The sequence below is a fragment of the Bos taurus genome, chromosome 1 (genome assembly GCF_002263795.3).
Source record: "Bos taurus isolate L1 Dominette 01449 registration number 42190680 breed Hereford chromosome 1, ARS-UCD2.0, whole genome shotgun sequence".
In the NCBI taxonomy this organism is placed as follows: Eukaryota; Metazoa; Chordata; class Mammalia; order Artiodactyla; family Bovidae; genus Bos; species Bos taurus.
Window position 1 is genome coordinate 30,024,765 of NC_037328.1, and position 144,179 is coordinate 30,168,943.

A 144,179-nucleotide genomic window follows, 5' to 3' on the forward strand; every position below is an offset into this window, starting at 1 on the left:
AGTGTGTTCCTGAATGTCACGGTAGTGGGTGAAGCTGTGTTGAAGTTGTATGGTAAGTTGATATTTATGTAGAAGATAATAGAGCCTGCTTCTTATATATTTAATATAAATTGTATTGCCTTTGAAATATCAAATTCTTGTTGTCTCTGATATTTTGTATTAATTCGTAACTGATGTACCTATTGGTGCTCAAAAATTTTTTTTTGTCAATTTTGCAGTAATTTGAGGAATTTAAAGTAGCTTAAGAACTTAATGAGTTTTCTTCCTTCACTTCCTCATCTATCTATTACCCAATATTGAAGCAGGATTTAACACTGATATGTTTTAAAAAATTGAAAATAAGGGTAGAAGAACATGGCCCATTTCAGAAGCAAACTGCATTTATCATGGCTGTGCTTGAGATATCAAGGTTTTAAAATAGTTTTGCTATTGTGATTTATAATAATTATATAGCTAGTCTTCATCCTTTCTGGCACCAAGCTTCTAAAAAGCATTGGAATTTCTTAAGGGATGAGAGCATAAAGGTGTCTTTTGTTATGTTAGTAGGGTAATTTTGGTTGTTTGCCAAGAGAACCAAATCACATGATTGGAGGGTTGGAGCTTTCAGTCTTGCCCCCTGATCTCTAGTGTGAAGAATTGATTGCCACTAGCCAATGAATTAATCAATCATGCCTATGGAATAAGCCTCTACAAAACCCCAAAAGGTATTGGTTCAGAAAGGTTCTTCATCGATGAACTGTAGATTTGGGGATAATGTTGTGCCTGGGGGGAGAGCTTGGGAGTTCTGTGTCCTTTCCCCATATTGCCCTAAGCATATCTTTACCTGGCTTTTCTGAATTATGTTCTTTTGTAATAAACTGGTAATCTAGTAAGCCAAATGTGTTTCTAAGTTCTGAGAGCAGATCTAGCAAATTAAACCCAAGGAGGGTGTCATTAGAGCCCCCTGTCTTCAGCTAGTGGATCAGAAGCACAGGTGGAAACCTAAATTTGAGACTGTCCTGTAAAGTGGAGTAGGGGGCCATCATGTAGGACCCTTCACCTGTGGGACCTGATGCTATCTCTATGTAGTGTATGAATTGAATTATAGGACACACAGCTAGTATTCTAGAATTTCTTGGTGGCACAGGAAAACTGCCTCCTCCCACATGTAACTGGGTGCAGCATCACAATAGAGAAACCGAAATGAAACTGTTTTCCTGAGGAAGGAGCACAATATCACAAGCGGTGAGCAGAGGAAAATTTAGCCATAGAGTTTGAAAGACAAAGAGACCATTAGGACTGGCAGTATGATAGAGAACATTCCTCCTGGATTGTCTTTACCCTTAAAGATAAGCAGATGGTAATAGTAACAGGAGGACCAGTTGTACACCCATTTAGAAAACATGAGGGCAGGGAGTTTTCTGCAGACACAGGCACACTATGTTCTAGAAGGATCCAAGTCAATAGAAGTTCCCAGTATAAGGTCTTTTGCAAACAGGGAGATGACATATACAAAGATGAAATTATCTTGCTGACAATACATCTCCCCCAGTCCCCAAACATTGCAGAAGATACTTAAACTAATATCAGTAGGTCCTCTAAGAGGATCTGAAGGATCTAACCCAGTCTAGCATAAATGTGAGGGCATCTAAGGAGTCTAGTCATTCTAAATCTAGAAAATACCAGATTTTGATAGACTCCTATTGTTGAATGAGTAAGACTGGAATATTTGGAAAGATTACTATATAGTTTTTTAAAACTTAAATATCAACCATTTGCTTCCTGAAGCACTGTGTCCTCTTTCTTGATTTGCATATCCCACATTAAGGACAGGAATCTTAGACTATTATAGTTCCCTAACACCTAAAAAGGAGAAGGGAAAAGCAGAAGATGAGATTTTTAGATAGCAACACCGACTCAGTGGACATGAATTTGAGCAGGCTCTGGGAGATAATGGAGGATGAAGGAGGCTGGCGTGCTATAGTCCATGAGTTCACAAAGAGTTGGACACAGCTTAGAGACTGAACAACACCTAAAACAGTGCCCATCTCTCAGATGTCCAATAAGAACATAGAAAATAATTGGGTGTATCTCTCTAACATTTTAATAATAACATCATAATTTCTTTTTCATCTGCCCAGCCCTAAATATGGCCTATGTTCTTTTCTCATGCTCCCCTTTCATCCTAATAACAAATCTGGTAATTATGTCACTGACGCTTAGATCCTGATCCATATCTTCAATTACCAGCTGATATGGCTACTAGAGTATCAAAAGCTCAAATTTAGCATCTCTAATACTGAATTATCATTTTTCTTACTAAATCTGATTATCCTTCTAGATGACCTATCTCATCCAATGGTGACTTTATTTATCCAGTGAGAAGTGAAAGTGAAGTCACTTAGTCGTGTCCGACTCTTCGCGACCCCATGGACTGTAGCCTACCAGACTCCTCCATCCATGGGATTTTCCAGGCAAGAATACTGGAGTGGGTTACCATTTCCTTCTCCAGGAGATCTTCCCAACCCAGGGTTTGAACCTGGGTCTCCCACATTATAGGCAGATGCTTTTTATCCAGATGACACATCAAAAACCGTGTCTTCCCTTTTGATTTCTTTCTCTCTCTCTCCTACATCTCAACAACAATATATTTTCCCTAAACCAAAAAGTAAGCTCTCCAATCGATCCATCTATTTCTGTCCTCATCAACCTAGTTCAAGCCATCACAGTCTCTTACTTGAATTACTGCTTCAGCTTTCTAAGTTACCTTACTGCCCACTGTTTAGCCTACTGCAACACAATCCCTCCAAAATGTGAATCTGCTCACAGTTACTTTCCTATTCAAAAGTCTTTTGTGATCCCATTGCGTTTAGGATGAAATTCAAAATTCTAATCATTTAAAAAACCCTATGTAAACTTTCTCATATTTTTCTCTCTAGTCTTATTTCTCTCCACTTCACTTTTAGAAAACTTTGTTATAGAAACTGAACTTTTAAACAGATTTTCTTGAATACAGTACTATTCTCTCTCATCTCTATATCTCTGCATATAATATTCTCTGTATGAGAAACATTTCTTCTCTTTTTCTTCTGTCTCCTTTTCTGGTCCTTCCCCTGAGCTATAATCACTGGGTCTTAGTTTTGGCATCATTTAATTCAGAAATCTCTTGATAGTCAGAAAATCTGGATTAGGGTCTCATTCCAAGCATTGCTGCAATTCTGTCTACAGACTCATCAAGCTGTCTGTAGATGTGCCTAGGCTTCCCACCAAAACATAGTATCTGTGAGGGCAGGAATATGTTCTGTTGACTGGTAGAGTGCATGTACATTGTAAGTGATCCATAAAGTTTCACACCCATAGATAAATGATGTACAGAAAAAATGTTAACTGTGATTACCCTCGTATAGTCTGATGAAACTTTTCAATTAACATGTTGTGATGGTTAATTTTTAATGTGTCAGGTTGACTGACACATTATATATGTATAAAATATATATATATATTATGTAATATATATAATACATATATATATATAATCTCTCTGCAGAGAATCTTGTTTATTTATATCCTACTGTTTCTTTGGAGTACCCTAATGCACAAGTACTGCATCATAACTATTGATTAACCCAAATTTAACATTTCTGCCTGCTTTTGTTTTACAATATAACTGAGATGAAGCAGGCTATAATATTTGTTGTTGTACCAATGTGAGCTAGTTATATTTTTAAAGCTCTCCAATCTTTCTGTCCCCATTATCATCAACCTAGTTCAAGTCATACGCTATTCCTACTTTCAGCTGGTTTTAAAGTATTTATGACTACTTTTTCAGCTGAAAAGGAAAAGCTTTGCCTGTGTGAAAGAAGTATATTATAGTATTCTTTTCTTAATTATTGAATGTGTTACAAAATAAAAATAAAATTTAATTTAAATATACTCATTCTTTGAATGCTATGATGGAAATAATGCATTACCAATTTAATAGCCTAAAATACATCTTAATATTCCAGGACATTCTTTTCCAAGTCCTGTCTAATAATAAAGGCAATCTCACTGAAAACTTAGCTGTCCTAAGATTTTACTCTTCTTGGGCTATTCACTTTTTTGTTTTTTAGAATTATATGACTATAAAGTTTTGTGAACCTCCTTGGGTTGTCTATTAACAAGTTTAATGTTGCCCAATGAATGCTTGGTAACTGAATAATGTATCAGTAAAATATTACTAGTTGACAAGTGTTTTATTAATCAAATAGCAAAAAGAATTTATATAAGATCATTGACTCTGTGTTCAGCAATGTTTCTATCCTTAAAAGCATTGGCAGGAGTTGTAATCAATCTTAGATTACTTAACCTCTCGGAAAAATAGTTATTTGTCTATTAAATAAAGTAATTAATTTCCTATCTTTTATTTCTTATAGTAATTAAATAAGGTGGTACATTTAAAGTACGTACACCATACATAATAAGCACTCAATAAGTGTCATTGCAAAGTAATGAGAAACATTGTGCCCATTATTCACAATAAGAGCATATGTGTGTGTTGTTTTTTTCTTTTTTCTATTTTGTGGAATAATCTGCATTGTGTAAAATCATGACAATCCCTTCCTTGAGAAGTCTGTATAGGTTTAATACTCCTCTAAAGGTTTCCCTGAGCTTTATGAGATCTTAGAAGGAATTATTACCCATCATTCCTGACTTATAAATAAACCTGTATTAAGCAAGATTTTTAGTTTTAAACTACACTGTTTTTAATAATTATTAGAAAATATCCAGGAACTTCCAGTTAGAATTGTTGATTTTAGAAGTGACTAGGCACATTAACTCTTTCCGTGAAGTAGGATATCACTTGGAAAAATATCTCTGTAGTGAGTTAACTGGTACTGTAGACCAAAGCATTAATGTATTTCAAAAATGTCTTACTCTACCTGGAAAAAAATTCATAAGTAAAAGTTTGCCAACTAATGAAGATGTGGGGTTAGTACTTATACACTTAAAAGTAAATCACTTTCACAAAATAAGACAGGGTTACTCTAATTCTAGTCAGATTCAAAATCCCATTATTATGATTTATTCCAATATTGATTGTGTGGCAGTAGTGCACTAGGCCGGAGAAGGCGATGGCACCCCACTCCAGGACTCTTGCCTAGAAAATCCCATGGACGGAGGAGCCTGGTGGGCTGCAGTCCATGGGGTCGCTAAGAGTTGAACACGACTGAGTGACTTCACTTTCGCTTTTCACTTTCATGCATTGGAGGAGAAAATGGCAACCCACTCCAGTGTTCTTGCCTGGAGACTCCCAGGGACGGGGGAGCCTGGTGGGCTGCCGTCTATGGGGTCGCACAGAGTCAGACATGACTGAAGCGACTTAGCAGCAGCAGCAGGAGTGCACTAGGCAAGCCAGAGTGGTACAGTTCTACAAGGATGTCAGTAATTATGCAGGTTAAACTCGTTTTGCTACATATATGCCAAAACCCAATTTTTAAGCATGGATAACTTCATTTTACTTATTGCAAACTCAAAGTCACAGAGGACATCATGCACATATAAAAAGCTTTAAAAATTTCAGTTGTTTGCTAGCTATCTATGACAAACTTCAAAAACTTGAAAAGGAAGACTGCTGACAAAGCAGAGAATATGGGTACGCTTCTTTTCAAACAATAACCCACAAATGAAAGAAGAAACTAAAAATTCTACCAGAAATAAATCCCTGATTGTTCTCCTGTCAGCCTGTCACCTACATGAAACAGCTGCTAAAGCAAAGACAGACACAGCAGATGTTGCTACTAAAAGTACTAATGCTAAAGCTTTTCACAAAGACTTTTATTTTCATTAATGTAAAACTGTGACAACATGTTTCATGAATCCAGTGACACTGCCAGTCTCAATTAGATTCTCAACATGGCCTCTGTCACTGTCACAGTTTTGTCTAGTTTAGCATTTGCACCATTTTATTAAAGTATTAGAACTCAGGCTACTATCTTTCCTGATTTGTGTACTATGTCAGTGAAGAACATTTTTTAAAACTTAGACACACCAAAATTCCTCCACGTTAGTCCGTGAATAAAGGTGGGAAAATACCTAGTCCTCAAGTACTTTCCAAAGATGGAGACTCATATCCAAACCAAAGAAAAGAAGAAGCCTAAAAATTCAAATATGAAGCATAAAATAACTCAGGTCCCAGGTCTTATAACTCTTAAAGTTGCTGTACCTCAATTTCTTTGTACACACAGCTCCCTAGCCTGGAATACCCTTCCATCCTTTTCCAACTCAGTTACTTCTAACCATTCCTAAGCATTCTTGAGATGAAATGTCACATCCTCTTTTAGGTTCCTGCTGCTGCTGCTAAGTCACTTCAGTCGTGTCCAATTCTGTGCAATCCCATAGACGGCAGCCCACCAGGCTCCCCTGTTCCTGGGATTCTCCAGGCAAGAACACTGGAGTGGGTTGCCATTTCCTTCTCCAATGCATGAAAGTGAAAAGTGAAAGTGAAGTCGCTCGGTCGTGTCCGACTCTTCGAGACCCCAGGGACTGCAACCCACCAGGCTCCTCATCAGCCTTAAATAGTCTCTTGTCTATTTCTTATTAACTTTCCATATATACTTCTGTGTCACATTTATGTATTGAAATGTAAAGGCCACTATCTTATGAACTCTGAGAGTATGAATTTGCTTTCTTCATTTGGTAATTGTAGTGCTCAGAAAACTAAGATCACATCATTCAGTCCAATCACTTCATGGCAAACAGATAGGGAAACAGTGGAAACAGTGAAAAAGACTTTTTTTTGGGGGGGGGGTGGCTCCAAAATCACTGAAGATGGTGACTGCAGCCATGAAATTAAAAGACGCTTGCTCCTTTGAAGAAAAGCTATGACCAACCTAGACAGCATATTAAAAAGCAGAGACATTACTTTGCCAACAAAGTTCTGTGTAGTCAAAGCTATGGTTTTTCCAGTAGTCATGTATGGATGTAAAAGTTGGACCATAAAGAAAGCTGAGCACCAAAGAACTGATGTTTTTGAACTGTGGTGTTGGAGAAGACTCTTGAGAGTCCCTTGGACAGCAAGGAGATTCAACCAGTTCATCCTAAAGGAAATCAGTCCTGAATATTCATTGGAAGGACTGATGCTGAAGCTGAAGCTCCAATACTTTGGTCACCTAATGTGAAGAATTGACTCATTGGAAAAGACCCTGATGCTGGGAAAGACTGAAGGCAGGAGGAGAAGGGGATGACAGAGGATGAGATGGTTGGATGGCATCATTGACTCAGTGGACATGAGATTGTGTAAACTCTGGTAGTTGATGATGGACAGGGAAGACTGGCATGCTGCAGTCCATGGGATCGCAAAGAGTCAGACATGACTGAATGACTGAACTGAACTGAACTGAGGGCTTGGTTCAGAGCTTGTTTAACCTAAGCCCAATAAATACTTCATGAGTGAATGAACAACCGTCACACCCACAACCCCATATAAATTAGCCAAAGATGAAATCGCTGTTTTCACTTGAATAGGATAAGCTGATATCAGAAAGATTTTTTCCCCCCACTGAAAAGAGCAGATATGGAGCAAAGATACTGCCAAACACATATATGTCAAATTAGTATTCTGTTTCAAAGACTGGGGACTCTTTTATTTTCCATAGGTAAAGTGGAATAAATTTTTCACGACACTTTTATAATGGGTTCATAAACATTCGATTTTGTTCAGAAGATAGATCAGGATAGGGAGAGGGCCTAGACCTATATCATAAGAATATTTGCTATCATGTATTAACTTTTACATTGAGAACAGATGTTTCAGAGAATAAAAAGACTAGAAAAAGGATCAGTGGGTTAAACTATGCTCAGAGAGACATTGTTCAACAGAAGATTTAACAATGAATATGTTAACAAACAGTGAAACCCAAAGATAGAATGTGATATTCTAATCAATAGCAATTTTTTTTTTGTCAATGAACATATTGAAATAATTGGCAGAGGGAATTCAGTTATTAAATGGCTGTAAAGCTAGCTTAATTTTAAAGACTCATTTTTTATCTAAAATTCCATAATACTGATATAGTTACTAAAGTTAGGGCTTCCTTGGTGGCTCAGATGGTAAAGAATCTGTCTACAATGTAGGAGACCTAGGTTTGATTCCTGGGTTGGGAAGATCCCTTGGAGAGGGGAATGGCTATCCACTCCACTATTCTTGCCTGGAGAATCCCATGGACAGAGGAGCCTGGTGGGGTACAGTACATGAGGTTGCAAAGAGTCAGACAGAACACACACACAAAGTTAGGGTAAGATATTAACACTTCAATTTTATGGCATATTTTAGTGCTTTTTTCTTTCTATTAAAAAATAGTGCTTCCTTTTATAAATCAGTTCAACTGTGGGAAATCCTCAGTTTATACACAGTTCCTTGGATTTGAAGTTAAAATTGCTATAGATTTTAACTTAGTGTTTTTAATAACATGGGATTTTGCATAACTCAATAATACTTCAAACTCTTTCTCTATAAATGACAAACAGCACTTTTTAATTTATTTATTTTGGGGGTCATCTTCCAACCTTAAAATGACTGGTCTCATCACTTTATTGTACTAATAATCCTCACTATTCAACACAGCAAGTAAAAGAAATAAAATACCTCTGGATTGGCAGGAAATACAGACATTGTCTTCCTTCTCAGACAACATGATTGTTTATTTAGAAATCCAATGAAAGCTATATAAAAAAGCTCTTGGAGATAACAAACAAGATGAGCAAATTGACAAAATATTGCACTTTATATCAAAGTACAAAATAGTTATATATCTGAAAAATATGTGTAGGCAATTTACATAGAAAAATGCAAAACACCGATGAGAAAGTAAAGCAGACTTAAACTACAGAGAGATAACCATGTTCACAGAGAGAACACTCAACATTAAAATGCCAATTATCAATGCAATATCAATCAAATCCCAGTAAGCCCTCTTTTATAAGTTAATAATATATGTTTTATATATATATATGTTTTATATATATATATGTATAGTTATAATTTTACCATATTATAATAAGATAATTAAAGATATGTATAAATTTTTCCTAAGTAAGCTTTCCTTATTTATGCTGCTTCTAGTGATTTTTTTTTAAAGTAGTTTATCCGAAGATTGTCAGATTTGGGTTTTATAATTTTTCAAGTTTTGTTATTATGCTATATGAGAAAAAATAATTTATATTTTATTTTTCATTTCTATGTTTACTAGCTATGAAGAAATTTTATCATATATTTGTTTACCTTTTGTATCTGTTATTATAAGGGAAGTCTCTTTCTGGCTAAGCTCGATGTTTCTGTTTGAACTACTAATATGTTTCTCAGCATCAATATTAGTGACATTCATATTATAATTTTAAGCTTTTCTCTGTAATTTTTGTAGCAAGTATGAGATATCTGACTCCATGTTTTAACAAAGAAAGCTATACATTTGTTATAGTCAAGCAACATTTCTTTATGATTTTGCCAGTAGTATTTGAACTTAGAAATTCCTTACCTAGTGTATAATAAATTTACTTCATCTTTCATGATTTCATAAATTTTCTTTCCTTTCATTTAGTTTCTTATAACCTTTTACTTGATATATCCTTTTGTGTAAATTGTGAAGTAAAGATAAAATCTGCATATTTATTTTGCTTTTTACCCAACTGGTTATGAACTGCTTTATAATATTTCATGAACATCCTCTTATTCACAAATGGTCTGGAATATTTATTTGGAGCTTGGTTATTTTTGATTATCTTCCTACCTATTGATTTTGTTCTCCTATGTCAAAGCTTCTTAGATTACTTTCTGTTTCCATCTATTTTCTCTTCTTTTCATGGTGATATTCTAAGTAGACAGTTAATCATTTATCTAGTTTACAAAATGTCATCCAAGCTGAAGTTTAAATTATGTTATATTGATGCTAATGATTAAGTCAGTGAATGGGTCTTCTTATAGTTTTTCTAAATTAAGGTAAGTGCTACACAAATGTTTATCTTTTTCACTTATAAAAATCATTTTGTAGAAGTTGCAAAGTAATTTACTTCTGAATAGAAACCTTTTAAGACATAAGTTCTTAATCATGTACAGATGTTTTCCATGGGGTCATTTGGGAGCACAGTGTCAGTAAACACATTTTATCATTCATAAGTTCTCATTGAGCAATCATGATATGCTTGGTTAAATACTATGTATAGGCATCAGTCAGTTCAGTTCAGTTGCTCAGTTGTGTCCGACTCTTTGTAACCCCGTGAATCACAGCATGCCAGGCCTCCCTGTCCATCACCAACTCCTGGAGTTCACTCAGACTCACGTTCATCGAGTTCAGTGATGCCATCCAGCCATCTCATCCTCTGTCGTCCCCTTCTCCTCCTGCCCCCAATCCCTCCCAGCATCAGAGTCTTTTCCAATGAGTCAACTCTTCGCATGAGGTGGCCAAAGTACTGGAGTTTCAGATTTAGCATCATTCCTTTCAAAGAAATCCCAGGGCTGATCTTCAGAATGAACTGGTTGGATCTCCTTGCAGTCCAAGGGACTCTCAAGAGTCTTCTCCAACACCACAGTTCAAAAGCATCAATTCTGAAGCGCTCAGCCTTCTTCACAGTCCAACTCTCACATGGGTAATTATAAATAAAGTGCATGGTTACTTACCCCATAGCAAGCAAGGATTATGGTGAATAGAAGGTTTTGAAATTCAAAATATATTAAGGAGCTTAGAATTTGTCTTAAAAGAAGTATAGTTCCTGAGCTGAGTTATGACATTAGAAGAGTGGGTTTTTAGAAAAGTTTTTCATTTTATCATCTGATAAGCTGTGTGCGGAATAAATTGGAAGGAGAGAAAGTAGAGAAAGGAAGAAGAATTAAAAATACCCAGCAACAATACAAATGGGTGATTAAAAACTAGGTAAGGATGATAATCATAACATGGAAGAAGAAGAAATAATATGATAATATGAAAAAAATTATAAATGCAAAATTCATACTAGTTTAATCAATAGATAATTATTAAACCTAGTGTGTATCAGACACTAGGCAGAGTGCAAATATGAATAAGCAAATGATTTTTCCTTTGAAAGCTCTTTGTATAGATAAAGACTAAGAAATAGACAATTCATAATAGCACTAGATATACACATTGTGTTACAAATTCAAGTGACTGATATTATAAACATGTGCAGGGAAGTGGTAGGTCTGGCCTTCAACTGAGCATGGAATATTTATTCTTAATTTATTCATACAACTGATATTTATAGATAATATTTGGAAAATTTTAGACACTGAGGATACATGAATGGACCACATAACTATGGTCCCCAACATATATAAAACTCAAAATTTGGTGAAGGGAATGAACATATAACAGGTTATTATAATACAGTGTGATAAGCACTGGAATGGAAACCTTGATATGTTGGTATGAGAACACAAGAGAGGGAAATAATCCATACATTGAACGTTAGGATGAAGTAAATCTTTTTAATTTATTTTGATTTATTTTATTTTACTTATTTTCAAGCGCAAATGTAACAGTACAGAAATTTTCTGTGCCAAGGGCCAAAAAGCAAGAATTTATTTCATATTATTTGTTTTCTATGGATAAAAAAATTAAAAAAATAACAGACAAATTAACAATTAGTCATATATTTAAAAAGTAATAAAATTCATATATATGTTAAAGGAGAAATTATAATAGAATTACACACTATTCAGACCTAAGAAAGATGAAACCCTATATGACAAAACTTCTAGGATATAGATAAGGCAATATTTTAAAGGTAGTTTACAATCATTAATGAATACATTGTAAAGAAGAAAGACTGAAAGTGAGTAAGTTGTTCAACTCATTATATTAAAAAATTATAGAGTTGACTTGATGAAAGTAAAATAATGAAAGTTGGAGCAGAAATTGAGATAAAATGAAAAACAGGAGAAAATTAACAAAACCAAATAACATTTCACAAAGAAGTTTCTTTAAAGATAAAACTACAATCTTATTGCTACAGCAATATAGAAGGCAATAAATATGTATTATCAAAGTATGAAATAAAATAACATTGATAAATATTATATATTCCTAAAAGTATTCTAAAATTTCAATATATTTGAAAAATATTAAAAAGTTGAACAATTGTAAGAAAAAAAAATGTGGATTCCAAAATTTACTAAAGAGAATATCTGAATAAATCTATAATTATAAAAACTCAATAATATGTAAAAAAAAAATCACCATACTTCTGCATTGGTAAATAACTAATCAATCAATCAGTCAGTCAATTCTAAATTGTTATGAGTTATCTATCAAATGTTCAAGGAAGAACATTTGTTTCCTATACTATATAACATTTTCTAAAGAATAGAAAACTTTGGTAAATCTACCTAGTTTATTTTAGGAAGCTAGTATGTAATTGATATTAATAACTTTTAAGTACATTACAAGAGCTAATTTAAAGGAAAATCTTGATATAAATACATGCAAAAACCCTAAAAAAATATTAAAAAGGCAAATTCAGCAATAGAAAAAAATACCTGAGATTCTAGAAAGTCTTATAAAGAGTAACAAAAATCCTCCAGTAAACTTTATATATAAGGGTGAAACTACAAGTATTTCTATTTACAGTTAGAAATAACATAAGGGGTTGTGAGTTATTACACCTTCTATTCACTGTTGTATTTGATGTTCTGTTGAGCAGATTACAAAGAAACATGGTGCAAGGTTATAAAAATTGAAAAGAAAAAAAATAATTATGTTTAACAATATACAGAAGAAAATCAGAGTTAATAAACACAAGTCTGCTAGATTCAAAGTTAATATATAAAATGCAGTTATGTTCTCATAAGCAACAAATAGCTAAAAACTATAATTTTAATAAGATGCTTTTTACATTAGTAACAAGAATGTAATGCATATAAGATCAGATATAACAAGACACAAAAAAGTTATGAATTAATAATGAAAAATAAAGAAAACTTCCTTAAAAGAACTGGAAAATATAATATATGCAAATATGTGGTGCACACATGAATGGAAAATTTCAATATTTTAAGATATCAATTCTCTCTGAATTAATAAATTCAAAGCTAGTCCAAACACAATCCTATCATTTTAAAATATTTGTAATTTGAATGAAGATCCTAAAATAAAAATGAAGTACTTGGGGGTTAAAAATACCTAAGAAAGTATTATGAATAATGTGGTTTATGAGCAAAACTAAATAGCAAGTTGAAGCTATATTAACTAAAATTGTTTATCTCACATAGATAAATACACAAAAAGAACAAAATAGAATGCCCCAAAACTGACACCAGAGTGTACAGAGTCATTTGACATATGACAGAAGCAGCATTATAAACTAGTGAGGAAAAGATGAGTTTTTTGATAAATATCAGACATGTGGCTATGTCTTTAGAAAAATGAATTACACCCCTAATTCATCCCTAAAACATATTCCAGATAGATTAAAGAGCTAAATACAAATGTTTAAAAGAAATATAAGTGTTTATACTTATAAGAAACAATAAAAGTATTTTTAACTCATGGGATTGGGACTTATAAGCAAGACACACACATTCAGATATATCACTGCCTGTAAAAGACATGTTGCTAAATTTAATTACATTTTAATTGAAATAATAGCACAGAGGAAGTAAAGCATAAACAAAGTTTCAGAAGATCTGACAGCTTGCAAGTGCTATTATTCAGATTCAGTACAAGATAAACTGGACAATTAAAACACAAGCCAATTGGAAATGAACCAAGATTATGAAGAGGACATTATTTATAGAAAAGAAAAACATTGATGGGAATTATAGGTATATATGTATAAAAATGCTCAATGTCAATAGTCATCAGGAAAATGCAAATTACAAGTGTGAGATATTATAGGATAGGCTAAAATTGCAAATCTGACAAATATATATTTGGACGAGGATATGGGTGATACTGTATATCTGGTGATACCAGGTAATGCTGATGGGAGTAATACTTGGTATAGAAATATTGATATATGTTTTAACATTATCTAATAAAGATAAATATATGCATACCCAATGACGAAAAATTTTCTCTTGTCCTAGAGGAACTCAGGAATCTATATTTTCTGTTCCTTACTTGAATTTTTATCATGTTGCCTTACATGTGGAAGGCTTTGTTTACATAGAAATAAATACATAACTTGGCATAGAAAAAGTATTTAACTGGTGATATATATCTTAAAGATTAAACAAAATTCATTGTTTTACTAAATGTGTCACCATCCTTTTTCTTCAAAGTTGCAAAACACTGTCTTACTGAATAAGATTTTTATCCTCCTGTCTCACTAAACTTTGAAAACACTTTGATTCAAACAACTGTTATTATTTAGAAAGGATGTACTATATGGACTCAATCATTGTACCAATAAAATGATATGATAAAACCTTCTGATTAAATCTGCAAGAGTAAGAACTTAATTCTATGGCTAAAAGAGAGATGTTATCAAAGGGGGAAAAAAGGCAAATGAATTAGTGAATGTTTGAAGAGGAAAAAATATAAAAAGAAAACTAAATGAGATGCAATTACACAGGACATAAAGGGAATTGTAAAACATTGTTTTCATGGAGCAGGCTTGCAAGAGGTAGGAAAAAATAGGTAAAGCTAGTAACAGATAACACCTTCAAAAGGCAAAGATTTCTAATGTTGATTATTTTAACTTGGTCCATTAAAAGCAATTTGAAATGGGGACCTGTAGAACAAGAAGGCAAAGAACCAAGATGCAATGTGGAAATAAATGAGTTAGAGAAAGCACATTACAAAAATGTACAGATTCTGGGTATATTAAATGTATTAGGCACTGACAATTTGAATAATGAAAAGAGCTAGTAGATGTTTCTTACCACTCATTGAGGATCAGCAAGATATCTGAAAAGCCTTTAGATATGGCTAAAATAAAAAACAGAAGTTCTACTTAAAGGGGAAATTTAATTATCTTTTGTGCTTGCAATTTAACTAACAAAATAAAATTTTTTCTAGTAGTTAAGGAAAGATGCACCATAGGATATTTTAAGATTAAATACTCTAGTCATACCATACTATGGCTTCAGAACATCCAAGAAAAACAATTAATGTAATCAGTCTTCATAATAACAGGAGTTTTGATTTTGTTCCACGTGACATATTTATCAATAGACTGGGAAAATAGACATTGTTCAGCTGAACTGTTAGACAAAAATGCAGTTGTAGAATAAGTGTGGGTGGTTTATCTAAAACATCATTATCAATAGTTCAGGGTGAGACTGGAAGACATAATAAGAAATGCTCTACAGAGACTTGGCCCAGTTCTATTTAACATTTTCATTCATGACCTAGATAACAGCATGGAAAGTGTACGCTTTAAGGATAGGGTTAGCATACTAAACTCTTGTAAAATATTAGGAAAAAATGATTATAAAATTTTTTAAAAATAGTATAAGTCAATATTTAACAAATACAAATTGGAAAATACATTGTACTGATAATACCAGTGAAGTATTTACTTCCTGAATGTAATATAAGTTGAAAATATATTAACCCTATACTACTATTTATAAATCCCAGAAAGTGTGTTTGTTAGAATGCAAACATATATTAAGCCCTCTTAGACTCATCTCATATTCAGTTGAGGTTTCAACTTACTTAAAAGACATTTTGAAAAGCTGGAAGGACCAATATAAAACAAATGAAAAATTGTATTTACATGAAAAAAGTAATCCATTGGTGATAGCAAGAGAATTTGAAGCTATAAATAAATAAGGGAGTATTTTAAGAAAATACGGATTATTTCCTGTTACCATGAAAGTCAAAATATAATAGCATAGACTTAATTGGCAGTATTGATAAGAGAAGAGACCTGTAATTTAGCTATTAAAAATAAGCTTTGACTAGCATTAGTTCAGTTTGTATCTGGGCTAGACTGGATCTTAAGTTTGCTTCCAACCCAGGAAAGCACCTGGAGATGAAAATTCTTTGTATTAATTGATTAATCCACTTCTCATGGTATATGTATGCTATGCTATGCTAAGTCACTTCAGTCATGTCTGACTCTGTGTGACCCCATAGATGGCAGCCCACCAGGCTCCCCCGTCCCTGGGATTCTTTAGGCATGAACACTGGAGTGGGTTGCCATTTCCTTCTCCAATGCGTGAAAGTGAAGTCGCTCAGTCATGTCCGACTCTTAGCGACCCCATGGACTGCAGCCTACCAGGCTCCTCCATCCATGGGATTTTCCAGGCGAGACTAACTGGAGGGGGATGCCATTGCCTTCTCCGCATGGTATATGTAGGCTAGAAGAATTCCCAGATGGCCCCTCCCAATGACAGATTCCCTTGAATAATCCACTTCTCTGAAGTTTGTTCCTTCTAACCAAAAAAAAAAAAAAAGTGAAAGAATTATACAAATGTACTAAGGTTCCAAATCAATTGACCTTAATCAAAGCTGATATTAATCAAGGCAGATTATTTATGTTAAATAAAAGGTGATCTCTTTAAAAGAGTCTAGAGGTCAGAAACTCAGAATGACAGAGATTCTTCCACTGACTTTCAAGAAGACAGTGATCATTAGTTCTACAATTTCAAGGAAATGAACATGCGATAACCTGAGGGAATTATGAAGCTGATTTTTTCACGTGCATCACTTGCTAACTCTATCTGCCACTTTGTTCTTGCCCCCTGGTTAAAAAATTCCCTGCCATGTAATTTTGTCAGCAATTTGTCACGAAAATAATTTGCCTACTCCTTTGCACTTTGGGACAGACACCTTAATCAGGATGAACTGCCACAAATTGGCACTCTTCAGACTATCCATTGGAACATCTTTCTTAAATATTCACTATATATCCAGGTGGGGGTCAGGGGGCGGGTAGTGGGCAACATGAGTGTCAGAAAGGTCTTTAAAAAATAATAAATTTCCATTTGAAAATAATATCCTTTAGTGGAAATAGAAACATTTTATATTTCCCCATCTATTAATAGAAATGGGCTACTGGCTCCAGCATACACACTTACTGTAATAATATTTAAATATATAGTATTTGTGAAATCCTGAAAACAGTACTCTTTTTCCTTGTTATTTGTCTTTGTGGTCAGGTGCCCACTTGCTTGACTTACTACAATGTGAGCAGTAGAGTTGAATAATGATGAGAACACAGGCCCCAAACCGAAACTTGTATGTACTTTTCTCTAGTTCTATGAACTAGTTAGAAAATTGTCCTTAACTTTCTGTGCCTTAGAAAAACCTGTTTGTTGTTGTTGTTCAGTCACTAAGTCATGTCCAGTTCTTTTGCAATCCCATGGACTATAGCCTGCCAGGCTCCTCTGCCCATGGGATTTTCGAGGCAAGAATACTGGAGTATATTACCATTTCCTTCTCCAGGGAATCTTCCCAACTCAAGGATCAAACCCTCGGCTCCTGCTGCTTCTCCTGCCTTGAAGGCAGATTCTTTACCACAAGCCACTGAGGAAGCCTCAACCTATCTATATATTGGAAATAATAATAGTATAATCTTTTAAGGAAATTGCTAACTAAAGTAAGTAGCATGAATAAAGTGTGTTTATAGTAGTAGGGAGATTATAGAGATTAATCATAAGAAATTAATCCCTTTGATATCTAGGCTGACAACTTCTAACATCTGAAGTCAGCAAACTGGAAACCCAGGACAGTGAATAGTATAGTTGTAGTCCAAAGGCCTTCAGGTTTAAGATTCAATAAGAGCTGATGGTCAGTTAAAGTCTAATGGCCGTTAAAAAAAAAAAAAAGGAAAACAAAATCAAAACAAACAAAAAAATAAACTAATGATATCCCAGATTGGGTCAGTCAAGCGGGAGGAAAATTCTCCTTATGGGAGTAACTGCCTTTCTGTTCTAAGTCTTCAACTGATTAAATCGGCTTGCCCATATTAGGGAGGGTAATGAACTTTATTCAGTCTACACTTTCAAATGTAACTGTCTGGAGAAGCCAGAGTGTTTTCCTTGAGTAGGTGTCAAATAAGTTGCAGTTTGAAGAATGGTTTTATGTTTGTAAATCAGCCTTGATGCATATAAAATGTCATTAAGGACATAAGAAACAGGTAGAAGATGTTATGTAGTCTATTTAGGGAAAACGAGATTGCTCTGTATGACTGTGGTAAAAGCTTTTCATTTTGTGCAAAGGCATTTAAACTTTATCCTATATGCAAGTGGAGTGTTGAAGAAATTTAAAGTAGAGAAGTATCATAATTATGCATTTTAGAAACACCCCTCTGGCTGTGGGGTGGGAGAGTAGAGAATAAACTGGAAAGCATTTTAAAATTAAAGGCATATGAAATATTTTCTGAAGGACATTGTGGTATTTAACATAAGAAACATCAAGCAAAGATAATAATAATGGCAAAGAAGAAACAGAATTAAAATAAGCTGTCATGGAAGCATAAGAACTCAGGAAAAATAAATAAATAAAGTTGCTCAGTCATGTCCGACTCTGCAATCCCATGGTCTGTAGCCTCCCAGGCTCCTCTGTCCATGGAATTCTCCAGGCAGGAGTACTGGAGTGGGTTGCCATTTCCTTCTTCAGGGGATTTTTCTGACCCAGGGATTGAACCCATTTCTCCTGCATTGCAGGCTGATTCTTTACGGGTTGAGCCACCTAAGGGCTCAGACTCCTTTGCTAAAGGAAATTAATGAAATTCTGTCACCTTGTTTTCAATTTGAGCAACCAAATTGATCATGGAATCTTGTACCCAAGTGAAGAATACAGGGGAGGGAAACATTTTTGGTGGTTAGATAACTAGTTCAATGATGGGCGCTTGAATTAAATGATCTTTAATAATTCACCACATTTGTCATTGTGATGGTGGATTAGGCTACTGAAGGAGAGAATATGAAATGGTAAGGGAGAAAGGTCAAGAGCAGAAATCCCAGGAGCACCAACTTTTGTGTAATAGACTGTACAGCAGAAATTCAAAACGGATTCTGAGAAGAAGAGTTAAAAGCAGTAAGACACACATAAAAACAACATTATAAAATAATTCAGAGTTAAGGGTGGAATGAAAGATCAGGGAATCTATTTTCAGCCTATCTTTTTCCTCTCCTCTCTCATCAGTGGGCTCTGTGAATCCATCATCTAGTTAATTCTGTCTCTGAACTCGCAGGCTAATTTTTCAGATTTTCTGCCCCATTTAAATTATTTTACTCAGTACTTATAATATTGGTAATGCTACATTGATAACACTGATAATAAAATGGGTAATATACTTTTACCAATTCCCGGTCAGGCAACAATTAACAACTTTTGATACAAAGTATGACATGACAACAGATTCACTTTGTTAGCAATGTTAACATGCAGTTGAGTTCATTTGAATACTCTTTTTTTTTTTTTGAAATAGAAAAAAGTAACAGGTAAAATTTAAGATTCTTGGATATTTGTGACTGATTGGTCATTGATAATTGTGGCATCCTACATCATTCTAAAGTGATGTAGCAGATGTATCTTGAGTCTCTAGAGAGTAAGAAAAGAAAATTAAAATAGTGCTAGCTTTTTTTTTTTCCTAATTACTTGAGACATATTGGAAATGGAACTGTTTTCTTTGCTTCTAAACATCTGTGACCTCCTTCAGTTTGTTAGCTTCATTTTGGAATTGTTTCTTTTATCTTACCTACTCACTCCTCCATGCTTCATCCTTTCGGCTGCCCATTTTAGACAACTCGTTTTCTAAAAGAATGTTTAGTTTGTAATGCATGACTTCAAAACAAAGTGAAGAAACTACAGTCCCAAAATGAATAGAATGAAGCATTTTCATTCTGGGAGCCACTTTTTCCTGTATGTGTATATATGTGTATATATACACACACACACACACACACACATACATATACATATTTTAAATAATAGAGACAGCTACATGAATTGAATTTTCTGGCTTTTTCTTTCAGGATGTTAAATAGATTTTTTTTCCCATTAGAAAAGTAATCTGTATCTGGGATTAAAAACATAGTGATGACTTTGACATGTGTATATCAATCAGATCCCTCCATCTTAAATTAGACCATAGTTAGGGAGACATAAGCTTCCAGCTTAAAACTCTCCATCATTCTAGAATCCAGGAATGTAAGTGTTTGAAATCCTGGGATTGAAAATTGCCTTTTCATGGAGGATCTATGCATGGAGTGTAAACTCAGCAAGTTTGATGGTGAGCTGTGACTGTCATACACATTTGTTCTGATATACTTGTCCAGATCACATCATTTTGGCATTCTGATTGCTTTAGTTTAGCACTTTGGTTGCTATGATACTGTTGCATAATGGAATGTGTCCTTTAATCTATATTTAGTGCCCAGAATTTTTATTAAAAAAGACACAGCTACTTATATGCATAATAGTTAAATGTATAGTGTGTCAAAGAACAGGAATAATTTAGGAAGAAAAAAAAAAGAGAGAGAGAAAGAGATGCTGTTGTTCCATAAGAAGCAAAAGGTATTTCTGACAAATCTATATACCAGAGGACTTGGGAAGCTCAGTGACTTATATCCCTTGCTAAATACAGCAGACAATCAGTTAACCATAATATCAGGAGACAATAGACAAAAGGACAAAGTTTTGACATTTGTTTTTAGACAAAGTTCTTAAGTCTTTTTTTTTTAAAGGATAGTTTGATTCCCTCTGACTCAGAGTGAATCATAGGGATAGATACTGTTGAGATATTGTAGCTTTCCCCTATAGCATACTTCATCAAAAAAAAAAAAAAACAGAGGAAGGTATCACTTAAAAACATTTAAAACAGAAACTACTGGTAACTATTACGAAAATAAATAACAAACTCTCACAATTTATTCAGAATTTTAACAGTAAAGTCATTTCCTACGAATATACTTATGATTGAAAATATTCTTATACTAATTAATTTTAACTGAAGAACAAACAATAAAACTTGTTTGGCTCTATCACCTTATTAAGAGGAATAGCTATAGCAAAATTCTGAAAAGCACCAACTGGCCACATAATCTCTCATTTTCATAGAAAAGGTACCATTTTAATGTCATATAGTCAGTTTGAAACATGTAAATTATCACATGTGAAATGAATCGCCAGTCTAGGTTTGATGCATGATACAGGGTGCTCGGGGCTGGTGCACTGGGATGATCTAGAGGGATGGGATGGGGAGGGAGGTGGGAGGGGGGTTCAGGATGGGGAACACATGTACACCCATGGCGGATTCATGTCAATGTATGGCAAAACCAATACAATATTGTAAAGTAAATATATAAATAAAACTAAAAAAAAGAAAAAATTAATTATAGAGTAGTTAAAACAATAACCAATGCAAAAAGTAAATCATGTGATAAAGAATTAGAACAGAACTGCTAACACTGTGCATGAACCACATTTAGATTTGACTTTGACTTACAAATAAAGACATTTAAATAAAAAATTTTAAGCTTGATTCTAAAGTACACACAGATGTTTATAAGAAGTCTGGACCCAAATTAGAGTAAATAAAATAGAAGAGGTATATCATTGACAGAAGCCTTAATGTTTATTTTAGTATAAAATAATGAGAAACACTCATATTCACTTTATTTGAAATACCAATTATAAACTCTGGTGAAAATAGCATATGTTAATATACTGTAGTATTTGTATTTTATTCAGAAAAATTGTAAGCAGTCTTTAATAGGAGATACAGAAGGTTCATATTACAATATATATTTCTGCTTCAAGAATTACTCTATATAAATAAAAACTATATGAAAATATGAGCTGCACTTAAAAATTTGCCACTTAATTGTAGAATAGCTAACAGAATATTTTGAACACAATATCTTATATCTGAAAGAATAATTTACAAAGTGATTTATGTAGGTGCTACAGAATTTATTGTTATGTTTATTATTTATCAGAAAAATATGATGGATTTTCTTTATCTGTATCCAATGATATGGAAGTTTTTTACATATTTCTAACAAATATGATTAATGAATAATTTACAACCCAGAACAATAACATGCATATTTTGTTAGCTTTTGTAAAAAATAAAGTCCTCTAAACACATTTTCCAAGTATCTTTTTGACTTTTATACATGCCTAGTCTTCTAGAAAAATAAGAAGAAATATTAAATCTTAAAGTCTAATATAAGTCCATTATCATAATGTAAATACAGTGCTTTATGTCATTTCTAATTAAAACTACATTATCCATGTTGATAAATTCTTTTGGAAGTGAATCTGCCCTATCTAAATAAGAGTCATTAGTCAGTTAGACTAGTTTCCTTGTCAAAATAATGTTAATATAGTTTTCATCCTTAATTCTGACTTATATCCACCCTCAACCTCCATAGGAAGTGTCTAAGCACCTAATAGCTAGTCACACTCTATAACTATAGAATGTGAACTTGAAAATCCACATAATACTCCTTGTAGCAAAAAAAAAAAGAAGAAAAAAAATTTAGAGATTGTATTCTATTGTATGTAGAGGAATTAAATTTTTTATTTAAATAACCTAAATTGTATCTGTTTTGAAGAATATTCATCCATGTGTCGTATCAGTAGAGTGAATTAAAATTTTTCTCTCAATTTTTGGTTTCTATTTAGGTATTAATAGTCCTGATTAAATATATGAGGGTTTTCCTCTGCCTTCAGATCTTACTTTGAGACTGAAAAGTGAAATGATTATCACTTCCTATGCTTGGAAGAAAAAAAAAATGTTTCTCATCTTTCTTGAAATCTTTAGAGTTAATTTTTTAGGTCTGGGTTCATGATCTTGATTTTGAGAAAGAATAGAATGAAACTGAATTTTAAAGATATTTTCAGAATGATAAGCCTAATCTCTGGGATGATATGTTGACTGCAAGGCTCTAAGATAACCCATGATGCTGTGTGCATAGCGACCTCTTAGTGGGCCATCACTGATCTAAAGTGAAGATGAATCTTACTCACATGATGCCACATTTCCCTGAAGAAAGAGAGCTTGGAAAATTAAGGCGGTAGCAGCATGGTATTTCAGTTCTCCATTGTGTTTTGTTACTTTATTATTAAACGTGAACAATTTTTTTCTACTCTGTAATTTTAATGTCTAATGAATATGTTATAAATAACTTTATTCCTTCCTCTCCAGGTGTTTAATTATCACATAGCATAGGGGTCTTTTATACTGCCATTTTCCTTTTATACTTTATAATGGTATTAACCTGCCAGGACAATTATTTTAGATATTTTCCCAAAAAAATATATGTAACTCATTTTAACTTAAAATTAGTCTTCCTCACAATTACCTACCTCCCCAACACAATCTGTCTTTAAAAATTTAGCGTAGGTGAAATCTACTGACATTTAAATTGTGATTAATGCTATTCACATCCCAGGTTAGGGTTTTGTCTTTGTGCTCGTCAAAGTACGCCCTTACTGTTAAACTTGACTGGGATTCCTTACCCTGATTCACTTTACCTAATATAATTTTATTATAATACAGTGTGTGAAAGCAGTCTAGATCTCTGATATCATCCCCACGTATCATTTCCAAAGAATGTGGAATTGTTCTCACTGTTCTTCTTCTACAATAAACTTGTAAAAGTAGAAAACAACTGTAGATTTTTTCAAAAAATTTTTAATGCTTTAAAGGTTTTATTAGAGTATAATTGATTTAGAATGTTAGTTTCATTCTAACATTTGTACAGAAAGGGTATATATATATATATATATATATATGAGTCACTCATTTTCAGATTCTTTTCCCATATAGCTCACTGACTAAAGTTCCTTATTAGTTATCTATTTTATATAATAAAAGACTGCAAAATTTAGTTTAGCAGTTTAACATAAGAAAATGATGATAAATATTTTATAATATTTTCATAATGATAAGTATATTTTTCTTTAGTGACTGAGTTTTAAAAGTTCAGTCATGTATTGTTTCAGTCAGTTATTAAACTTAAAACTTTCTTATTAAGTGCCAGGGAAGTCACTGGAACTTTTACCAGATCACTGGAACTTGAAATCTCTAACCCTCAATATTTGATGTTATTGAATTTTGTGATCTGAAAAATAAAAGGGAAATATAATCAAAACACATGGCTATGCAGTATATACTATATAAACAGAAGTTATCCATGTAGGCTTTTTAGAGTAATACTTGAGTGAAGATTTTACACTCCGGGGTGTTGTTATGTTCACTGGCTGTAGGAACTTACACTGGATAATCTATAATGTAGTCTATAGAAAATAGACTATAGAAAATATAGTCGTATTTTGTCTTCTTTTTTCCCCTTGGGTTTTTATGACTTTTAAAAAGATCTTCCCAACCAAGATAATCACGATGGTATGATCACTCTCCTAGAGCCAGACATCCTGGAATGTGAAGTCAAGTGGGCCTTAGAAAGCATCACTATGAACAAGGCTGGTGGAGGTGATGAAATTCCAGTTGAGCTATTTCAAATCCTCAAAGATGATGCTGTGAAAGTGCTGCACTCAATATGCCAGCAAATTTGGAAAACTCAGCAGTGGCCACAGGACTGGAAAAGGGCAGTTTTCATTCCAATCCCTAAGAAAGGCAATACCAAAGAATGCTCAAAATACCACACAATCACACTCATCTCACATGCTAGTAAAATAATGCTCAAAATCCTCCAAGCCAGGCTTAAACAATACATGAATCATGAACTTCCAGATGTTCAAGCTGGTTTTAGAAAAGGCAGAGGAACCAGACATCAAATTGCCAACATCATCAACATCATGGAAAAAGCAAGAGAGTTCCAGAAAAACATCTATTTCTGCTTTATTGACTATGCCAAAGCCTTTGACTGTGTGGATCACAAACTGTGGAAAATTCTTCAAGAGATGGGAATACCAGACCACCTGACCTGCCTCTTGAGAAACCTATATGCAGGTCAGGAAGCAACAGTTAGAACTGGACATGGAACAACAGACTGGTTCCAAATAGGAAAAGGAGTATGTCAAGGCTGTATATCATCACCCTGTTTATGTAACTTATATGCAGAGTACATCATGAGAAACTCTGAGCTGGATGAAGCACAAGCTGGAATCAAGATTGCCAGGAGAAATATCAATAACCTCAGATATGCAGATGACACCACCCTTTATGGCAGAAAGTGAAGAGGAACTACAAAGCCTCTTGATGAAAGTGAAAGTGGAAAGGGAAAAACTTGGCTTAAAGCTCGACATTGCAAAAACAAAGATCATGGCATCTGGTCCCGTCACTTTATGGGAAATAGATGGGAAAACAGTGGAAACAGTGTAAGACTTTATTTTTGGGGCTCCAAAATCATTGCAGATGGTGACTGCAGCCATGAAATTAAAAGACACTTACTCCTTGGAAGAAAAGTTATGACCAACCTAGATAGCATATTGAAAAGCAGAGATGTTACTTTGCCAACAAAGGTCCGTCTAGTCAAGGCTACGGTTTTTCCAGTGGTCATGTATGGATGTGAGAGTTGGACTGTAAAGAAAGCAGAGTGCTGAAGGATAATGGTTTTGAATTGTGATGTTGGAAAGACTCTTGAGAGTCCATTGGACTTCAAAGAGATCAAACCAGTCAATCCTAAAGGAAATCAACCCTGAATATTCATTGGAAGTACTGATGCTGAAGCTGAAACTCCAATACTTTGGCCACCTGATAGGAAGAATGGACTGATTGTAAAAGACCTTGATGCTTGGAAAGATTGAAGGCAGGAGGAAAAGGGGACAACAGAGGCTGAGATGGTTGGATGGAATCACTGACTCCATGGACGTGAATTTGAGCAAGCTCCGGGAGTTGGTGATGGACAAGAAAGACTGGCGTACTGCAGTCCATGGGATCACAAACAGTAAGACACTACTGAGCAACTGAATGGAACTGAAAGAGTATGTAGAGAATACGTAGTACACTGTATGTCTATGGCTCATGTGTAGTAAATAGTCTCTAAATGTAGCTCGTAAAGCTGTCTCTAACATTTTATCTAGTTTTAGTGGTGTAACAAAATGTTTGGCAAATTTAGAAACATTAATGGACAGTCTTGACCTATATTAAATTATTCTTTGTGGCTGTGTTAATATTAGCACCATAAAATACAAACAACAAAGAAGAACAAACAATACATTTTCATATATGCAAAGAACTAAAGAAACATTTTGAAGCAGTTGTGAACATATACAGCCATAAAGTGAAGTGACAGTCTCGCATCCGCATTGTACTCTTTGCGACCCCATGGACACTATAGTCCATGAAATTCTCCAGGCCAGAAATACTGGAGTGGGTAACCTTTCCCTTCTCCAGGGCATCTTCCCAACCCATGGATGGAGCCCGGGTCTCCCACATTGTAGGTGGATTCTTTACCAGCTGAACCACACGGGAAGCCCATTTAGGCAAAATGAAGAGTTTCTACCTGTATGTCTTATGTTTTGCTCTTGCCTAACCGCATTGTATGATTTAATAATTTTAGTTTAAGCATATTTCATTTTGTTTGTGATCAGGGTCATAAACATAAGCATATCAATTCTAGGGACATTATTCTGTATTCAAAAGATATTTGCCACATAGGGCCTTTGCAAAAAGTTCATACGTTATAGACATGATGAATATATGTATTTTTTAACTTTAAGAAATTCTTGGTATGAAGTAATTTTTGGAATTTTCAATGCTCTAGGATTGTTTTATTTTGAATCTGTTTCCCCAACTGTTAAAATTAAGTTCAGTTCAGTTCAGTCACTCAGTCGTGTTCAACTCTTTTTGACCCCGTGAACCGCAGCATGCCAGGCCTCCCTGTCCATCACCATCTCCTGGAGTTTACTCAAACTCATGTCCATTGAGTCAGTGATGCCATCCAACCATCTCATTCTCTGTCGTCCCCCTCTTCTCCTGCATTCAATCCTTCCCGGCATCAGGGTCTTTTCAAATGAGTCAGCTCTTCATATCAGGTGGCCAAAGTATTGGAGTTTCAGCTTCAACATAAGTCCTTCCAATGAACATTTAGGACTGACCTCCTTTAGGATGGGCTGGTTGGATCTTGCAGACTCTCAAGAGTCTTCTCCAACACCACAGTTCAAAAGCATCCATTCTTCGGCGCTTAGCCTTCTTCACAGTCCAATTCTCACATCCATACATGACCACAGGAAAAACCATAGCCTTGATTAGATGGACCTTTGTTGGCAAAGTAATGTCTTTGCTTTTTAATATGCTGTCTAGGCTGGTCATAACTTTCCTGCCAGGGAGTAAGCATCTTTTAATTTTATGTCTGCAGTCATCATCTGCAGTGATTTTGGAGCCCCCCAAAATAAAGTCAGCCACTGTTTCCACTGTTTCCCCATCTATTTGCCATGAAGTGATGGGACCAGATGCCATGATCTTAGCTTTCTGAATATTGAGCTTTAAGCCAACTTTTTCATGCTTCTCTTTCGCTTTCATCAAGAGGCTCTTTAGTTCTTCTTCACTTTCTGCCATAAGGGTGGTGTCATCTGCATATCTGAGGTTATTGATATTTCTCCTGGCAGTCTTGATTCCAGCTTGTGCTTCATCCAGCCCAGAGTTTCTCATGATGTACTCTGCATATCAGTTAAATAAGCAGGGTGACAATATACAGCCTTGACGTACTCCTTTCCCAATATAGAACCAGTCTTTTGTTACATGTCCAGTTCTAACTGTTGCTTCCTGACCTGCATACAGATTTCTCAGGAGGCAGGTCAGGTTGTCTGGTATTCCCATCTCTTGAAGAATTTTCCACAGTTTATTGTGATCCACACAGTCAAAGGCTTTGGCATAGTCAATAAAGCAGAAATAGATGTTTTTCTGGAACTCTCTTGCTTTTTCCATGATCCAGCAGATGTTGGCAATTTGATGTCTGGTTCCTCTGCCTTTTCTAAAACCAGCTTGAGCATCTGGAAGTTCACGGTTTATGTATTTTTTAAGCCTGGCTTGGAGAATTTTGAGCATTACTTTACTAGTATGTGAGATGAGTGCAATTGTGTGGTATTTTGAGCATTCTTTGGCATTGCCTTTCTTAGGGATTGGAATGAAAACTGCCCTTTTCCAGTCCTGTGGCCATGCTGAACTTTTCAAATTTGCTGGCATATTGAGTGCAGCACTTTAACAGCACTTTAACAACTTCCAGGGTTTGAAATAGCTCAGCTGTTTTATTCCATTGCCTCCACTAGTGTTGTTTGTATTTTGCTTCTGAAGGCCCACATGCCTTCACATTGCAGGATGTCTGGCTCTAGGTTGGTGCCCACACCATTGTGATCATCTGGGTCATGAAGGTCCCTTTTGTACCATTCCTCTGTATTCTTGCCACCTCTTCTTAATATCTTCTGCTTCTGTTAGGTCCCTACCATTTCTGTCCTTTATTGAGCCCATCTTTCATGAAATGTTCCCTTAGTATCTCTAATTTTCTTGAAGAGATCTCTAGTGTTTCCCTTTCTATTGTTTTCCTCTATTTCTTTGCACTGATCACTGAGAAAGGCTTTCTTATCTCTCCTTGCTGTGCTTTGGAACTCTGCATTTAAATGGGGGTACCTTTCCTTTTCCCCTTTGCTTTTCACTTCTCTTCACAGCTATTTGTAAGACCTCTGAGACCTAAAAGCAAGAGAGTGAGTTAAATGTAAATTTCTGAAAATTCTAATGTTTCTGCTGAATCCTCTTTACTTTCCTATTCCTACATCATGTCTTTGATATCATGGAAGCCTTCTGATTTCTTCCTTCACCTCCATCTCTCTAAATCTGTACCTGTGATGCCTTCATTGTAACTTGTGTCATATCCCAATCTTCCTTCACCTTCCAAAGCAAAGGTTCTACTGAGAGGAATCCATCGTCCACTTCAAGTCAGTATCACTGGAGGAAGTAGTGCTCAAAGGAAGTAAGGTACTTTGATTACCATGTTCTTTGTGCCACAGTGATTTATGTTGATGTTCTCATATTTGTTCCTAGCATTGGCCGAGTGGTGGTATATAGAAAAGGGAGCCAGTAATATTAATATATTCATGTCTGACTCTTTTGCAGCCCATGGACTGTTGCCTGCTTAGTTGAGTCTAAGCCTGTAGCACTCCCCACCCTTCCCAAGGCGTCTCTGTCCATGGGATTTCCCAGGCAAGGATACTGAAAAGGATTGTCATTTCCTTCTTCAGGGGATCTTCCCAACCCAGGTATTGAACTCACATCTCCTAAGTCTCCTGCACTGGCAGGCAGATTCTTTACCACTGAGCCATATGGAAAGTCTCTCTCTATATATATATATATATATTTTTCTTCACATATGTATACTGCTGAATATACACATATAATACACATATATATGGAGATTCCCAGGTTCCTCAGTGGTAAAATATCAGTGAATCCTGTCTCCATCCCTTAATGAGGTATGTGGTATGTAACACAATTAATGCAAGAAATGAAGGCAACTTGAATATTGATTTACATATGCTCTTTATTTTATCTTTCTTTTCAAACTTAAACCTGGGATCAGCTTGTGTGAAACTTTGGAAACTACCACTAGTACTACTTACATGTAGCTTGCTAATCTCTTCATAAAGTGGATTCATTGATAAGTACATGAAAAGAGCTTCAATAATCAGACTCTTTCTATTTACTTTTGGTGGTGTTTTATAATTTACTTGAGTAAATTAGTTCTCAAATGATTGAAATTATTTCAAATTCTTTCAACATACACAAAGTAAGTAGGGGACAAGACAGCCTGGGAAAGTGCTAGGTCACAGTGCAAAAAACAAATTAACATACTATACCGCTGACCTTTCACAAAGCACAGAATCTGCTTATTAGTTGCAAAGATTTAACTGTGTAAATGTGTGTGCACATGTATGTGTGAGTGGAAGCCTAGTGATTGTATGTCCTTTAATTCTGATCCTGAAATACTATGTATTAACACTTTTGTTTTTTTACTATGCAGTTCACAATGTGATGATATCAAAACTGAAACAGGGAATAGCATAGCTCTTTAGCATCCTTTTTATCATGTACTTAAGTTGTAGTTTGTATTATGTATACATAATCATGTATACAATAAATGATTAACTATAGTAGATTTTTAATGAAGGTAACAATTCACTACTCTCTGATGATTCTTTCTGTTAAGCTTATGATAATATGATTCTTATTCTAGTCTCATGGAGGGAAAACTCTTTCCTTTGCCTAGCTTTAATTGTTTCTCAAAAAACACCAATACAGTATACTAACGCATATATATGGTATTTAGAAAGATGGTAATGACAACCCTGTATGCGAGACAGCAAAAGAGACACAGATGTATAGAACAGTCTTTTGGACTCTGTGGGAAAGGGGGCGGGGATGATTTGGGAGAATGGCATTAAAACATGTATAATATCATATAAGAAATGAATCGCCAGTCCAGGTTCGATGCAGGATACAGGAAGCTTGGGGCTCGTGCACTGGGATGACCCAGAGGGATGGTAAGGGGAGGGAGGTGGGAGGGCGGTTCAGGATGGGGAACATGCGTACACCCATGGCAGATGCATGTTGATGTATGGCAAAACCAATACAATATTGTAAAGTAAAAAAAATAAATAAATAAAAATAATAATTATAATGTTCTTTAACATGAAAAATTCCTTCAGCAGCCAGTGCAAATGACTAATGTGACTAATAAAGTCCACTAAATTTCAGGAGGCACTGCTAAAACTTGAGCCCCAAATCTCTTGTCTGCATTCATATGTTGTCACAAGTAGTCATCTCTTATGTTATTTCAATGATGAAGCCTTTGTTGAACTATAAATGAAGTCAGCTTATAACTTACCTTCACCCAGGTTTTCAAATTGTTGAAGGAATACATTTTACTAACACGTTCCTTGTATCTGGAAGTTCTACAATTTTAAGAAAACTGCATATCCATATAACCTATTAAATGTTCTGGTTTTCATGTGATTGATTTTATTGAGTAAATGATTCATTGCTGTCTTTTCATTGTTTTGCCTAAAATAACTGATGATAAATCAGACTCATTGCTTGGTGATTAACCTACAAATGGGTAACCTTGATGATAAAATAATCCTGACATATCTCATTACAATATAATGTAACATAATATAGCACAATAGTGTAATTAATATAATATGATAAAGTAGATATATTTCTGTTCCACAAGATTTATATAGTGTCTACCTAGTGCCAGACACCACCATTAGGAGCAAGAATGGAAATGAACAAAAAGTGTTTTGATACCTGTTACGTTGCTTACTATCTTTATTGATTTGGATAGTTTTCCTGAATTCTCTGAACCTCAGTTTTTTCTTTTGTAAAATAACCTAATAATCCATACATCGAAGTGTGTGTGTGTCTGTGTGTATGTGTCTCTGTGTGTAAAATTTAAAGGAAAAAACAAGCAAACTCATCGATAGCCTATAAGTCCTACATGGAGACTGGCTAATGACAGTCTCATGAGTTTGGGAATGGTTAGTACAAACTCCACCACATTCAGTTATCTCTACAGGAGAGTCAAGCATGTCAGCCATAGTAAATGTAACAGTAAAAATTAAAAATATTAAAGTAGCACAAGGAAGGGAGAAGGTTGAGGATGCCTTCACCAAGGAGATGCTGCTTAGCCAGAATTTAAAGAAGGAAAAGGAATTTAATAGAGAGATAAAGAAAAGCAAAATAGATTATTTTATATCAATAAAATGTGGCTAAAAGACAGGGTGGTAGGAAGGAACCATCAGGAAGTTTAGAACAAGGGGAATGTAATGTAAAGATGGATTCTTTTTTTTTTTTTTTTTTACAACCAGGGTCAGACAATCTCCTTACACTATAGCTCTCAGAAAATTTTATGTACTTTTCAAAGCTCATTATTTACCCCTGTATTATTCATTGATGTCAGATACTACATGCTGGAACTAGAAAGAAGATATAATGTAAAATGCAAGCATGTCTGCTAAGTCATTTCAGTTGCGTCCGACTCTGTGACCCCATGATCTGTAACCTGTTAGGCTCCTCTGTCCATGAGATTCTTCAGGCAAGACTACTGGAGTGGGTTGCTGTGCCCTCCTCCAGGGATCGAACCACATCTCTTCACGTCTACCTGCATTGACGGATGGGTTCTTTACCACTAGCGCTACCTAGGAAGGCCAATAAATTAAAATATGATAAAGTAAATAACAATTCCCTAAGTCGAGTAAGAGAAAGAGTTATAGCTATAACTAAAGAATACTGCAGTGGTTCTTTAATAGCTACATACAAGATACTACTACAGGGGTGACTTTCACATCTGCCTGTGATAGAATCCTTGTTACCAGATTAGTCATCCCACCATGACAAACTATCAGATCAGATCAGATCAGATCAGTTGGTCAGTTGTGTCTGACTCTTTGCGACCCCATGAATTGCAGCACACCGGGCCTCCCTGTCCATCACCAACTCCTGGAGTTTACTCAGACTTATGTCTATCGAGTCAGTGATGCCATCCAGACATCTCATCCTCTGCCATCCCCTTCTCCTCTTGCCCCCAATCCCTCCCAGCGTCAGAGTCTTTTCCAATGAGTCAACTCTTCGCATGAGGTGGCCAAAGTACTGGAGTTTCAGCTTTAGCATCATTCCTTCCAAAGAAATCCCAGGACTGATCTCCTTCAGAATGGACTGATTGGATCTCCTTGCAGTCCAAGGACTCTCAAGCGTCTTCTCCAACACCACAGTTCAAAACCGTTATTCTTCAGCACTCAGCCTTCTTCACAGTCCAACTCTTACATCCATACATGACCACAGGAAAAACCATAGCCTTGACTAGACGGACCTTTGTTGGCAAAGTAATGTGTCTGCTTTTGAATATGCTATCTAGGTTGGTCGTAACTTTCCTTCCAAGGAGTAAGCGTCTTTTAATTTCATGGCTGCAGTCACCATCTGCAGTGATTTTGGAGCCCCAAAAAAATAAAGTCTGACACTGTTTCCACTGTTTCCCCATCTATTTCCCATGAAGTGATGGGACCAGATGGCATGATCTTAGTTTTCTGAATGTTGAGCTTTAAGCCAACTTTTTCACTCTCCACTTTCCCCTTCATCAAGAGGCTTTTTAGTTCCTCTTCACTTTCTGCCATAAGGGTAGTATCATCTGCATATCTGAGGTTATTGATATTTCTCCCGGCAATCTTGATTCCAGCTTGTGTTTCTTCCAGTCCAGCGTTTCTCATGATGTACTCTGCATATAAGTTAAATAAACAGGGTGACAATATACAGCCTTGACGTACTCCTTTTCCTATTTGGAACCATCCTGGAATGTGAAGTCAAGTGGGCCTTAGAAAGCATCACTACGAACAAAGGTAGTGGAGGTGATGGAATTCCAGTTGAGTTATTCCAAATCCTGAAAGATGATGCTGTGAAAGTGCTGCACTCAATATGCCAGCAAATTTGGAAAACTCAGCAGTGGCCACAGGACTGGAAAAGGGCAGTTTTCATTCCAATCCCAAAGAAAGGCAATGCCAAAGAATGCTCAAACTACTGCACAATTGCACTCATCTCACACACTAGTAAAATAATGCTTAAAATTCTCCAAGCCAGGCTTCAGCAATATGTGAACCATTAACTTCCTGATGTTCAAGCTGGTTTTAGAAAAGGCAGAGGAACCAGAGATGAAATTGCCAACATCTGCTGGATCATGGAAAAAGCAAGGGAGTTCTAGAAAAACATCTATTTCTGCTTTATTGACTATGCCAAAGCCTTCGACTGTATGGATGACAATAAACTGTGGAAAATTCTTCAGGAGATGGGAATAGCAGACCACCTGATCTGCCTCTTGAGAAATTTGTATGCAGGTCAGGAAGCAACAGTTCGAACTGGACATGGAACAACAGACTGGTTCCAAATAGGAAAAGGAGTACGTCAAGGCTGTATATTGACTAACTATAGAATCTAGGTATAATATTGTTTCAAAAAATGACTATTTGAAGCCATCAGAAAATTTTAAAAAAGCCAAGAATTTGCTAGTCAAATACCAGAGAGAAGGAAAATATGTTGTGCTGAACTGAATTTTTCTGTAGACTTTCCCTGTCACAGAATTTTTTTTATTCACTGCAAGAAACAGACTGGTAGAGGAAGTAACAGCCTCAAGCTTGTGGTATCTCACTGAGCTGAGTAGAAAAATATTGGATTTAGGGCTATGGAAGCAGTCAAGGCTTAAAAGGTCAGTAACCTGAATATAATGTTATATATCTGGGGCCAGATTCCAAGAAACAAGACTAAAAGCATCATTAAGAGGTTCAAAACTAGGCAGAGATTTCAGCAGTCCCGAGTTAGGAGAAAGATGGGAGTACCTGCTGTGCAATGAAAGAGAGCTCCTGGTAAAGTTCTCAGGCTTTCAGCTGAGACCTTTTATTTCTTATGTGAAGTATTGACACTTAAGTTGAGCCCTTTTCAATCTCTGCCAGTATGGCAATGATTCCCGAAGCTCTCGCACTAGCTGCAGGATCAAATAATTTTGTCAAATCTAGATATATATGCCCCATTTCAACTAACTGTCTCCACCTGGGTATGTGTAGTCTTCTTGTCAAGTGTACCAAGTTCAACTATGAGTATATTCACTTGTACTCACCCTCTTAAATTCCTTTTTCTGGGTTTCTTATTTCAGTTAATGTAATATAGTCCCATGTACCCAGGAATCCAACAGACACACTTGTGGCTTTTTTATTCCTTTGCTTTAGTCTCTAAAAGTAATTTTACCCCAGATCCTGTAAATTGATGTCTAAAGTGCCTCTAAGGACTTATTTTCATTCAGATTCTTCTTGTCTTTATCCGGTTGATATCATCTTTTGCTCAACATTATTTCAGTGCTCTCCTAATGGCCCCCTTGCTTCCAGTCCTTCCCTCTCCAATACCCGCAATGATTATCATCACTTACTATAGCACATCATTCCCTCTGTGGTTAATCATAGTCCAGATGAATATATTGGCATTCAAATTCTGGCCTCCTTTCCTATAACTGCTCCTTGTGGGTCCTGTGACGCCAGATGCTCTTTGCACCTAGATGTGTTCCTCCATCTGCCTAGAACATCTTCCTATCTTTCTTACCCTTTCTTTACTTGAAGAAATGCCAGTCATCCTTTAAGGCCCATCTTTTCTATGAAGTCTTTCTATTCAGAAATTATTTTAGCTCTTCCTCTATGATTTTATAACTACTTCATAGTGTTAGGCTAACACTTACATTGTTAATTGCTTACAAACTCATCTCTTCTTTTATGTGGCGTGTACTATTATTGGACTGGGTGCCCAGTTAGACTGGATGGCCGATTAGACTGGATACATACTAATTGCCTTGTTTCCTCACAACTTAGCCTAGGTCTCTTAGAACTTAATAAGTGTTCAACTGGGTGATATTTTCTACCTTAAGAACCATTCTTGATCTGTGCACACCCAAATATACAAGGTTGTTGTTGTTGTTTAGCCACTAAGTCGTGTCTAACTCTTTTGTGATGCCATGATTGTAGCCTGCCAGGGTCCTCTGTCCATTGAATTTCCCAGGATAGAACACTGGAGTTGCCATTTCTTTCTCCAGGGGATCTTGCCAACCCGGGATTGAGCCCTGTCTCCTGCATTGGTAGGCGGATTCTTTACCACTGAGCCTCCAGGGAAGCCCAAAATATATAAGGAGTGATCTTCTAAAATAAACTCTCTATATCCTTATATTCTGTCATATAGTTAAAAGTTTTGGGGGAAAATTCAGCATTCAAAAAAGCATATAAAAAATGGTAGTTCTTATAGCAAACTTCTTTGTTATCCAAATAAGAGTAGTAAAGAGTCTGACTGAAAAGAAATCTTAATGATGCCACTTTTAAAAATGGATTTGTCTTCTGATCTTGTTGTATAATTTAGTACACTTCTAGACTTATCTAGATTAATTGTTATCACCTTTCAGATGGCTCAGTTGGTTAAGAATCCGCCTCCAATGCGGGAGACCTGGGTTTGATCTCTGGGTTGGGAAGATCCCCTGGAGAAGGGAACTGTGACCCACTCCAGTATTGTGGCCTAGAGAATTCCATGGACAGAGGAGTCTGGCAGGCTACAGTCCATGGGGTTGCAAAGAGTCGGACATGACTGAGCAACTTTCACTTATGAAGTCAAAAGCCACTATATAAGAATAATGTAAAATCATCAGTCTCTGTAATTTCAGCAAGAATATAAATAAAATAAATAATCCATTTATTCATTAATATTTCCTATTTCTAGTTTTTCACTTCCTAGGTCCTGTATAAGAACAAGAAAAATAAAGTAAGTTACTGCCACCAATACTATAATTAAAACTCTAACATGGAAAACATCTGAAAAATAGTATATTGTTTTTATTTCTGAATAACAAAATGATTTTGGCAAACATGTTAGTTTCCAGCATAGACCTTTCCCCAGGTTCTTTCTGCCTCCTGCAAAAGTAAATAAAATAATAAAATAAAGCATAATTTTTTTTAAAAATTAAGGAAAAATCTGAAAGAAAAAAAAATAACTACATTTATCGTGGGATAATATCATGTCCTTAAAAAATTATTTAGGGAATAATGACAATATATTCTTTTCAAGAATAGTATTCATTAGGACTAAATTTATAGAAAAAACAATTTATGTATAATGTTAGAAAGTATCACTTCCTCTGTCTGAAATATAAGCAAGTCATTCATTGGTCAGGTATTCTAATGGGACAATACATAATCTTCTAAAAACCTTCTGTAAATAATGCCTGTCTCAGAAATTCATAAATAACATTCCTATCTCTGAAGCATCTTTTCCAGATGTCTCAGTGAGGGACAATCACTAGTGATAATTTAATATAATATTTTATAAGGATGTGTTTTTAGGCCATTTATGGATGCCTCCTGATAGCAAATAATAAAGACATCATTGTATTTTTATAATTTTCCTTTAATAATTTGATATTATGTTACGCGAGGATTTAGTTTTCCTACTGGTATTAACTTTCTGTTTAATTAAGTCAAACTAAAGGGTAATAAGTTAATTCATAACTATATTTTACAAGTCCAACTTAAAATCTATTTGTATAACTTCCCTAGCTATTCTGTAAGTTCCTGGCATAGTCAAAGATGTTTCAACCAAATGTATTGAGAGTGAGAAAAAAAATACGTAGAGCGGAGGCATAACTTAAATTGCTTTCACAACTCTCCTAATCATTTTCCTAAAAATCTATAGAGGTATCAGCTTGGTATATTGAACCACAGAGAAGAACTTTTATTCATGTTGTTTTAAACAGCTCTGAAACAGTGGAGAAATTTCCTTGGAAATCACTCTGAACTGTCAGAGACACTCATCTTAAAAATTGGTTGCATGACTGATAAATCAATGCTCCTCAAATAAACTATAATGTTACCATTGATTCTAATAATCAGAAATCTTACAGAATGGAGAGCATAGGATTATTAAATAGACGTAGGGAAATTACTTACAAGTGAAAACGTGTAACAAACTACCTCTTTCAAAAAGAAAACAGCACACTTCCTATGGTAGTACCTAATTAAATAATGTAAACCTATAAAAATGGACACAATGACTTTAGGAGACCATAAAAGCTCAAAAGTAATAGGTTGAAAATGGATATTTTTGTGTTGGATAATAAAATAACTGGACTTTATTTTTTTTTTTTAGTAAGAAGATGACATTGTTTGCAAAAGGAAGAAGAAATACAGAGGTACATGAAATTTGTTGAAGATTTCCTAATTGAACCCTAAATTTGAATTTCTATTACATGTCTATAAGATATTAGAGTATCCATGCTGTAGTATCTCTTTTATGAAATAGTCTAAGAAAATTCAGACAAAATGTCTTAAGGAAATACTAGCACAAAATGTGTTAGAATGTACCTGACAGCCATGTTTTTTAAAAATCTAAAACTTTTAAAAAGATAAAATTATCCAGAATTTTTAGAGATGATGATGAAAATTAAGGAAGAATATATCTTTTTCTTCCCCCACTAAGGTTTACTTCCTCATACTTTTAAAACCTTCTAAAATATAATAAAGGGGGTTTTTGCTTCTGTCTTACTCTCAAATTATAATATTTTAATATTAATATTTAATTAATTCTACATTCTTGTATAATTATTACTTTTTCTATTTTTAATACAATGATTTAAAACAACATGGAATAAATATTTTACCACTTTGCAAACAAGGACAATGAAAACCAGACAGGTTAAACTATTTGCTTAAGGCATAGAAGAAAAATTAGAATTAAGTAAGACTCCAAATACTAATATTTTGATACAAATATTTTGGTATTACTGAACTATGGATAAAATGAAATTACTGAGTATTCTTTCTTTCTGGATGCATATTTTACATTAAAATAAGAAATTTCTGGTCATGTCTTTTTCTGAAATAGACCTTTCATATCTGCGATTTGTTGTTTGGGATTTAGAAACAAATTACTACTGTTTTTTTCTGCCTTTGGATATAAAATATATTTTAAAAAGAACAAAATGTTAGTGGTTTCCTCCCATAATTCTTCTTCACGGATACTGAGCAATTTTTTATTATAGACGTATGAATTTACATAAATATTTACTAAGTTTTAGCAGTGATTCACAATAATTTTTTTGTTGTGAATCATTAAACACTAGATTGTTTCAATATGTGATACCACTGAGGAATTAAAAGTGTCAAAACATCAAATGAGTTGGAAATCATTATTAATTACCAGTTTTGTGTACAATTTTCAAAGTATCTATGAAAACATTTCTAGGCTATAAAAATGAGCAAGAAATTAATAGAGATGAAAAAACAGTTTTTAACCTTGCAAGAAAGCAGGGAATTGGATAATGATTTTTTTGTGATATTAGCAAACAATTAAAATATGATAATATCAACTATTGACAAGGATGTCAGTATATGGAAATGGGTTCTCTCATCTACTGAAGCACTTAAAGGACAATGGGCAGCATCCATTAAAATTTTACAAATACATTCTCTATGGCTTAGCAATTTTACTTCAAATTATTGGAATTTAGACTAGGAGAAATACTGCTATATTAAGACAAGAACAAATTGCTCAGTCACTAGGTCTTGTCCAATTCTTTGCAATCTCATGGACTGCAGCATGCCAGGCTCCGCTGTCTTCCACCATTTCCCAGAGTTTGCTCAAATTCATTAACCCAGGAAGAAATCACAATGATATTTATAACAGCATTGTTTGTAATAGAAAAATAAAACAAATAAATATCAATTAATATGATTAGATTAAAAACAATGTTAGAATTTTGTGCATTACATTGCTAAGACAATGCTAGATGAAAAAGAATATGCTATTTTCTTAACTTTTCTTCTTTCCTCCTAAATAATGCGTCTATTTCCCATGACTGCACATGTGTGTGTGTGTATTTGTAAATACAGAGAAATAATTATGAGAGATGCACAGCCATTAGTAATCAATAATGAGACTGAGACTGGTGGTATTAAAAGCAATATTCATGACTTTATTCTTAGGTACAATAGTTGAATATTTTTCTATGAAAATTATGTTATTTATATTACTAAAATTTTTGTTTACAAATTAACTTTAATACAATAATAGCTTTGATTTTAAAAAAAAGATAATCCCAGGCCTAATGTTCATTTAGTTAACCATTTAGCTTTATGTCAGCTTTGGAATATAACTATTTGCAGTTCTACATAATTTTGACCAGATTATAATTGTTATCTATGTCTTGAAATAGGTGGTGTCTCACTCTAAACTGTATCATCAAATGCATGCATCACAATGTTATCTAAGAGACACTGCTTTAACAATAGGTATTATAAAATGCTCTAAGTCATTTTGGCCCTTCACAAAGCTTAGGTTCTTTTTGCTGGATAATAATAACCTCTGAAGAATTTTGAGGCAGGTGGAGATTAGCTCTACCCCTAGAATCTTGCTATATTATTAAATGGAAAGAAACTCTTAGGTCAATTTCAGCCACATATACAGAAATTAATTAAGCAAAGCAAACATTAACAGGTAAATATAAAAGAGTTCATGCCACTTTTTTTGTAAATTCAGTGAAACCCCAGCTCTCTGACCTTTTGGTGCTACAGCTACACCTTGAAGCATCATAGAAGGAAGACATGCTATTATTCTGGAGAGATAAAATTCTCTTTTACTTTTCGTTGGTAACAAAAATTAGAAATTTTGAACTCAATGGTTGAACATAAGACCAACCATTTGATGATCAAGTTTTGTGAGAATTTTATGCTTTAATAATGCAAAGATGAGGAGTGGTTCTTAATTATTTTAGTCAGTTTCAGTTCAGTTCAGTTCAGTCGCTCAGTCGTGTCTGACTCTTTGCGACCCCATGAATTGCAACACATCAGGCCTTCCTGTCCATCACCCACTCCCAGAGTTTACTCAGACTCAAGTCCATCGAGTTGGTGACGCCATCCAGCCATCTCATCCTCTGTCGTCTCCTTCTCCTCCTGCCCCCAATCCCTCCCAGCATCAGAGTCTTTTCCAATGAGTCAACTCTTCACATGAGGTAGCCAAAGTATTGGAGTTCAGATTCAGCATCAGTCCTTCCAATGAACACCCAGGACTGATTTCCTTTAGGATGGACTGGTTGGATCTCCTTGCAGTCCAAGGGACTCTCAAGAGTCTTCTCCAAAACCACAGTTCAAAAGCATAAGTTTTTCGGCACTCAGCTTTCTTCACAGTCCAACTCTCACATCCATACATGACCACTGGAAAAACCATAGCCTTGACTAGATGGACCTTTATTGGCAAAGTAATGTCTCTGCTTTTGAATATGCTATCTAGGTTGGTCTTAACTTTCCTTCCAAAGATTAAGCGTCTTTTAATTTCATGGCTGCAGTCACCATCTGCAGTGATCTTGGAGCCCCCAAAAATAAAGTCTCTCACTGTTTCCACTGTTTCCCCATCTATTTCCCATGAAGTGATGGGACCAGATGGCATGATCTTAGTTTTCTGAATGTTGAGCTTTAAGCCAACTTTTTCACTCTCCTCTTTCACTTTCATCAAGAGGCTTTTTAGTTCCTCTTTACTTTCTGTCATAAGGGTGGTGTCATCTGCCTATCTGAGGTTATTGATATTTCTCCCGGCAATCTTGATTTGAACTTGTGCTTCTTCCAGCCCAGCATTTCTTATGATGTACTCTACATATAAGTTAAATAAGCAGGGTGACAATATACAGCCTTGACATACTCCTTTTCCTATTTGGAACCAGTCTGGTGTTCCATGTCCAGTTCTAACTGTTGCTTTAGTCAGTCTACATACCTTGAATACTATTACTTCAGCTGAGAACCCATTGTTAATAACTATACATCATGGTGATTAACAAGCCATTAGTTATATTTTACCAATAGAGACATATTTCTAAGATTTATTATTCTATTTGGAAAAAGCATAGTATTGTTTGAGATATGGGTAGTAGAAGTGCTTTTAGTCACTACTCTCAAATTTAGATTTTCTACATTTAATTGTAACTGAACACACTTGGAGTTCAAATTCTTGATTAAGGCAACTGACAAAATGTATATGTAGCATAAAAATGTTTTATGTTTCATCAAAACAATGAATATACTCAATTTTACCAAAATACATAATATGTATTAACTAAAATTTATTGATAGGATTGTGGAGGTCTTGGGATTCATCACTGTGCTCTAGTACTCTGAGTAGCACTATGTCAAGAATATTTGTTCTACTCCATTTCTTTTTGTTTAAAAATATTTTGTTAATTTCACAGGGAACTTATTTTCTTATTACCTCCTCCTATCACTGTAACAGTCAATATTCTTGATTACAAGAACATAATCCAAATCAAACTGATTTAAGAGTTCACAAAATAAATAAATAAAAGAGGTGGGATCCAAGATTGGCCTCGTCTTGGTTCCATCTCAGTCATTCACTGTTTTCTAAGGCTGTGCCTTCTCCGTATATCAAATTCATCTGAAGATTGGCTTTTACTTTATAGCAAAATGGCTGTAGTTCATCTTTCCAGTATATCATGTTGATTGGAAAGAGTATATATATATCAGAACTGTGAGCAGAGTTTTTATGTTTCAGTTTGATTGGACCACACATTCTTTTTTTTTTTTTTTGGACCACACATTCATATCTTAAAACACATTCTCATTTGTGATCACAGAAGGGACTGTGTTGATTAGTATAGTCAAGGATTCATGCTTATTTCCCTAGATGGGAGTTTGGTTAACCTTCCTGGAATAGCACTTAGAAACTAGGGACGATAATAAAATTGGACCATGGTAAAGAGTAAGCAGCAGTAACATGTATGCTTTGAAGGAATCCAACACGTATCCACTGCAATTATTAATCTCCTACTGTCTCCTTCTGAGAATATCATGGCAAATGCTCTAATTTTAAATAGTTTAAAGTCAAGATGAGATAAATGATAAATAAATAATTATTAAAGTATTAAATAAATTGCTTTTGCTTCTCCATACTGGACTTAATGAATGTCATAGAAACAACTACTTTCTAGGTATTAATTCAATATACAGCTATCATAAAATGACCTTATAAAGAGGTCTTCTGAATCTTGTTTTTGGTCATTCGTCTTATGCTAATACCTGGAAGATGTTAAGTACATGGACATTAGTCAAAATGCAATAAACACCATATGAAAAGAGCAAAGGGAAGACACATACTTTTTTCCTCCAGAATGCCGTTTTCCAAATTAAGATAGATGGTTTAGGAAAGAGAATCCATTTCTACCAGTCTCTGATTTCCTGATATTCTTGATACTAGTTTTATCTTTAAAAAAATCCTTGAACCAGGAAATGGGATTTGGTCATTTTAGTGTTCTTTGGCCTGGTCACACCACTTTACTTTCATTATGATATTAATAAGTTTTTACACTCAAAATACTTCTCACTTTTCCAAGTTATTCAAATAGAATACATTTGTAATATGTCCATTTATTTGATTTAAATAATTCATGCCCAGCCAGGCGTAAACTCTTATGTCGAATTCCCTTTGCCTCTAGTAATGCAGAAAAGAACAGAAGCCAATAATAATAGGTGTCATCACATTTAATTACTAGAATTAATGTAAATACTTTGTAATTACTTTCTATAAAGCTTTTTTTTTTTTTTTTTATTCAATGAAAACAGGCTAAAAGAAAAGCAGCTAATTTCAGAAATCCTCTGGCTGCTTGCCAAGGGTTTTAAGTAGCCAGTGATAGTCAGGGTCATTGGCTCTCTGAAAAACCAAAGGTGCCTGCTAGTGGTAGGTTTCAGTAACACCACTGGGAGCTTTCAATTTAACTTGATATTTAAAGTGGCCAGTGGAGACTTTCAATAAACTCAATCGATATTGAAATCAAAGTGCTATTAAAACATGGGTAAGCACTAATTTTAGACTTCTGAATCTCTTCTTGGGAAGGTCTCTATCACCTCATTCCTTCAGTAAGAAGTGACTGCTATGATTACACATAAAATTGCACACGATAGTTGTCACACCACTTTCTTGCCTGGGTTCATGAATGATTGCATTTTTAAATCATGTAGCATTTTCTTAGAACCCATTTAAGGATGAGAAACTTTTTCAGGTTTTAAGGACCTGTGCCACATGGAGAAGGCAGTGGCACCCCACTCCAGTACTCTTGCCTGGAAAATCCCATGGGCGGAGGAGCCTGGTAGGCTGCAGTCCGTGGGGTCGCGAAGAGTCGGACACGACTGAGTGACTTCACTTTCACTTTTCACTTTCATGCATTGGAGAAGGAAATGGCAACCCACTCCAGTGTTCTTGCCTGGAGAATCCCAGGGGCGGGGGAGCCTGGTGGGCTGCCATCTATGGGGTTGCACAGAGTCGGACACGACTGAAGCGACTTAGCAGCAGCAGCAGCCACATGCATACCTAATTTTCAATATGGCTGTAATTTTTGGCCATGCGACAGGCAACAAATCTTGTATTTTGAGTGTTTCCATTAGTGTCATTTCTGACTCTATCATCATTCAACTTATGTCTACTGAAATACATTCTGCTGATCTGGACATAAATGGGCTGCGAATTGTAGCTGCAGATGGCTCAAGAACATACTTTATAGTGAGCAAGCTCTGGATGACTGAAAGAAAATTGACAGAAATACTACAAGAAAAAATATATATCATTTCAATAACCGAGGGGAAACACTAAAATCAAAGCAAGAAGAATAAGAACCTGCTCCTCGTCAAAAATTTGTCACATGCACCTGATGGATTAAAATGAATTTGGCTATTTCAAAAAAAATCCTAAGATTTTTCCATCCTCCCCAAAGTAAGGGTTGCCTGCCTGCTTATTGGGCTGGCAGGATATGAGAGGCTGGGGCCCTCAGAAGTGATTCACAGTGGGGAAGGTCAGTGTGAGAAATTGATCCAGAGTCCTTGAGAGTAACCTGGAACCTGCTGAGTAAACACATATGAATGTCAAGTCGAGAGGGACAGAGCTTGATGATTAACAAGAGGCAACATTCAGGTTGGGAACCAGACACAGGCAAGGCAGATTGCAGAAAAGTGAAGAGAGATATGGCCAAGTGTTATAGAGACGTATTTAGCTGCAGTATATTAATGACAACTGCTTAGAAAGCTATTGAACTTGTTTAGATATTACTAAAAGCTATTTCCAACAATAAGTTTATAATTTATCATTTTAGTTTCTTGTACATGAACTACAAACATATCTGATACCAGTTGGAGTCTTCTTTTTTTGTTGTTGTTGCTGTTAGACTTGGTTCTCTTTTGATTTTCTGATACTTCACTCTCTAAGACCCTGGTGTGAGTGAAAGTCTCTCACTTGTGTCCAGTTCTTTTCGACCTATGGAACTATACAGACTATGGAATTCTCCAGGACAGAATACTGGAGTGGGTAGTGAGAAGGGAAAGACTACCTACTCCACTAGGAACTAGGTGGTCCTGGTAAAATTGGAAAGTCCTTTCAGTATTTGGGTGCATTATTTGCTTATTTTTAATTTTTTTCTTTCTTTATTTTGTTAGTTGAATGTTATCTTCCCTGATTAATCTATTTGTTAAACTGTTTTTTTTTTCCCCACACTCTTCCTGTTTGCCATTATTCCAACAGGACTATATTTATTTATACATATTTCCCAAATTTGCAAATTTCTTTTGCTTTCTGCAATTTTACAACAAACTTTTCTTGTTTATATTTTATGGTCTCAATAACTTATCAAACAAATTTTTACAACTTTAAGTGTGTATCAAACTTTGAGGATACACACTTAAAGTTGTAAAAATATCCCTAGTTTTTTCCTTGTTATCCAAAGTACTATTTTTCTCAAAGACCTGGTGACTTTGGCTTTTGGTTAATATTCAAGAATAAAGACTTAGTTTGGATCACAGCTTCTTCTATTTGGATAAATTTCTCAGTATGTGTGCTTTGTTACTCAATCTGTTGGGCTTCTCTGGTGGCTCAGGCAGTAAGAATCCTACTACAATGAGGGAGACCTGGATTCGATCCCTGGGTTATGAAGATCCCCTGGAAAAGGGAACAGCTATCTACTGCAGTATTCTGGTCTGGAGAAATCCATGGGCAGAGGACCCCGGCAGGCTACAGTCGATGAGGTCGCAAAGAGTCGGACACAACTGAACAATTTTCACTTTTGATCATAGCTTCCTCTATTTGAATAAATTTCTCAATAAATGTGCCTTGTTATTCAATCTGCTAGAAATACTTTAACAGTATTTGCATGTTGATCAATATAAATAGGTGTTTTGGGTTCCCTTTGTTGTTATGTATTGAAGTTTAGTTTCTCCAAAGTCCTGCTTCCTTGGTTATAAGTCTGACTAACAGATGAAGATATTTGAGAGAGCTGTGGGACTTTCAGGCAAGCTTTGGTAATGGTATGTTGAAACCAAAAGCAGTAACGCTGTTTCTCATATCCTTCTCCTGCAAACTTCAAATGATATGAAATAACTCTGAAGTCCTAACTTGATCTTAGAAAAAAATTTTTTTTCTTTTTCTTTTTCTCCTAGCCCTTCAAATTCTATAAACACAACTCCAGTATTTTCCTTAAGAAAAACACCTGCTGCTAAAGCTCTATTTGAGCTGAGTTGGTGGATGGAGGATGAGTTGGGCCAAATGACTTAGCAAATTTTACCACAGAACACCACAGTCCATTTTCTGCCCCACTAATGCCCACTGTCTTACCCGTCCCAAAGCCATGGGCTTTAAAAAAAAAGAAAAAAAAATTAACCTCCCATCTCTTCTCTTGCTATCTTGTGTTTTTGTGCAAAATTGCAGCTTCTTCTCTTCTGATTAATTTCTCATTTTGTATGCCTTAATTTTCAACCTGTCAGATATATTTTAAATTTTGTTTGCATGTTAATGACCCATCCCTGCTATGAAAACTATACTCATCCCTGTTACAGATTTTAGCACTTTGTAATTCATGGCAATACAAATTAGGGGGAAATAGAGGGCAGATATGGTTGCTCTTTCTGCTAACTTCAAAATTTTCTAGCATGATTTTTCTGAAACCAAAGGATGTATTAGTTTCCTGTTGTTGCTGTAACAAATTGCCACAAACTTAGTGCCTTATAGCAATACAAATATTACAATTTGAAGTAGAAGAGTCTGAAACCAAGTCTTAAGGGACTAAAAGTCCCAGCACCATTGAGTTCCTTCAGGAGATTCTAGGGAAGAATCTATGCCTTACCTTTTGCATCTTAGGGAGGCTGCTTGGATTCCTTGGCTAATGGCTGAATCACACTCAGTTCAGTTCAGTCACTCAGTCGTGTCCGACTCTTTGTGACCCCCAAATCGTAGCACACCAGGCCTCCCTGTCCATCACTAACTCCCAGAGTTTACTCACACTCAAGTCCATCGAGTTGGTGATGCCACCCAGCCATCTCATCCTCTGTTGCCCCCTTCTCCTCCTGCCCAATCCCTCCCAGCATCAGAGTCTTTTCCAATGAGTCAAATGTTCACATGAGGTGGCCAAAGTACTGGAGTTTCAGGTTTAGCATCTGTCCTTCCAATGAACACCCAGGACTGATCTCCTTTAGAATGGACTGGTTGGATCTCCTTGCAGTCCAAGGACTCTCAAGAGTCTTCTCCAAAACCAGAGTTCAAAAGTATCAATTCTTTGGTGCTCAGCTTTCTTCACAGTTCAACTCTCACATCCATACATGACCACTGGAAAAACCATAGCCTTGACTAGATGGACCTTTGTTGGCAAAGTAATGTCTCTGCTTTAGAATATGCTATCTAGGTTGGTCGTAACTTTCCTTCCAAGGAGTAAGCGTCTTTTAATTTCATGGCTGCAGTCACCATCTGCAGTGATTTTGGAGCCCCAAAAAATAAAGTCTGACACTGTTTCCACTGTTTCCCCATCTATTTCCCATGAAGTCATGGGACCAGATGACATGATCTTAGTTTCTGAATGTTGAGCTTTAGGCCAACTTTTTCACTCTCCTCTTTCACTTTCATCAGGAGACTCTTTAGTTCCTCTTCACTTTCTGCCATAAGGGTGGTGTCATCTGCATATCTGAGGTTATTGAAATTTCTCCCGGCAATCTTGATTTGAACTTGTGGTTCCTCCAGCCCAGCATTTCTGGTGATGTACACTATACATAAGTTAAATAAACAGGGTGACAATATACAGCCTTGAAGTACTCCTTTTCCTATTTGGAACCAGTCTGTTGTTCCATGTCCAGTTCTAACTGTTGCTTCTTCACTGGCATATAGGTTTCTCAAGAGGCAGGTCAGGTGGTCTGGTATTCCCAACTCTTTCAGTATTTTCCACAGTTTATTGTGATCCACACAGTCAAAGGCTTTGGCATAGTCAATAAAGCAGAAATAGATGTTTTTCTGGAACTCTCTTGCTTTTTCCATGATCCACACCAGCAGATGTTGGCAATTTGATCTCTGGTTCCTCTGCCTATTAAAACATTTATTTTCTTAAGTCATTTTGTGGTTAGTTTACTTTGAGCATACTTCAGATATTTCACAATTTATGTACGAAAAAGAAAAAAAAATAAAATAAAAAATAAAACCAGCTTGAACATCTGGAAGTTGACAGTTCATGTATTGCTGAAGCCTGGCTTGGAGAATTTTGAGCATTACTTTACTAGTGTGTGAGATGAGTGCAATTGTGTGGTATTTTGAGCATTCTAAGCATTGGCTTTCTTTGGGATTGGAATGAAAACTGACCTTTTCCAGTCCTGTGGTCACTGCTGAGTTTTCCAAATTTGCTGGCATATTGAGTGCAGCACTTTCACAGCATCATATTTCAGGATTTGAAATAGCTCAACTGGAATTCTATCACCTCCACTAGCTTTGTTCATAGTGATGCTTTCCAAGGCCCATTTGACTTCACATTCCAGGATGTCTGGCTCTAGGTGAGTGATCACACCATTGTGATTATCTGGGTTGTGAAGATCTTTTTTGTATAGTTCTTCTGTGTATTCTTGCCACCTCTTCTTAATATCTTCTGCTTCTGTTAGGTCCCTACCATGTCTGTCCTTTATCAAGCCCATCTTTGCATGAAATGTTCCCTTGATATCTCTAAGTTTCTTGAAGAGATCTCTAGTCTTTCCCATTCTATTGTTTTTCTCTATTTCTTTGCATTGATCGCTGACGAAGGCTTTCTTATCTCTCCTTGCTATTCTTTGGAACTCTGCATTCAAATGGGTATATCTTCCCTTTTCTCCTTTGCTTTTCACTTCTCTTCTTTTCAAAGCTATTTGTAAGGCCTCCTCAGACAGCTATTTTGCATTTCTTTTTCTTGGGGATGGTCTTGATCCCTGTCTCTTGTACAATGTCATGAACCTCCATCCTTAGTTCATCAGGGATTCTATCAGATCTAGTCCCTTAAATCTATTTCTCACTTCCACTGTATAATCATAAGGGATTTGATTTAGGTCATACCTGAATGTTCTTGTGGTTTTCCCTACTTTCTTCAATTTAAATCTAAATTTGGCATAAGGAGTTCATGATCTGAGCCACATTCAGCTCCTGGTCTTGTTTTTGCTGACTGTATAGAGCTTCTCCATCTTTGGCTGCAAAGAATGTAATCAGTCAGATTTTGGTGGTGACCATCTGGTGATGTCCATGTGTAGAGTCTTCTCTTGTGTTGTTGGAAGAGGGTATTTGCTATGACCAGTGGGTTCTCTTGGCAAAACTCTATTAGCCCTTGCCCCGCTCATTCCGTACTTCAAGGACAAATTTGCCTGTTACTCCAGGTATTTCTTGATTTCCTACTTCTGCATTCCAGGCCCCTATAATGAAAAGGACATCTTTTTTGAGTGTTTGTTTTGAAAGATCTTGTAGGTCTTCATAGAACCGTTCAACTTCAGCTTCTTCAGCATTACTGGTTGGAGCATAGACTTGGATTACTGTGATATTGAATGGTTTGCCTTGGAAACAAACAGAGATCATTCTGTCGTTTTTGAGATTGCATCCAAGTACTGCATTTCGGACTCTTTGTTGACCATGATGGCTACTCCATTTCTTCTGAGGGATTCCTGCCTGCAGTAGTAGATATAATGGTCATCTGAGTTAAATTCACCCATTCCAGTCCATTTTAGTTCACTGATTCCTAGAATGTCGATGTTCACTCTTGCCATCTCCTTTTGACCACTTCCCATTTGCCTTGATTCATGGACCTAACATTCCAGGTTCCTATGCAATATTGCTCTTTACAGCATAGGACCTTGCTTCTATCACCAGTCACATCCACAACTGGGTATTGTTTTTGCTTTGGCTCCGTCCCTTCATTCTTACTTAAGTTATTTCTCCACTGATCTCCAGTAGCATATTGAGCACTTACCGACCGGGGGAGTTCCTCTTTCAGTATCCTGTCATTTTGCCTTTTCATACTGTTCATGGGGTTCTCAAGGCAAGAATACTGAAGTGGTTTGCCATTCCCTTCTCCAGTGGACCGCATTCTGTCAGACCCGTCCAACATCACGCGTCCGTCTTGGGTGGCCCCACACGGCATGGATTAGTTTCATTGAGTTACACAAGACTGTGGTCCTTGTGATCAGATTGGCTAGCTGTCTGTGATTGTAGTTTCAGCCTGTCTGCCCTTTGATGCCCTCTTTCAGTGCCTACCGTCTTACTTGGGTTTCTCTTACCTTGGTTGTGGGATATCTGTTCACGGCTGCTCCAGCAAAGCACAGCTGTTACTTGTTACTTTGGATGAGAGGTGTCTCCTCAGGGCCGCCCCTCCTGACCTTGAACGTGGAGTAGCTCCTCTCAGCCGTCCTGCACCCACGCATCCCTTGGTCTTTGGACGTGGGGTTCCTTCTCTCAGCCGCCACCCCTGACCTCAGACGTGGATAGCTCCTCTCGACTGCACTTCTGCGCGGTCCGTTGCAGCCAATGTGCTTCACTACATCCGCTTAATTGTCATATATCCTCTCACTCTCCTGCTCTTTGTTATAAGGACCATTGTGATTACATTGGGCCCACATGAATAATCAGGATTATCTTCTTATCCCAAAGCCTTAAATTTTAATCACACATGCAAAGTCCCTTTATCCAGGAAAGGTAACATATTTACAGATTCCTGGAATTAGGACATGAACATCTTTATGGAGCCATATTTTGCTCACCAGAAACATGTATGTGATGACATAAAGTCATCAGTCCACATCCTGGCACATCCTTACTAATTGCTAAAGATATACCATCAACTATATATCATAATTTATTTAACAAATATTGTTGCTGGCATGTCTTCAATGTAATTGAGGATACAAATTATAAATAATTATTTCAAATATGAGCTGAAGCTAGGGATAAAGTTTAGGTAGCCAAGACTGAAGGATATTGCTTAGTTTTGACCATTTCCAGTGGTATCTGTGATTATTATAGATGTTTTTGGCCAACTGAGCTTCCAGGACTTTAGGTATAAACTGCTATCCTCAAATGATTTTATGGGCATAAAATCAATAAAGAATATGAAAATTTGCAAAGTTTATTTCTTTATTTTGGAGAAGAGAAAAGAGTCAAGGTATTTGAGAACTTACAATCTGTGTCAACATAGAGTTAAAAATCTAAATTCTCTGAATGATGTACATTTTATAACATGCCAGGTGGCACTAGTGGTTAAGAACCTGCCTGCCAATGCAGGAGATTTAAGAGATGCTAGTTTGATCCCTGGGTCGGGAAGATCCCCTGGAGGAAGAGATGACAACCCACTCCAGTATTCTTGCCTGGAGAACCCCATGGACAGAGGAGCCTGGTGAGCTATAGTCCATAGGGTCGCAAAGAATCAGACATGACTGAGGTAACTTAGTACATGCATGTATTTATATATAAAAAATGCATATATATATATATAGTATAATATATATATCAATTGTATATCATATATATATATATATATATCAGTTATATTTAATGCTTGTTCTTTGAATAGTAAAGATTCCACAAAATTATGTACCTAAATTCTTCTCCTTAAGTAACTGAAAATCATAGTCTCCTGATTTTCAGATATTTGGGAACTGACTCATTACTTTACATTGTTAGTTTACATTATGTAGTGGTAACGAAGTAGTTAGAAGTGAGTATCTGTGACAAAGAAGTTGACAGTGTTTAGACATATTCAGAAAATCACTCATCACCTCTAAAGACTAGGAACACATGTGAATTATCAGACTTGCCTGAAACTGAATCTTTAGGATTTCCAGAATTAGGAGAGAAATGCTGATGCATCCAAGCTTGTAGTGTTCACCATCTCTGGTACAATTTGTCTAAAGAAGTGATAAAAGAGGAAGGGAGTCAGCTAAGAGAGCTCTCATGGACTACTTAAGAAAAAGAATTGAAACTGACATTTTCTTTATATTCTCTACATTACTGAGCCTAGTTTTGGTTTGTTGGAGCGCAGTTCGTACTCACTGATAGCTAAGTTGAATTTTAAGAAACAGTTCCCCCCAAATCATTGAGATGTTCAGGATGGAAATGTCTACCTCAGGCTCCAGGACTAGTTTCTTAAAGGATTCAGTGCCATTGACTGGTTTCCATCTGTGATGCCTCCTTAAAAATGACCTCTCTGTAACATTAAAAAAAAAAAAAAAAAGTCAAAACACTCATTACTGGGACTTCAATTTGAATACAGTTTTCTTCTAGAGAATATAGACAAGACAGAATGACTATTCTCTGAAGTTCTTACAGGCAAAACACACCTTATAACCGCTGACTATTAACACAGAAAAAGTATCATGTATGTATTGACTTATAAAGAGAAAAAACATTGTTTTCACACTCAGATTGCTTATAGAAACTATGTTTGATAAATTAAACTTCAGAGTTTAGTCAAGACAGCTATATCATCAGCAAGTTTCAGAGACCTGAAGTTGAGATCATTTTAATATTGAACAGACATTTCCCATCCTATGCTGATCATTATTTATGAATGACTTCAATTGCCAAATTAAAGAATTGTGATATGGAACTGCAAAAATGTATCATTAAATTACTGGATTTTAAGGAAGAATGCTGGGAGACCCTGGGGTGCTACAAGCAGCAACCCAGTGTGCTGTGAAAACACATTAACTTTGGAATATCTGTTCTGCCACCACCATCTGACCCTGAAACAAATCCCAAACAAAACAACACAAAACAAGAAAACAAACAAAGCCCTGAAGAGGTACAGAATTCTTCATCTTTGAGCAGCACAACAGAAAATAACTAACACTGTTAGGCACCGAAAAGTACAAAATGCCTTCAAAGCTGGAGTAATTGACCATCCATAGCCACTAGCCCTAAAATAAATCCAGGAAAGGGAGAGTGAAAAGTCATTGCTCACCACAGTAGTCATTTTGTCATCCTATATGGCTGGCTTTTCTTATTTCAAAGAGGAAATATTAATATTATTTGGAATATGAATGAGAAAATTTCATATTTTCCTGATAGTGTAAGAGTTATTTGTTCCTATTTGATTCCTTTGTGAAAATTTTAATTACCGAATTTTGTCTTATGTCTCCTTGATTTTTTCTTATATTTACAGAGAAAACTGTAGTTTTCTACTATTAGAAATAAAATTGGAAGACCTATAATTTGTGTGTAGTTTTGCAGATACTGTCTCAAGAAATGAATGAAGAAAAGCAAATATCCTGTTGTCTTATTTTGGCATAATAGTTCTAGTAGCCAGAGAAGAATTCCCTCCAGAACTGAACATGGAATACAGATTTATCCCTGCAACAAACACTTTCTTTTTAACTTATACAGGATCCTCACACTAGCCAGTGTGTTGTCATTTTTCTCTGACTAGACTACCACTTTGTTTGAAATCAACCTTGGCAGTGAACTACCCTAAGTGTAGGACATACATCAACGCCAAAGCAGGTGAATCAGTAATGGTTTAACCCATTCAATCCAACCAAGCAAACTTCTCCTATGAACTTTACTGCTTCATCATTGCAGTTGTCAAGTCAAGGAGTTGATTTTGCTGTGTTACCAATCAACCTTTCATATCCCAAGACCCAAAAACATTGAGGGAAAAAGGATAGTGCTGCTCTGGCCTTTCTTAAAAGAGGACTGATATCCATTCACTTCAGCTCCCCCCTATCCATTTCTAAAAGAAATGGCAGGGAAAAACAGCATCAACTGACAGAAGAATGTTCTAAGATGGAATTCTCCCACCCACTTTCAGCTGTCATTAGTACAAGTGCAAAGGAAACTGTCAGTGCTGCCCTGTCATGTGTACATGGAGTCTGCATATTCTGGGTAGCTGGGACTAGTTACAAGAGCCCTTGTGTTGTCCTGGGCCTTATTGACATTTGTATCCTTTCAGAGAATACCACCTTCAAGTGAGGCTCCTGTCTTGTTGATGCCATACTCAGGGCCATTGGTGCAGAAATGGTAGATTTAAAAGAATGCATGGAAAGAAATCCAGAAACAGGACTTGATTTGCCACAGTTGGTATACCACATTGAAAATGAAGGCACCGTAGGAGTAGGTAAATACTACTGGTGTGGATAAATATGGGGATTGCCACAAATATTTATAATAGAATTTATGCAGGTAATTGGTTATTTGCATAATCAATAGCTGATGTCTGAAACACTTTGAGGTCCTCCAGAGATTTGTATCTCAAGTGATCATTTAGCAAATGGCAACCAACTCCAGTATTCTTGCCTGGGAAATCCCATGATAGAGGAGCCTGGAGGGCTACAGTCCATGAGTGGCAAAGAGTTGGACATGACTGAGTGATTATCATTTTCACTTTTCACTTGATACCCTTAAGCTAGAGAGAAACTGAGTGGAGGAAATATCTTTAAAGCCCTTGGGATAGTGGAACATGCACACAGTAGACTTTTCTAGTGGGAGCTGAAATCACAGAGAAGCAGCAGCCTTGGCCAGAAAGCCATCGAAGGCTGAAACTGTGACAGGAATAGCCTGAATTTTGTCCTCAACTCTCCAGTTTTCCACCAATATCTCCCAAAGATAAATCCTAGTTTGCAACCAACAAACTGACACTTAGAAATTTTAAAGTGGCGCGTGTCAGGTGCCTTGCAGTGCAGAGATTAGGGGAATGGATGCTTATGAGGGCAGCCAAGGAGATGTGGGAATAATTTTCAAAGGATCACTAATTCTTGTGATCTATCTTGTTCTTGTAACATAAAATACTGACCCTCTTTCTGGAGGAACACTCTCCCCACCCATTGCCTACTACCAACCATCACTTCTAATACCTTTTTGTTGTACAAACAGCCTGGTTAAAAAATGTGGTATAAAATCTATGTGCTCAGTTGTGTCTGAATCTTTGTGACCACATGTACTGTAGACCGCCAGGCTCCTCTGCCCATGGAATTTCCCAGGCAAGAATGCTGGAGTGGGTTGCCAATTCCTTCTCCACCGGAGCTTCCTGACCCAGGGATTGAACCCATGTCCCCTGTAGCTCCTGAATTAGCAGGGAGATTCTTTACCACAGAGCCACCTGGGATGCCCACAATCTATGAGCTCTTGTGAAAAGTAGTGATTTATCAGTAAAGATTTAGAATAATAGTTGTAATAGAGGTACTTACACATTTATTCTCCAGTGTATGTGAATATTCAAGTACCATCTCTTCTTATTCAGGTCCAAGAATCATCTCTCTGCATTCTTTATTTGTAAATGCATCATGTCTGGTTGTTTTGGCTGCTGTGATGAATAAAGCATAGACTGAGTAGCTTAAACAATGAATATTTATTTCTTATAGTTCTAGAGGCTAGAAAATTCAAGATCAATGTACTAGTAGGTGCAACATCTGGTAAGGGCCCACTTCCTAGCTTACAGATGGCAGTATTCTTCCTGGGTCCTCATATGAATAAAGGGCTGAAGGAGCACTCTGAGATCCATAATAAAGGCACTAACTCCATTCATAAGGACTCTGCTCTCATGACATAATCACATCTCCAAAGCCTACTACCAAACATCATCACATTGGGGATTAGATTTCAACATATGAATTAGGGGGAACCACAGAGATTTTACAGCAGCTGGCTTATCTGATATATCTCATCACAAGAAAAAGATAGATACTTGGCTGATACTCACTGGTCCATGCCTCTATATGCAATACAAAATTTGTCTATTGAAGACATACGAATCTTTTTGCCTTTACATTTCTTTAATATTTGTGTATTTCTAGGGTTTCATCTTTACGCATTATGTTAGTTGTCTATAGCACTGCCCATAGAAGCTGACTCCTGATGACTCTTAAAAATTGTTGCTGTGTTTGTTGATGGTACCCACAAATCTAGTCTTACACTTAATTACAGAAAATTGTGAACAGTAATTCAGTTTTTGGTGATGATAAGTTAACTATTTAGAATTTTATAAAATTAGCATAGAATAACACATCTTCCAAAAATATCACTCTGAAAGTCTTTAGACCATAAGCATTTCATTTCTAGGTTGGAATCTTTTCTAATTTTAACTGCACATATGTCTTTTTCACCCACCATCAGAAGGGACAATAAATAATAGTGTTTGTCCTTTATCTGGAAGAGTTTAAGCCCACTCTAGGAAATGCTGGAAATGACCACACTGATTGAAGGACTGGTTAGTATTATGGAGCAACAGTCTTAGTCTCTCAGAGGAGACAGTGGTGGTCACTTGTCCTATTTTCATAGGCCTGCCATAACAAAGAACTACAAACTATATGGATTAATCAACAGAAATTTATGATCTCACTCCTTTAGAGACTAGGATTTTTTTCTTCCAAGGATTATGAGGGAGAAACTGTACCATGCCTGTCTCCTAGTTTTTGGTGGTTTGCTGGCAATCTTTGGTCTTATTTGGCTTGTGGCAACTTAATTCCCGACTCCCCATGACATTTTCTCTGTCTCTCAGTGTCTATGTCCAAATTTACCCTCTGTGGATGGACACAGACATATTGGATTAGTGTTCATCCTAATTAATTCATCTTAACTTGATCTCCTGCAAAGCTTCTATTTCAAAATAAGGTCACAGTCACGGCTACTGGGCATTAGGACTCCAAGATATTTTAGAGAGTCATAGTTCAGTCTCAGATAATATTCTTGGATGACTGCCTGATGTTTGACATGGAACTTGCAGAAGCATAGGGGTAATGGCTCTTGAATGTTGTGGAAGTTAGATAGGTGACCTGGTTGAAATCAAATGGGGGTGAGCTCTTTTAGCCCACATGGGTGGCTCAAGTCCAAGAGTTAGCAATGAGTTGTTGGAGAACATGAGTTCTCAAGTAATCCGATTTCTGACATGAATGACAGTTCACCAAAATCATAGCCTTAGCACCATTCTGGCAGCTTAATATTACATGATCCTATGAGAGACTCCTATTTCTCCCATTATTTTGGTGGTATGGAAGTACTTTTAGATTTTTAATTTTCTGTTTTTGTTTCTTATTTCCATAGAAATCACTATAGTGATAGACACTAGCTTATACAGAAGAAAAGAACAATATACCAGTATCCTTTCATTAGGTAGTTAAAAATTAAAAAGTGCTTCCGGACAAACATACTATTTATGATATAATGTATAAGCAAGTGAAGGGCTTCCCAGGTGGTGGTAGTGGTAAAGAACCCATCTGCCAGTTCAGGAGATGTAAGAGATGTGAGTTCAGTCCCTGGGTTGGGAAGATCCTCTGGAGAAGGGCATGGCAACACACTCCAGTAATCTTGCCTGGAGAGTTCCATGGACAGAGGAGCCTGATGGGCTATGGTCCATAGGGTTACAAAGAGTTGGACACAACTGAAGCGACTTAGCACACACATAGCCAAGTGATACATAAGTATGAAATGATTCTCAGTTTTACTTTGTATTAAAATCAATGATATCAAGCAGAATTTTCTTTTAGATATTGAATCAAGTAATTAAAAGAATAGAAAAGAAAAGTATTCTATTTACATTGAAGTTAATAAATAAATTTGTTATTTTTCTTTTTTTAGGGTTCATGATGGTCCTCTGAAAAAAGAACTCTAGGAGCACATAACTTGACACTTTAGTCTCTCATTCAGGGATACATTGAAAAAGAAAAGTAGCTAGGTAAAAATTATTAATGTCAATATTAAAAAGTCTCACTGAATAAAACAAATGGAGAAGTACTTTATAATCTCTGACTTGAAGTACAAATTAAAATATATATTTAAAAGTTACTCTCAAAAGATTTTTTTTCCATTAAAGAGGAGATAGCTGAAATAACATTCTAATCTCAAAGTATGTGAAATTTCAAATTCTAAGGAGAATATATGTATAGCAATGTAATTATCTAAGTAGTTTTGAGGGAGAAAAAAGTTTTCTTTTAATGAAGACTTATTATTTCACTAAATTAATGTTAGTTTGACTAAATTCAGTTTTTAATTCAGTGATAATTCAGCATATAAAATAGGGGCTTTATCATAGTCTAAAGGAAAATGATTGAGTAAAAACATCTACAACAATTTTTTTGTTATCTTATGACTTCATGAGACATTTATATCATGGGACCAGAGTCTGTTTCTCAGCATTTTATAATCTGGATATTAATTTTTATCAGTCTATCTAGGGATGTTCATGTGCTAGTATATTCATTCAAATAACAATAGACTAATTTGAAAGTCAGAAAGCAATTTTACAACTGTGCATGGAGACATCCAAATGTTTAATCATGATCTCCATTTACATGCTAACTCAATATTTTAATAGCTTCCTGCATGTAAAAAATTAAGTGTAGTATATTTATCTTGACATGTAACACTCAGTGACCTTATTTTGAATGTATTTCTCCACTTATTTGTAATTACTCTCTCCATACCTGCTATATTCCAGAAATTTTTCCAGTTTCTCCTTTTCCTTTTATGAATTAACTACATTTTACCCTCCACTTGGCAAGACATTTCTCTTTGCAAGAGCCATTTGTCTTTTCAGATTCGGCTCATATTATTCCTTTCATGAAATTTTCTCCTATTCTACCCCCAGTTTCCAAATACCAAATGAAGAATTATTATTTCTTTTCTTTATCCTTTCATTTAATATTGTAGCTATGTTTTCATGGATTTATTTCCCCTATGATTATGTACTCTGAAGGTAGTAAATAAGCATTGACAGATCAATTATTGCATTCTCCATAGATTTATGCAAGGTGTCTCTACTTAGTATTTTTTTCAATAAAATAATAATTTAATTAAATATGATGAGATTTAAAAAAATAAGTAAACAAAATATTTATACTGGTTGATCAGTTTATTTATCTTTATTAAAAGATCTGACTGGAGGAAATTTGAGATTTTTAATTAGTAGCATTAATAAAATCTGGTAGTTTAATGCAACACTTTACAAACAAAAATAAAACATATTTGCCAAGCAAATACAAACATTTATCTTCAGTGTTGTGGTTCCTATTCTCTAGGTAAGAGCCAACATATTGCTAAATGCTTGGCCCAAAAGGAGACTCTCAAGAAATGCGGCCTGAATGGATGCCAGTGTCAAATTCTGGCCCCTTGGCTCTCCATTTCTTTCCCAAAGACTTCAGTCCTGCTTTAGCCTTCTTCTGACATTACATAGAAGAAGTTACAATTAATTAGGTCACAGTTTATCTTATATTGGCTTTATTTGAGTCTCTTTAATGAGATTTGAGAAGCCCCCTTGTGTAATCATTCTCACATTTAGGAACCATCTGTTAGAATAGGTCACTTCTGCAGATGGCTAATCTCATTAATTTATGTTGAATCTTTCCAGCTTCAATACCAGAGTGAAATTTCCTACTACTTTCCAATCTTTGGAAGAACACCTCATTTGGAGTCTTTAGCCATCTATGATCTGGAGAAAGAACTAAACGTACCTTAATTTTTATTCTTTTTACAGTAGAATGGTTCTTATCACATATAGTGAGAGTTAAATCGACTCCTCATTTATACAGCCTGTTGTTTCTCCCCATGGAGAGCCAGCATGCCATTTAGGAAGGTAGTAATTTGAGCCTTAATTAGTTTCGACTCAAATGGTGACTCATGACAACTGTGTTTCTTCAGAATGACACGATGAATCCTATTGAATTCTTACATCTTCATTTAATCTTAACAATGGTGATAGCAGAGTTTGAACTCTGTGTAAAATTATGTCCAAATTGTAAAGAACAATATTTGGTCTGTAACTTCTCAGCTACTTTATCTACACTAGTTGAACAGCAATGATATTGAAAACAGTCCTAAATTGTATATTTTGCATTAATAGCACTGACTATTTATACCAATGAATAAAGTAAACTTGAACACTCAAGAATTTTAGAGAAAGGCAGAAAAATTCCAATATCAGAACATGGCATTTAAAAATATATATTCTGATCATAAAAGCAAAAAATTACTGTCATAAAAGTGAATACTTTTATTGAAGTGGAGATTACTGAATGCTAGAATTGAAGGAAACTTTGTTGCTCAGTTGCTAAGTCAAGTCTGACTCTAAAGGAACTTTAGTGACCTTCTGAATCATTTCACCTTTCAATAAGGAAATAAATACAGAAATCTGTTGTGATTTACATATAATCTAACAGCAAATTATGGAAAACAAGGACAGAATCAGGTATCCAGGCTGTCAATACTGTGTGTTTAGACTATGTTTTTTTTTTTTTTTCTTTCTTTTGAGGAGGTTTAAGTTCACAGCAAATTTGAGTGGAAGGTACAGGGATTACCCATATGCCTCCTCCCCCTATCTATGTATAGTGTCCCTTATCAACATCTCCCACCAGAGTGGTACATTCCTTACAACTAATGAACCTACATTGACAAATCATAGTCACCTAACGCCCATAGTTCACAGTGGGCTCACTGCTAGTGTTGTACATTCTGTGTGAGGTGGAACAAACATATAGTGACATGTACCCACCATTATAGATTACAGTTCCACTGAATGGGTCCTCTTCACCACACTGAGTAGTTACACTGCTCTAAAATCCTCTATAGTCCATCTAGTCATCCATCCCTCTTCTCTAACCCCTGGAAACCACTGTGTGCATGTGTGTGTATCCAACTTTGTTCTCTCTTAATATTATGTCAGTCACTCTGGGTCTTCTGCCTCTCCATGTAATCTTTAGAATCAACTCAATGTTATCCACAGGTAAGTTCTGAGATTTCGATTGATTGCAATTGCACTGAGTCTAGATTAAGTTGGGAAGAACTGACATCTTGACAATATTGAGTCTTTCCTTTTAAGACCATTAGTATATCTCTCAAATGATTTTGCTATTCTTTGCTTTCTTTCATCAGAGTCCTATAAATTTCCTCATATAGATTTTATATATATTTCATTAATAAATAATTATATACCTAGATATTTCATTTGGGGGGTTGAGAATGTAGATGATATTATAAAAAATATTGGAATATAGTTGATTTACAATGTTGTGTTAATTTCAGGTGTATAGCTAAGTGAATCAGTTTTATACATACATATATCACTCATTTTTGCATTCTTTCCCCATATGGGCCATTTTAGAGTATTGAGTAGAGTTCCCTGTGCTATACAGTAAGTCCTTATTGGTTATCTTTTGTAGAGGAGTATGTATATGTCAACCCCAGTCTTCCAATTTATGCCCCCTCCACTCATCCTCTGTTAGCCATAAGTTTGTTTACTACATCTATCACTTTATTTCTGCTTTGTAGATAAGTTCATTTGTACATTTTAAGATGCTACTTATAAGCTATATCATATGTTATTTATATTTCTCTGCCTGATATACTTCACTCAGTATGATTATCTCTAGGTCTATCCATATTGCTGCTAATGGCATTATTTCATTCTTTTTTATGTCTGAGTAATATCCTATTGCATATATCCAGGCAAAAATCATAATTTGAAAAGATACATATACCTCCATGTTTATAGCAGCACTATTTACAATAGTTAGGACAGGGAGGCAAACTAAATGTCCATCAACAGAGGAATGGATAAAGAAGATGTGGTACATATACACTATGGTATTTTGTTTTTAATTCCAAATTCTACTTGTTCATTGCCAATAGAGGAAAGTGATTGACTTTTGTATGCTAACCTTGTATCCTGTAACCTTGCTATAATTGCTTTAGTTCTAGGAGTTTTGTTTTGGTTTTTGTCAAGACTTTGGGATTTTCTGAATCAAATGATATGTCATCCATGAAAAAAATAGTTTTAATTATTTCTTCTCAATATATATTCCATAGTAAGTCCTTCCCTTGTTTTACTTCATTAGCTAAGACTTCCAGCACAAAGTTGAAAACCATTGGTGAGAGAGGACAGCCTTGCCTAGATCCTGATCTTACTGAAAAATTCTAAGTTTCTCACTATTATATACATATTAGCGGTAGATGTTGTTCAGTTATATTCTTTATTAAATTGAGAAAATTCCCTTTTACTTCTAGTTTACTGAGAGCTTTTATCATGGATGGATGTTGGATCTTGCCAAATAATTTATTTTGTATCAATTTATATGTTTATGTGACTCTTCTTTTTTAGCATGTTGATGTGTGGAGTTACATTAGGTAACTTTCAAATGTTAAATCAGAGTTGTATACCTGGGATAAATCCTGTGTGTGTGCTAAGTCATTTCAGTCATGTCCAACTCTTTGTGACCCCATGGACCATAGCCTGCCAGGCTCCTCTGTCCATGGGGTTCTCCAGGCAAGAATACTGGAGAAGGTTGCCATTTCCTCTTTCAGGGGGTCATCCCAACCCAGGGATCGAACCTGTGTCTCTTATGTCTCCTGCATTGGCAGGCAGGTTCTTTACCACTGACACCACCTGGAAGCCCCTTGGATTTAATTTGCTAAAATTTTGTTAAGGACTTTTACATCTATGTTCATGTGAGACATTGGTCTGTTGTTTTCTTGTTGCTGTTGTTCAGTCGCTCAGTCATTTGTGACTGTCTGCAGCCCCATGGACTGCAGCTTGCCAGGCTTCCCTGTCCTCCACTATCTCCTGGAATTTGCTCAAGTTCATGTTCTTTGAGTCAGTAATGCTGTTCCGACCATCTTATCCTCTGCTGCCCTCTTTGCCTTTTGCCTTCAATCTTTCCCAGCATCAGGATCTTTTCCAATACGTTTTCTTATAATGTTTTAAGACATGTCTTGTCTGGTGTTTATGTTAGGATAAATCTGGACTCATAGCATGAGAGAAGTAGTCCCTCTGCTTCTATCCTCTAAAACAGATTGTAGAGAATAGGTACAACTTTTTCCTTAAACATTTGGTACAATTCACCAGTGAACTTATGTGTTCCTGGAACTTTCTATTCATATTGCATGTTAATTTTTTGTGCATTTTGGAAGATTGTCTCTTTCCATAAGTTGGTCCATTTCACCTAGGTTATTAAGTTTGTGTGCATGAAGTCATTCACAGTATTCCTTTGTTATTCTTTTAATGTCCATGGGAGCTCTCATGATGTTGCTTATTTCATTTCTGATATTAGTAATTTGCATACTCTCTCTCCCCAGAGAAGGAAATGGCAACCCACTCCAGTATTCTTGCTGGAGAATCCCATGGACACAGGAGTCTGGCAGCTACAGTCCATAGGTCACAAAGAGACAGCCATGACTGCACACACATGAACATACTCTTTCGGTGTATATATTTCCTCCCATTATTATATTATTTTCATCATAAATTTATTGCCATAATTTATGATATATATCAGTACAGTAATTATTTTCTTAAATTAGTTTCAACTAAAATTTGACAACACAATATTGGTTATCTCTGTTTTCTTAATTTTTGTATGGCTCAGAGACTGGACTTCCTCAAATACATAGAGTAGTCCTGGAAAAATATATCTTACCATATAAATTGCATTACAAAAATATGACTTATGATAAAAAAATCAATTTAAAAAAAATCAGGTACAGAATCTTTCCTGGACTTATGTTACTGATCTTTGATAGCTAATTTATCAGCAATGCTAACTGTTACATCTGGTAAATAACTTTCCTTGCCCAAGCTAAAATGGATAGAGAATGAGAAAGATATTAGCAAAGAGTGAAGTTGGTATCTTTATCATGTTGTGTAGTCATATCAATAGGAGAAGGCAATGGCACCCCACTCCAGTACTCTTGCCTGGAAAATCCCATGGACGGAGGAGCCTGGAAGGCTGCAGTCCATGGGGGTCGCTGAGAGTCGGACACGACTGAGCAACTTCACTTTCACTTTTCACCTTCATGCATTGGAGAAGGAAATGGCAACCCTCTCCAGTGTTCTTGCCTGGAGAATCCCAGGGACGGGGGAGCCTGGTGGGCTGCCGTCTCTGAGGTCGCACAGAGTCGGACACGACTGAAGTGACTTAGCAGCAGCAGTCATATCAATGTACAGGAGACAGATAACTGGTTCTGATTTTGACATTGGCCCTATGTGAGACATTGCCAATCTGGGAGCAAATGACAAAGGGCAATGGTGAAATAATTTTCTGGCTGTTGAAAGTTTTCTTTGGAAAGGGCTATGTGTCATTTTATCCACATTTTCTTGGCTAAAGAAAAATAAATCACAGAGGCAATTCTAATTTCAATGAAATGAGAAGCTAACCCCCTCCACCTCCCCACAGAAAGAAGCATTCAAATCACATATTCAAATCCAGTGAATGAGATGAAAATCAAACTATCCCACAGATATGGTCAGCAAATATTTGGTAGTAAAGATAAAAATTATTAAATCAAGAATTTGTTCCCAGCATTTAATTATGAAATCCATTGTTCCTATTCTAAAGGTGTGTCTTATTGATGACCAACATTTGAAGCTAGTTCTTTGCCTTCTTTTTAAAACTCTGAATAATTAAATAGGATGAAAAAAGGAAAGAAATAAGGAGAGAGAGGAAAGCGGGAGGAGGAGGAAGTGTAGGAGAAGAAAGAAGATAGAAAGAAAATAAGAAAGATAAGAAAAGAAAAAGAAGAAAGAGCAAATTTGCTTATGCATTGTAGTGTGACCACATGTCCTTGTTTCTCCAAGACCTGAGTATTTCTTTAGATGTGAAATCTTCAGTGCTAAACCTGGAAAAGTCTAGGAAGATCAGGATAGATGGCCTCTTCTTGTCCCTGGATGAAGACAGTATCTATACCTGCTAAGGGATTTCACTATTCAAATATCAATGGAAAGATAATCTGGAATAAGTGTAGTTAATGTCTCTGGTGGCAAGACTCCTGAAAATGTGGCTCCTAACAATTTTTCCTAGATTTCTAAAACTGTTATGGGATGCCCTTTAGCATTCTAATGAAATATTGGGAAAGAAAATGTAATATTCTCTCATATATTTTAATTATCTAATATATAGATACTACAAAACTTTTGCATAAAGACTTTTTGTGCTGAGAGTTAAGACAAGAGGCTAGAAAATTAAAACTGCCTTTAGTTATATACAAACATACACAAGAATACATTCCAACCATGAGTTCACAGAACAGGATCCATATGGACTGATCCATACAGTCAGGAGTGGTTGGAGGTCAGAGATGTTTTATATATATATGTGTGTGTGTGTGTGTGTGTGTATAATAGACAGCTTCATAAGTTGTCTATATGTTGTTCATAAAATGATAGCGGGAGAAGGCAATGGCACCCCACTCCAATACTCTTGCCTGGAAAATCCCATGGACGGAGGAGCCTGGTAGGCTGCAGTCCATGTGGTCACTAAGAGTCAGGCATGACTAAACTACTTCACTTTCACTTTTCACTTTCATGCATTGGAGAAGGAAATGGCAACCCACTCCAGTATTCTTGCCTGGAGAATCCCAGGGACAGAGGAGCCTAGTGTGCTGCCGTCTCTGGGGTCGCACAGAGTCGGACACGACTGAAGTGACTTAGCAGCAGTAGCAGCAACATGATAGTGAATCCTGTGGATGCAGTAAGGTTGCTTATTTTCTTTGCCTGGGAGGTGCTTCTGGGGAGTTGGGCTGCACATTGTTTGGCTCATAAGAAAGTAGACTAAGTATCCTCTACTAAGCTGTTTCTACCAGCCAGCCTTCTTTGACTGTTCATTTTACCTAAGATTAAATCTTTAGCAGCCCAAAGAGTCTCTCATAGCCTTGAAATAAACAAGCCTTGGAATAAGCAGTAATAGTGCTGAGTCCTAAACCCACAAGCCTCTTTTGTATCCTCAGTAATTAACATGATCTTATATATATCATCAGACACAGAATATTAATAGGAAGCAGTCCTCATGTGGGGGTTTCCCCCCTAGGACATTTGGAAATATCTAGAGACATTTTTGATTGTCACAACTTGGGGAGATGATTGCTAATAGTATCAAATGAGTAGAGATTAAAAAAAAATACCCACAAACTTAAAATGAGCAGACTAGTCTCCTACGGTAAAGAATTATGTATCCCAGATTTCAGATGTGCCAAGTTTGAGAATCCCTGCTGTAGGATATTGCATGTAGTTAGCCACTTTTAATTCAATACTTGGCAAATAGTTATAATAATTCTATCAGGGGTATGCACATGATTATGCTCATGAATTTCATTTTGTCACTCTTTGCACTATTGATTGTATGTGTCTTTTGAAAGTAGCATATCATAGATTTCTTTAGCAAGAATTGTTACCCAGTAAATCAGATAAAGAATGCCCATCTATCTAGAAGTGATGTAAAATATACAATAGTATGAACTATTGTAAACCCTTTTCACTACATCTACTTCTATAAAACCAAAGAGCTAAGCTTGAGACAAGAAGAGGTTCATGAGGTGCTAAATCTTAGTGGATTGTTAATTATTTTAAAATGGACCTTTTAAAATAGTCCTGACTTCTCAATAATCCAGGGGCTATTTCTATTATTTATTTGCTACAACAAGTGCTTTATGGTCTGCATTGCAATTGTTAACACTTTAATCATTAAATGTTTCTCAGTTTATCATATTTTAACACAGAACATAAAAATCTTTAAAATGTATTCTATTCAGCATATATTTGGGCAATAAGTAACAGAAGAGCTATTATTATTGGCAGAGGGATTCAACAGAAAGTATAATTCAAGGAGAAAAAGTTTTATCAATGGCTGAAGATGTTTTTTTTGCTGCTGTTTCAGCTGCCTAGAATCTATAGTTGTATGTCCTAATGCTAAATATTTGGAGCAGGTAGGGAGGGGTTCAGGGTGTTAATCTACTTAGACAAGAATCTAATTGCTGCTCCTTCACTTGAAGCAATAAAACTTCATTTGAATCTGACATTCCATCTGTTAATCTCCTTGAAATTTCATATAAACAAACCCAAAGAAATCAATCACCATCCCACAGCATGCTCCACTAGTTTCAGGGATTCCTGGGAGGCTAGAAAATTGAGTGTGATCACCAATCTAAAACTGGGGTTCGATTACAAGGTAGGAAGAGAGCAGAAAGGACATGAACTATCACTACTGAAACATATATGGAGACATTCATAAATGGATTTCAAACTCTGAGTATGGTATCTTTAATTTTTGAAATTATGATAAAATTTTGGAAGTTGTGGCCAGTGTTTCTTCCTTTATGTTTCTATCATTGTCCTGAAACCTTGTTTTAGAAAAGTAATGTGTTCTATGATCAAGTAATATGTTGCGTGTGTCTTACTCTGTATACTGCTAAACGTTCTTGCACAAAGTTAGAACTGGTCAAATAAGGGAACATCTGGGCTGTAACTAGTTTTCCTTAGGAACTATCAGCCTGTCCCTGTGGAAGTGTAGAGTTGTGGACTGTGTGCTGCACTATTGCAAAACAGGTGCATTATCCAGGTACCTGTGCCTATTTTTTTGTACTTCTGGTCCTTTACTAGAACCATATATTTTATTGTTACTTGCTTTTGAAACGTTGGTTTGACCATTTATTGAAGATCTGCTTAGGGCACAATTTGCCTCAAATCCATTCCAAATTGCATATTTGTTTTCCAGTAAAACTAAATTATAATTTATCCTTCCCTCCTGGAGAAGGAAATGACAACCCACTCCAATATTCTAGCCTGGAGAATCCCATAGACAGAGGAGCCTGGCAGGCTACAGTCCATGGGGTCATGAGAGTCGGACACGACTTAGCCACTAAACCACCACCACCACCCGCCCTCACTCCACATCTACCCAGATCCCATTAGCGGGTGTTTACCTCTCCTTTGGTAGTTGTGAATGCTGGCCACTAGCAACTCACAGGTACTCTCTTCTCGAGACAGTCATTTTCATGCAGAGGTGGGCTACCTTTCCAGGGAGCCTCCATTCTGAGGCCCCCATGGCCCCTGTGACCACAATTGACTGCCATAGACGTATAAAAAATTTGACCCCTTTGCCTCTAGGTGAGATTCAGTGGCATAACTTGTGGATCAGTGCTCCCTGTGGAATCAAGCCTGAGTTATTCTCACAGACACCACATAACTTAGCTCCCCCAACACTGCCACTTCATCCTGCTTTCCTCACTTTCTCTTCTGAGCGTGTCCCTCCAATTCTTCTTCCTAACAAGAATCCCCACCTTGGGGACTGCTTCTTAAGACCTTAAAGCACCTACTAATAAAAATATATATTATCATTTATTTGCTATTAATGTAATTATTTGTCCTTAGTAAAATTGCAATATTGTTAGTTAATATTGATTAGTAATTTAATCGAAGGCACAAAACCAATTAGTTAAATATATTTTCTAATTTGTATTGCCTAACACACTGTAAATAGCAGTTGCTAATTTTTTTTTTCAATTTTATAGTTGAATAAACTGAGGCATACAGAAACTAAGTAATTTGCAGGATAAATGAATAAGTAAATAAAATGCATTTTGCATGCCTTGCAAGAATATTTTATATTCTATTTGCAAAGAAAGAAATCTGAGACTTAAGTTAATACTCAGCTGACATTTATTAAGCTACTAGTTTACAATTAAAGGTTAGTGATAAGTGTTATGAAGAGAAATAAAACAGGTTAAGGAAGATCGGCATATGAGTGCATTTGTGAGTCTGTGGGCTGGTGGGAAGATGACAGTGAGGCATGAAACATGATGGAGTAACCTATGCAGATAGCTTAAGAAAAAGCATTATAGGGATGGAACAGCAAATCCAGAGGCTCTGGTAGGAATGGGTTGATGAGGTAGATGGTGCAAAGTAAGGTTACACTGGCATGAACAAGGGTGAAGTAGCAGAGAAGGAGAACAAAAGAAACATTTTCTTCTACTCTGGGTAAAATAGGACACCAGTGACATCTTCTACATAACAGGGACACTACTTGTCTTCCATTTCATGAGGGTAGTCTCTAAGGTTGCTATGTATGACTTAGGGGTAAGAGGTAAGACTGTTGGTGCTGCTAAGTCGCTTCAGTCGTGTCCGACTCTGTGCAACCCCATGGACGGCAACCTACCAGGCTTCTCCATCCATGGGATTCTCCAGGCAAGAACACTGGAGTGGGTTGCCATTTCCTTCTCCAATGCATGAAAGTGGAAAGCGAAAGTGAAGTCGCTCAGTTGTGTCCGACTCTTAGCGACCCCGTGGACTGCAGCCTACCTGGCTCCTCCATTCATGGGATTTTCCAGGCAACAGTACTGGAGTGGGGTACCATTGCCTTCTCCAGAGGTAAGACTAGAAGAAAGCAAAGCCATTATGAGATGTGTAAGATTCTGACATCAATTCTGATGTGTCCCCCCCCCCACACACACACACACTGCTGCTACTGCTGCTGCTGCTGCTGAGTCACTTCAGTCATGTCCGACTCTGTGAGACCCCATAGACGGCAGCCCACCAGGCTCCCCAGTCCCTCGGATTCTCCAGGCAAGAACACTGGAGTGGGCTGCCATTTCCTTCTCCAATGCATGAAAGTGAAAAGTGAAAGTGAAGTCGCTCAGTCATGTCCGACCCTCAGCGACCCCATGGACTGCAGCCTTCCAGGCTCCTCCTTCCATTGGATTTTCCAGGCAAGAGTATTGGAGTGGGGTGCCATTGCCTTATCCACACACCCACCTATTTAGTAACACCAGCAGGGGGTGCTACAATTCACCTCAATTCTGACACTACATACCTGGAAATAGCTTCAGATCCCACAGGTGAAGGGCTTCCTCCTTACAAAACTCCCTCCCAACCCCCATCAGATGCCAACTGAAAGTCTAGATTTTCACCTGTACTTCTGACTCACTAGCTATGTGTAGATTGGAAGTTCCAAGGACTCCTTCCTGGGGTATGATTAATTTGCTAGAGCAGCGCACAGAACTCAGAGAAACATTTTACTATCTAAATCACGTTTATTTAAAAAAAATAAAAATAAAACTCAGGAGCAGTCACTTGTAAGATATACATAGGGCAAGATATGGAGAAAAGACCTGGAGTTTTCATGCTCTCTCTATATTCTCCATTCTCCCCAGATCTCAACATGTACATCAACTTAGAATTTCACTGAACCCTATCCTTTTGGGGTTTTTATGGAGCTTTCATCACATATGCATGATTAGTCCATCTGTGTCCATTAAAATCAATCTCCAGTCCCTCTCCTCTCTCCAGGGTGGGACTAAAACTTCCAAATCACTAGTCAAATAGTTGGTGATGCTGGCAATCAGCCCACATTTCTAGGTGACCTAGTTCAGTTCAGTTGCTCAGTAGTGTCCAACTCCCTGTGACCACAAGGACTGCAGCACGCCAGGCTTCCTTGTCCATCACCAACTCCCAGAACATATTTAAACTCATGTCCATTGAGTCAGTCATGCCATCCAGCTATCTCATCCTCTGTCGTCCCCTTCTCCTCCTGCTATCAAAAGGATCAGGGTCTTTTCCAATGAGTCAGTTCTTCGCATCAGGTGGCCAAAGTATTGGAGTTTCAGCTTCAGCATCACTCCTTCCAGTGAATAATCAGGACTGACTCCCTTTAGGTTGGACTGGTTGGATCTCCTGGACGTCCAAGGGACTCTCAAGAGTCTTCTCCAACACCACAGTTCAAAAGCATCAATTCTTCCGCACTCAGCTTTCTTTATAGTCCAACTCTCACATCCATACATGAGTACTGAGAAAACCATAGCTTTGTCTAGACATACTTTTGCTGGCAAAGTAATGTCTCTGCTTCTTAATATGCTTTCTAGGTGGATCATAGCTTTTCTTCCAAGGAGCAAGCATCTCTTAATTTCATGGCTGCAGTCACCATCTGCAGTGATTTGGGAGCCCCCCAAAATAAAGTCTGTCACTGTTTCCATTGTTTACCTGTCTATTTGCTATGAAGTGATGTGACTAGATGCCATGATCTTAGTTTTCTGAATGTTGAGTTTTAGGCCAACTTTTTCAGTCTTGTCTTTCACTTTAATTAAGAGGCTCTTTAGTTTTTCTTCGCTTTCTGCCATAAGGGTAGCATATCTGAGGTTATTTATATTTCTCCTAGCAATCTTGATTCCAGCTTGTGCTTCATCCAGCCCAGTGTTTTTCATGATGTACTTTGCATGTAAGTTAAACAAGCAGGTTGACAATATCCAGCCTTGATGTACTCCTTTCCCAATTGGGAACCATTCTATTGCTCCATGTCTGGTTCTAACTGTTGCTTCCTAATCTGCATATGGATTTCTCAGGAGGCAGGTCAGGTGCTATGGTATTCCCATGTCTTTAAGAATTTTCCACAGTTTGTTATGATCCACACAGTCAAAGGCTTTGGCATATTCAATAAAGCAGAAGTAGATGTTTTCCTAGAACTATCTTGCTTTCTCAATGATCCAATGAATGTTGGCAATTTGATCTCTGGTTCCTCTGCCTTTTCTAAATCCAGCTTGAACATCTGGAAGTTTATGGTTCATGTATTCTTGAAGCCTGACTTGGAGAATTTTGAGCATTACTTTACTAGCGTGTGAGATGAGTGCATTTGTGTGGTAGTTTGAGCATTCTTTGGCATTGCTTTTCTTTGGAACTGGAATGAAAACTGACCTTTTCCAGTCCTATGGCCACTGCCGAGTTTTCCAATGTGCTGCATATTGAGTGCAGCACTTTCACAGCGTCATCTTTTAGGATTTGAAATAGCTCAACTAGAATTCCTTCACCTCACTAGCTTTGTTCATAGCGACACTTCCTAAGGCCCACTTGATTTTACATTCCAGGATGTTTGGTTCTAGGTGAGTGATCACACCATCATGGTTATCTGGGTCATGAAGATATTTTTTGTATAGTTCTTCTGTGTATTCTTGCCATCTCTTCTTAATATCTTCTGCTTCTGTTAGGTCCATCCCATTTCTGTACTTTCAGTGCCCATCTTTGCATGAAATGTTCCCTTGGTATCTCTAATTTTCCTGAAGATATCTCTAGTCTTTCCCATTCTAGTGTTTTGCTCTATTTCTTTGCATTGATCACTGAGGAAGGCTTTCTTAAATCTCCTTGCTATTCTTTGGAACTCTGCATTCAGATGCTTATATCTTTCCTTATCTCCTTTGCCTTTTGCTTTTCTTCTTTTCTCAGCTATTTGTAAGGCCTCCTCAGACCACCATTTTGCCTTTTTGCATTTCTTTTTCTTGGGGATGGTCTTGATCACTGCCTCCTGTAGAGTGTCATGAACCTCCATCCATAGTTCTTCAGGGACTCTGTCTATCAGATCTAATCCTTTGAATCTATTTGTCACTTCCACTGTAAATGGAAAAGGATTTGATTTAGATCACACATGAATGGTTTAGTGGTTTTCCCTACTTTCTCCAATTTATGTCTGAATTTGGCAATAAGGAGTTCATGATCTGAGCCACAGTCAGCTCCCGGTCTTGATTTGCTGACTGTATAGAGCTTCTGTATCTTTGGTGGCAAGGAATATAATCAATCTGATTTTAGTATTGACCACCTGGTGATGTCCATGTGTAGAGTCTTCTCTTGTGTTGTTGGAAGAGGGTGTTTGCTATGACCAGTGTCTTCTCTTGGCAAGTGTCTATTAGCCTTTTCCCTGCTTCATTCTGTACTCAAAGGACAGATTTTCCTGTTACTCCAGGTGTTTCTTGACTTCCTACTTTTGCATTCCAGTCCCCTATAATGAAAAGGCCAACTTTTTGGGTGTTAGTTCTAAAAGGTCTTGGAGGTCTTCATAGAACTGTTCAGCTTCAGCTTCTTTAGCATTACTGGTCAAGACATAGACTTGGATTACTGTGATATTGAATGGTGTGGCTTGGAAATGAACAGAGATCATACTGTCATTTTTGAGATTCCATCCAAGTACTGCATTTCAGACTCTTTTGTTGACTATGATGGCTACTCCATTTCTTCTAAGGGATTCATGCCCACAGTAGTAGATATAATGGTCATCTGAGTTATATAATGGTCATCCAGTTCAAATGGACTGGAATTCACCCATTCCAGTCCATTCTAGTTCACTGATTCCTAAAACGTCAATGTTCACTCTTGCCATCTCCTGTTTGACCACTTCCAATTTTCCTTGATTCATGGACCTAACATTCTAGGTTCCTATGCCATATTGCACTTTATGGCCTCAGATTTTACTTCTATCATCAGTGATATCCACAGCTGGGTATTGTTTTTGCTTTGGCTCCATCTCTTCATTCTTTCTGGAGTTATTTCTCCACTGATCTCCAGCAGTGTATTGGGCACCTACTGATCTGGGGAGTTCATCTTTCAGTGTCCTATCTTTTTCCTTTTCATACTGTTCTTGGGGTTCTCAAGGTAAGAATACTGAAGTGGTTTGCCATTCCCTTCTCCAGTGGACCATATTTTGTCAGAACTCTCCACCATGACCCATCTGTCTTGGGTGGCCCTACACAGCATGGCTCATAGTTTCATTGAGTTAGACAAGGCTGTGGTCCATGTGATCAGTTTGGTTAGCTTTCTGTGATTGTGCTTTTCATTTTGTCTGCCCTCTAATGGAGAAAGTTAAGAGGCTTAAGCTTCCTGATGGGAGAGACTGATTGAGGAGGAAAATGGGTCTTTTCCAATAGATGGGTCCATGCTCAGTAAATCTTTAATCCAACCTTTTGTTGCTAAATGGGGCTGTTTCCTCCCTGTTGTTCGACCTGAGGCCAAACTATGGTGGACGTAATGAAGATAATTGCAACCTCCTTCAAAATGTTCCATGCACACACTGCTGCACTCAGTACTCCCAACCATGCAGCAGGCCACTGCCGACCCACACCTCCACCAGAGCCTCCTGGACACTCATAGGCAAGTCTGGGTCAGTCTCTTGTGGTGTCACTTCTCCTTTCTCCTGGGTCCTGGTGCACACGAGATTTTGTTTGTTCCCTCCAAGAGTCTGTTTCGCCAGTCCTGTGTTATCTTTGGTGGCTCTGTGGTAGGGTTAATGGCAACCTCTTCCAAGATGGCTTATGCCATACCCAGGTCTGCCTCACTCAGAGACCCTACTCTGTGACAGGCCACTGTTGACCCATACCTCTGCAGGAGACACTCAGACACAATTCTGCCTCAGACTCTGTGGGGTCTCTGGGTTCTGGTGTGCTCAAGGTTTGTTTGAGCCCTCCAAGCATCTCTGGTGGGTATGGGTTTGATTCTAAATGCAATTTTGCCCCTCTTCCTGTCTTGCTGGGGCTTCTTCTTTGCCCCTGGACATGGGATATCTTTTTTTGGTGGGATCTAACATTCTCCTGTCTATGGTTTTCAGTAGCAAGTTGTAATTTTGGAGTTCTCTCAGGAGAAAATGAATACATGTTTTTCTACTCTGCCATCTTGAAGACAGGATGATAAGGCTAAGAGCTTCCCAAATGATCTCATTAACATATAAAACACATGTTTATCACTCTCCTCACTTAGAAAATTCCAGTGCATTTAGGAGCTCTGTGCCAGGAACAGTGTACTGAGACTAAATATATATTTCTTATACACATAAATAATAATATCACAAATGTGGTGACTTGGAAATTGTGAGAAAAAATCAGATTTTAAATATGCTTTGAATCAAATGTTTATTTACATGAAGAGTTAAAATTATTTTCCTTAGGGAGTCACCTTGATAATTTCTCATCGCGAGGTACCTGCTAACGTTGAGACTAAGCCTTACTAACCTTTCTAGGCTTATTGGTTGAAGTACAGAGCTCAGGTGATGGCTGACTGCCAGGATTCCAGGCAAGATGGAAGGAACTCTGCATAACAAAATGAAAAGAGTTGGGACCTAGGGCAAAGGGCAGGTGGGGGTTTCAGAAAGAGCCAGAGCATTGGAGGGAGAGTCAGGCTACAGATTGCTGATTGCTATACCAGAGATTCCTCCCTACTGTTTCTGAAATCTTCAGTGTTCCTAGAAAAGTCTTGAGGTGATTGAAATTCTTGTGGAGAGGCAGCTGTTTTAAAACTAGGTTGACACAGGGATATAGCTAGGCAACATCAGGGACAAAACAGTGGGAAGGCCTCCTGCAGATGTAAGGCTATTAGAAACATAAGGAATACTCAGGGAACTGAGTTCATTAGTCACTTTGACAGACTGCTCACCACCAAACCCCATACACATCCCATACAATCATGCAAACTTGTGGTTTTGTAGTTCATATCATAGAAAATTTACATTTTTTCTGGTGGGCATTCATAACTGGATTTGTATAGTTCTAACCTTTATGAAACAGTTTCATACTCTGCTCACTACTCATTCTCTCCTTCTTCCTACTCTCTCAGAAACAGAAAGAACTCTGCAAACCAGTGGAAGAAAGTATACCAGCTACTGTCTTTTCTCTAAAATTGTACTATATACTTGTAGGAAAAACCTGCAGCTTGGGAAAATACCTAGACGACCAGAGGAAGCATGTTCCACCAAATATATTGGAGGGAGACAAAGGGTAGGCAAGAGACTTTTCTATTAAAAATTCTAGAGAATTCTTATAGATTTCTATGCAACACATTTATAAATAAAATTACTTCAGACTGTTTGCTTAATATTTCTCATTAAGATAGAATCTCACAATAGAAAAAATGTTCAGTTTAATGGACACCCAAGTTTTTAATAACATGTACATGTTTGTACTGTTCTGTAAGAAATAGGTAATGTGAGGTAATCTGAAATTTAGAGCATATACATGTGTAAATGTATAAACTTTTAACTTGACATGAGCAAAATACAATGATATGTCTAGTTAATATTAACCTATGATTTGCTATCATGACATATGCATGTATTTAATCAACTGCAATATTCAGTGTAGTATGTCTCATATAATCTTATGTATCAACAGAGCTTATAAGAAATCCTGATGGTGAGAGAAAAATGTTTACTTAAAATTGTTTAATAACTATTTCAAAAGTGTCTGATATTGGTTTGCTTTTAAATGAAACATCATTCTCAAAAGAAATTTTTATTTTTATGACAGTTTAAAAACAACAGGAGTATAGAGTATACATAAATTCCAGTCATGTTTGTGTTGATTATCTCAATGAAATTCAATATCTCAATCACATCATCAGATAATGAGATTTAAGAAAGCATTATTATTAAGTAGCTCAGTGGGATCAAAATAAATGTAAAAGATTTATTTTTAATAATATTTATTCATATTTAATATATAATATTTAATAACATTTTAAATAAATAAGCATTGTTTTCTAACAATAGCAAGAATGTAATAATTAATCTCTGCTGAAGGACAGAATGATATCCTTTATAAATGCTTTTAATTTAAAGTAATAAAAAATTTTCCCTGTTACCTTTTAAATGATATACACTATACTACACATCCACTCAGTCATGTCTGACTCTTGTGACCCCCTGTCAGGCTTCTCTGTCCATGGGATTCTCCAGGCAAGAATACTGGAGTGGGTTGCCATTTCCTTCTCCAGGTGATCTTCCCAACCCAGGAATCAAACCTGGGTCTCCTACATTGCAGACTGATTCTTTACTGTCTGAGCTATGAGGGATCACGTTTTAAAAGTCACAGAAGAAGCCTGAACCAAGTTAATAAAGAGCAATATCATTTGCTAGCTGATACATAGGAGGAGCTTGGTGGGCAGTGAGACTGTTGCAGTAGTTCCAAGTATTGTAACTTGTTTTCTTTGTATAAGAAGATGCCAATTTAATGTTTTATCACTTATAAAAATCATACAAGTGGGTTTTACTTTCATATACAATATAGCTACTGTCAGTGGGATGAACAAAACTATGCTTATTGTGTTATTGAAAGAAAAAAGAAAAATAAGTGTGATAGTAAAATCTTACCTTCTATTAAGTCCTTTTTCTTCATATGTTAAGAATGTGGCAATGTAACTTTTGAACTTTCTAAATCTTTATATTCAACTTTTTCATTGATTTTTTTCTTACAGCAACCAAAATACAGATTTTAAGAGGTAATATAATACCCCCTCAGAGAAGGCAATGGCACCCCACTCCAGTACTCTTGCTTGGAAAATCCCATGGACGGAGGAGCCTGGTAGGCTGCAGTCCATGGGGTCGCTAAGGGTCGGACACGACTGAGCGACTTCACTTTTACCTTTCACTTTCATGCATTGGAGAAGGAAATGGCAACCCACTCCAGTGTTCTTGCCTGGAGAATCCCAGGGATGGCTGAGCCTGGCAGGCTGCCATCTATGGGGTCTCACAGAGTCGGACACGACAGAAGCGACTTAGCAGCAGCAGCAGCAGCAGCATAATACCCCCTACTTTAATAAATATGGAGAATCATTATCAACATATGTAGTGGTCAGACTAGTTTTCTTTTATTTTATAGCAAATATGGTCTTATATTTGTTACTGATTTTCTTTATATGCTCAGTAGCCTTAAATATTAGTATGTCACTTTATATTATTAAATGTGGAAACATAATTAAACAGCATCAATCATTTGAAGATGTTTTTAAGTCCATTGAAAAAGCAATGAAAGGTGAATAACATAGAAAATATTCATATTAAAGTTGATTTCCTTGATACTTTATATTTCACAATACATATCTCTTTATATATTTATATCAATACATTTTTCAATGCTTATAGATTTATCAGTCATGAGTATTTAGCACAAGATGGTCTCTTAAATTTTTGTATTTGAAAAAAAAACTTGTATTGGATTTTTAATATAATTAGCACCCGTAATCTAGAAAAGAGTAGCAGAAGTTAATGATGGAAACATATGAACCTTACAGGAAAGTTAGAACAAAGTGAAAAGACTAAGACAAAAGGAAACTGAAAGAAGGACAAGTTAGTTCAAATAAGATTATGATAACAGGTAAGAGAAGGACAATAGTTTCTTATTTAATAACTGGGCATAATATCATAGGTATGCTTAGTCACTCAGTCATGTCCAACTCTTTGCAGCCCTATGAGTTGTAGTCCCCAGACTCCTCTGTCCATGGGATTTTCCAAGCAATAATATTGGAATGGGTTTCCACATGCTCCTCCAGGGATCTTCCCAACCCAAGGATTTTACCTGGGTCTCTTGCATTGGCAGGAGGGTTCTTTACCACTCAACCACTTGGGAATCCCCATAAATATCACATCTACTTATAAAACCATCTTTTAATTATTTCTAAAACTCACAAGGTTTTAGTGTGTATTAATATACAGCTAAAATTTCCTCAGTAAAGTTCTTTGTAAAATAATTTTGTATAGAATTGTATTAGCCTGAAGTGTAGAGTATGGTTTTTAATTTCATTTAATCCACATTCTACAAACTGCATTTTACTATTTCAAAATGCAGAGTAAGGACAGGCAGATGGCAAGGAGAAATTAAAGATGCCCAACTTTCTGAATAAAATTTTATATTGGGAGATAAGAAAAAGTCATATATTTTAGATTTATTTTATAGAGGAGTGAAATTGAAGGTCAAGGATAAGGTAAGATTAATTATTGAGACAGACGATAATAACTTTAGTGATAGAAAAAGAAAGAAGATACTTAAAGTACCACCTTACTGAGTTTGCATGCATGAGTTATTTCAGAATAATATTTTGAAGTGAAGACTGAAAAGACCAAAGAACATAAAAGAAGAAAGATGAATTTGGGAACAGGTAAACGCCAAAAGATAATTAGTATCTAAAAATGATTGCAAAGAATGGGATACTCTAAAATATTCTGGGGGAAAAATTGATGCATAAGAATGTTGAGATGGAATAGAATACTCAGGGGTAAAAATATAATATTAGGAGATGAACTGTCCTGAATTTGAGAGCTAGGGTAACAAGCTAGAAGATGAATGTCTATTTCCTCCCGAATAACCAAAGCCTTAACTTGGCTTCGATTGAAGAGCAGCAATGGACAAATGAATAACTAACTTTTGAAACTATTTTGGCCTATTTTTGTGATTATTGAATCTTAATATGCTTTTACTTCAATGTTTAAAGAAAATCAAATAAAATATTTATTTTGTAACTGGAAATCAGAAAAGACCCTGAAATATATGGTCTTCTATTAGGTATTGAGATGTAGTATTTCTTATCTAATAGTTTATCAGTTCATAACATATGTCCAAGTGTGACAAATAATTTATTTTAAAAAAGACTTGAAGGCAGTACTATGTACACATCTAAAAACTACAGGCTTTGCAGTGTTCAGTACTTCCTGATTGTAACAGTCTCATAGCTGCTTCCAGTGGTAATGGTAACCAGATACCTAACCCTGGATTCACAACATGTTCATCCTTCTCTCTTTAAGTGTTCAGTGGTCATCACACTATTTTCAGTGTGATGTAATTTCTTCTCTGTTGGTAATGAATCATTCTGCTGGGGTGGCAGAGAAAAAGTTATGTTACATAAAAGGGGCTTTCTGAATAATAAATTTGTGAAAAGTAGGTCATGGCCCATTTGTTTTTTGAGGGGAGGAGGCAGAAATATTTTTATTTGTTTATGTATTTTAATTCTTTATTAAAGTAGAGTTGATTGGCATGTTAGTTTCAGGTGTAGAGCAAAGTGATTCAATTACGCATATACATGTATCAATTCTTTTTTATATTATTTCACCGTATAGACTATTAGAGAGTTTTGTGTAGAGTTATCTATGCTGTCCTTATTAGTTATCTATTTTATATATAGTAGTATGGGAAAGACTAGAGATCTCTTCAGGAAAATTAGAGATATCAAGGGAACATTTCATGCAAAGATGGGTTCAATAAAGGACAGAAATTGTATGGACCTAATATAAGCAGAAGATATTAAGAAGAGGTGGCAAGAATACACAGAAGAACTGTACAAAAAAAGCTTCACAACCCAGACAGTCATGATGGTGTGATCACTCCCCTAGAGCCAGATATCCAGGAATGTGAAGTCAAATGGGCCTTAGGAAGCATCACTACGAACAAAGCTAGTGGAGGTGATGGAATTCCAGTTGAGTTATCTCAAATCCTAACAGATTAAGCTGTTAAAGTGCTGCACTCAATATGCAGGCAAATTTGGAAAACTCAGCAGTGGCCACAGGACTGGAAAAGGTCAGTTTTCATTCCAATCCCAAAGAAAGGCAATGCCAAAGAATGCTCAAACTACCACACAATTGCACTCATCTCACACGCTAGTAAAGTAATGCTCAAAATTCTCCAAGCCAGGCTTCAGCAATACATGAACCGTGAACTTCCAGACGTTCAAACTGGTTTTAGAAAAGGCAGAGGAACCAGAGATCAAATTGCCAACATCTGCTGGATCATGGAAAAAGCAAGAGAGTTCCAGAAAAAAACATCTATTTCTGCTTTATTGATTATGCCAAAGCCTTTGACTGTGTGGATAACAATAAACTGGAAAATTCTGAAAGAAATGGGAATAGCAGACACCTGACCTGCCTCTTGAGAAACCTGTATGCAGGTGAGGAGGCAATAGTTAAAACTGGACATGGAACAACAGACTGGTTCCAAATAGGAAAAGGAGTACGTCAAGGCTGTATATTGTCACCCTGCTTATTTAACTTATATGCAGAGTACATCTTGAGAAACGCTGGGCTGGAAGAAGCACAAGTTGGAATCAAGATTGCCGGGAGAAATATCAATAACCTCATATATGCAGATGACACCACCCTTATGGCAGAAAGTAAAGAGGAACTAAAAAGCCTCTTGATGAAAGTGAAAGAGGAGAGTGGAAAATTTGGCTTAAAGCTCAACATTCAGAAAACTAAGATAATGCCATCTGGTCCCATCATTTAATGGCAAATAGATGGGGAAACAGTGTCAGACTTCGTTTTTTGGGGGGGCTCCAAAATCTCTGCAGATGGTGGTTGCAGCCATGATATTAAAAGACGCTTACTTCTTGGAAGAAAAGTTATCGCCAACCTAGATAGCATATTCAAAAGCAGAGACATTACTTTGCCAACAAAGGTCCATCTAGTCAAGTATATAGTTTTTCCAATAATCACGTATGGATGTGAGAGTTGGACTGTGAAGGAAGCTGAGCACCGAAGAATTGACGCTTTTGAACTGTGGTGTTGGAGAAGACTCGAGAGTCCCTTGGACTGCAAGGAGATCCAACCAGTCCATTCTAAAGGAGATCAGTCCTGGGTGTTCTTTGGAAGAAATGATGCTAAAGCTGAAACTCCAGTACTTTGCCACCCCATGGAAGAGTAGACTCATTGGAAAAGACTCTGATGCTGGGAGGGATTGGGGGTAGGAGGAGAACGGGACAACAGAGGATGAGATGGCTGGATGGCATCACTGACCTGATGGACATGAGTCTGAGTGAACTCCAGGAGTTGGTGATAGACAGGGAGGCCTGGCGTGCTGCAATTTATGGGGTCGCAAAGTGTCGGACACGATTGAGCGACTGAACTGAACTGAACTATTGTCTGACTTTTGGAAATAGACTTGAACATTTATACCAGGAAATTGTACTTCATCCCATTTTTTTTTAATAATTGTGATCTCCCCATTACTCTTTACAGAAAAATATTTATTCCTTATTATCTTGCTACTAAAATTATTGCTTCTTTCTTGAATTTATGCATGTCTTTGTCTGATCTCATTTTATTCTTGAATCTATCCACCAATTTGTTTATCCTCTAGATTGTCAGAAAACATATAAAAAGAACTGCTGCTGCTGCTACTGCTGCTGCTAAGTCATTTCAGTCATGTCCGACTCTGTGCGACCCCATAGATGGCAGCCCACCAGGCTCCCCTGTCCCTGGGATTCTCCAGGCAAGAACATTGGAGTGGGTTGCCATTTCCTTCTCCAGTGCATGAAAGTGAAAAGTGAAAGTGAAGTCACTCAGTCGTGTCCGACTGTTTGCAACCCCATGGACTGCAACCTACCAGGTTCCTCTGCACCTGGGATTTTCCAGGCAAGAGTACTAGAGTGGGTTGCCATTGCCTTCTCTGGAGCTTTATGATAAGTGTACTTAATTTTAGTGATAATATTAAAGCATAATTTTTTTTAATTTTATTTTATTTTTAAACTTTACAATATTGTATTAGTTTTGCCAAATATTGAAATGAATCCGCCACAGGTGTACTAGACTTTATTTTAGAGTAGTTTTTGGTTCACAGCAAAATTTAATGCAAAAGTGCAGAGAACTCACCTGAGGTTCTCCCACTTGCATAGTTTCTCTCATTATCAACATCCTCCACCAGAGAGGCACATTTGTTGCAACTGATAGATCTACATTGACATATTATAACCCAGAGTCCATAGTTCACTATGAGTCACCCAGAGTCATAGTTCACATAGTGGATTTGGACAAATTTATAACAATACATATCCAGTGAAAAATATTTTTGAGATAATTTTTTTTAAGACATTAATCAAAAAAAAAAAGACATTAATCACTTCCTATCCCTCTAGTCCTTCACAACACTACCACTATTACTTCAGTGATTCTGGAGCAGCCACAGAATTCTATAAGTGCTGATTTCAAGAGGAGACTGCTATTGTTAAGAACCAAGTATCAAATAGCCTCTTGAAAATTGTAGCAGAGTCAATAGCCTTGAAAGCCAAAATGCTTTGAATTTGTAAAGGCCTGACTTTGTGAGACAAGACCAAAAGAAATGTGCTGATGACCAACAATTCAAAACTTGAACATTAAGTTTAACCCAAGAGCTACTGAGCTGTGAAAAATGCAGAGATATGTAAGGAAAGTTAACTGCCTGGCTTAGATGAAAATTCTGCAATTGGAAAGCTGTGGAAAACTGGAATGACTAAGAGTGTCATAGGCTTCATTTTCAATACCAAAGCAACATGTCAGTATGCCTTGACTTTAATCACCATCAGGTAGAAATCTAGGAGGTATGTAAGAAGGAAAATTCTGAATTGAATAGAGTGGTAGCTTGACAAATATAGCAATTTAAGCAAGAAGTGACTAAATATATCATGAATATCATAAATAGAACTTAAAATGTTAGATTATTATAAAGCAATAATAAACTTACATTTTTAAACATTATTTAACACATAAAATTAACAGTTGTTAACTATAAAATGGAAATAATTTTCTGCATAAAAATACATCCAAGAAATAGGAATCAGCAAGTTTCAATCCGTGATTAGTTTTGCTTTTCCTCTATGTAGTCTCACAGTATGTTTTTGGCTTCACTCATACTTAACTTTTGACTCTCCTTTTAGTGTCACTAGTCTTGTCAATGTCACCAGATACTTTTACTTTCTGATCTCTCACTATGAGATTCAGCATCAAGTAGCAGGATTCTAATTTATTTGCAGAGACAATCTGATTGCATTATCTTGATTCAGGTTTCTACCATAACAGTTCTGGGTGGGTGATTGGATGTGAGTTCATAAAATGTATTTCATTTGTTTTGTTTTGTTTTAATATGGAGACTAGGACCAATTTTATCAGAGGATGGACAATTCTCAAGAGGACTGAGTTACACTACAGCTCACTGCAATTTTGCAATGGTATTCTCTTCATGGAAATTAAAATTTTAAAACAGAGAACACACATACCAAAGAAAACACAAATATCATATAAGCACTTTAAATCATCTTTTTAGTAGAAATATGTTTCTTTCTTTCTCATAATGAAGAAATCTTTTTGTACTCTAATGCCCAAAACAAACCTTATGAACTTAGCTTTTCTTGACAAGTGAGAATTTTTTTCTCAGTTTATTTACAAGTTACATTAACAGTGGGATTTAGTTCTTACACAACTGATTTGATTATTTTAACATTAAATTATTCTAAGTTACCAGCTAATTCAGACAAAAGTAGAGTTGGTTCGATTATTTTGATCACAACAGATAAAAATATGTTTGTGTTTAAAATGTAAATGAGTCTGAGATTCCATGAGCTAATATAGATGTTATGGTTGCTATATGTGCAAATGTGCAAAATGTAATAAAGCTCTAGGTAGAGAAATACAGATATTCTAAGCTTTAGTTTTAAATACTTTATTATTAAGTAATGTGTTTAGATAATAAATATATAAATATATTTGAAACGATGAGCTATTTAAAGTAACCACATTCCAAATCTCTGTGGCTAAGAACTTTGCAATGAGAAAAGCTAACGTAGCTTTGGATATTACATGCTTTAACACATGAGTAAACTTATCAGGGAATGATGATGATAAGGATGAAGTGAATGTTTTCTGTTCTTTCCTAAATTACTGATTAATTTTATTTTTAAAAATCTAGAAACGCAAAATTTTTGTATACTCTTCATGTTTTTGAGAAGATCTCATCTATCTATAATATTAAAAAATTTTAAAGTGTTGTATTATGAGGATAATTCTGAAGTTACATTGAGAAAGAAACTGGTTAGAACTAGGAGTCTCATTTGTGATTTTTTGTTCAATATCTGCAAGATTATCTTGCAAAATCTTCAAGAAAGAGGCAATTACCTACATATATCCACAATAAAGACAGAGCATTCAGTAAAATGAGTGATAGTAACCAGGGAGGTAAATGGATTGTCAAACTCTGTCACCTTATCACTGAGGATTTCCTACAGAAAAATGACAGGGAGTATATATGCTGGCCTTAGACTTAAATGATAGTGGAGGAAAAAATAGAAAGGGATAATCACCTCTATACAGCAAATCTGATTCATTCCTTAGTATGAGAAGGTGAGCTGTCTTACAGGTGTTCAAGGTATTGTTACTGACTCAGAACAGTAAAAATGGCACATTTGTATGTTGTATTGGTAGAGCAAGATAATTATTTTTTCCTGGAGAATATTAATGCCGCTCTTCTTCAAAAGGAAGCTTCAGAGCAGGAAGCAAGATTGTGGCAGCTACTCACATGCTGTGAGTTGACAGATACCAATTCCCTCAGTTCAACTAAATGACTGGTTTTGCTTTAACTTTGTATCAGAAGATTAGTTCCTCTGGATGAAGCCATTGCAAATTCAGCAAAATAAACAGGCAAACATCCTGCTACAGGATTAAAATGCTGCCACTAAAGGATAGCAACTAATCTGTTGTTATCTTTTTCAGTTTAGTAGTTGATTAATTTATTGCAATGTTTGTTCAAAGGGAGATGAACACAAAATAAACAGATATGAACAGGTGAATGTTAGAATATGTCCCATATATGGGGTCATATGGAGAAGGAAATGGCAACCCACTCCAGTACTCTTGCCTGGAGAATCCCAGGACAGGGGAGGCTGGTGGGCTGCTGTCTATGGGGTCGCACAGAGTCGGACACGACTGAAGTGACTTAGCAGCAGCAGCAGCATGGTAAGTTAGGGTTTCCCAGGTGGCGCTAGTGGTACAGACTGCCTGCCAATGCAGGAGACGAAAGAGACTTGGGTTCAGTCCCTGTGTTGGGAAGATCAATTAGAGTAGGAAGTGGCCACTGAGTCTAGTATTCTTGCCTGAAAAATTCTATGGACAGAGGTGCCTGGCAGGCTACAGTCCATGGAGCCACAAAGAGTTGAACATCACTGAGTGATTGAGCACATTGGTAAGAGAGCAGTGATGTGTAGACTGAATATTTTAATGGATAAATGAATATATGTAGCTGTCCCACCTAAACTCATTGGGTACATGAATGCTGTTTTGTTTTTAGAAAGTCATAAAGCATTAACAATAAGACTGAAAAAAATAAAAGTGTGAGAGTATTCCTACAGAAAAGCTTAGTTCTACCAGAGTTTTTCCAAGAGCCAGTAGCAGAATTGGGAAGATCATGCCTTAAATACAGTGCATCCATATAGATAAGAAGTATTCATCTTTTCCTAACCCTAGGAATTTGCTCATTTTCAGCTATTCCTCCCAATATATTGACTTGTAATAGGCATTCTGAAAACAAGGTTAAAGATAAATAATGCATAAGTACTATGGAAACATGAATTACAGAAAGAAAGAATAAAAGGAAGAAAAATTCAAAGTGATTATTTGAATAATCTTGGTTTTAAAGACAGATTATCTAAGTGTATAGCCAGATGGTATATTTTAATGTATTATTAAGCAAATACATTTTTTCAAAAGACTATATATTTCCTCTTATTTGTGTAAATAATGAAAATATTTTAAAATTTGTTGGTAAATACATGATACCACATTCCATAATAAAAAGGTTTCAGTCAATTTTTGCAGACTATTATATTGACCAGAAAGCCCAAGAGCTTTGGGGTGACTCTGCACTCTAGATCAAGTATCTCCTGATGAATTTAATTGACCCAATTAAATTTAATGTCACCAAATTAATGTCAGATGCCAGTTCACAGATTCAGGAAACTCAGAGACCACTAAGCAGGATAAACATAAAAAATAACAGCACCTAGGAATATTACTTTAAAACTGTAGAAATCAAAGCCAAAGAAAAAAATCAAAATAAGCCAGAATGAGGGGAAAAAACCCTTTACTTATAGAGAAACAAAGATAAGAATTACACCTGATTCCTCAGAAATCATGCAAGAAGAGAGAGGTGTGAAATACTTATTGTGAGAACAACGCTATCAACCTAGAATTCTCTGTTTTCTGTGATATTATCCTTTAAAATTGAAGTAAATATAGACTCAGACACAGAAGAACTAGAGGAATGTATTGCCAGTAGACCTGCCTTGAAAGAAATGTTAAATGAAATTCTCTAGTGATAAGGAAAATGTGTCAGAAACTTAAGATCACCATAAAGAAAGGAAGAACATCAAAAAGTATAAATGATATGCCAAGAAAGGAGAAAAATATTATCATATAATCTTAGATACCTCACTAAAGAAAATATCCAGATGGCAAAACAGCATATGAAAAGATGTTCCACATCATGCATAATCAGGGAAATGCAATTTAAAATAACAATGAAATGCATCTACTAGAATGGTCAAAGTCTGGAACACTGACGATACCAAGTGCTGGCTAAGATGCGGACAACAAGAAGTCTTATACATTGCTGATGGGAATGCAAAATTGAGCAGTCATTTTGGAATGCAGTTTGGCAGTTTCTTACAAAACTAAAGATGTTCCTACCTTACAGACAAGCAACCATGCTTCTTGGTGCTTACCCAAAGGAAATAACCTTGGAAAACCTGTACTTAAATATTTATGTCTGCCTTACTTATAATTGTCAAAACTTGGAAGCAACCAAGTTGGATTGGATGCGATCTCAAAAATGACAGAATGATCTCTGTTTGTTTCCAAGGCAAACCATTCCATATCACGGTAATCCAAGTCTGTGCCCTGATCAATAACGCTGAAGAAGCTGAACAGTTTTATGAAGACCTACAAGACTTTTTAAAACTAACACCTAAAAAAGAAGTGCTTTTCATTATAGGGAACTGGAATGCAAAAGTAAGAAGTCAAGAAACATCTGAAAGAAGTGAAGTCTCTCAGTCGTGTCTGACTCTTTGCGACCCCAGGGAATACAGCCTACCGGCTCCTCTGTCCGTGGGGATTGTCCAGGCAAGAATACTGGAGTGGGTTGCCATTTCCTTCTCCAGAGGATCTTCCTAATCCAGGAATCGAACCCCAGTCTCCAAAGCAGGACAAAGGCTAACAGAGTTTTGCCAAGGAAATGAACAAATACCCTCTTCCAACAACACAAGAGAAGACTCTACGTATGGACATCACCAGATGGTCAACACTGAAATCAGATTGATTATATTCTTTGCAGACAAAGATGGAGAAGCTATATACAGTCAGAAAAACAAGACCAGGAGCTGACTGTGGCTCAGATAAAAAACTCCAGATTGCCAAAATCAGAATTAAATTGAAGAAAGTGAGGAAAACCACTAGGCCAGTCAGGTATGACCTAAATCAAACATAAGGACATTTTTTTTTGTCTTAAAGAAACTACTAAGAAAAGATAGAATCTTGGTTGTGTTGAGTGAAACTATTGAGCAGCCTAGTCCTATCCAACCCTCTCCTTTGGGAAATGAAGAAACAGTGGGTCAGAGTAGGAGATGCTGATGGACTCATGCTGTGAGTTGGCAGCAAGTAACAAAAGACCTATGACAGTGAATTTGTTGTTGTTCAGTGGCTAATTTGTGTCTGACTTTTTGCAACTGCAGGAATGACAGCATGCCAGGTTTCCCTGCCCTTCACTGTCTCCGAGAGTTTGCTCAAATTCATGTCCCTATAGTTAGTGATGCTATCGAACCACCTCATCCTCTGTCACCCACTTCTCCTCCTGCCCTCAGTCTTTACCTAAATCAGGGTTTTTTGCATTGAGTTGGTTCTTCACACCAAGTGGCCAAAATATTGGAAATTCAGGATCAGTCCTTCCAATGAATATTCAGGTTTGATTTCCTTTAGGATTGACTGGTTGGATATCTTTGCTGTCCAAGGAACTCTCAAGAGTTTTCTCCAACACCACAATTTGAAGGCATTAATTCTTCAGTGCTTAGCCTTTATGGTTCTGCTTTCACATCCATACATGATTACTGGAAAAACCATAGCTTGAACTATATGGATCTTTGTCAGCAAAATGATGTCTCTGCTTTTGAATATTCTGTCTAGGTTTGTCATAGCTTTCCTTAAAGGAGCATGCATCTTAATTTCGTGGGTACAGGGACCATCCACAGTGATTTTGGAGCCCCCCAAAATAAAATCTGTCACTGTTCCCACTTTTCCACCATCTATTTGCCATGAAATTATGGGGCCAGATGCCACGATCTTCATTTTTTGAATGTTGAGTTTTAAGCCAACTTTCTCACTCTCCTCTTTCACCCTCATCAAGAAGTTCTTCTTTACTTTCTACCATTAGAGTGAGATTCCAATGACAATGGATCTCATTCACCAATCCCAGAGATAGATGGTGCTTTAAGGTCAACACGAAGTAATTTAAGAAATGGTTTTACAAAACTATTCTGTTTTGCTTAAAAGGATATTTCTTGTGAAGAACAAGTGCTATGAGAATATTTAGGATTAGAATTCTGCTTTATTAATGAGGGACAAAGACTAGCTAAATGTAACTGCTCACCAAAGTGGGATACAATATTTGTAAGCCTTGAATTTGACAAACTCTATGAGATATGCTCAGAGAAGGCAATGGCACCCCACTCCAGTACTCTTGCCTGGAAAATCCCATGGATGGAGGAGCCTGGTGGGCTGCTGTCTATGGGGTTGCACAGAGTCGGACACGACTGAGCAACTTCACTTTTACTTTTCACTTTCATGCATTGGAGAAGGAAATGGCAACCCACTCCAGTATTCTTGCCTGGAGAATCCCAGGGACAGGGGAGCCTGGTGGGCTGCCATCTATGGGGTCGCACAGAGTCGGACACGACTGAAGTGACTTAGCAGCAGCAGCAGCATGAGATATACTATATAGCAGGAGACCCAAAGTTGGGAGAAATACGAAAGAAAAGGTAGAATAGAAGTACGGAAACCTGCTCTATTGTTACATATTTCAGATTTCAGAAATAGAAGTAAAATATCACAGGCTTGTCTGGAGGTTCTCAATCTGGCTAATACTCACAATAAAGACCATCTAAGCTGGATCATTAAAAAAGCAGGAGAGTTCCAGAAAAACACCTACTTTTGCTTTATTGGTTATGCCAAAGCTTTGACTGTGTGGATCACGCAAACTATGGAAAATTCTTCAAGAGATGGGAATACCAGACAACCTGACCTGCCTCCTGAGAAATATGTATGCAGGTCAAGAAACAACACTTAGAACTGGACATGGAACAACAGACTGGTTCCAAATAGGGAAAGGAGTACATCAAGGCTGCTTATTGTCACCCTGCTTATTTAACTTATATGCAGAGTACATCATGTGAAATGCTGTGCTGAATGAAGCACAAGCTGGAATCAAGATTGCTGGGAGAAATATCAATAACCTCAGATATGCAGATGACACCAACTTATGGAAGAAAGTGAGGAAAAACTAAAGAGCCTTTTGATGAAACTGAAAGAGGGGAGTGAAAAAGTTGGCTTAAAACTCAAGATTCAGAAAACTAAGATCATAGCATCTGGTCCCATCTGCTGCTGCTGCTAAGTCACTTAAGTCGTGTCCAACTCTGTGAGACTCCATAGATGGCAGCCCACCAGGTTCCTCCATCCCTGGGATTCTCCAGGCAAGAATACTGGAATGGGTTGCCATTTCCTTCTCCAATGCATGCATACTAAGTCATTTCAGCCATGCCCGACTCTGTGCGACGCTACGGACAGCAGCCCACCAGGCTCCTCTGTCCATGGGATTCTCCAGACAAGAATACCTGAGTGAGTTGCCATCTCCTCCTCCTTCTGGTCCTATCACTTCATGGCAAATAGATGGGGAAACAGTGGAAACAGTGACAGAGTTTATTTTGAGGGGCTCTAAAATCACTGCAGATGGTGACTGCAGCCATGAAATTAAAAGATGCTTGCTCCTTGGAAGAAAAGCTATGAACAACCTAGACAGCATATTAAAAAGCAGAGACATTACTTTGCCAACAAAGGTCCTTCCAGTCAAAGTTATGGTTTTTCTGGTAGTTAGTCATGTATGGATGTGAGAGTTGGACTCTAAAGAAAGCTGAGGGTTGAAGAACTGATGCTTTTGAACTGTGGTGTTGGAGAAGACTCTTGAGCATCCCTTGGCCTTCAAGGAGATCCTACCAATCAACCCTAAAGGAAATCAGTCCTGAATATTCATTGGAAGGACTGATGCTGAAGCTGAAACTCCAATACTTTGGCCACCTGATGCAAAGATCTGACTCATTTGGAAAGACCCTGATGCTGGGAAAGATTGAAGGCAGGAGGAGAAGGGGATGACACAGGATGAGATGGTTGGATGGTGTCACCGACTCAATGGACATGCATTTGAGGAAACTCCATAAGTTGATGATGGGCAGGGATTCCTGACATGCTGCAGTCCATGGGGTCACAAAGATTCAGACATGACTGAGCAACTGAACTTAACTGAACTGCGAAGAGCTGACTCATTTAAAAGACCCTGATGCTGTGAAAAATTGAAGTCAAGAGGATGAGGTGGTTGGATGATATCATTGATTAGGTGGACATGAGTTTGGCCAAACTCCAGAGGATAGTGAAGGACAAGGATGCCTGGCATACTGCAGTTCATGGAGTTGCAAAGAGTCATACATGACATAGCAACTGAACAAGAACAATCTAATCCATGAATCAATTAGAACTGAAGTTCCCTTGAGTCTGTGCACAATGAGCTGGTTTTATCATCTAGTGTTCCCTGGAATCCAAACTAGTGTTGCTCTGGAATCCAAACTGTTTTAGAATAACCATCTAGGGGGCGTCTGAGAAGATGAGGACAATGACTAGTATGTATGCTACTGCTAAGTCACTTCAGTCGTGTCCGACTCTGTGCGACCCCATAGATGGCAGCCCACCAGGCTCCCCCGTCCCTGGGATTCTCCAGGCAATAACACTGGAGTGGGTTTTCATTTCCTTCTCCAGTGCATGAAAGTGAAAAGTGAAAGTAAAGTCACTCAGTCGTGTCCGACTCTTAGCGACCCCATGGACTGCGACCTACCAGACTCCTCAGTCCATGGGATTTTCCAGACAAGAGTACTGGAGTGGGTTGTCACTGCCTTCTCGGACTAGTATGTATACTCATAGTTAAACTCAGTTCAGTTCAGTCAGTCATGTGCCACTCTTTGCGACCCCATGGAGTGCAGCTTGTCAGGTTTCTATTAGGTTGGTTCCACCTCTTGGCTGTTGTATATAATGCTACAGTGAACAATGTGGTACATGTATCTTCTCAAAGTACAATTTTATCCATATATATGCCCAGGAATGTGATTGTTGGATCATATGTTTAGTTCTATTTTTAGTTTTTAGGGAATCTCCATACTGTTTTCCATAGCAGTTGCACCAGTTTACATCTGCACCAACAGTGTAGGAGGGTTCCCTTTTTTCCACACCTTCCTTGAATTTATTCTTTGTGGAGTTTTTGATGATGGCTATTCTGACAAATATGAGTTTATATACCTGATTGTAGTTTTGATTGGCATTTCTCTGATAATTAGTGATATAGAGCATCTTTTCATGTGCATTCAGGCCATTTATATGTCTTCTTTGGATAAATATCTATTTAGATTGTCTGCCCATTTTATGATTGGGTTGTTTGTTTTTTATATTGAGCTGCATGAACTGTTCACATATTTTGGAGGTTAATACTTTGTCATTTGCTTTGTTTTTAATATTTTCTCCCGTTCTGAGGGTTGTATTTTTGCTTTATATATGGTTTCATTTGCTGTGCAAAAGCCTGTAAGTTTGAATATGTCCCATTTGTTTGTTTTTATTTTCATAAATCTAGGAAGTGGATTAAAAATGATCTTGCTGTGATTTATGTCAAAGAGTGTTTTGCCTATGTTTTTCTCTAAGGGTTTTATAATGTCTGGTCCTAAATTCAGGTATTTAATCCATTTTGAGTTTATTTTTGTGTATGGTACCAAATAATGTTTTAAATTTATTCTTTTCATGTAACTGTCCACATTTTCCAGAATCACTTATTAAAGAGAATATCTTCTCTCCATTGTACATTCTTACCGCTTTATCATAGATTCATTGAGCATAGACGTGTGGATTTATTTCTGGGCTTTCTATACTATTCCGTTGATCTATATTTCTGTTTTTGTGCCAGTACCATACTGTCTTGATTACTGTAGCTTTGTAGAATAGTCTGAAATTGAGACGTTTGATTCCTCCACCTCTGTTTTTCTTTCCCAAGATTGTTTCACCTATTCAGTCCATTCTGTGTTTCTATACAAATTAAAAAAAAAAAATTTGTTCTAGTTCTGTGAAAAATACCATTGATAATTTGATAGGGGTTGTACTGAATCTGTAGACTGCCTTGGGTCATACAGAATATTTGAAAGAATAATTTTTATAGAAGTGAAAGTTTGGTATCTGGATAATAATTGTATTTATTCTGAGATTTAATAGATTCTTATTATGATATCAGATCAAGCAATAATTAGCTTTTTAGCAAATAGTATACCATTTATTAACATGTGTATAAGATAATAATTAACATTCAAATAGTGATACATGGGTACATTTTTGAAATGCATGTAAACAGCAGTCAGAAAACAAGCACATAGCAGTAAAATAGGAAAAACTTTCAGATGTGCTTTATTCTCTAGTAAAGCTATAAAACCTTTAGTTAGAGCTAAAAGCATTCTACTTTAACTGGTTTTATCATGTGAAAATAAATAAAAAACATTTTGTTTTTTATTCAGGCTTTCATGAAGACCAGGAGCTTTTTATTGCAGAGGTCATAATGTAAATAGTGGGAAAATAAAGATATTGAGGTTCTGAAGACTTATTTTTTTCAAAGAGTGAGTGGGGTGCTACTATTTCCAAAGTGTAATTTGATACACTGAATTCTGCTGATGAATACAGATATTTTATAGATGTATTTAAATAGCATAACAAACTTCAAAAATGTTTTCTTCTTATCATGTTTTTAAAATATGTCAGATAAGTCTTCACTCTGAAATAGTATCATTGCTTATTACAAGCATATATTAAATTGTTAATAATTGGAACTGTAAATCAATTTATGATGTTATATACAAATAACAGCATATTCCATTTTACTCTTTAAATCATTTTTGTCTAAGAAAGCTATTTGCAATGATAGAAATGTTTCATCATGTGCAGTATGGTAGTCACTACTCACATGTGGCTACTGAACATTTGAAATATAGCTAATATATTTCAGGAAATAAATTTTAATTTGATTTAACTCCAATTCATTTAAAATTTAAATCACCATATGTGATTGGTGCCTCCTATATTAGACAACATACCTTTAAAAAATAAACTGCATATACCAAAATCTGATTATCAAAGGTATAGTCTGCAGTGAAAATAACTCATGAAATCTTTCTAATAATTTTCAAATCATTTTTTGATTTTTAAAAATTGTATGGAATGACATCACTAGGTAACATGCGCCCTTATCTGGGCTCCAGTGTGATAAAATAAATTGTATAAAAGAAACCTATCCTCTGATTTTCCAAGCTTCTGACCTTTGTTGTACCAGAGGGCACCCAGGTGCTCTGCCACCTGTCCTGTATGGTACATACATTTTGTGAAAGCTTCACATAATGGCTGGTCTCAGAAAGACCTTGGTGACTACTGATAATGCTTCCAAAGATACTGCCTGCTTTGTCATCTGCTGCATTGCCCCATGAAGTTAAACTTCCTTGGAACAATGGGTGGACACAGCATATGCATTTGACTGTGTCACCTGTCACCATAAAACAATTAGCGAGAACCTGGGATTTCTTTGGAAGGAATGATGCTAAAGCTGAAACTCCAGTACTTTGGCCACCTCATGCGAAGAGTTGACTCATTGGAAAAGACTCTGATGCTGGGAGGGATTGGGGGCAGGAGGAGAAGGGGACGACAGAGGGTGAGATGGCTGGATGGCATCACTGACTCGATGGACGTTGAGTCTGAGTGAACTCCGGGAGTTGGTGATAGACAGGGAGGCCTGGCGTGCTGCGATTCATGGGGTTGCAAAGAGTCGGACACGACTGAGTGACTGATCTGATCTGATCTGAGTAGCATCTTTTCCAATCCCTATTAACTGTCACTGTGGCCAAAACTCTGCAAATCAATCAGTAAAGAAATATTTGATTATTTTAACAATTGGTACAACTTTTGTTGGTCATAATCACTGTATGGTGTTAGGAGATAAAGGGATTTTTGTTTGTTTTTTCTAGCATTTGTTTCCCACATTAGGTATTAGCAAAGACTACAAAGGTAGTTTTGTATTTATCAGTTAGAAAATATATACATTTTAAGGAGCTGCATATATTTAAGCTGGATTAAAAAAAAAAAAAAAAGGAAAAGAAGTGATGTTTACCCAGCTAAAACAATACCATTTTACTTTGTCTGGATGACTTCTGTTTGGTTGATTTATTAATACAATTTGATCTTTTTATATGTAGTTTAACATCTGTTCAATTATCATATTCTTAACACACATTTCCTCTGCATGTTTTCTTTTCCATCTTCCCTTTGTTCTCTCGGACAAATTGAGTGATGCTGATTTCATTTTAATGATATTAAAGGTTAAGTGGAGATTATGCCAGTGAAGTAAGCCATCAGGATAAAACTGGAGAAGTTCAAAGGAAAAATAATGGAAGGAGAGAGAAAAAGTGATAGGAAAGTCAAAGGAAGATGCATATTTTAACACCTAGAATTTTGGTAATTTTTTTGACTGATTTGATTAATCTTTAAAATGCTGCCATTCCAATACATATTGGGTAAAATATTGTATCACTATTAACTTAGATTTCTGGAAAAAAAAATCATTACACTGAAGCTATCTTCTCAGAGAGACTATTTTCTATTTTCTTCTGCCTGTCCTTTTTCCTAACTGCTTAACTTTGCAACATAATCGCTTAACAGGTTTAACTCAATTTTCTCACTCTCTGAATGAAAATTAACTCTTGTTTTTGACTTTGAAAGCTCCCTCAAGGTCTCAAGTGTCATTCATTTTGTAAGTTGTACCTTTCAATTTTACCATGTCTTTATTCTCTTTCACTTTCATATATATTTAGCTAATAAAGAAAAATACAGGATCCCAGCTGGAATTCAAATTTTGTACATTTGCTTTTTCCCCCCTCTTATGTGAAATGACACTATCAAGCTAAACAGTGATATAAAATGTAGATGTTCTTTGCCAATATCAAGACTCTCTTTAAATAGCAGAGTAAAAGTGCTAAATGATAACCTAAAGAAACACAGTTGACCATTCAACTCCATATGTAAAATCTATGGGTAAATTTTACCACTATGTAATTTTATTTATAGTCTTTGTTTTATTGAATCAGTTCATTCTAAGTTCATATTAGATTCTTTCTAAGTTCATATTAGATTTCATGACATTCTCAGTTATATTTCATTTATTAACACAGATTTCTGTGGACTTCAAAATGCAGAGAGGGAAAATTATAAATTCCTTTTATAGGGATATTTGGGCAATGTTAGTTTCAGTTAGTTGAAATTAAAATCCCTAACAGTACAACTTTGATTTCAGTAGTTATCACTTTTTTAATTGCATAATGAAAGATTTTACATAAAAAAAAAAAATAATAGAGACAAAGCTAGGACCAGAAAGTGGCTGGAAGAACACCTAATAGTTAGCTGCAGCTATATAAACTACTACCAAGACAAGACCAGAGAACTCTTTTTGTATATAAAAGAAATATAATGGATTCCAATTTTCAGAGTCTAAAGCTTGTTTCTGAAACTTTAGAAGGAATCTTTCTACCCTCATCCTCCTCCCAACATTTTTTTTAATAATCAGAAATATTTTACTAATTTGAGAACATAAAATTAAACAGAAGGAGCAAAAAATGTTACCTATATGGATTTTTAAAGCACAGTATTGCTTTCCAGTTTATTTGATAAACGTTAAAGATGGTAAAGGTGACCATTTAGTAATCTGGATATGGCCATCATTTTATCAGGTTGGACACTCACAGACTGTTACAGGGATGAGCCAATTCTGACTGTATGTTGTAACTATTTTTATGACTTGTTTTTGTCCTTATAATCATGCAAAATGTCCTGCCTCAGAAAATCCTGTGCCTCTGCCGGACTGGTAAACTAAAGTACCTTTGTTTAGGGCCCTGTCCATGTGTGGGTGGCAGGAAGGAAGAAATTAATACATCTCATTCCCGAAGGTGGCATTCTAGGAGATATTTGCAAGACTAATTGCTTTTTTTTTTTTTTTAACTTTATTTCCTCACCTTCCCCCATCTCTATTCTATAAAAGAACCTGGCATCCAGACCCTGATAAGATGGTTCTTTTGAGACATTAGTGTGTCATCCTCTGGGTCAGCCAGCTTTCTGAATAAAGTGGTATTCCTTGCCTCAACATCTTTTCTCTGAGTGATTTGGCCCATTGTGTGGTGAGCAGAGTGAACTTGAACTTGGTAACAAACCTCTTTTTATTTATCAGTCAAAAATATATATTTTTCCCCACATATTTTTTTTTACATTTAAATTTCTGCTGTGATTTTAATGGGCTCTGTATCATATCACATTGAACAAGAAACTGGTAGAGAAATATTTCCATGTGTATGTAGTTCCAACTCCCAAATACTGTAGGTAATTATTAGAATGAAGTGAAGGGAGGTTATAATGGATCAAGCTATCCTATTTTAACTGTACTGATCATATTTCACAGTAGTTTCAGGGGCCCCTTGTGGATTGTTTGAATTAATATGCCTCCAAAAAGGAGCAACTTTGCCTTCTTAAAGCATGGAGTTAGTTTCTGTGTTGTACAATGTCATTTAAAGTTTAATGAATGAGGATTAATTATCTCCTTGATTACCTATAACTCAGGCCAATCTTATGAATACTATTGAACCCGAAGAATCAGTTGTCAGTGTGCTCCAAAGACAGATTTAGTATTCTTACTCTTTCAAAACAGCCTGAATTTTTAAATGCCATCACAAACTGGTATGTGTGCTAAAGAAATCTTATTGAAGTAATCCCCCATCAAATTTCTTTTAACATATATCAGTCTTGTTTATTCGTTGATTGATTGATTACAGAAGAAACTACATATATTTATGTTGAAAAAATACCATCCTGGTGATTAATTTTTAATGAATTTATTTCATTTTTCACTGATCTTTTTATTTAAAAAATTTTTTATGTAACTATACAGCATGAATTGATTTTCAATAGTGATTAATCATACAAGTAACAGCTTTCAGCCAAACTGCCCTACTTAAGTCTGAAACTTCTAAAAAAGAAACCACATTCTTAACAAAATAGAATACTTACAAAAGCATTTAAAATATATAATGCTTTAATGGAAGATCTTCTTACGTATATTTTATATGTGGAACTTCCAAATAAAATTTGGAAAATATGAGGCAAAATCTAAATAGTTAATCCTGGAAAATGTATAGCTGCTTCACCTTAAATATGAGTTCTTTACTTAAAAAATAAAATGTAAAGAGTATCACCTATTCAGTTTCTTTAAGAATTAGTCATTTAACTCAATGAAAGAAATTAACCCTTTATTGTGAACAAGATGCTATATAAGTGTTTTTCCTACATTCTGATATCTAAATAGAATAAGAAACTAATATTTCTAATACATGCAAAAAGAGTTTTGCCTCTGAAATTCCAGAATGTCTTGAAAATTGGATAGAATGAATGAATTTTGTTAATTCTTAACCCAAATAGTTTAATTTTACACATCTATTTCTACTATAAGAACTGAAGAAATGGTGTGCATACCAATATTGTGCAACACAATATTTTGTGCATAGAAATTAGAATTAATCATTGAGAAATAGTGTGTTTGTAAATTATTTATAAAAACAAATTGACCCAGTAGCCTTGAGAAATTTAACAAGAAGTGTCAGATTTCTAGGACAAAAGAAAAATTAGGTCAGAGTTTACTTGTTGAATTTATTCACTGATTCACTTCTTCAATCAAGATTTATTATAGATCTACTTAATGTATGCTACATACTGGATAAGGGATTATGTACCCATGTATAAGACACGACCCAGAGGGATGGTATGGGGAGGGAGGAGGGAGGAGGGTTCAGGATGGGGAACACATGTATACCTGTGGTGGATTCATTTTGATATTTGGCAAAACTAATACAATTATGTAAAGTTTAAAAATAAAATAAAATTAATTAAAAAAAAAGACATTATTCTTCCATTCAAAGACTTTATAAATTTGTGAGTAATACTTTTATAAATTAAATTATAATAGAACATAATATATTCTGTATTTATATATGTCTAAGGAGTTGCAGAAACACAGAAAGATTCTAATCCAGCCAACAGATGTTGTAGGTAGGAGAAAATTACCAACATAATAACATTTATGTTGAATTTTGTAAGTTGGCAAGAAATAATAAGGGTGGCAATTACATGACAGATGTTAAAGAACAAATAAACAACTTATCACGCTATTTCTGGAAAATTTCAAGCATACTATATTTGTATAATCTTTGTAGAAGATGAATTTTGATATATTAACAAAGAGTATATTGTAGTTTTCATCATGATCATCATCATTTTAACTATACTGGACATAAATGAAGCCAACACAGTACTTAGAGTTGTTTTATGGTTTGTTTGTTTTTGGTTTGCATTTTCTTGAATCCACAGTTTTAAATGTTGTTTTTCACTGCTACTAACCAACACTCACAGTTCTGAAATGCATTGGGTAACATACTAATTTGATTTCAAGTTGGGGAGTGATAACTGTGACAGCAGTACATGGAATGCATTGGAAGATACAAGTTTGTATGACAAAAAACACCTTTAAAGCTCCATGAAAATGCAGACTTGGCTAATTTTTCTTATCAGTGTGTGTACAGCATGAGAACAGTGATGGGTATATTTGTTGCTGTTGTTCTTCCAGTTGTTTCTAACTCTTTGTGACCCCACAGACTGCTGCACAACAGGTTTCCCTGTCCTTCACTCTCTCCTGAGCTTGCTCAAATGCATGTCCACTGAGTTGGTGATGCCACTCAACCATCTCCTTCACTGTCGTCCCTTCTCCTCCTGCCTTCAATCTTGTTCAGCATCAGGATCTTTTCCAAAGAGTCAGGTCTTCACATCAGGTGCCAAAGAATGAGAGCTTTTAATCTCAGCATCAGTACCTCCAATGAATATTCAGAAACGATTTCCTTTAGGATTGACTGGCTTGATCTCCTTGAAGTCCAAGGAACTCTCAAGAGTCTTTTCCAACAATGCAGTATAAAAGCACCAATTCTTTGGTGCTCAGCCTTCTTTATGGTCCAACTCTCAAATCTGCAAAGAAAACAGAGCTTTGACTCTAGTACCTTTGTCAGCAAAGTGATATCTCTGTTTTTTAATACACTATCTAAGTTTGTAATAGCTTTTCTTCCAAGGAACAAGCGTCTTTTAATTTCACAGCTACATTTGGAGTTCAAGAAAATAAAGTCTGTCACCGTTTGTGTTGTTTCCCCATCTATTTGCCATGAAGTGATGGAACAGGATGCCATCCATCATCTCATTTTTTGGATGTTGAGTTTTAAGCCAGCTTTTTTTTTCACTCCCCTCTTTCACCTTCATCAAGAGGCTCTTTCGTCCCTCTTCAGTTTATGCCATAGGGTAGTGTCATCTGCATATCTGAAGTTATTGATATTTCTCCCAGAAAACTTGATTTCCGCTTGAGCTTCATCCAGCCCAGCATTTCACATGATGGACTCTGCATATAATTTAAATAAACAGAGTGACAATATACAGCCTTGACATACTCCTTTCCCAATTTGAAACCAGTCTATTGTTCCATGTCCAGTTCTAACTATTGCTTCTTGACCTGAATACAGGCTTTGCAGGAGGCATGTAAGGTGATCTGGTATTCCCATCTCTTTAAGAATTTTTCAGGTTTTTTTCTCTCTCTTTTTTTTTTTTTGTGATCCACACAGTCAAAGATTTTAGCATAGTCAATGAAGCAGAAGTAGATGTTTTATTGCAATTCTCTTGCTTTTTCTATGATCCAATGAATATTGGCAACTTGATCTCTGGTTCCTCTGCCTTTTCTAAATCCAGCTTGGATATCTGGATGGTCTCAGTTCACATACTATTGAAGCCAAGCTTGGAGAATTTTGAGCATTACTTTGCTAGCATGTGAAATGAGTGCAATTGTGTGATAGTTTGAACATTCTTTGGCATTGCCTTTTTTGGGATTGGAATGAAAACTGACTTTTTCTGGTCCTGTGGCCACTGCTGAGTTTTCCAAATTTGCTGGCTTATTGAGTGCAGCACTTTAAAAGAATCATCTTTTAGGGTTTGAAATAGCTCAGTTGGAATTCCATCACCTCCACTAGCTTTGTTTGTAGTGATGCTTCCTAAGGCCAACTTGACTTCACACTCCAACATGTCTAGCTCTAGGTAAGTGATCACACCCTCATAATTATCTGGGTCATGAAGATCCTTTTCATATAATTATTCATATATTTTTGCTACCTCTTAACTCTTCTGTTCCTGTTAGGTCCATACTGTTTATGTCCTTTATTGTGCCCATCTTTGCATGAAATGTTCCCTTGATATCTCTAATTTTCTTGAAGAACTCTCCAGTCCTTCTGATTCTATTGTTTTCCTCTATTTGTTTGCATTGATCACTGAGGTTTGTTTGCATTGCCAACATCTGATGGGTCATTGAAAAAACAAGAGAGTTACAAAAAACTCTACTTCTATTTTATTGAGTATGTCACTGCCTTTGATTGTGTGGATCACAACAAATGGTGGAAAATTCTTCAAAAGATGGGAATACCAGACCACCTTGCCTGCCTCCTGAGAAATCTGTATGCAGGTCAAGAAGCAACACTTAGAACTAGACATGAAACAGCTGATTGATTCCAAACGGGGAAAGCAGTATGTCAAGGCTTTATATTGTCAACCTGCTTATTTAACTTATATGCAGAGTATATCATGAGAAGTGCTGGGCTGGATAAAGTACAAGCTGGAGTCAAGATTGCCAGGAGAAATATCAATAACCTCAGATATGCAGATGACACCACCCTTATGGCAGAAAGTAAAGAACTAAAGACCTCTTGATGAAAGTGCAAGAGGAAAGTGAAAGTGTTAACTTAAAACTCAACATTCAGAAAGCTAAGATCATGGTATCCAGTCCCATCACTTCATGGAAAATAGATGGGGAAATGATGGAAACAGTGAGAAACTATATTTTGGGGGGCTCCAAAGTCATTACAGATGGTGACTGCAGCCATGAAATTAAGACACTTTGCTCCTTGGAAGAAAAGCTATGACCAACATAGACAGCGTGTTAAAAAGCAGAGACATTCTTTTGCCAACAAAGGTCCATCTAATCAAAGCTATGGTTTTTCCTGTAGTCATGTATGTATGTGAGAGGTGGACTATAAAGAAAGATGAGCACCAAAGAACTGATGCTTTTGAACTGTGGTGTTGGAGAACACTCTTGAGAGTCCCTTGGCCTGCAAGGAGATTCAACCAGTCAATCCTCAAGGAAATCAGTCCTGCATATTTGTTGGAAGGACTGATGCTGAAGCTGAAACTCCATTTCTTTGGCCACCCAATGCCAGGAACTGACTCATTAGAAAAGACCTTGATGCTGGGAAAGATTGAGGGCAGGAGAAAGGGACAACAAAGGATGAGATGGTTGGATGACATCACCAATTTGATGGACATGAGTTGAGCAATCTCTGGGAATCAGTCATGGACAGGGAAGCCTGGAGTGCTGCAGTCCTTGGGTTCGCAAAAAGTAGGACATGACTGAGTGACTGAACTGATTACTGATGAATGCTTTCTTCTCTCTCCTTATTTGGAACTCCACATTCATATGGTTATATCTTTCCTTATCTCCTTTGCCTTTTGCTTCTCTTCTTTTCTCAGCTATGTGTAAGGCCTCCTCAGATAACCATTTTGCCTTTTAGCATTTCTTTTTTGGGGGTATGGTCACCATCTCCTGTACAACATTACAAACCTCTGTCCATAGTTCTTCGGGCACTCTGTGTATCAGATCTAGTCCCTCAATCTATTTGTTACTTTCACTATAATCGTAAGGTATTTGATTTAGGTCTTACCTGAATGGCCTTGTGATTTTCCCAACTTTCTTCAATTTAACTCTGAATTTTGCAGTAAGGAGTTCATGATAAGAGCTGCAAATCAGCTTCCGCTCTTGTTTTTGCTGACTGTATACAGTTTCTCCATCCTTAGCTGCAAAGAATATAAACAATTTGATTTTGGTATTGTCTATCTGGTGATGCTCCTATGTAAGGTCATCTCTTGTGTTGTTGGAAGATGGTGTTTGCTGTGACCAGTGTGGTCTCTTGGCAAAACCACTGTTAGCCTTTGCCCTACTTCATTTTGTTCTCCAAGACCAAACTAGGCTGTTATTCCAGGTGTCTCTTGACTTTCTACTTTTGAATTCCAGTCCTCTATAATGAAAGGGACATTTTTGTGCACGAGTGTGTGTTAGTTCTAGAAGATTTTACAGGTTTCATGACCATTCAGCTTCAGCTTCTTCTACATTAGTGTTTGGGGCATACACTTGGATTACTGTGATATTGAATCATTTGAACACCCAAGTACTGCATTTAGGACTCTTGTTGACTATGAGATATTTTAGTAGACAAACAATAAACAAAGTGTATCACAGCATTGCAGTTCCTGTGTTTATGTAAAGCCATTGCAACTAAAAGAAGAAACTGAATCACAAAGGCAAATTTAGCAAACATATTTTGTTAATTATCAAGAAGAAAATAAATAAGTAGAGGATGTTTCCTAGTTTTTTGACTTGGGCTTCTGGGTGAAATGGTTGTGCTATTAATTAAGAAAGAAAATATAGGGAGAAAATCTTTGGCTTTTCAAGTTTCCTCAGACACAGAAGTTAATGATCAAACATAATTTATCTTACCTATGAATTCCACAGGGCATCCCTTGTGACTCAGTAAGTAAACAATCAGCCTGAAATGCGGGAGACCCAAGTTCAATTTCTGGGTCAGGAAGATCCCCTGGTAAAGGAAATGACTACCCACTCCAGTATAATCACCTGGAGAATTCCAAGGACAGGGCATATAGTGATGAATTCCAAAGGTTAAGATACATTTTGACTGAAAATTTTACCTGCAGCAAATCTATGTGCACTCATTCTATCCTTCACATAGGGTAGCTTTTACTTTAAAAAAAATATTATCAATAGAATAGACAGAAACAACAGGAAGAAAATGAAGGCTTATACAGTTACACTTTCTATCATCTGGCAACTTGATGCTATGATAAAAGTTTTGGATAAATCCATTTCTGGCTCTTTTTCACATATAAAATTTGCTTAAATAGTGTATTATACCCTCTCTTTTCATATTCTGATAATTTTGGTATTGATTCCTTTAAGTGCATCTTCTTTATTTTAGCTTTGTTGATATTTTGTTAATAAAAGTGCAGTGAGAACAAAGGAAGCATTTTGGAGATTAAACTGGCAGTGCTTGTAACTCACTGAAAGAAGTAAGGCAGGAGATTCAGAAAAAGAAGGCTTCTTTAAATGGTAGAACTCAGGTTTGAGTTAGAAATGAACAAAGAGGTTTTCTTATTTTCTTAATTTTAGTCAATCTATTGTACTCATTTCATAGAGTAAATTAAATATTTTGCTTTCAACAAGAAAAAAAGCAAAAACATATCTTTCATATGATGCAATGCAATGGTTTCTTCCAAATGACTTCTGGAAACAGCTCTGAAGAAAAGAGACAATTTTGTTGCTGTGTTCTATGAGACGTCTCCTGTACATTTAATCTCTCATGACATTGTTGTATAATAGAACTTTAAAACCCTCTTTTTTGCCACATGCTTAAATATCCTGAAAGTGAAAATCGCTCAGTCGTGTCTGACTCTTTGCGACCCCATGGACGTAGGCCATGAGATTCTCCAGGCCAGAATACTGGAATGGGTAGCCTTTCCCTTCTCCAGGGGATCATCCCAAAACAGGGATAGAACCCAGGTCTCCCCATTGCAGGCGGATTCTCTACCACCTGTGCCAAAAGCATACTGTTATTACTTGCAGCTATTTCTTCAAAATGACTGGTCCACCTCCTAGTCTCCCTACTGTAGGTATTTACAACATGCTCTCTGTTTTGACATAATGTTTTTCAACAAGTTCATGTGTTACTTTTAAAGTAACTTAATTCAACTCTTGCAGACAAAAAGAAACATTTCCTTTCTGTGGTCATTCAGGATGAGATCGTGGCACCAGAGGTCTCAGTAACACCGCTTCAGGGAAATGTTCCTAGGATCTAACACATTCAGCAGAGAAAAGGAAGATGAAAAACTGACTTTTTTTTTTTTTTCCCTGAAAATGTGATAAAAGCAACATCATACCAGAAGAAAACTAATAGTGAATGGAGGTAGATCCACCTACGGAGACCTGGAGGTCAACACATATTCAAGTGCAGATCAGAGAATGAGCTCCCCCAGAAGAGGAAGCAGGATATCTGAAGGCGAAATCTTTTCATAGAAAGGTAGTGCTCTATTTAACAGAGCTTGACTTCAATATCAGTCCATTCAGGTGGCTCTACATAGAGGAAGCAGCTAGGCCCAGTGTCCAAAGACAGCAGGCACTTCATGGACCTCTGAGCAAACATGGCAGGAGGTCATTTTAAAAACAGCTACTCTTGCTTAGATACACATGAGTCATCCCACTAGGGAGAATTTCTTTCTCTGAAGGAAAATTAGGGTCATTTTAAATATTAAAAAAAAAGAAACAAAACCAACAAATGAAGTCTGATTGTAAAATCAGCATCCGGGGAATGTCCCTTTTAACTGTAAAGATCACACTAATTTATGCAGAACACAAGACATATTCTTATGGTGGAAGGTCACTTTGAGCAGCCAAGTGATTATTAATACAGAAAAAATCCAGCTTTGCTTTTCAAGGAGGTAAAATTTTTAGAAATAGACTCTTAAGTCGGGGAAGAAAAGCTGTAAAACTATAGATGTGGGAGGAGAATGTAAGATCAAGCCAAAAATCCTGCTGTGAAGAAGCTATAGGGAAGCTAAAAACTACTAAAACCTGTCAGAGTTCTGTAATTAAAAGCTAGCAGTGACACCTAAATATGCTAGAATATATATTATTATCTACTTAAATATGACCTTCAAAGTAAAAGGGTACTAACCCAAAAGTGATTTAAAAACTAAGACATGATTTTCTTAAAAATACATTAAGTGGTATTTTATTAATATCTATAGGCTAACCCCCAAAGCCCTATTTGACCTAAAATATAGTTGGAATTTATATATTTTTGTTCTAACCAACTTATTTGCATTGCATTATAAAGATAATTTTCACCTCATTCTTTTGTTACTCCTCAATATTTTTATTTTTCAGTTAAAGAGCCTTATGTGACATCTTATTAGCAGAAAGTCATGGCCACAGAACTAGGAATATAGCTTCTGTTTTAACTTTCATCCTATGGAGATGAAAGCTTTGGATTCTATTTAAAAAGAGATGAAGCAGTTAAGAGAGAACTTCAAATTTTAGAATGACAGAAATTCCTCTCCAAAAGGTATTGATTAAATATTAGGTGCTGCTGCTGCTGCTAAGTCTCTTCAGTCGTGTCGGACTCTGTGTGATCCTGTAGACGGCAACTTACATGAAATAAATTTGTAATTATCCACTTATATTTGGTTACAGTTTGGATTTTGGGTTACAAGTTGAAGAATGTGGACTGGAACTTTTAATTCTTGTGATTCATAGAAGAATCAAGTCATAACCAAATGACTAAAGTGTTATTTTTAGAAGAATGTGTTATTTTTTTCTTTTCTTCTGCTTTTTGGTTACAAGTTTTAACAGAATCAGCAATCAAAAAGAAGTCAGAAATGTGCTAGGGAATTGAGTGTAACAAATTGAAGTTAAATAGAAATAATTGAATATCAGATTTGTATCCAAAATATCTATCTGTACAGTGGAGTATGTGAGAGCCCAGTGTACGTACATATAAATACATTTGGAGGCTTTCTGACTGGGAAGTTAATATGAGCCAGCAGCAGTCTGGTTGCCAAATTGATACAATCTTAGGCTTCGTTATTAGTAATAATTGGTGGGAAGTGATAGTCCCACTCCACCTTGCACAATCTGTTGTCAGCCTAAAAAGGGAACTCTCTGTTCAGTTCTATCGTATGACAGTTTAAAAGTCAAAAACATGGTGCACATTCAGAGACAAGTGGCCAGTGCTTTGAATGGACTTGTAACAGTGGCATATGAGAAATGTTGTAAATGGGTAGGAACATTTACTATGAAAAGTGGAAAATTATGGGGCCACAAATATATCCACAATATGAAATTCTCCAAGCCAGGCTTCAGCAATATGTGAACCGTGAACTTTCTGATGTTCAAGCTGGTTTTAGAAAAGGCAGAGGAACCAGAGATCAAATTGCCAACATCTGCTGGATCATGGAAAAAGCAATGGAGTTCCAGAAAAACATCTATTTTTGCTTTATTGACCATGCCAAAAGCTTGACTGTGTGGATCACAATAAACTATGGAAAATTCTGAAAGAGATGGGAATACCAGACCACCTGATCTGCCTCTTGAGAAATCTGTATACAGGTCAGGAAGCAACAGTTAGAACTGGATATGGAACAACAGATTGGTTCCAAATGGGAAAAGGAGTACATCAAGGTTGTATATTGTCACCCTGCTTATTTAACTTACATGCAGAGTACATCATGAGAAATGCTGGGCTGGAGGAAGCACAAGCTGGAATCAAGATTGCCAGGAGAAATATCAATAACCTCATTTATGCAGATGACACCACCCTTATGGTGGAAAGTGAAGAAGAACTAAAGACCTTTTGATGAAAGTGAAAGAGGAGAGTGAAAAAGTTGCTTAAAGCTCGACACTCAGAAAACTAAGATCATGGCATCCGGTCTCATCATTCATTGCAAATAGATGGGGAGACAGTGGCTGACTCTATTTTTGGGGGCTCCAAAATCACTGCAGATGGTGATTGCAGCCATGAAATTAAAACACGCTTGCTCCTTGGAAGGAAAGTTATGACCAACCTAGACAGCATATTAAAAAGTAGAGACATTACTTTGCCAACAAAAGTCTGTCTAGTCAAGGCTATGGTTTTTCCAGTAGTCATGTATGGATGTGAGACTTTGACTCTAAAGAAAGCTGAGCACTGAAGAATTGATGCTTTTGAAATGTGTCGTTGGAGGAGACTCTTGAGAGTCCCTTGGACTGCAAGGAAATCCAACCTTGCAGGAAAGGAAATCAGTCCTGGGTGTTCATTGGAAGGACTGATGTTGAAGCTGAAACTCCAATACTTTGGCTACCTGATATGAAGATCTGACTCATTTGAAAAAACCCTGATGCTGGGAAAGATTGAGGGCAGGAGGAGAAGGGGGATGACAGAGGATGAGCTGGTTGGATGGCATCAACGACTCAATGGACATGAGTTTGGGTAAACTCTGGGAGTTGGTGATGGACAGGGAGGACTGGTGTGCTGGAGTCCATGGGGTCGCAAGAGTCAGACACAACTGAGTAACTGAACTGAACTGATGAACCTCAGAGACCCCAAGTACTTTATGGGACCACGGTTTTCATATGTAATTCAAAATATATCAGCTTTGAAACATGGAAAGTGTAGATAGAAGAGTAAAATCATTGTATTTTCCTGTTACTATTAGTAATACTTTTTGGTACATCAACAGTTTGAATTACTTCATAAAACATCATCGTATTATTTTGCTGATGCTCTGACATGTAACCCAGGGCATTCTGGAGATAAAGTTAATTGCTTGAGGAGGTAGAGAATATCCACATGCTAGCCCGAGTCAAACAACGAAGGTAATATATTCAATATTCAAGCATTCAAACTGTAGATGATCCAGAAGACTGCCAAAGTTTCTTTTAAATCAAGCAGTACTATTTTTGTTCCTGAATGATGACCTCTTTCCTATTAAATCATATTCATATATAAATTGAATCTATTACATAGAAACTTTCAGATGAAATGAAAATGAGATAAATTAGGTTAATAAATGTTATTTTCTATATTTAACTTACCTTTGTACTTAACTGAAAGCTATTAAGTCAACTTTCACTTCTGCATTAACCTCATCATAGACTTCATGGTATTGATTTGGTAATTTATTCAGAGTTTGCTTTTGAAGATTAATGGTATATAATACAAAGTAGGACACAAATTTTCTGTTTGAACACAGGAGATATTTTTCTGTCATAGTAGAAACAGTGGTTTCATGTGCCTACACAAAAATAAGCAGACTTCATTTTGTTTAGAATGGCTTAAATAAATATATCTGGGCTCAAGAAGTGCAAAGCTGTATTTTTAATTCTTCTAAAGAGAGTCTAAGCTTTAGAAAATTATCAGTAGTTTTAGATATTATTTCAAACATCATTTGCTTCAGGAACAATAAATAAATCACCCATAGGAGAATACAATGACTAAAAAGCAATAAATAAGTTAAGGTTGCCTCTGTTTCCCATATCTTAGATGATTAAATTTGGATTTAAGAAAAGGTGTACCCTGATTCTATTTTCATTTATCCACTTTGTTGCATGGCATTGTGGCATGTCATTCCCCTCCTTGTGCATTCTCTAGTTAGTTTCTTTCCAAAGTCAGTTTGAATGTATCTATGTTCCTTAAAAATAAATAATCCCTTATCAAAATATGTAACAAAGCAAATATTAAATTTTTGCTATTTTCTCCTTTATATTACAGCTGAAGAAACTAAAGCTCAGTGAGGTTATGGGATATATCCATATTTATTCTATAAAATATTATTTGTGGTCTTATATTATTTTGTGTTTTAGAAATGGGTATTTTTATTGAAATAAAAGAAGCATACAATAAAATACTCAGACTATATTCAATTTGATGAGGTGGGTGTATCAATAGCTCATTCTTTTTATTGCCTACTATTATTCCATTATATGGACATACCAAAATTTTTTTTGGTTTTTAGTTGCTATGAATAAAGAGACTTTAACATCTTTGTACAAGTCTTTACGTTAATGGTGCTTGTGTTTCTCTTTAGTAAATAGGATTAGAATTATTTTTATAAGAAACTTCCAAACCAATTCTTCAAATTGTTTGTTACTATTTTACATTCCCATTAGCAGTGTATGAGACTTCCAGTCACTCCAGACCCTGTTCAATGGTTGGTATTGTCAGGTTTTGCTTTTCCATTATAGTGACTATGAAATGCAATTTCATTGCAGTTTTAATTAATATTTCCTCAATGGCTAATGATGATTAGCATCTTTTCATGTGCTTATTGGCTATTCATGTATTTTATTTACTATAATGGCCCTTCACTTCTGGCCTTTTTAAAAATAAGGTTATCTTCTCCTGGATACTTTTTAGGATTTACAATGTACTGAATGCATATTTGTGAAAGAGATGTCATATGAATTTTTTTCAGTCTCTGCCTTCTTTAATAATTGTATCAAATATATTTTTTAATGAGGAGAAATAGTCAATTCTGAAGACATGCAGTTTATCTATTATTTTGTCTTTTAGGCTAGGGATTTTTTTTGTTATTGCTGCTGTTCTGATGGGAAAAAAAATTTTTTTGGCCTACCCTGTGGCTATAAAGGTATTCTTTTTAACAACTATCAAGAGTTTGAGGTTTTACCCTGTTGCAATCTGATAAATTAAATCACTACAGTTTCACGGATGCTATTAGAATATCCAGTACTTGGGTCAGACACAAAAACTTTAATAGTCAAGAAACAATAAACAGCATGAACATTCACATATTTTTCTAGGATGCTTTGGCCCCAAATTCCATGTTTGCATTATGGAAGGGCCAAGATTGACATTTATATGTTCAAAGGGTTGAGTTATAAGAAAGAAAACCCTAAAGAGTCCACCAGAAAATTACTAGAAATAATCAATGACTACAGTAAAGTTGCAGGATATAAAATCAACACACAGAAATCCCTTGCATTCCTATACACTAATAATGAGAAAACAGAAAGAGAAATTAAGGAAACAATTCCATTCACCATTGCAACGGAAAGAATAAAATACTTAGGAATATATCTACCTAAAGAAACTAAAGACCTATATATAGAAAACTATAAAACACTGGTGAAAGAAATCAAAGAGGACACTAATAGATGGAGAAATATACCATGTTCATGGATTGGAAGAATCAATATAGTGAAAATGAGTATACTACCCAAAGCAATTTATAGATTCAACGCAATCCCTATCAAGCTACCAACAGTATTCTTCACAGAGCTAGAACAAATAATTTCACAATTTGTATGGAAATACAAAAAACCTCGAATAGCCAAAGCGATCTTGAGAAAGAAGAATGGAACTGGAGGAATCAACCTACCTGACTTCAGGCTCTACTACAAAGCCACAGTTATCAAGACAGTATGGTACTGGCACAAAGACAGAAATATTGATCAATGGAATAAAATAGAAAGCCCAGAGATAAATCCACGCACATATGGACACCTTATCTTCGACAAAGGAGGCAAGAATATACAATGGATTAAAGACAATCTCTTTAACAAGTGGTGCTGGGAAATCTGGTCAACCACTTGTAAAAGAATGAAACTGGACCACTTTCTAACACCATACACAAAAATAAACTCAAAATGGATTAAAGATCTAAACGTAAGACCAGAAACAATAAAACTCCTAGAGGAGAGCATAGGCAAAACACTCTCCGACATACATCACAGCAGGATCCTCTATGACCCACCTCCCAGAATATTGGAAATAAAAACAAAAATAAACAAATGGGACCTAATTAACCTTAAAAGCTTCTGCACATCAAAGGAAACTATTAGCAAGGTGAAAAGACAGCCTTCAGAATGGGAGAAAATAATAGCAAATGAAGCAACCGACAAACAACTAATCTCAAAAATATACAAGCAACTCCTACAGCTCAACTCCAGAAAAATAAACGACCCAATCAAAAAATGGGCCAAAGAACTAAATAGACATTTCTCCAAAGAAGACATACAGATGGCTAACAAACACATGAAAAGATGCTCAACGTCACTCATTATCAGAGAAATGCAAATCAAAACCACTATGAGGTACCATTTCACACCAGTCAGAATGGCTGCGATCCAAAAGTCTACAAATAATAAATGCTGGAGAGGGTGTGGAGAAAAGGGAACCCTCTTACACTGTTGGTGGGAATGCAAACTAGTACAGCCACTATGGAGAACAGTGTGGAGATTCCTTAAAAAACTGGAAATAGAACTGCCTTATGATCCAGCAACCCCACTGCTGGGCATACACACTGAGGAAACCAGAAGGGAAAGAGACACGTGTACCCCAATGTTCATCGCAGCACTGTTTATAATAGCCAAGACATGGAAGCAACCTAGATGTCCATCAGCAGATGAATGGATAAGAAAGCAGTGGTACATATACACAATGGAGTATTACTCAGCCATTAAAAAGAATACATTTGAATCAGTTCTAATGAGGTGGATGAAACTGGAGCCTATTATACAGAGTGAAGTAAGCCAGAAGGAAAAACATAAATACAGTATACTAATGCATATATATGGAATTTAGAAAGATGGTAACAATAACCCTGTGTACGAGACAGCAAAAGAGACACTGATGTATAGAACAGTCTTATGGACTCTGTGGGAGAGGGAGAGGGTGGGAAGATTTGGGAGAATGACATTGTAACATGTAAAATATCATGTAAGAAACGAGTTGCCAGTCCAGGTTCGATCCACGATACTGGATGCTTGGGGCTAGTGCACTGGGACGACCCAGAGGGATGGTATGGGGAGGGAGGAGGGAGGAGGGTTCAGGATGGGGAACACATGTATACCTGTGGTGGATTCATTTTGATATTTGTCAAAACTAATACAATTATGTAAAGTTTAAAAATAAAATAAAATTTAAAAAATAAAAAATAAAAAAAAATAAAAAAAGAAAGAAACTCTGAACTTAGGAAATCTGAAGCTTTTATAGTAGGCAGTAATCTTGCCAGCCCTTTGCTCTGGAGAAAACCTTAACTTCATTATACTAACAGTGACCATGCCTTTGTTCCAGAAGGATATATTATCTTTATCTTTTGAGGCTATAAACAAACCTGTCCTTTGTTCCAGAGGGAGAAACGACCTCTAAGACTGATTACTGTACAAGCATCCTTTAAAGTGTAGTGCAAAATGAAGAGCAGTGCGTAGTTCTCCTTATAAGATATGCGAGAATAGGAGACCCATGGGAAACTGTGTTACAGTTCTCTTGGATTTCTTCCTAAAGGCTTTAAGATTTTTGGTTTTACATTTAGGTTTATGCCTCATCTCAAATTAAGTCATCTGGAGTGAGATAAGCATCGTATTTTTTTGTTTGTTTTTTAGAACATATATTCATTTGTTCCAGCAATATGTATAAACTGATTTGATGCCATTTTCTAACATCAATTTGGGTCTACATCTATACTCTCTATTCTGGATGTGTATATCCTTACATCAATACCAGCATTAATTTAGTTATTACAGAAAAATTTAAGACCTTAATACAGTAGTTGTTGCATAATATAATTGACTTTCATTGTTTAGGATCATTCTCTAAGTCAAAATGATGATCCTACTAGTGATAGCTTGGATAATCTCTTCCTCTTTCATTCTATTTTCCATACAGATACCAGAATACCCTTTTAAGATGAAAGTGAGAGAAGATCATTCGTTTTCCAACCCTTCTATTGATGATTAATTAATTCAGAGCTAAAGAACAAGTCTTCACGGTAACCTAATTGTATTCCAGTTTCTGCAGCCTTGCTTTTGCTCTGGATTCATTTTCTATCACTATCTCCTCAGTTAATTTAATCTAGTTGTTCTGGTTTCTGTCAGTGTTTCTTTGAGGTAGAAGCAGGCCCCTAACCCAGGACTTTGAATGATTTACTCCTTTACTTTCAACAGATTTTTCCTCAAGCGTTGTATTATTAACATCTGTGAAAGTTTCCCAGACTACACTACTCAATTTGAAATATCACCCATCTGCCCAATGCTGTCTTCCCCTTCTCATATATTATCACCTTCTCACATATTGCATATTTCTTTGTTGTTTGTTTCCTCTCACTAGAATATAAGGACAATGAGGGCAGAAACTGTCTCATTTATTCACTGCTAGAATTATATGCCTGAAATAAGCACTAAGTGTTGTGATTAATAACATACCCTAAATAAGTTAAAGAATTGTTTCTCACACCATCAGCCCATAATATCATCAATATTTTTGTCTTTTGAGTCAATTAATTCTTGAGGATATTGCAGTACAAGAGGTATCCATTTCATTTCATTACTTCATTATGGAAGTGAGCCTCACAGAGGATATGTGTCTCGCCCAAGGTCATTTTTTGCTTGTAAGATCCAAAGTAGGAATCACTCTGGACTTGATTTTCAGTGTTTTCTCACAAATACTCTTTTTTAAAAAGAAGTCTATGTGTCCATGTATGTCTGTGAACCACCTAAATAGGGATTTACTGTAAAGGAAACACACAGTTGTTTCTGGATCATAGGATTTTCTTTGTCAATACAGTGCCCATGCTCTAATGTAGATGCTATATGATATAATATATAATAAAGGATTGTCTTCATGTACTTACTGAATTTTGATAAAATTTTACTAGCAATTATTATTTTTTTAAAGATTGGAAATGCCAAGCAAGGGTGCAATATGGTTCACAACTTTCTCTAATAATGAAGAAAAATTCTCTGTTTTTCTCTCTTTGTGGTGAATCACAGATCATCATATCCATAACTGAAAAATGTGGTTTATGCAAATGGATATCTTCATATTCACTTAGGACAGAAATAAAATATTCTACATAGATAACTTTCAAATAAATAGACTATTAATTCTACCTGGTTGTATAGAAAGAAGACTGTTATTTCAGAAAATGACACAAAATTAATTGCTTTAAAAGGTTGCAAAGCAAAATAATGAAATCACTATGCTGAAAACCCACTCATGATTGTACTACTAATGAGAAGAGTATGAATTCCTAGGGCCTCTAGGGTGATTCAGGAATAAAGCAAAATAAGTTTACTTCAAATTTGTAAAACATGCTGCTCTAATCCAATAGAGTGTTATCTTTTAAATTTTTTTAAATCAAAATTTTATTTTAACTACTGAAGTGAGTTTTTAATGAAACTACCCTAAGACTGGGCTTCCCAGGTGGCTCAGTGACAAAGACCACCTGCCAATGAAGGAGACAAGTGTTCAATCCCTGGGTTGGGAGGATCCCCTGGAGTAGAAAATGGTAAGCCACTCCAATATTCTTGCTTAGAAAATTCTATGGACAGAGAAGCCTTGCAGGCCACAGGCCACGGGGTCACAAAGAATCAAACATGATTGAGCACAGATGCACAGACTCTGAGACTAATTTTCTGACGTACTACTTCATATTTCACTTGGATGAGTAACAGATAATTCAAATTTAATCTGGCAAGAATGTAAATTAATCACATTGGTCTTCTGTTCAAATTTTTCAGTATCTAATTCAAATATATAAAATTCAAACTCCTGAGTATATTTACCATTACTTGTATACTTGAATCCAACTTTGTGCACCTTTCTGAGTTTGTGCCTTCCTACTAATTAAAGTTGATACATCATTCATGCGTGGGAATGTAGGGGAGGAAATAACCCAGCAAAGTAAGAAAACACCAAAATTCTGTAAAGCAATTATCCTTCAATTAAAAATAAATAAAATTTTAAAAAGAGACTAAAATCCTATAGATTTTCTTAGGGTAAATAAGTTTTCAGAAATTAAAAGGCTTTTTTTTTTTTTTGTAGAGAAGTATAATGATGTCATTTAGATGTCCAATTCAATCTTAAAAAAAAAAAATCACACGAGTGTAGAGTAAGTCTTTGTTAAGGACACAGTTTAATATGCTATAAGTAGTCTCTATTTAAGATTTTCTGACTCTTTTGATTTGTAAATTCTCTTACTCTAATCTCTTGTCATATATAGGATTTTAAAAAATGTTCTCTTTAGGTGGGCTAAATGTTAATGATATGATTGTGGAGTTTTAAACGCTAACTTAAAAAAAAAAAAAGCTTATATAAACCTTTAATGATCTTGTAAAATCATTAGAAATCTCCCTGGAAGATTAGCAATGGAATTAGAATCTATATGCTGATTAACAATTAATGGATTGCTTCTAAAATTTAATTCTAATTTTCAGTTTAAGAGTCTTGCAAGGGAGGGAAAAAAATAAAGATGTTCCTTTTTTCTTGTCTATGGAAAATTCCTATTCAACCATAAAACACTGGAAAAAAATTAAAACTATATATTGAAGAATTCAGCTCTGAAAGTTGGAGGAGAAAGAGGCATTTACTGCCCCTATTGTTTTGCAGGAATATAATTTTGAAGCTACAGAAAAAACTGCTTTAAAAAATTCAATTTTATTTTTTTCACTAGTTAATCTGATATATTTTGCTTTCATTGATAAACTCAGTTATCGGAAAGTATTAACAAATGACAGTCGTCAAAATTTCATTAGGGTAACTCATTTCACAGAAAACAATCTATTGTATATCATCTCCTTTGATATATCTTATTTTCCAGATACCTTCATGAAAACATCACTGTTCTACCGTATGCCATTTTGAGTTTTCTATCATATCATAGGAGCTGTAATATGAAGTTACTAAGTGAGCCAGATATTGAACCTGAAATTTATGACAGGGTAAATACAGGGCTGTCATCTTAAATATGTGGCACTCAGGCTTCAGCGAAGTATTCAGTCTATGGAAACCACATGAGGTCACATACATAGCCAAGGTCCCACAATGACATGAGATGAGAGGTCTATTGATTTTCTAGCTAACAACACTGCTGGAATGTGTGCATTTTCTTCCTAGGTGGAATCTGGTACCTTCTTCTAAAATTAATACTTTCTTTGGTCATTAAATGATGTTCATTCTCTTTAATAGTTACAAGACAGTGAAAAAAACTAATGTATAATAAAACACTAACTTAAAGAGGGGAAAGGATGATTATGATAAATGATAAACAGTGATGTGGAATATCATTATTGTCTGTTGGATCTTGTGGGGAAACTTAAAATGTTGATAAGTCTGTAACATCATTCTGTTGTTTGTCCACTTTATGGTCCCTTACTACTGTATTCACATTGTTAGTTTAGAACCTTTTGCTACTTTTGAAACAGTTTTGTGTGGGTCTGTCTCCCTCCTAGCTCATGACCTTACCCTAACTGTATCAATTTTTATCTGTCTCAGTAATTCTTCTAAATTCAGTTCGCTTCAGTCGCTCAGCCATGTTCGACTCTTTGCGATCCCATGAACAGCAGCCTGCCAGGCCTCCCTGTCCATCACCAATTCCCTGAGTCCACCCAAAACCATGTCCATTGAGTCAGTGATGCCATCCAACCTTCTCATCCTATGTCGTCCCCTTCTCCTCCTGCCCTCAGTCTTTCCAAGCATCAGGGTCTTTGCAAATGAGTCAGCTCTTCTCATCACTGCTGCTGCTAAGTCACTTCAGTCGTGTCCGACTCTGTGCGACACCATAGACAGCAGCCCACCAGGCTCTCCCGTCCCTGGGATTCTCCAGGCAAGAACACTGGAGTGGGTTGCCATTTCCTTCTTCAGTGCGTGAAAATGAAGTCACTCAGTTGTGTCCGACTCTTCGCAACCCCATGGATGGCAGCCTACCAGGCTCCTCCAAATGGGATTTTTCCAGGCAAGAGTACTGGAGTGGGGTGCCACTGCCTTCTCCACTTCTCATCACTACATGCTCAATAAGTATGTTGAATTAATTATCAGAATAATAGGTATTAGAGATATTTACCACATACTTTTCTTCTTTCCTTCAGAAACTGAAAGATTAATGTACTGTCATAGGAATCAGAATAGGTGTATTTGAAGTGTACAGGTATTTAAGAAAAAAAGAATTTGTTAGAGCATTGTCAGTCAGTCAGTCAGTTCAGTCACTCAGTCCTGTCTGACTCTTTGTGACCCCATGAATAGCAGCATGGAAGGCCTCCCTGTCCATCACCAACTCCCAGAGTTCACTCAAACTCATGTCCATCGAGTTAGTGATGCCATCCAGCCATCTCATTCTCTGTCATCCCTTTCTCCTCCTGCCCCCAATTCCTCCCAGCATCAGAGTCTTTTCCAATGAGTCAACTCTTTGCATGAGGTGGCCAAAGTACTGGAGTTTCAGCTTTAGCATCAGTCCTTCCAAAGAACACCCAGGACTGATCTCCTTTAGAATGCACTAGTTGGATCTCCTTGCAGTCCAAGGGACTCTCAAGAGTCTTCTCCAACATCACAGTTCAAAAGCATCAATGCTTCCATGCTCAGCTTTCTTCCCAGTCCAATTCTCACATTGATACATGACCACTGGAAAAACCATAGCCTTGTCTAGATGGACCTTTGTTGGCAAAGTAATGTCTCTGCTTTTCAATATGCTATCTAGGTTGGTCATAACTTTCCTTCCAAGGAGTAAGCATCTTTTAATTTCATGGCTGCAGTAACCATCTGCAGTGATTTTGGAGCCCCCAAAAATAAAGTCTGACACTGTTTCCACTGTTTCCCAACTATTTGCCGTGAAGTGATGGGACCAGACACCATGATCTTAGTTTTTGAATGTTGAGCTTTAAGCCAAGTTTTTCACTCTCCTCTTTCACTTTCATCAAGAAGCTTTTTAGTTCCTCTTCACTTTCTGCCATAAAGGTGGTGTCCTCTGCATATATGAGGTTATTGATATTTCTCCTGGCAATCTTTATTCCAACTTGGGCTTCTTCCAGCCCAGAGTTTCTCATAATGTACTCTGCATATAAGTTAAATAAGCAGGGTGACAATATACAGCCTTGACATATTCCTTTTCCTATTTGGAACCAGTCTGTTCCATGTCCAGTACTAACTGTTGCTTCCTAACCTGCATATAGGTTTCTCAAGAGGCAGGTCAGGTGGTCTGGTATTCCCAACTCTTTTAGAATTTTCCACAGTCAATTGTGATCCACACAGTCAAAGGATTTGGCATAGTCAATAAAGCAGAAATAGATGTTTTTCTGGAACTCTCTTGCTTTTTCCATGATCCAGAGGATGTTGGCAATTTGATCTCTGGTTCCTCTGCCTTTTCTAAAACCAGCTTGAACATCAGGAAGTTCATGGTTCACATATTGCTGAAGCCTGGCTTGGAGAATTTTGAGCATTACTTTACTAGCATATGAGATGAGTGCAATTGTGCGGTAGTTTGAGCATTCTTTGGCATTGCCTTTCTTTGGGATTGAAATGAAAACTGACCTTTTCCAGTCCTGTGGCCACTGCTGAGTTTTCCAAATTTGCTGGCATATTGAGTGCAGCACTTTCACAGCATCATCTTCCAGGATGTCAAATAGCTCAACTGGAATTCCATCGCCTCCACTAGCTTTGTTTATAGCGATGCGTTCTAAGGCCCACTTGACTTCACATTCCAGGATGTCTGGCTCTAGGTGAGTGATCACACCATCATGATTATCTTGGTCGTGAAGATCTTTTTTGTACAGTTCCTCTGTGTATTCTTGCCACCTCTTCTTAATATCTTCTGCTTCTGTTAGGTCCATACCATTTCTGTCCTTTATCGAGCCCATCTTTGCATGAAATGTTCCCTTGGTATCTCTAATTTTCTGGAAGAGATCTCTAGTCTTTCCCATTCTGTATTGTATCAGATAAATTGTATCAGATACTTATTAGATACTTAATTATTCCTGCATGTATTATCTTCTTGGTGGTTTACTAATATAGAGAATATTTTAAATCATCTGATATTTTCCTGTCTACTACAGAAAGCTGTTTAGCCTGTAGACACTGATATATCCTTAATGATTATTCACAGACACTAATTTTCTGATTGATTCATGTCCACTGTACTGCAGCAGCCATGGGTACATGCTTTCCCATTATCAGATGTGATACATACAATGATTACAAACTAATTTATTGTTAATCAAAGTAAAATGCCATTAGCAATTTCAATCTGTTTTTAAAATAATGAAATTAAAAACAAGGTTCAAGGTAGGGTTGCATATAAAATGTGCTACTTCTTTCCATTAGAATAGTAGAACAGATGTTGATTTTGTTGTTGTTGTTTAACTGTGAGAAGAATAAAGTGTACATCTAGTTAAATAAAGGTCCTGAATAGAGGGTAATGTGTAGTAATATGTAGATATTTGTGTGTTAGCCTCCTTAAAAAGGTGATACTTGTGGAAAACTTGGAGGCTATGGAGAAAAACAACGGTTAAAATGGAAATAGAACATTCAAGCAGAGAGAACAGCTAGAATGAAATACCTGAGATGAAATATGTGCTGCCATGATCTAGGAACAGGAAGAGGAAGAAGGACAAAGTGAATTAATGTAGTATGAGTCTAGATCATGGAGAAATTTGGCAGAACATTGTCAGGACTTTAGTTACTACTATGTCAAATCAAGATAGGTTTTGCATAAAGTATTTCTAAAGCATGATCCAATTTAGAACTTTTGAAGGCTTTCCTTGTCTAGAGTCCTGTTTAGATCTTATTCCTGTAATCAGGCTAGAGATGCTGCTGCTTTGAACCAAGGTGGTAGCAATGGAAGTGGTATCACTTAGTTGTATTTAGATATATTTTACATATGGAGTCAAAAGGGTTTCCTGAAAGACTAGGTATGGAGTATAAAAGAAGAAACTGTTCCAAGGATAACTTTCAGTTTTCTCACTTGAGCAACTGAAATGATAGGATTGCATATAAGTCAACTTATATGGGAAGACTGTGAATGTAGGGGATTTTTTTGTACATCAATTCAATTCAATTCAAGGGGAAGATCATGAATTAAATTTGACATCTGATATAATATTAGGTGTTCAGTCACTAAATAATGTCTGACTCATTGTGACCCCATGGACTGTAGCCTGCCAGACTCCTCTGTCCATGGAGTTCTCCAGGCAAAAATACTGGAGTGGGTAGCCATTTCTTTCACTAGGGGATCCTCCCCACCCAGGGATAGAACCCACATTTCCCACATTGGCAGGCAGAGTCTTTACCATGTATTAGGTATCCAAAAAACATTAATTTCCTTGCAAAAGTAACAAATGATCCTGATAGAAAATATTAAGAAATAGAAGGAAATTAAATTACCTGTATTTACATAACCCAGGAATTATAGTGAAGAATGTTCTGTGAGTGAGAAAGTGTATGTTTTGGTGTATCACCAATATAATTGTAATTCGAAAAGTACATCATGTGGGAGGAGTGATATCAGAAAAAGGCAGATTATGGTCCCAGCTATTGTTCCCCAGTGCTGACTTTAGAGTCACTGATTTAAGATGAAACAAGACAGTTCCAGAAAAACATCAATTTCTGCTTTATTGACCATGCCAAAGCCTTTGACTGTGTGGATCACAACAAACTGGAAAATTCTTAAAGAGATGGGAATACCAGACCACCTGACCTGCCTCTTGAGAAATCTGTATGCAGGTCAGGAAGGAACAGTTAGAATTGTACATGGAACAATAGACTAGTTCCAAATAGGAAAAGGAGTACATCTAGGCTGTATATTGTTACCCGGCTTATTTAACTTATATGCAGAATACATCATGAGAAATGTTGGGCTGGATGAAGCACAAGCTGGAATCAAGATTTCTGGGAGAAATATCAATAACCTCTCATATGCAGATGACACCACCCTTATGGCGGAAAGTGAAGAAGAACTAAAGAGCTTCTTGATGAAAGTGAAAGAGGAGAGTGAAAAAGCTGGCTTAAAGCTCAGCATTCAGAAAACTAAGATCATGGCATCTGGTCCCATCATTTCATGGCAAATAGCTGGGGAAACAGTGGAAAGAGTGGCTGATTTTATTTTGCGGGTGCGGGGACGGCTCCAAAATCACTGCAGATGATTACTGCAGCCATGAAATTAAAAGATGCATACTCCTTGGAAGGAAAGTTATGACCAACCTAGACAGCATATCAAAAAGCAGAGACATTACTTTGTCAACAAAGGTCCATCTAGTCAAGGCTATGGTTTTTCCAGTAATCATGTATGGATGTGAGAGTTGGACTATAAAGAAAGCTGAGTGCCAAAGAGTTGATGCTTTTGAACTGTGGTGTTGGAGAAGACTCTTGAGAGTCCCTCAGACTGCAAGGAGATCCAACCAGTCCATCCTAATTCTTTAGGATGAATAATCAGTCCTGAATATTCATTGGAAGAACTGATGCTGAAGCTGAAACTCCAATACTTTGGCCACCTGGTGTGAAGAACTGATTCATTGGAAAAGACTCTGATGCTGGTAAAGATTGAAGGCAGTAGGAGAAGGGGACGACAGAGGATGAGACAGTTGGATGCCGTGACTTACTCAATGGACATAAGTTTGAGTAAACCCCGGGAGTTGGTGATGGACAGGGAGGCCTGGTTGTGCTGCAGTCCATGGGGTCGCAAAGAGTAGGACATGACTGAGTGACTGAACTGATCTGAACTGATTTAAGAATATATATTGAACAAAGTACCTTTAGGATAACTGCAGAAATGAATTAAGTTTCATTACATACAAAAATAGGTACATACAAATCTGAGAATAACCACATTAAAACACCATACGCAAAAATAAACTCAAAATGGATTAAAGATCTAAACGTAAGACCAGAAACTATAAAACTCCTAGAGGAGAACATAGGCAAAACACTCTCCGACATACATCACAGCAAGATTCTCTATGACCCACCTCCCAGAATATTGGAAATAAAAGCAAAAATAAACAAATGGGACCTAATTAAACTTAAACTTCTGCACAACAAAGGAAACTATAAGCAAGGTGAAAAGACAGCCTTCAGAATGGGAGAAAATAATAGCAAATGAAGCAACAAACAACTAATCTCAAAAATATACAAGCAACTCCTACAGCTCAACTCCAGAAAAATAAATGACCCAATCAAAAAATGGGCCAAAGAACTAAATAGACATTTCTCCAAAGAAGACATACAGAGGGCTAACAAACACATGAAAAGATGCTCAACATCACTCATTATCAGAGAAATGCAAATCAAAACCACTATGAGGTACCATTTCACGCCAGTCAGAATGGCTGTGACCCAAAAGTCTACAAGCAATAAATGCTGGAGAGGGTGTGGAGAAAAGGGAACACTCTTACACTGTTGGTGGGAATGCAAACTAGTACAGCTACTATGGAGAACAATGTGGAGATTCCTTTAAAAACTGGAAATAGAACTGCCTTATGATCCTGCAATCCCACTGCTGGGCATACACACTGAGGAAACCAGAATTGAAAAAGACACGTGTACCCCAATGTTCATCGCAGCACTGTTTATAATAGCCAGGACATGGAAGCAACCTAGATGTCCATCAGCAGATGAATGGATAAGAAAGCTGTGGTACATATACACAGTGGAGTATTACTCAGCCATTAAAAAGAATACATTTGAATCAGTTCTAATGAGGTGAATGAAACCGGAGCCTATTATACAGAGTGAAGTAAGCCAGAAAGAAAAACACCAATACAGTATACTAATGCATATATATGGAATTTAGAAAGATGGTAACAATAACCCTGTATACGAGACAGCAAAAGAGACACTCATGTATAGAACAGTCTTTTGGACTCTGTGGGAGAGGGAGAGGGTGGGATGATTTGGGAGAATGGCATTGAAATATGTATAATATCATATATGAAACGAGTCGCCAGTCCAGGTTCAATGCACGATACTGGATGCTTGGGGCTGGTGCACTGGGACGACCCAGAGGGATGGTATGGGGATGGAGGAGGGAGGAGAGTTCAGAATGGGGAACACATGTATATCTGTGGCAGATTCATGTTGATATATGGCAAAACCAATACAATATTGTAAAGTTAAATAAAATAAAATTTAAAAAATTTAAAATAAAATATATTGTAACCTTAAAAAAAAAACAGATAAAAAGGTTTTTTTACCCATTATTATCCCAAAGCTGTTATGCTTCTGTTCGGGTTGTAGTTTTTCCCTTGAGGAAGAAAGAGAAGAGTGAAATGTGAGTTCAAAATTCTTACTGCCTAAGGGATCAGTTTGTTTCATCTGATGTGAAATATGAATGGAACTGGCATAGTTTTGTATGTCTATGTCCTGCAGAAATGGGGGAGAGCACAAGTGATTTGCTTGTGGCACCAGAGGGCCCTCTATACCACAGATAGATGTTGGCATGTCTCACTAAGGTTATAAGAAGGCACTCAACTCCTGGCTTCTCTCATATGAAGGAGAAAAGGGGAGCACATTTCTTGTGTTCTAGCTTTTCAGAGAGCTTCAGAAGTGGCTGGTATCCCTCTCAAATGACCCACATGATGACAGTCAGCCAGCCTATTTTTGATGCCTAGGGAGTTCTGAGAGCAAAGAGTGGGTTGGCTTGCTGCTGGAACACCAAAGAACAGATTTTTCTCCAAAAAAATATACAAATGGTCAGCAAGCATACAAAAAAGTGCTCAACATGACTAATCATCAGGAAGTACATATCAAAACCATGATGAGATATCATCTCACATTCATTAGTGTGAAAAAGGTTAAAAAAAATAAAAAGAAAATAAGTGCTGGTAAGGATGTGGAGAAATTAAAACACCCGTGTACTGTTGTTAGGATTGTAAAATGAAGCTAGTATGGATAACTATATGAAGGTTCCTCAAAAAATTAAAAGTAAACCTATCTATCATATGAGCCAGAAGTCTCATTCTAGGTATATAACCAAAATAATTAGAAACAAAATTTTAAAGAAGTATTTGCATATGCATGTTCATTGCAGCCTTATTTACAGTAGCCAAGACATGAAAGCATCTTACATCTACATGGATGAATATATAAGGAAAAGGTGATATACGCATAGAATGGAATATATTTTAGCCATAAAATGTAGGAAATCTGTGCTCTAACAGTAGATGAATTTTGACAACACTATGCTAAGTGAAGTAAGTCAGTGACATTAAGAAAAATATCACATGATTCCACTTATATGAATTATCTAAAGTAATCAAACCCATAGACACAGAAAATAGAATGTTGGTTTCTATGGACTGGACAGAGAGAGAAATGGTGAAACAGAGACTGGTTAATAGGTATAGAGTTTTGGTTGTGCAAGATGGAAAAGTTCTAGAAATCTGTTATATAACAACGTGTATATAGTTAGTAATACCTTAAAATATTTTAAAAATTAAATGAGTATAATATACATACATATATATATTTCCATATATATATAAATGAGTATATATATAATTCCAAGTCTTTTGTTGAAAAATGTGTTAGTCACTCAATTGTATTTGACTCTTGGTGACCTCATGGACTCTGCAACCTCCAGGTTCCTCTGTCCATGGAATTCTCAAGGTAAGAATATTGGAGTAGGTAGCCATTCAGGCTACCTTCTCCAGGGGATCTTCTTGACCTAGGAATAGAACTCAAGTTTCCTGCATCACAGGCACATTCTCTATCATCTGAGCCATTATGTATATAATTCTAAGTCTTTGAATATATTATGGGCTTCCCTAGTGGCTCAGATGGTAAAGAATTTGCCTGCAATGCAGAAGATGTACGTTTGATCCTTGGGTTAGGAAGATCTCCTGGAAAAGGGAATGGCTACCACTCCAGTATTCTTACCTGGAGAATTCCATGGTCAGAGGTGCCTGGTAGGCTACAGTCCATGGGGGTCACAAAAAGTCAGACATGGCTTTTTATAATATATTATAAAGATTATACTTGAATGGGCAGATTTTCCCATTATATGGACATGCCATAAATGTCCATGTGTGGACAAGCATGCTTTAAATACTGGAATTTCTCATATTCTCCAGTGTTTACAAGCTAAATAATAATTATTGTAATAATCTTGTACTTAATAATTTTTGTTTATCTCTGATGCTTTTGTTAATATACTTATAATTAAGTCCCCAAACTTCTTTTATATATCATATATTTATTTCATAATGCCTCCTTTTGTATCCTATAATGAAATTCACACAAACTATAAGAAAACTACATAGCAATTTTTAAAAATCTGCATATCATACTGTAATATAGTGGAAAAATAAAGGAAAGATAAATTTTACAGAAATAATATAAATTTAAAATATGTAAATGCTAGAGAAATGATGCAATAGAACATAGGTGTACCCACTTTTTCAATAAAGGGTCAGTTACTAAATAATTTTTTGCTTTGTCAGCTGATTAGTCTCTGTTGTAACTGTATGACTCTGGCATTGTAACACATAAGAAAGTGATAGACAATATGTGAATTAACAAACACTGCCATGTTCCAATAAAACTTCATTTGCAAATTTAGATCACGGGCTTGATTTGGCTGGGATCTTAGTTTGCCTATCTCTGCACAAAAAGTTCGGAGAAGGCAATGGCACCCCACTCCAGTACTCTTGCCTGGAAAATCCCATGGACGGAGGAGCCTGGAGGGCTGCAGTCCATGGGGTCGCTAAGAGTCGGGCATGACAGAGCGACTTCACTTTCACTTTTCACTTTCATGCATTGGAGAAGGAAATGGCAACCCACTCCAGTGTTCTTGCCTGGAGAATCCCAGGGACAGGGCTGCCGTCTATGGGGTCGCGCAGAGTTGGACATGACTGAAGCGACTTAGCAGCAGCAGCAGCACAAAAAGTATAATTGAACAATCAAATTTATTACCTGAATATAAAATGATTGCGTATTCAATAATTTTAAATAAAAATTGATAGAAGTGCATATGTGTACTAGTGTGTGTATTGGCAACTCAAATGACATCAACCTGGTGATCACCTGATATTTTGAAATTGGGATATATATATATTTTAAACCAAATAAAGTACAAATTGTATACATAGTGTTTGTAGTCACATGAATACTTAGTAAAATTATTTGAAATTTCTGGAGCCATACCAATTATTGTGTCAACCAAAAATGATTCTATACATTTCCAAAAAGCTCCCTCTATGGTAATACCTGGAACTTTCTTTTTGAGCAAATTGTTGAAAAATGGAAACTCTGTATCAAAAAATAAATAGCAGGTTGTTTATTATGCTTTGTTTAGATACACATACCCGAGTACTTAACCCTCTTTTTGAACTAGAGAATGAGATTGCAACTTTCTTAAGCGTTCCTATCAATTTCTTTCACAAAGCACTTAATTAACTTTGCTAGATTTGGTACTTAACCATCATATAAATTTATAAAAAATATGTGTTACTTTATTCACTATTCATGTTTAAAATTAAAAGTCATTTTATTCACATGACTGTAAATCTATTTTTACAAATATAGCTATATTCCTAGTAAAAATATAATTATTTATATCTTAAATAGAAATAAACACTAATAAACATTCCATATCTTCTCACTTATTGTAATTTACTATTAAGATATTTTTCATAAATACATTCTGAAAATTAATATATTTCTATTGAAAAAATTCAATGTATGATAATTATGCACAGTATAATTAGGTGAATCAAGATCTCCAGGATTATAATGCATTAAAAGGCTTGTAAAATATCATTGCCAAGCAAAACAAACTGTTAACATATTTATAATATCATCAAAACCTTGATACTGAACTGTGGGTATGCTGCTTTGATTGAAACTTGCTATAAGAATGGTTATTTCTAAGGAAGTTTTACTCATTATGAATTAATTTCTACTTAAACTTTTTGAAATTGTGGTTATAGATAAATTTGATAAATCAAGGAGTAAAACCCTCAGCCTTTTGCCATTTTCTATGATATTGATAAATTTGAAGATTGCATGCTGTAATTTTGCATATGCCCCTCAATTCATTTGTCAGATCTACTATCATCAGCAGTCAGACTTGAACTGTAGAAGGGCATAAGTTTCATTATGTTAATTCTTTGTTGCTATGGTATTACATTATTAATTTGATTCTAAATGTAATACCATACTTTGATTTTTAATTTTTCAATTTCATTTTCCTCAAGCAGCTTTCCTCTGTTCTTTCCAATGCCTCATTATATGGGCTCCAATAGGCTAACTGTTTTGACCATCTTGACAACATTTTATCCATCTAGACAAATGATTACATATATTTCCTCATCAGTAGAGTCAGATCAAATATATTTGGCAGGAATAAATGTTTCTCAGTGTATCACATTCAAAAGGAACATTTTGTCATGATGTTAATTTTGATTGCTTGGTCAAATTGGCTCATTAGATTTTACACTATAATATTATCATTTTTATCTTTATAATTAATATCCAATGTATGAGAAATGCTTCAAGACTTTTTAAGTATCATGTTTCTCTTCAATTTTTTATCCAAATGGTTTATTAACTGTTGATGGTTCTTGCCTGAGTCAACTGATGCTGTGAGAGCTGCAAAATGATTATATTCTAACTCTGTTCTTCTAAATTTTGGTAACTTGAAATTCTAATATAATAAAGTTCTCTCCCTCCCTTCTTATTTATTCATGAATTCTTATGTTTTCAGTAAGAATATAATCCCCTACATGAGGCATTTTGACTAAACACGATGTGGATATTATATTGAATCATGAGTGAGTGAAAATTACCATAAAGAACATTGAAACAAACATATATATTGAATATTAATAAAATTATTGTACCGAATATATAATAATTGTTTAGATTTTTTTAAATTCAGAACTATGGGTAAAGTGATGACATGTCTACAACTAGTTCAGTAATGTGCATGTTTGTGTGTACACAGAGAGAGAGAAAATGGTAAGAATGAGTGAAAACACCATGAGAAGTATTCCTGCAAATAGGAACTACATAAATGTAGTCATGAAGAAACGTTCAGTTCAGTTCAGTCGCAGAGTTGTATCGGACTCTTTGTGACCCCATGAATTGCAGCATGGCAGGCCTCCCTGTCCATCACCAACTCCCGGAGTTCACTCAAACTCATGTCCATCGAGTCAGTGATGCCATCCAGCCATCTCATCCTCTGTCGTCCCCTTCTCCTTCTGCCCCCTATCCCTCTCAGCATCAGAGTCTTCCAATGAGTCAACTCTTTGCATGAGGTGGCCAAAGTACTGGAGTTTCAGCTTCAGCATTATTCCTTCCAAAGAACACCCAGGACTGATCTCCTTTAGAATGGACTGCTTGGATCTCCTTGCAGTCCAAGGGACTCTCAAGAGTCTTCTCCAACACCACAGTTGAAAAGCATCAATTCTTCGGTGCTCAGCTTTCTTCACAGTCCAATTCTCACATCCATACATGACCACAGGAAAAACCATAGCATTGACTAGACGGAGCTTTGTTGGCAAAGTAATGTCTCTGCTTTTGAATATGCTATCTAGGTTGGTCATAACTTTCCCTCCAAGGAGTAAGCATCTTTTAATTTCATGGCTGCAATCACCATCTGCAGTGATTTTGGAGCCCCCAAAAATAAAGTCTGACACTGTCTCCACTGTTGCCCCATCTATTTCCCATGAAGTGATGGGTCCAGATGCCATGATCTTCGTTTTCTGAATGTTGAGCTTTAAGCCAACTTTTTCACTCTCCTCTTTCACTTTCATCAAGAGGCTTTTTAGTTCCTCTTCACTTTCTGCCATAAGGGTGGTGTCATCTGCATATCTGAGGTTATTGATATTTCTCCCGGCAATCTTGATTCCAGCTTGTGCTTCTTCCAACCCAGCATTTCTCATGATGTACTCTGCATATCAGTTAAATAAGCAGGGTGACAATATACAGCCTTGACGTACTCCTTTTCCTATTTGGAACCAGTCTGTTGTTCCATGTCCAGTTCTAACTTGCTTCCTGACCTACATATAGGTTTCTCAAGAGGCAGGTCAGGTGGTCTGGCATTCTCATCTCTTTCAGAATTTTCCACATTTTGATCCACAAAGTCAAAGGCTTTGGCATAGTCAATAAGGCAGAAATAGATGTTTTTCTGGAACTCTCTTGCTTTTTTGATGATCCAGCGGATGTTGGCAATTTGGTCTGTGGTTCCTCTGTCTTTTCTAAAAGCAGGTTGAACATCTGGAAGGTCATGGTTCACGTATTGCTGAAGCCTGGCTTGGAGAAGTTTGAGCATACAGTGGAAGTGAGAAATAGATTTAAGGGACTAGATTTGATAGATAGAGTGCCTGATGAACTTCAAGACCATCCCCATAGAAAAGAAATGCAAAAAAGCAAAATGGCCATCTGGGGAGGCCTTACAAATCGCTGTGAAAAGAAGAGAAGCAAAAAGCAAAAGAGAAAAGGAAAGATATTAGCATCTGAATGCAGAGTTCCAACGAATAGCAAGAAGAGATAAGAAAGCCTTCCTCAGCGATCAAAGCAAAGAAATAGAGGGAAACAACAGAATGGGAAAGTCTAGAGATCTCTTCAAGAAAATTAGAGATATCAAGAGAACATTTCATGCAAAGTTGGGCTTGGTAAAGGACAGACATGGTATGGACCTAACAGAAGCAGAAGATATTAAGAAGAGGTGGCAAGAATACACAGAAGAACTGTACAAAGAAGATCTTCATGACCAAGATAATCATGATGGTGTGATCACTCACCTAGAGCCAGACATCCTGGAATGTGAAGTCAAGTGGGCCTTAGAAAGCATCACTATGAACAAAACTAGTGGAGGTGATGGCGTTCCAGTGGAGCTATTTGAAATCCTGGAAGATGATGCTGTGAAAGTGCTGCACTCAATATGCCAGCAAATTTGGAAAACTCAGCAGTGGCCACAGGACTGGAAAAGGTCAGTTTTCATTTCAATCCCAAAGAAAGGCAATGCCAAAAATGCTTAAAATAGCACACAGTTGCACTCATCTCACATGTTAGTAAAGTAATGCTCAAAATTCTCCAAGCCAGGCTTCAGCAATACATGAAGAAACATTAGATAAACTGAAATCAAATTATGATATAGCTCACAAAACCACTCACTTGTATTCCCTCAAAAAGTCAATATTATGAAAGACAACTGGAGGATGAGGAGAGAGAGGGCATGTGGCAAAATATTAACAGTTACTGAATTTATTGGGGTAAGGAGTCTACAGAATTTTTTATACTATATGTATGACTCCTCTGAAAATTTAAAATTATTTCAAAATAAAAAGATAACAATTAGTTAAAGTTAAAGCTATTATTGAAAAAAATAATCATTTCAACACAACAGAAATGTCCACAACTCTTAAAATTTTGATGTCTTATCATTTAGAAGTCCTTATTCTAAAATATTTTTATTATACTTTGTAATTTTATCAGCCTCAACCTTCCTATGCATTCTACTATACATTTAAACTATGATTCATTTGTCCAACAATTGAGCTGATGATGTAAAATACTTCCCCAAGCTAAGATACAGTTTTGTTGCAAAGGCTGATATGAAATATCGTGACACCCAAAAATATCGATAAAATGTTTTTCCCCCTATAAAGATTCTCACCATTCCATCCACATTTTTCCTTCAATGCTAATCAAGTGATTTTCTTTTTTTTTTTTTCTTTCCATTCTGTTCTTTTCCATTAAAAATTTCATTTATCCTTGCATGGCCTTTTTATTTTTTTCCAATAAATAAAATGAGGATATCAGACTTGTCCCACAATAATTTTGCTCATAAATCAAAGTTAGTATAGAAGACAATATTCTTCTAGACATGCACTGTAAGTAAGAGAGTCACCTGCTGTGCAAAATGCCTCGTTGCACATAGAGGTTAAATTTCTGAAAAAGAGTCCCAAGGCAGAGAAGACCCTAATTTAGTAAGGAGAACAGTAAAATATCTTGACTTTAGATAGAAAAAAAAGTACATGTTCTTCTATGATAAGAAAAATAACTTTTGTTTTTCTGAGTTGCTAGGTAGGCATTTTAGAATATGATAACCCTGCTCATACCCAGAGTCTGAAAACATAGATAAGAACTTAAGTCTAGAGTTCCTGCCATCAGTTCCCATTTTGCTTTTCTCAGGGCACCTCTTAAAATACCTACTTAGATTTAAAGTCTCAAAAACCACCACCCCAACCATCTTCCAAATAGTAGGTAATTGCTACCCTGCTCTCTATATCTTAGTCACTTGATTGTCCACGGCCCCAGCTCATTGTGTCCAAATTCCCACCCCATCCCTTTCTGTAAGTAAAAACCACAGGCTTCTTCCTCTGTATGAGTGTGTGAAAACTGCACTTTAATCAAAGCCCCATGAGTTTCATTTCCCCAAAGTGGGAACTCAGATGCTGGGGGAGCCACCTGTCCATTCTGTGTGGGTGGCTTGTGCCCTTTCATTCACCAGGTTCATAATTTGTATATTCTTAATTTAATATTCCAGATATAGACCCTGCCCCAGCATATCTTCTTATGAGAGCTGAACAAAGAGTGAAGCACCTTGGGTTGACCAGAAGCCCACAGGATGAGCTGGAGTGGGAAATGTTGAATTTAGGTTAAGGATAGCTAGAGAGACTTCTACTCAAGCTTGGAAGACAGGGAAAGAATTTCCACTCACAATTGCCTCTTCATCCACCCCTCCTTCTCTCCTAGTTTCACATATATATATACTTATACATATATGTATATTTGTGACTATATGTACATTTGTGTATGTGTTTGTATATATATGTATACACACACACACACACAAGAAGAGGTTTAGCCTGGTACTTTGGAATGCTTCATGTACTCAAGTAATCTTTCTTGCTTTAGGTTGAGTGGAGTCCAGAAACTGAGTAGGAGGAAAAAGGCAACAACTGCCTTCTGCATTGGGTTACATTTAGGTTTAGTAGTAGTACTTGATTCAGATGATTTTGTGACATTTTCCTTTGCATTTTTACCTCTGTTGTGTCAGTCATTAAGTTGTGTCCAACTCTTTGCAACCCCACAGACTGCAGCATACCAGGCTTCCTTATCCCTCACTATCTCCTGGAATTTGCTCAAATTTAGGTCCATTGAGTCAGTGATGCTATGTAATCACCTCATCCTCTGCTACCCTCTTCTCCTTTGGCTGTCAATCTTTCCCAGCTTCTGGGTCTTTCCAGTAGGTCAGCTCTTTTCATCAGGTGGCCAAAGTATTGGAGTTTCAGCTTCAGCATCAGTCCTTCCAGTAAATATTCAGGACTGATTTCTTTTAGAATTGACTGATTGGATCTCCTTGGAGTTCAAGGGATTCTCAAGAGTCTTATCCAACTCCACAATTCAAAAGCAACAATTTGTCAGCACTCAGCCTTCTTTATGGTCAAGCTCTCATATCCATACATGCCTACTGGAAAAAAAAGAATAGCTTTCACTATATGAACTTTTGTCAGCAAAGTAATGTCTGTGCTTTTTAATATGCTGTCTAGATTGGTCATAGTTTTCCTCCAAGGAGAAAGAGTCTTTTAAATTTCATGGCTGCAGTCACTGCAGTGATTTTGGAGCCCAAGAAAGTAAAATCTGTCACTGCTTCCACTTTTCCCTCTTCTATTTGCCATGAAGTAATGGGACCAGATGACATGACTTTAGTTTTTTGAATGTTGATTTTAAGCCAGCTTTTTCAGTCTCCTCTTTCATTCTCATCAAGAGGCTCTTTAGCTCCTCTTCACTTTCTCACATTAGAATAGTATCATCTGCATTTCTGAAGTTGTTGATATTCCTCCCAGCAATCCTGATTCCAACTTGTGATTCATCCAGCCCAGCATTTCACATGATGTACTCTGCATATAAGTCAAAATAAGCAGGGTGAAAGTATGCAGGCTTGACATACTCCTTTCTCAAGTCCATTGTTCCATGGCTAGTTCTATTTCCTCTTGATCTGCATACAGGTTTCTCAGGAGACAGGTAAGGTGGTCTGGTATTCCCATCTCTTTAAGAATTTTCTGCAGCTTGTTGTGATCCACACAGTCAAAAACATTCACATAGTCAATGAAACAGAAGTAGATGTTTTTCTGAAATTCCCTTGCTTTCTCTATGATCCAGTGAATGTTGGCAATTTGATCTCTGTTTCCACTGACTTTTCTAAACCCAGATTTTACATCTGGAAGTCCTTGATTCATGTACTGCTGAAGTCTACCTTGGAGGATTTTGAGTATAGCCTTGCTAGGTTGTGAATTTTGCACAATTTTATGGTAGTTTGATCGTTGTTTGCTATTAGCCTTCTTTCAGATTTGAATGAACACTGACCTTTTCCAGTCTTGTGGCTACTGCTAAATTTCCCAAATTTGCTGATGTATTGAGTACAGTACTTTAACAGCAGCATCATTTTTACCTCTATATAAGTCAATTATATTGTAATCTTAGCTAAGTCAGTTCATAAATTAAAAGTGAAAATGAAAGTCACTCAGTTGTGTCAGACTCTTTGTGACCCCAGGGACTATACTGTCCATGGAATTCTCCAGGGCAGGATACTGGAGTGGGTATCCTTTCCTTTCTCCAGGGGAGCTTTCCAACCCAGGGATCAAACCTAGGTCTCCCGCATTGCTCATAAATAATTAAGAAATGACCATTCTTAACTCATAGACTTAAGAATGATTTTTTCTTAAGGATAACATCATATTTGTTAGAGAGTCTATGTGGTCAGTGGTTGAATAATCTAAGACCCTGTTTTGGCAATATCAACAGTCTTATTTGTGTCCCCCACCTCCCGTAGAGAATATATATCCTTTGTATTTTTGTTTTGTTAGAATATTATCAAAATGTATACAAGTGTCCTAGTGTAATAACATACACTTATTTCCACTCTTCATTTTTATATTTTTAGCAATATTCCTCAATTCTTCCCATACTCACTCACTCTATGGGCTCCATAATGCAGAGATTTTGTCCACCTTTTTTAGCATTATATTTCTAAGGCCAATTCCTGCACAAAGGAGGTATTAATACTTAAATATTTTTAATGAAGTAAATGATTGTGTAAATGACTGAATATTTTTTGCATGCCAATAGTTTTGATAATTTTGTGTTAAAATGTATCATAAAACAACATGCTATGGGAAATACAATTTAAAATGTTGAGTGGATATTTTCTTAAGAATATAATGATGTGAGTGATATTAACAGTATATCTATACACATTTAAGAAGAATTTTAAGAGATCATTGATCATGTTGCAAGAGGTGAGAAAAACAAAGTTTACATAACCCTCATGGGTTAAAACTTTTGCTTCTTTTCCCCAGACAAATTACTTTCTGGGAAAGACTGCCATTTTTCCAGCAATTAAAAACAGCTTTGTCCAGTTTTGGAACTATGCTTGTATGAAACTTAGAAGCTATTGCTTCTTAAGATCTCCGATGTTACAATTCATCTGAAATACTTATTTTATATTGTCCTCTACCAATTGGTCTGAGTTGGTACAATGTATTTACTAATATTACTTTGGGGTTGTGTTCAGTGACAGTCAGTATGTCATATTGGTGAGGGCTATGGGCTCTGGGGACACATAACCTCAAACCAAGTTCCAGTTACCTGAGGGATGGTGAGTACACTATTTAGTCTCCTTGAGCCTTATCTGTAAATGGGGATAATAATTAATTATGAATAATTAGTTTGTAAAGCACATCAAGTATCAGAACCATGCCCAGCACTTCAGAAGTACTTACTAATATTGTAGTTTGTTAGTATGTGGAAAGAGTATATGAAGAATATCGATATGTGGAGAGAATTAGTGTGAAGAATTAGTGAGAGAGAAGATAGATTAATATTAATATGGTATGATGTTCTCTGGACGTTCTCTATTTCTCATAGGATGAAAGTCCCTATGAGTAATCACTGAAAAAGTCGACAGAACTATGCCTATGTGGGTGTACGTTTGTTTTATTTTCCTACTCAGTGGAAGAGTGTATCAGGCTTTTAGGTTACTGGCACAATGCCCAATCCATTAGCTGATGATATAATTTCTTACTTTATTTTTAGATAATTTGGGGTAAACTTTTTTACTTATTATAACCTTTAAGTTTTATGACTGAAACAGAGTGTTCTGAATGTAATATTGTCCTATTGATATTTTTTACTCATCCTGAGTAGCATGTAATGACACTGAAAGCTCACAAAACAAACTTCCCCGACAAATTACCTCATCACTACATTTCTCCTTCTACCATTTTTCTAGGTGAAGTATTGAGATCAGGTCACTTTCAGTTGCATTGTGTAGCCTTTTAATTCTACTCTTTTCTATTTAACTTGATGCCTTCAACTCCTGTCCTCTCTGATGTTATTAGAACAACAGCAACAAAAAAGTGTCCTAAGCCTTTGAGCTTTACACACTTAACTAAAAGAAGAGCTTTTGCAAAGACCAGAGACATCTACAATGAAAAGTTGACTTTTTGATCAACAAAAAGTGAATGTCACTATGAGAGGAAAAAAGTCAGAATTTTAAAAGAAGTGAATAACAAAAATACATATAAAAATGATATAGGATATGTGATATTTGTGAAATTGTAGAGAAAATGTTTTCATGTTGCTGTACAGTTAGGGCTTTCTGAATAGAACTAAAATGGAAATTTGGGACCTGAATTAAATGACAATTATTTCATTGAATGATGACTGAATAGACAGTAAGGGTTTTTTACATTTGTGAAAGTGCATTTTTCACTAAATGTCAAAGGGGGATAAATCCAGAAATATTCCAAGGTTTGAAGGCCTTTCTGCCTATCTTTCCCTAGAAAGATTTATTTACATTGCAAGAGTAAGAACCAGGGTTCTTCCTCATTTTTCCCCCAAAGGCAATTTATTTTCATTAAGGAGATTGAGTTTCTCTACTTCCTTTAGAAGAAAAGTGGGACACTGCATACATAAGCTCACAGATGAATACCTATAGGGTTCCTCTGTTTCAGCTTAACCCTGTCAGTCTAGCTCTTTTTGCATTGATCCAGAAAGGAGAAAGATTGGAAGAAAAGGAATCAATGTGGCTATAAATCATGCATTTACCTTTAGGACAGTATGAGTATAGATATTCAAAACTGATCAGTATCAATTGAATAGAAATGGGAAAATACCAAAGCACTTATTTATAATTATTACTTACAAATCATTGATGACACAAGAACTGTTTGCATTGCTGTCTCCCCTAAGGTGACTCATTTTTTTGAACTGCTAAATATGTTTTCTAATGAGAATAAAACACGGGGACATGTTGGATGGAAGCAGCTGAAGATAAACATTGTTACTTAAAATGTAGGTTAGGGATTGTTTGGGGGAAGGATTAGTTAAACTCTGTTCTTTGGAAGAAGAAAGAAGATTCTGTACCCTCTTCCTTATCTAGCTCTGGGCAGTATAAATTTTGAAACTCTGTTAAATGACTTGGTCATTTATTATCATACTTCTTGTCTGCAAAATTTTCCTCAGCTTTGATCATAAAGATTTCTTCTTTTAGTGTCCTGTGCTTTCAATGTTGTGTCTAACTTGATTATCTCCATCTCCTTGTCTTATACCGTATTTAAATATACATTTAGGAGAACTAAAGAGAATAATCTACTTGATCCTCTTTCATCCATGTAATTTCTCCTGTTCCTATAAAATAGAACAGAAAAGAAATTTATCACCCTATTCCAACAACCATGTAAAGCGTGATTATGAAAGACATTCATTCTGCTAAACTCTTATGTTTATTGTGATCAGTTCAGACAGCTTTCAGAGACAGATAGTAGATGTTAGAGATTTTATGAAATAAATGGGTCATCTTTGTCATATGAGTATCTACCTTTACATTTAGATCTAAAAGAATTAAACTGTTTTTTTTTTTTTTCCCGTCTTATCCATAGCTGATGAGTCTTGTTTGTAAATAGCTGTGTTCTCAGGCAAGATATAAAGCTCACAGACATTTTCAGTTTATTAGAGTTTTCAAAAATATTTCAAAATATAGGTACTTGTTAATAACTTTTAAAAGCTGGAGGATTTCTTAACTTATACCTAGGCATGGATAGAGTTTATATGTAAGGGACAGAAGAGAAAGAAGACATTTGAAAATAAGGCAAATAATGGGAAGACAGAAAAAATTTTAAAATAAAGGGATACATCAGCATGCATCTGCCACGGGTTGATGTATGGCAAAACCAATACAATATTGTAAAGTAAAAAAAAATAATAATAATAATAAAAAAAGAAAATGTGCAAAAAATAAATAAATAAATAAAAATAAAATAAAGGGATACAGAAATACAGATATAAAATTCAAAAGGAAAGAGGTGAAAAACAAATGCATACTGAAGTGTCACAGAAATATATTATTATTCAAATTGCATTAGTTTGAATAATGACAGTGTTCTTTTAGTTTTGTTTCCTTTATCACATTCAAAGTAAAATATTATTCAGAATAAAGTACATCTGAGTTGTATATATGGACCAGAAGGAGAGTTTTAATGATAACTGATGATTATTTGATTAATACTTATTGAGAATTTACCATGCTACAGATACATTGGCTTTTAAAATATCTTATCAATATACTGTGAGATAATGTGCTGTTCTATCCTCCACTTTTGGGATGAAGAATGAGGCTTAGCATCTTCAAACTGTGAACCAACAGTTTTATCACAAATCTGATAAAAAATGGTGGATTTGAACTCATATTGTCTCTTTTCAGAACCTGAGATTCTAAACTCTTTGTGAAACAAAATTTTTATGAAGTTTTTTTTTTCCCTAGCAGACACAATATCATATTCAAGTAGAATTTTCCACTGAAATCCAACAACAAACTAGATTTTCTTCGCAGTAGCAGTACACTCAAAAAGGATGGTGCAAACCTGATATTGTATGTTTACATCTCCTCATCCACACTGGACATTTAAACTGTGGTGACACTGGAGGAGGACAAAAATTTGTTCTGTTCTCTTTTGTTTTTTTAAGTGAAGTTTAAGTGAGAGCCAAATCTTGCCCTAGGTATGGGTTTATTTCTCTGTATACTCGTTCAAGAAACAATTTGACCTTTATAGGGACAATTCAGAAAGTTTCAAAATTGTCTTCTGCAGATTGCTGTTTAATTCATGCCTGAAAACACAATGGGGCAGGGAAATTTGCATACTCAGGGTAATCCTGTGCCAAGAATGTGTATGATCCTGTCTGGAGGAGAAATTGTGGCTTGCACATACCAGCAGGCTGTGTACAATACATTCAGTTGCTCTCCAAGAGTACAGCTTCCATGGCAAATGGGCCTCAACAAAAAAGAAGCTACATCTGACTCTGGGTGCTCACTGCCTAAGGCAAGAGTGAGCCACCAGCCATAGTAGACAATGGAACTACAAATGAGAGATCGATGCAAAAGAAAAACTCACAAATGAGTTCCATTATTAAGCTATCTTTCAAAAATATGGCATTTAAACATGTATAATATCATATATGAAACGAATCGGCCAGTCCAGGTTCGATGCATGATACAGGATGCTTGGGGCTGGTGCACTGGGATGACCCAGAGAGATGGTACAGGGAGGGAGGTGGGAGGGGGTTTCAGGATGGGGAACACGTATACACCCCTGGCAGATTCATGTTGATGTATGGCAAAACCAATACAATATTGTAAAGTAATTAGCCTCCAATTAAAATAAATAAATTTATATTAAAAAAAAATAGTCAACCCAAAGTTGATGACTTTGTACCCCTACAATTTTAAACAAGCTGGAACTTTTTGTCCACTTTTTTCTCCCGTTCCTCCCTGTCTCCCGCTGTGAATCTTTTATGCTCTTGTGCCCCTCTCTATCCTGGAGGGATATAAAATAGAATTTGGCAAGCAAATGAAGGAGCATATATTTGGAAAGTGGAACAAGATAAAATAATCAGCTTCCACTCCACTTTACCATACACAGTAAGGCTTATCAGGTCTATCTTGGGGGAAGGGGAAAGTTTTGCCTTGAAATGAAGTTCAAAATATTCATTATTTTAATAGTAATGGACATAGTCGTTACTTTTAATGTTTTTATTTTAGAGCAGTTTTAGATTCACAGCAAAACTGAGCAGTGATTATGGAGAGTTCCCCTAAACTTGCTGTCTCTACACACCTACAACCTACTTCACTATCAATGGTCCATACTAGAGTGATACATTTGCTACAGTTGACGGCCCTACAGTGACACATCATTATCACCCAAAGTCCACAAGTTCATTAATGTTCACCCTTGGTGCTGTATATTCTATGGCTTTTGACAAATGTATAAGGATTTGCATCTACCATTATAATATCATGAAGAATAGTTTCACTGCCATAACAATTCTCTGTGCTAATCATGTCTCCCTCTTCCTAACCTTTGGCAAGTACTGAACGTTTTATTGTCTCCACACTTGTCTTTTTTAGGATGTCACATAATAAGAATCACACAGAAGGTATATCTTTCAGATTGACTTCTTTCACTTAGTGACATGCATTTAAGGTTCTTTCATGTCTTTTCACGGCTTGATAGCTCATCTCATTTTAATGCTCAATAGTAATGTGGTCTGCATGTACCACAGATTATTTTCTATTCATCTAATGAAGGACATCATGGTTGCTTTCAAATTTGGGTCATTATGCATAAACCTTCTATAAATATCAAAGTATTGGTTTTTGTATGGATATAAAATTTTAATTTATTTGGATACATACTGGGAAGTACAATTTCTGGATCCTGTGGAAAGGGTACATTTAGCATTTTAAGAAATTGTCAAATTGTTTTCTAAGGTGGCTGTGTCATTTTACATTCCCACCAGCACTGAATGAGAGTTACTGTTGCTCCACATTCTCACCAGAATTTAGTAATCCCAGTGTTTTGGAGAATTATTAATTATTGATCAGAGGATATTTTATGCCAGGAAGTGATTATAAACTATGGACTCTCCCCAAAATTTCTTCTAGAAATATTCAAGAATTAGCCTAACAAATTAATTAAAATGAAAAGGAGAATTAATAGTAGTTCCTGGATACTTATCCAAAGGTGATGCTTATTCACTGAATTCCAGAATTAATATATCTCTAGTATACATAATTCAAATTGCTTTAAATTCAATATTATCAGACTATATATGTTTTAATGGAGATTTGCAGACTGAATTCAGTTTATCATTCATTAGCTTGGAAACATATAAAAGTATTCATCTAAGATGGTCTTAAGGACATTTATTAGTTTTATTCTTTGATATAACATTTACTAAGTACCTTACCTAAAATATGCTAGGCATTATGCTAAAATTTGGGATGCATATATAAATAAATCATGATTTTTTTTTTTAAATAATGTATTGGTCAAAGTTATTTTGATTAAATGTGACAGAAATACCACTCATACTACTTAAACATAAATGAGAATTTATCATTCAAATAACTGAAGAGTCCAGCAATAAAGCTAACTTTAAGACTTCTGGGTCTCAGAAATAAACCTACAGACCTATGGGTACCTTATTTTTGACAAAGGAGGCAAGAATATATAATGGAGCAAAGACAGCTTCTTCAATAAGTGGTGCTGGGAAAACTGGAAAGCTACATGCAAAAGAATGAAATTAGATCACTACCTAATGCCATACACAAAAATAAACTCAAAATGGATTAAAGACCTAAATGTAAGACCAGAAATGATTAAACTCTTAGAGGAGAACATAAGCAGAACACTTGATAACATAAATAAAAGCAAGATCTTCACTGACCCACCTCCTAGAGTAATGGAAATAAAAGTAAAAGTAAACAAGTGGGACCTAATTAAACTTATAAAATTTTGCACAGCAAAGGAAACTACAAGCAAGATGAAAAGATAGCCCTCAGAATGGGAGACAATAATAGCAAGGGAGATGACTGATAAAGAATTAATTTCTAAATATACAAGTAGCTTATACAACTCAATACCAGAAAAACAAACAGGCCAATCAAAAAGTGAGAAAGGGACCTGAAGAGAAAATTTCTCCAAGGAAGACATACAGATATCTAACTAGGACATGAAAAGATGCTTAACATCACTCATTATCAGAGAAATGCATATCAAAACTACAATGAGATACCACTTTACACCTGTAAGAATGGCCATCATCAAAATGGATACAAACAATAAATGCTGGAGAGGGTGTGGAGAAAAGGGACTACTCTTGCGTTGCTGGTGGGAATGTAAACTGATACAGCCACTATGGAAGACAGTATGGAGACTCCTTGAAAAGCTAGGAATAAAACCACCATATGACTCAGCAATCACACTCCTAGGCATATACCCTGAGGAAATCAACACTGAAAATGACACACGTACCACAATGTTTACTGCAGCACTATTTAAAATAGCTAGAACATGGACGCAACCTAGACGTCCATTGACAGAAGAATGGATAAAGAAGCTGTGGTACATATATACAATGGAGTACTACTCAGCCATAAAAAGGAACACATTTGAATCTGTTCTAATGAGATGGATGAAACTAGAACCCGTTATACAGAGTGAAGTAAGTCAGAAAGAGAAATATAAATACCATATATTGACACATATATATGGAATCTGAAGAGATAGCACTGATGAATTTATTTTCAGGGCAACAATGGAGAAGCAGACATAGAGAACAGATCTATGGACAAGGTGGGAGAAGAGAAGGGAGAAGGGAAGATTTATGAAGAGAGTAACATAGAAATTTACAATACCATGTGTAAAACAGATAGGCAATGGGAATTTGCTGTATGACTTAGGGAACTCAAACAGGGGCTCTGTGACAGGCTGAATGGTGGGGTGGGGAGGGATATGGAGGGGAGGTCTGAGAGGGAGGGGACATGGGCGCACCTATGGCTGATTCTTGTTGATGCATAACAGAAAACCACAAAATTCTGTAAAGCAATTATCCTTCAATTAAATTAAAAAAAATCTTTAAAAAAAAACTGCATTTATTACAGGCCTTTCTCTGTTTCTGTCATTTCATTGTATCTCTCTTCCAGAATTTATCATTTCTTTGCATATTATCCTAATCACCCTTGATTTGCTACAGATAAATTCCATGAAGATGATAAAAGTGAGAACATTGCTGTAAAAGTATTCTAGAACTACATCATTGCTATTTATAATCCCAGAGAAGAAAATTTTTCTCTGTTTCACCATATCCTTTAAAATCTGATTGAAGTTTTGGGGTGATATGTTCTTCAGTGTTATTTCTCTCTGTTATTATGCCTTGAGTTAAGAGATGGGATCATAGTTAAAGAGCCCAATGACTGTATCTGTACAGATAATTGAAAAGACTCACAAGACTCTGCAAGATGTACTTATATAAAGACTTCAATCAAGATAAAGTTATAATATATTAAGAGAAAGGAAGCACAGGCAAGAATTGCTGGCCCAAAGATTTCAGCATCCTTTAATAATTGCACAGAAAGTGTTTCACCTCTGGATTTTGTAGGACCCAGATATATCCAGGGAATCTTGGTTTAAAGAGACATGGGAAAAACCATACTCTATGGAATTTTTTTGTACCTCTGATTAGGTATCCGAGCCAAACTGTGAAGCATTAAAATAGGAATAAGCCAACATCTTCAAACAATGTTAAAAAAAAACAAAACAAAAACACATACTCTCAGTGCCACCAGGGGAACTCTGAACTTTAAACAGAAGATTATAGATTTTTACCTAACTCCATAATCTTATCTTGGCCAAGAGTCTGAACTAGGCTTCCAGATATCCCCCAAAATAAGCATAGAACTCTCCCAGTTCAACTGAGAGATAATTTTATTTTACACAAAGAGTGTGTTATAGAGTACAAAGAGGCGATCTTATGATTGGGAAATGTGAACAAAGTATGATATTGGGGGAAATGTCTAACTTTGTTCTGGGGAAGAAATAACAAAGAAAATGTCAGACTGTGACAAGCACTTGTCATTTTGAGTATGCACCTGGAGAAGTTCAAGATAGAAGTCAATTCCAGAAGAAAAAGATGGTTTATCCTTTGTTGTACTGTAAAATGGTTCTCTTGGCTCTCTTTGAGAGGAGACAGAGTTGTGAGTAGGTGGATCTGTGTCAAAAATGTTCTATCTGATTCAGTCTTTGTAAGTATAGACTGGCATATAAATATTTATACATCATGACTTGAAGATAGCAGTGAGAGGTTAAATGATAGATGGGCTTGAGACATCATTTTGATGAATCATTCTGGTCCCTCTTACAATATTAATAGTACACAGGGGTCCCAGAAGTCCTTATGTTCCCCAGTAAAGAGACATGGAGAGGCTCAGACTAGAATAGGTGCAGAGTTTTGGGGTTAGAAAGAAGAGGCAGAAGTCTGAGCCCTGTGGAAAATATACCTACACATACTATATATACAGAGAGAGCAGGGCAGCAACCAATCCATGGAGCTCACCAGTCTACTTACTCTAATGTTGAGCTCACCAAGTGTCCAGAGAACAGGACATAGCCCCCTGCAGCCATGTTGTTATTGTTGCTCAGTCATTAAATCGTGTCTGACTCTTTGTGACCCAGTGGACTGCAGCACACCAAGCTTCCCCGTCCTTCACTATCTCCTAGAGTTTGCTCAAATTCGTGTCCATTAAGTCGGTGATGCTATCTAACCATGAGAATACAATAAATCCCTTTCAAGCAAACATTTGCCATCCTATGGAAGAGAAGGAATATTGCAAATATGAAAAACTCATGATTTTCTTATAAACATGACATAAAAAGTCATGCAAAGATGTTATTTAAAAGGGTACTAAAGCTGTTCAAGTAAATATTTAAAATGAAAACTGAAAGTTGTTTGAACCAAGAAAGAGTGATATTTAGCAAGGACAATTTGCCTCTACATCTCAAATGATGAAATGGGAGAAAAGACTCTGTGTTTTAGCAGAATAATTGTCTGAGCTTTATGTTGATTGACCGTGTCCTCAGTTACTTCTGAGAACAAAGGTCTCAGTTTTGAAAGAGCTAAAATTCTTTACAATCCCCATGGACTGTAGCCTGCCAGGCTCCTCTGTCCATGGAATTTCCCAGGCAAGAATACTGGAGGGAGTTGTCATTTCCTACTCCATTCAGATATAATATGACTCTGTGTGTGTGTGTGTGTGTGTGTGTGTGTGTGTTAAGTCCCTTCAGTCAAGTCCAACTCTTTGTGACCATATGGACAGTAGCCCTCCAGGCTCCTCTGTCTATGGGAATTCTCCAGGCAAAAATACTGGAGTGGGTTGCCATACCCTCCTCCAGGGGATCTTCCCAACCCAGGTATCAAGCTCAAGTCTCTTAAATCTCCTGCATTGGCAGGCAGGTTCTTTACCATTAGCACCACCTGGGAAGCCCCAGTATAGCCCCATAAATACTTGAGTTTCAGGGATAGCTGAGTAGTATCACAGACTTTTGTATTCTGAGAAAATTCAAATTGCAAAGGTGTCTCTGCACATCCTAAGAATTTATCACCTGTACCCTGTCTTCACTATTGTTCAAGACTCTCATAAATTACCTGTATATACCTCCTCATTTTACTTGTCTCTATAACATTTCAGGTTCCTTTCATTCTCTTT